General features: G+C 48.3%; 2 protein-coding genes across 3 annotated transcripts; both read right to left on the bottom strand.

Annotated features, from left to right (window-relative positions):
- Positions 1 to 46,085: 46,085 nt before the first annotated feature.
- On the bottom strand, positions 46,086 to 111,597 carry LOC142256283 (uncharacterized). Of its 2 annotated transcripts, XM_075327893.1 has the most exons (7): positions 111,468 to 111,596; positions 94,290 to 94,410; positions 93,951 to 94,048; positions 93,794 to 93,872; positions 92,287 to 92,384; positions 79,681 to 79,795; positions 46,086 to 51,643 (listed from the first exon to the last, which is right to left on the bottom strand). In XM_075327893.1, the coding sequence occupies exons 2-7, from the start codon at positions 94,369 to 94,371 to the stop codon at positions 49,014 to 49,016; spliced, it is 3,102 nt and encodes a 1,033-aa protein (XP_075184008.1). In that variant the 5' UTR covers positions 94,372 to 94,410; positions 111,468 to 111,596; the 3' UTR covers positions 46,086 to 49,013. The 2 variants fall into 2 exon arrangements, with proteins under 2 accessions (XP_075184008.1, XP_075184018.1); XM_075327903.1 differs by lacking the exons at positions 92,287 to 92,384; positions 93,794 to 93,872 and having other exon boundaries at positions 111,468 to 111,597.
- Positions 111,598 to 122,974: 11,377 nt separating this feature from the next.
- Positions 122,975 to 133,774, bottom strand: LOC142302198 (microtubule-associated serine/threonine-protein kinase 4-like). Its single transcript, XM_075343292.1, has 16 exons — positions 133,486 to 133,774; positions 131,934 to 132,203; positions 131,407 to 131,500; positions 131,083 to 131,153; positions 129,937 to 130,022; positions 129,407 to 129,615; positions 129,103 to 129,241; positions 128,870 to 129,002; positions 128,569 to 128,734; positions 128,337 to 128,438; positions 127,311 to 127,433; positions 125,643 to 125,764; positions 125,450 to 125,541; positions 125,109 to 125,197; positions 123,769 to 123,858; positions 122,975 to 123,578 (listed from the first exon to the last, which is right to left on the bottom strand). The coding sequence occupies exons 1-16, from the start codon at positions 133,711 to 133,713 to the stop codon at positions 123,439 to 123,441; spliced, it is 2,154 nt and encodes a 717-aa protein (XP_075199407.1). The 5' UTR covers positions 133,714 to 133,774; the 3' UTR covers positions 122,975 to 123,438.
- Between the last annotated feature and the right edge of the window lie 10,405 nt (positions 133,775 to 144,179).

Raw genomic sequence — 144,179 nt, 5'->3', positions numbered from 1 at the left:
TGAGATTTATTGTACTGACAGAAAATGTCCAATCCGCATTTAAACAAAATTTGACCGGTGAAGAAAGATTTAGCAAGAGACAAATTAAAGGACATTGAAGTGGCTGCACTTTTGGAGGAGGCTAATATTTTTTTTTTCCCTGCAACAAGGCACGCACTCTTCATTTTAACCGCTTTCCCGTCCACCACAGCTACTGTTGAACGATCTTTTAGTACCCTTTGAAGGGTAAAGACCTGGCTCAGAAGTACAATGGGAGAGGACAGACTGACTGGGTTGTGCTTGATGAGCGTCCATCGGAAATAGTAACGGTATTATATACGTGGATATTTTTCTGCCCATTATTTGACTGGGTCAGTGCTTGCTCTACCGTCCCGTGTCCCCTCCCATTCCTGGGCTTTTTATTCGTGTCCACACTTCTTGCCCTGTTTTCTCTTTTGGATTTATACACTAATATGTCTTGCTGAATTTTTGTTCAGGATTAAAGCTATGTGCACACGTTGCGTTTTTTTCAGCGCGGAAAAAAACGCACCCTCTGGCAGAGGGGAGAATTGTAAACAATGCGTTTTGGGGAAAAACGCATCAAAAACGCATGCGTTTTTCGTGCGTTTTTCATGCGTTTTTCATGCGTTTTCTTCAGGTGCGTTTTTGACCACATGATCCAGTGACAGTGCCACAGTACATCCAGTACACAGTGCCAGCCTTCCTGCAGAGATGTGAGTGTTGTCCACGGGAGAACGCAGCTGCCCATGCCCAGGATTTGGGTTCAGGCTGCTGTGGAGCTCTATGCTACCTGCAGAGAACACTCTTGTCTCCGCAGCATAAATTGACATGCTGAGGCTCGGGAAGCTGCACCACAGGTCAGTTTATGCTGCGGAGAAGAGAAGCACAGTGGGCACGGGATTTCTAAAAATCCTTCCACTGTGCTTCTACTGTACAACGCAGCGTTATGGACGCAGGGAAAACACTCTGCGCCCATAACGCTGCAAACCCTGATTGTGGGCACACAGCCTAAAATGTGTCAATGGATGTCAAACATATATATACCGTCCCACCCCCCCTGCATATTCTAAGCTGGCGCCCTTTAGTGCCTTTCATGTGGCACTAAAGGGTGCCTAGCCTTGTATTTAGCCCAAAAAAAAAAATAATTAAAATAAATGACGTGGGGTCCCCCCTATTTTTGATAGCCAGTCAGGGTAAAGCAGACAGCTGTAGCCTGCAAACCACAGCTGACAGCTTCATCTTGTCTGGTGATCAATTTGGAGGGCTCCCCAAGCTGTTTTTTTTTTTTTTTTATTTATAAATAATTAAAAAAAAAAAAAAAAAAACGTGGGGTCCCCCCACAAATTAGATCACCAGCTAAGGTGAAGCTGACAGCTGGGGTCTGGTATTCTCAGGATGGGAAGAGCCATGGTTATTGGACTCTTCCCAGCCTAAAAATAGCAGGCCACAGCAGCCCCAGAAGTGGCGCATCCATTAGATGCGCCAATCCTGGTGCTTCGCCCCAACTCATCCCGCGCCCTGGTGCGGTGGCAAACGGGGTAATATATGGGGTTGATACCAGATGTGTAATGTCACCTGGCATCAAGCCCAGCAATTAGTGATGTCACGGCGTCTATTTGATACCAGACATAACTAATTGACAGTAATAGCAAAAAAAATTGACAACCAAACAAAAATTTTTTTGAAAAAACACTCCCCAAAAACATATCCTCTTTCACCAATTTATTGAAAAGAAAAAAAAATTGGGTCCGCAGTATGCATTTTTGACGTCCCACGTCGCCTCTGGACCTTCTAGAATATGGGGGGCACGCTCAGGGAACGTGTCCCCCATTTTCTAGTAGTGCAGACCCTCCATTTGAGGAGAGTGGGTGCAAAGAATCTGCACCCACTCTCCCTGGGTCACAGCTGCACAGTGGCAAGCAGCAGCCAGCGCAGCTCACACTGAACACAGGAAGCCGTCAGCTGCTCGGCACATGTGACCGGCGCGCACTGTGAAGGAGGGGGCCACAGGGGATCAGCGCTGTGACAGGTACGGGGGTACCGGGGGACACCGGAGGACACCAGGGGGAATGGGGGGTGACCTGGCAGGGCCTGGGGAGCAGTTTTCTGTCGCATGTGTTATTGCACATGCGACAGAAACAGAAGAGTAGGGCGGCCGGTGCGCTGCTGTGCGCGCGGCCATGTTGGATTTTCGGGAGGGGGGTCGGGGGTCGGGGCGGGCACTTTGGTGACTCCGGGGGCTTTCCTCAACTTTGCCAGGAAGTGAGGTCAACAGGAAACCTCTTGACCTCACTTCCAGGTAAATGTCTGCGTTCTTTGTCTCATGGCCAGTGTGAACATGGTCTCACAAGTTCCATGTATACCATCTCATACTCCGGCTCACTTTTTTGTTTTTATGTAGTTTTTTTGTATTCAGTACAAACAGGGAGTGGCCCCCTTCTCAGCGAGCTGGACATTTCATTTTGTGAATCCCCCGACTGTGTGTGTCCTGTTGGGACCCGGTCGCTCTCAGCCCTTAGCCACATTGAGGCCTATTTTAGACCCATGGTAAGGTTTTAATATTAGAGAGTGTAGGTACTATCCCAACTGGGTACACCTTGGCGTTGGTGGGATAGCTTTATGCTTTTTTTGATCAAAAACAGTGTTTACTAAGTACCCTATGTTTATATGCACTATGCTTTTATTTAGTTACAGCAGGGTATGTTTTCACAATTTTTTCCTTGGTTTCTCAAATGTCTGCGTTCTGTATGCCGACAAAGCCCGCGGACCGCAACAAAAATGCAGCGAACTGCGGTGTAGCTGCGTTCTGACCCGCATCATTGATTTCAATGGGGGGAGAACGCAGCCACAACGCACAAAAGAAGTGACATGCTGCTTTTCTTTACGCACCGATTTTTGGCATCCAAAACGCTGCGTTTAGAAACGCAGCGTGTGCACTGATTTTTCGGCTTTCTCATACACTTTGCTGGGAAAGCTGAACGCATGCAATTTGCCACCGAAACGCTGCGGTTCTAAATGCAGCGTTTCCGCGGTAAAAAACGCAACGTATGCACACAGCCTAATTGTAATGTTATAAACCGTTTTTTGTACTATTGTGATAATAAAATAAATTTATTTATAAAACGGTTTGAGCACTTTTGATAATTTTTCTATGTATATGTATGGGTCAGAATAGGGAGCAGTATTATAGTAGTTATATTCTTGTGCATAGGGGCAGTATTATAGTAGTTATATTCTTGTACATAGGGGCAGTATTATAGTAGTTATATTCTTGTACATAGGGGCAGTATTATAGTAGTTATATTCTTGTGCATAGGGGCAGTATTATAGTAGTTATATTCTTGTACATAGGGGCAGTATTATAGTAGTTATATTCTTGTACATAGGGCAGTATTATAGTAGTTATATTCTTGTACATAGGAGCAGTATTATAGCAGTTATATTCTTGTACATAGGGAGGAGTATAGTAGTTATATTCTTGTACATAGGGGGCAGTATTTTAGTAGTTATATTCTTGCACATAGGAGCAGTATTATCTATATGTATAATTGCCTTATTCTGTCTGTCTGTCTGTCATGCTCCAAAATTGTGTCCTTACGGTGACACAAAGCTGATTGGCCGCTGGGCTCGCCATGGCCCCGCCCCCCCACACGGATTGGCCGCTCGCCCAGGCTGCGCCCCCACACGGATTGGCCAGCCGCTCGCCCAGGCTCCGCCCCCCCCACAGATTGGCCTCTCGCCCCGGCACCCTGCAGGCATTGGCAATTCGGCCACGCCACGCCCCGCCCCCCTCACGCAATGCACGCTAGCTCTGTCCCCCCCCCTCCCCCCCCGCGCATTCCCCGAACTGACACGGCTGTCACGGAGCCACGACTCCCAGGTGAGTACTGTACTCCCCCCCCCCCCCCCCCGGGAGCCCACATCAGCATACGCCGCCAACCCAGCCGACACTTACCCTCGCATTGCTGGCTTTGCCGTCGTATGCTGGTGTGGGCTCCCGTGCGAGCGGGGGACGGGATACGTTGGTAACCATGCTAGCATGGTTACAAGCGCATCAAGGTCCTGCAGCGGCGGAAGATCCACACGCACACACATAACAGCACACACACACACATACACACACATCAGATCACACTCACTCTCACACATACCTCACACACACATTACATCGCATCCACACACTCACAGCATCCGGCGATATCGCTTGCTTCTCGGCCTCGATACTGTGCTGTTGTGACCTTCCAGGACCTGACGGAGGATCACATGGCCAGAAGCATGTGGTATCTCCGGATGTTGTGAGTGTGAGCGCGTATGTGCGATTTCGGCAGTGTCTGTGTGTGTGAGTGTATGCGATCGGGTGTGTGTGAGTGTATGCGATCGGGTGTGTGTGAGTGTCGGGATCGGGTGTGTGTGAGTGTATGCGATCGGGTGTTTGAGTGTCGGCAGAGGAGCACGGCGTGCTGGAGGAGGCTGGGAGCAGAGAGGCTGATCTTGGGGAAGGCTGGGAGGGGGAGGCTGATGCTGGGGGAGACTGGGAGGGGAAGGCTGATGCTGAAGGAGGCTGGGAGGAGAGAGGCTGATCCTGGGGAAGGCTAGGAAGGGGAGGCTGATGCTGAGGGAGGCTGGAAGGAGAGAGGCTGATGCTGAGGGAGGCTGGAAGGAGAGAGGCTGAGGCTGGAAGGAGAGAGGCTGATGCTGGGGAAGGCTGATGCTGAGGGAGGCTGGGAGGGGAAAGCTGATGCTGGGGAAGGCTGGGAGGACGGAGGCTGGGAGGAGAGAGGCTGATCCTGGGGAAGGCTGGGAGAGGGAGGCTGATGCTGGGGGAGGCTGGAAGGAGAGAGGCTGATGCTGGGGGAGGCTGGAAGTAGAGAGGTTGATGCTGGGGGAGGCTGATGCTGGGGGAGGCTGGGAGGACGGAGGCTGGGAGGAGAGAGGCTGATCCTGGGGAAGGCTGGGAGAGGGAGGCTGATGCTGGGGGAGGCTGGAAGGAAAGAGGCTGATGCTGGGGGAGGCTGGAAGGAGAGAGGCTGATGCTGGGGGAGGCTGGGAAGAGAGAGAGGCTGGGAGGAGAGAGGCTGATGCTGGGGAAGGCTGGGAGGAGAGAGGCTGATGCTGGGGACAGAGAGGAGAGGCTGATGCTCAGAGGAGAGAGGCTGATGCTGGGATGAGAGAGGCTGATCCTGGGGAAGGCTGGGAGGGGGAGGCTGAGAGAAGAGAGGCTGATGCTGAGGGAAGCTGAGGCTGGGGTAGGCTGGGAGGAGAGAGGCTGATGCTAGGGACAGAAAAGGCTGATGCTGGGAGGAGAGAGGCTGATGCTGTGAGGAGAGAGGCTGATGCTGGGAGGAGAGAGGCTGATGCTGTGTGCAGAGAGGCTGATGCTGTGTGCAGAGAGGCTGATGCTGTGTGCAGAGAGGCTGATGCTGCGGGCAGAGAGGCTGATGCTGCGGGCAGAGAGGCTGATGCTGGTGCAGCATGGGGGATGGAGCACGATGGGGGGTGCGCAGCATGGGGGATGGAGCACGATGGGGAGTGCGCAGCATGGAGGATGGAGCACGTTTGGGAGTGCGCAGCATGGCGGATGAAGCACGTTTGGGAGTGAGCAGCATGGCGGATGGAGCACGTTTGGGAGTGCGCAGCATGGAGGATGGAGCACGTTTGGGAGTGCGCAGCATGGCGGATGGACCACGTTTGGGAGTGCGCAGCATGGAGGATGGAGCACGTTTGGGAGTGCGCAGCATGGCGGATGGAGCACGTTTGGGAGTGAGCAGCATGGCGGATGGAGCACGTTTGGGAGTGCGCAGCATGGCGGATGGAGCACGTTTGGGAGTGCGCAGCATGGCGGATGGAACACGTTTGGGAGTGCGCAGCATGGCGGATGGACCACGTTTGGGAGTGCGCAGCATAGCGGATGGACCACGTTTGGGAGTGCGCAGCATGGCAGATGGAGCACGTTTGGGAGTGCGCAGCATGGCGGATGGAGCACGTTTGGGAGTGCGCAGCATGGCGGATGGACCACGTTTGGGAGTGCGCAGCATGGCGGATGGAGCACGTTTGGGAGTGCGCAGCATGGCGGATGGAGCACGTTTGGGAGTGCGCAGCATGGCGGATGGACCACGTTTGGGAGTGCGCAGCATGGCGGATGGACCACGTTTGGGAGTGCGCAGCATGGCGGATGGACCACGTTTGGGAGTGCGCAGCATGGCGGATGGAGCACGTTTGGGAGTGCGCAGCATGACGGATGGAGCACGTTTGGGAGTGCGCAGCATGCCGGATGGTGCACGATGGGGAGTGCGCAGTATGGCGGATGGAGCACGTTTGGGAGTGCGCAGTATGGCGGATGGAGCACGTTGGGGAGTGCGCAGCATGGCGGATGGAACAACATCTATATATATATATATATATATATATATATATATATATATATATATATAACAAAAATCATACATGAACTACACTATACGTAAATTCTAGAATACCCGATGCGTAGAATCGGGCCACCTTCTAGTAGTAGATATATTCTTGTACATAGGAACAGTATTATAATAATTATACTCTTGTACATAGGAGGCAGTATTATAGTAGTTATATTCTTGTACATAGGGAGCAGTATTATAGTAGTTATATTCTTGTACATAGGGGGCAGTATTATAGTAATTATATTCTTGTACATAGGAGGCAGTATTATAGTAGTTATTTTCTTGAACATAGGGGCAGTATTATAGTAGTTAAATTCTTGTACATAGGAAGCAGTATTATAGTAGTTATATTCTTGTATATAGGAGCAGTATTATAGTAGTTATATTCTTGTACATAGGGGCAGTATTATAGTAGTTATATTCTTGTACATAAGGGCAGTATTATAGTAGTTATATTCTTGTACATAGGAGCAGTGTTGTGAATACATTTGAATTAGATTCCAGTTTGGCGCTCCCTCTTGTGATCAGTGCTGGTAGTGCAGTTGACCTGCTAAATGGGAACCAAACAGCTGAGGAGGATTAGCAATCAAGCCATTTGGATTGAGCCTATATAACTGAGTAGTTTCCTTCTGTTCCTTGCCGGTGCTCAATGTATCTCCTGTGTGCTAAGGACATTCTGAAACCAGCGCTTTTCACTGTGTCTACCAGAACTCCTCTCAGATAAGTTGGTCTTTGAACCTCTGCTTATGGTTTCCACTTTCTTGTTATTTTGCCTGTGTGGAGTTCTTGGTGGAGTTGGATTATTCACTGCTGTGAGTATCTGTGTACCTTGCTCCATGTTCTGCTATGTATTATGTTTTGTCATGCTTGGTACAAAATTCAGTCCCTCCTCTATATCAGTGTTTTTCTTGGATCCCAGTAACACCAGAGTACTGATATAGCAGGGGAGAGTCTGTGTAGGCTCAGTATTTTTCCATTTCAGGCGTGCTGGTATTTATTAGAGTTTTTACGGCTGCAGTCAGAGCTCGTTCCTATGCTTTCCTATGTAGAATGTAGCTGGGCCCACCATACTCCCGGAATGCAAAAGATAAGAGTCCCGACCAGCGACATAGCCTGACGTAAGGACATGCGTGGGTGTCTCCTTACTGAAGACAGCAAGGACAAGATCCTGATCTTGTCCTAGGGCAGGTGGCACAACTGCCTGGTGGAGTCCAAGATGAGACCTAGGAAGACTTGACACTGAAGAGGCTGGAGTCTGGACTTCTTCCGATTCACCACCCAACCCAGGCCTTCCAGAATGGTGATGGCTCTGGACACGTGAACTGCACATTGAGCTTCTGACTGACCCACTATTGGGAAGTCGTCCAGATATGGAATGATTAAAACGTCCTGTTCCCTGACATGTGCCATGACCTCCGCGATGACCTTGGTGAAGATTCTTTGGGCCATAGAAAGCCCGAACGGCAGCGCTGTGAACTGGAAGTGCCTCAGACTCCCGGAGATGTGCAGTGCAAACCTGAGAAACTGTCGGTGAGTCGGAAAAATAGGGATGTGATAATAGGCATCCTTTAGGTTGAGAACCGCCATAAAACACTCTGGATACAACAGCCGGACAGTTGACTTCATGGTCTCCATTTTGAAGGCTCGCTGCACCACATGCAAATTCCAGTTCCTCAGGTTTATGATGGTACGGAAGGTAGAGTCCGGCTTCTGAACCAGAAACAAAGTGGAGTAAAAGCCGGCCCCCTCCTCGAGAGGCCTGCTGCCTCACTGGGGACCGCAAGGATGTTATAATTAGAGACCCCCGAGGGGGTGAACTGAACTCCAATTTCAACCCTTCCGCCACTATCTGAAGGAGCCATTTGTTGGAGGACATCGTCTTCCAGGCCTGGAGGAAGAGGGACAGCCTGCCCCACACCTGATGTCTGGTGTCATTGGGTTGGTTTGTTCTTATTGTCGGAGTGTTTGCCAAAGAGAAAGCCTGAGGCATTTTTCCTACGGTCCTTCCACTGATCCTGTGGTCGTTGGGACTTTTTAGTGAAAAACTGACGTCTCCGAAAGGGACGGCTGCGAGAGGACGTCACCGGGAAAACTGGAAAACCCTTTTTCTTATCGGATGCCTTAGTGAGGAGGTCATCCAAGCCCGAGCCAAAGAGATATGCACCTTCACAAGGCATGCCACACAGCCGTCCATTGGATTGGACATCACCTTTCCAATTTTTCAGCCAGAGGGCCCTCCTTGAGGAATTGGAAAGTGCTGCTGATCTGGCGAAAAGTCTTAAGGAATCAACCGGAGCATCTGCCATAATGGCTGCAGCATCCTGTATTAAAGGTATGGACGAGATATCTTTCCTTGGAGTGTTATTTTTCAACTGGTCCTCTAATTGCTGAAGCCACACCATCAATGACCGGGCAACGCAGACGCTTGACACCGCAGGGTGTAAGTCACCCACTGTGGATTCCCAAGTCCCCCTCAGAAACCCATCAGCCTTTCTATCTAGCTGATCCTTAAGGGACCCCATGTCCTCAAATGGTAAGGTAGTGGAGCGTGAAGCTTTGGCAATGGCGACATCAATCTTCGGTGTTCTATCCCAGGAGGTAGACGCCTCCCCATCCACCGGGTACTTCCTTTTAAGGGAAGAGGAAAGATTCATCCTTCAGTCCACTTTTCTCCACTGATCATCTATGAGACCTTGAACCTTCTGGGGAATAGGAAAACCCTTACGTTTTTTGGAATCCAAGCCCCCAAACATGACATCCTGGGTTAATTCGGGTCCCCTGGGGTCCACCATTCCCATGGTTAATCGTACCGCCTTCACTAAGGAGCCCACATCCGCAGTAGGGTGTGAGGTAAATCCGGAGATATGACGATAAATCATGATATTCAAGTTATGTCAGGAAGCCCTCTCCTGGTGTCACCCCCCCTTTCCTTCACACAACTTGTTTAGCAACCCATCCCATGGCCATCTCCTGTGATATGGAAATTAGGTGATGTGGGAACAAAGGACACAGGATGACTCCCTGCCGTCACCCTGTAACAAGAGTTGTATCTCATTATAAGGCTCTGGAACTAGCCAGACAGAACGACTCCAGTAAAAAATGGTTCATATCTCGCAAGCCATATTTCCGATAAATACGGCAACCATAAAAATGGTGTTTTCGCATGCGGACGATGCTGGCACACCTTTTTTATGGGAGCGGGAGCTTGGGAAATACCCCAGGCGTGATATCAGCCAATGTGGAACTAGTAGACAAGTCATGAAACCTCTCATTCTGTAGCTAAATTCATAACTGTCACAATGAGAGCATTGGCGTCCGCCTACGACGCTCCCAGGCCAAGTTATGGCCATATTCCATGTTGTGGATTGTCCATAACTCCAGCCAGGGGTGGAGCAGTGCTCCCTCTGAGGTCACTAAGGTAGGAGGGGACCTGGATTTGCCCAGGTTGATAACCCTACTTCGGCCATTTTCCAGTGTTCTTTCGCTGGGGGTCACGTGTAGGAAACATCTGTGGGAGTTCCTAGAAACCTGGTCTACAGCGCCCCCCTGTGGCCAGACGCACAAGGTAACTGATTGAATTGCATACCTGTTTGTAAACCATGCTTTATCTGTAACTGTACTCTGACATAACTGTATATTCTGTAGATTCCCTATTGTATATATTGTAGTTTCTAGTGTGCTTTAGGCTGATTAAATTATATAATTAATCTTGGGCTGTTCTGTTATCTCGATCTTGAATCCCACGTCTGTGTGTTCGGCTAATAGTTACCGTGAAGCGGTTGGTGGCAGCGAGTTTGTGCCAAGGATTATTGTGGGGAGGCCAGTGAGATTCGGGGAGATTTTATATATTCCGCCCGCGGAGGTCGGGGGAATATATACCCTACTCTCACCGGGGACCCTTCAATAATCGGCATAAGTAGTATAGCGGCCTCCTTGCTTATTGTCGGGCAATTCCATAATTGGCCTGACTATAAGAGGGGCGCTAGAGAGCGCGTCACGTGCTCTGTCTGTCGGTCGGGAGGTATAAAGGAGGGGTGACCCCCACTTGTTACCCCCCGATTGTGACGTACTGGTAGCCAGCGCGGGGGATTTCTGAGTGACCCCCCCGGTGGTTTGTGACATATTGGTGGCAAGCGGTGGGATCGAGATAATAGTGTGTGTGAGTGTGAGACCCATACTCCCAGACACTAAAGACTGCCTGCAGCAGCTGTGGCTGCTGGGGTCTTCAGACTAGCTCAACACTAGAGTGTCAGAGTGCAGATACTGTAAGGTGTGTGGAGGCATCAGGTGTCAGTTCTGTGTCAGTGACCAAAGTCTGCAACAATGGCTGAGAGCACCAGGAGCAAAGCCAAAGGAATGGCCGATGCTCAGGCCAGAGACGATGAGGAGGTTGTCCACGAGCCCTCCAAGAGCCCGACGCCAGAGAACAGCTCTGCAGAGGACATCGCACAACCTGGCACTGCTGGACAAAATGAGGAGGAGCTCGCCCAAGGGTCCTCAACGAGCCAGATGCCAGCCCTCCGCTCTGAAATGGACAGTGAATCACCAGGCTCCGCAGCGGGCCGCAGATCACCACGTGCCATTCCACCGAGCCTGGGAGGCTCGGATAGCCTTCTTCAAATGGCTATGGCCCTTCTCCAGGCTGGAGACCAGGAGGGCTACAAGGGACTCCTGGCAGAGCGCAGGGCAGAGCGGCAGGCAGCGCGTGACGCTGAGGCTGCGGAGCGGCAAGCAGTGCGTGAGGCTGCGGAGCGGCAGGCAGCACGTGAAGAGCGACAGCAACAGGCCGAGCGTGACTACCAGCTGCAGCTAGCTCAGCTCCGGCCCTCATCAGCCACACGTGACCTTCAAGACACCAAACTTCCAAAGGTCCGTGTTGAGGACTTTCCCGTGCTGGAGAAGGATGGAGACTTGGACTCTTTCTTGACTGCTTTTGAACGGACTTGCCTGCAGCACCATCTGGACAAGGACCAGTGGGCCAAATACCTGACCCCCCGTTTAAGGGGTAAGGCCCTGGATATCCTTGGGGACTTGCCTGCTGAGGCAGATCAGGGCTACGACACCATCAAGCGGGCCCTGATCCAACAGTACAACCTCACTCCAGAGTCCTACCGCAAGAAGTTCCGGAGCCTACAGAAGGGACCAAAGGACTCCTGGGCTGACCACCGGCGGGCACTTGCCCGAGCTGCCGACCACTGGACCCAAGGCCTGCAGCTTTCCACCGGACCGGAGATCCTGGACTTGTTCATCACGGAGCAACTCTTGTGGAACTGCCCTGAGGATCTCCGCCAGTTCATCCGAGACCAGAAGCCAAAGGGGTCCACGGCTACAGCTGCCCTGGCCGATGACTACACCAACAATCGGGCTCCTGAAGCCAGGAGAGCAGCCACCAGCAGCACCTGGAGAGGGGGTAAGATGAATTCTGCGACTGCCCCACCTGCCCCTAGACTGCAGGGGGTGTCCCCCTCAACTCCCCTCTCCAGGCCCGTGGCAGAACCAAGACGGTGCCACCAGTGCAACCTACCTGGACACTTCAAGGCCATGTGCCCTCAGCGTCCCAAGGCCCCGGCTCCGTCCCCGTCCCAAGGGCCGCCCAAGGTGTATTGTGTGGGTGGGGGTGGTGGTAGGTCCCTGGACAGCTTCCAACCTGTCACCGTCGGCCGGTCTGTGACCATAGGACTGCGAGACAGCGCCTCGGAGGTGACTCTGGTGCGGCCTGAGATGGTGTCCCCCCAAGACTTGATCCCTGGAAAAACCCTCGCTGTCTCCGGGATTGGAGGCATTGACCCGGCGCTGCCTGTTGCTGACATTTATGTGGACTGGGGCGCAGGGCGAGGGGTGAGGGAGGTGGGGGTAACTGATCGGATCCCCGCAAACGTGCTACTTGGGACAGATTTGGGGCAGATAACCTCCCAGTTTGGGCCCCCACCAAGGGCTGAACCTTCAGCCAGTACGGACATGACTCCTGACAATGTTAATGTGTTATCTATGAATGATGTGAGAGAGGGGGGAGTGAACTCTGATATTTCTGCTTGCACAGACACCATAGACACACACACAGCTGCAGCTGTGACAGGGGAGGGGGTCAGAGAAAGGTGTGACAATGCCTCTACAAGTAATCAGCCTGTGAGCTGGGATCTGTTGCCCTCTGCAGGGATAAGCAGAGAGCAGGGTGCTGCAGGGGGAGGACCAGTGTGTGGGGTGGGGGCTACCACAGCAAATGTGGGGTCCCCAGAGATTTCACAGCGGGGTTCTGTTGCTGCAGGAGGGGAACAGGCAGGTGAGATTGGGGCCGGTCCAGGAGCGGAAGTGCTCCCAGGTAAGATCTCGGTGCATGGTTCCCCCACAACCGGGGTGTCAGGAAGCCAGGTAGGTCTGCCTGAACCGGCGACTTGGTCAGGAACGGAGGAGGAGCAGGCACGACCCACGGTCGCAGCGGCTGTGGCCGCTGTCACCCGCAGTGGGAGTGCTGGAAGCCAAGGGGCCTCCCGGAGGTCCGATAGCTCTTCCCCTTCTGACCAAGTGGCAGCCGAGTCAGGTGGAGGCCAGGACACAGGTCCCGGGGTACTGACCGAAGATGTGACAGTCTCGTCGATTCTGGCCACATCTAGTCAGGGGTTTCAGGCAGCGTTAGAAGCTGACGACAGCCTGAAAGCTCTTAAGGAGCAGGCGGCCCAGCCTCCCTCGGACTCGGACCCGGAGCGAGTGGTCTGGGACCAAGGACGGCTGTACCGGGCCACGGTCCAGCAGGGTTCACCGGAGGCGTGGCCCAGGGACCGACAGTTGGTGGTACCCTATCCGTTCCGGACGGAGTTGTTGCGGATCGCACATGAGATTCCGATGGCCGGACACCTAGGGATCGCTAAGACCAAGGCCAGGTTAAACCAGCATTTCTACTGGCCAAAAATGGGGGCCGATGTGGCTGCCTACTGCCGTTCGTGTGAAACCTGTCAGAGAGTGGGGAAGGCGGGGCCACACCCCAAAGCCCCACTAGTATCTCTGCCAATCATCGATGAGCCTTTCAGGAGGGTGGCTGTGGATCTGGTCGGCCCGCTGGCCATCCCCAGCAGCTCCGGGAAACGCTTCATACTGACGGTAGTGGACTATGCCACCCGGTACCCAGAAGCAGTGGCCTTGTCGTCCATTCGGGCTGACAAGGTGGCCACCGCATTGCTGGAGATTTTCTCCCGAGTGGGTTTTCCCCAGGAAATGCTCACTGACCGGGGGACCCAATTCATGTCCCAGCTGATGGAGGCCCTCTGTAAGCAGGTCCAGGTGCGACATCTGGTGGCCAGCCCGTACCATCCACAGACTAATGGCCTGTGCGAGCGGTTCAATGGCACCTTAAAGCAGATGCTTAAGATGTTGGTCGACTCCCATGGGCGTGACTGGGAGCGGTATCTCCCACACCTGTTATTTGCTTACCGGGAGGTTCCACAGGCCTCAACAGGATTCTCACCGTTTGAGCTCCTGTACGGGCGACGTGTGCGGGGCCCCCTGGCTCTGGTGAAAGAGGCTTGGGAAGGGGATTTGGCCACCCCTGGAGTGTCGGTTATCGAGTATGTCATGCGCTTCCGGGACAAAATGCAGGCCTTGACGCAACTGGTACACGACAATATGGCTCAAGCCCAGGCCGATCAGAAGCGTTGGTACGACCAGAACGCTTGTGAGAGGACCTACCAAGTGGGTCAAAAGGTGTGGGTACTGGTCCCCGTACCACAGGACAAGCTTCAGGCAGCCTGGGAAGGCCCATACCTCGTGTACCAGCAGCTCAACCCTGTGACGTACCTGGTCACCCTGGACCCTGCCCGTGGAAGGCGGAAGCCCTTCCATGTGAACATGATGAAGGCACATCATGAGCGGGAGGCATGTGCGCTCCCCGTGTGCAACCTGCCCGAGGAGGGAGAAGCGGAAACCCTCTTGGATATGCTAGCCCAGGTTAGGGCAGGCGGATCCATTGAGGATGTGGAGGTTGGCCACCAGCTCTTGGAGGACCAACGGTCCCAGCTGTGGGCCACCCTACACCCCTTCCGGGGGTTGTTTACCAACCAGCCCGGAAGGACTGACTTGGCTGTCCATCACGTGGACACTGGGGATCATCCCCCGATCCGGCGTTCAGCATATCGGGTCTCCCTGGAGGTGCAGCAACACATGCGCCAGGAGATTGACGAGATGCTGAAGCTGGGGGTGATCCAGGCATCCAACAGCGCTTGGGCCTCGCCTGTAGTCCTCGTCCCTAAGAAGGACCGAACCACTCGGTTCTGCGTGGACTACAGGGGGCTCAATGCTGTCACGGTCGCCGATGCGTACCCAATGCCACGCATCGATGACCTGCTCGATCAGTTGGCCGGGGCTCAGTACCTGACCATCATGGACCTGAGCCGGGGATATTGGCAGATCCCCCTGACTCGCAAGGCCAGGGAACGCTCTGCCTTTATTACCCCATTTGGACTGTACGAGTCCACGGTGATGCCATTCGGGATGAGGAATGCCCCTGCCACTTTCCAGCGGATGGTCAACACCCTGCTCAAGGGACTTGAAGGGTACGCGGCCGCGTACCTGGATGACATTGCCGTCTTCAGTCCCACCTGGGAAGATCACCTAGAGCATCTAGCACAGGTGCTCAGGCGGGTCCACCGGGCAGGTTTGACCATCAAGCCGGGCAAGTGTCAGCTGGCCATGAGCGAGGTCCAGTACCTCGGTCACCGGGTAGGCGGGGGAACACTGAAGCCCGAGCCTGAGAAAGTGGAGGCCATCGCATCCTGGCCCACCCCCAGGACCAAGAAGCAGGTGATGTCCTTCTTGGGGACCGCTGGGTACTATAGGAGGTTTGTTCCATGCTATAGTAGCCTGGCAAAGCCCCTGACGGACCTCACCAAGAAGAAGCTGCCCTCTGCAGTCGATTGGACAATGGACTGCGAGACAGCCTTCCGGGCCCTAAAGGACGCCCTGTCCAGCCCGCCCGTGCTACAGGCAGCCGACTTCACGCGGCCGTTTGTAGTACAGACCGACGCCAGTGACTTCGGCCTCGGTGCGGTGCTCAGCCAGGTGGACTCTGCGAGCCAAGAGCACCCAGTCTTGTACCTGAGCAGGAAGCTGTTACCGAGGGAAGTGGCCTATTCCACAATGGAGAAGGAGTGCCTGGCCATAGTGTGGGCCCTGCAGCGTCTGCAACCCTATCTATACGGGCGCCACTTCATCGTGGAGACGGACCACAACCCCCTCAGCTGGTTGCACACCGTCTCTGGGACGAATGGGCGACTGTTGCGATGGAGCCTTGCGCTCCAGCAATACAACTTCACCATTCGCCACAAAAGGGGCCGTGACCACGGTAACGCAGACGGGCTGTCCCGACAAGGAGAGGTCGCGGACGGGCGCACGGGGGAACACCGGAGTGTGCTGTCCCCTAGCGCCCTCAAAAGGGGGGAGGTGTGAGGTAAATCCGGAGATATGACGATAAATCATGATATTCAAGTTATGTCAGGAAGCCCTCTCCTGGTGTCACCCCCCCTTTCCTTCACACAACTTGTTTAGCAACCCATCCCATGGCCATCTCCTGTGATATGGAAATTAGGTGATGTGGGAACAAAGGACACAGGATGACTCCCTGCCGTCACCCTGTAACAAGAGTTGTATCTCGTTATAAGGCTCTGGAACTAGCCAGACAGAACGACTCCAGTAAAAAATGGTTCATATCTCGCAAGCCATATTTCCGATAAATACGGCAACCATAAAAATGGTGTTTTCGCATGCGGACGATGCTGGCACACCTTTTTTATGGGAGCGGGAGCTTGGGAAATACCCCAGGCGTGATATCAGCCAATGTGGAACTAGTAGACAAGTCATGAAACCTCTCATTCTGTAGCTAAATTCATAACTGTCACAATGAGAGCATTGGCGTCCGCCTACGACGCTCCCAGGCCAAGTTATGGCCATATTCCATGTTGTGGATTGTCCATAACTCCAGCCAGGGGTGGAGCAGTGCTCCCTCTGAGGTCACTAAGGTAGGAGGGGACCTGGATTTGCCCAGGTTGATAACCCTACTTCAGCCATTTTCCAGTGTTCTTTCGCTGGGGGTCACGTGTAGGAAACATCTGTGGGAGTTCCTAGAAACCTGGTCTACAGCGCCCCCCTGTGGCCAGACGCACAAGGTAACTGATTGAATTGCATACCTGTTTGTAAACCATGCTTTATCTGTAACTGTACTCTGACATAACTGTATATTCTGTAGATTCCCTATTGTATATATTGTAGTTTCTAGTGTGCTTTAGGCTGATTAAATTATATAATTAATCTTGGGCTGTTCTGTTATCTCGATCTTGAATCCCACGTCTGTGTGTTCGGCTAATAGTTACCGTGAAGCGGTTGGTGGCAGCGAGTTTGTGCCAAGGATTATTGTGGGGAGGCCAGTGAGATTCGGGGAGATTTTATATATTCCGCCCGCGGAGGTCGGGGGAATATATACCCTACTCTCACCGGGGACCCTTCAATAATCGGCATAAGTAGTATAGCGGCCTCCTTGCTTATTGTCGGGCAATTCCATAATTGGCCTGACTATAAGAGGGGCGCTAGAGAGCGCGTCACGTGCTCTGTCTGTCGGTCGGGAGGTATAAAGGAGGGGTGACCCCCACTTGTTACCCCCCGATTGTGACGTACTGGTAGCCAGCGCGGGGGATTTCTGAGTGACCCCCCCGGTGGTTTGTGACATAGGGAAACAAGGTCTACCAGCTTCGTCGGAGGAGGAGTCAGAATCGGATGAGGAGGATCCCGATGAGTCCGACAACTGAGAATCATGAGCCAAACCTGCTGAAGTATCAGGAGTAGATAGCTTAAGATGATGAGACTGCTTGCGTCTCTTGCCCCCCTTGAGGGATTTCAGGGAATCCTGTACTTCTGCCCTGATAATGGTACGCAATTCTGCGGAGAACCCTGGTCCTACTTTGATGAGGGTCTGCTGGATACAGCCCGCACAGAGGACCTTGTTGTAGTCAGGTGACAGGGAGGATTGGCATATTGCACATTCCTTGTGACGCTGCTTGGAGGTACACTTTTTCTGTACCTAACAAGAGAGGGGACATGGAAACGGGGCCTTAGTAAACACAGCTGACCACGAGGTTCACTCACCCCCCTTTACTCCTGGCAATACCGGATCTGGAGGCGGATTCTTTACTCCCTTGTTCCTCTTGGAACCCACCGACCGAACGCTGCCTGGACTGGAAACAGCAATCCTGGAACGATCAGCTGAGCCGTGCCACACTGCGGTGACTCCTGGCGCTGCTCCTTGCTGCGGGGTGAATCTCCTGCCATAATGAGAAAATGGAGGAGAAAAACTCACCCGTCCCATACGCCGGCCACATTTTTAAAGGGAGATCTCCGTTACATGGGCGCCGCCATCTTGGATCCCAGTGCGCATGCGTATACCAGTCACCTCCTGGTCGCACTGCGCACGTCACCAGGGTCCACGTGTCACTTCCAGTTGGCGCTTCCTGCTTCACTCTAGCGTGCTGTACAGCAGGGACAAGCCTTCCAGCGGCCACCGTGAGTGCACACTTCTCTGGAGCGACGCTGGGTCGAGCTCCCACTCCAGGCCCACGCCACACTGCCACAGAGGCCTGAGACCGAGGGGGGGTGCATCCAGGCCCGAGCACCGGCTTCTGGTAAGTACCAGGCTTCCACACCGGGTCGAACCTGGGAGAATCCGTGGGTTGTCCATACCAGGACAGGAAACCCAACTGATGTGGAGGAGAGGTACCGCCTTTTTATCAGTGGGTTTCCTGTCCTGATGTGGGCGGAACCTATCTCTCAGGTGGTGCTGTCATGGGCGGCAGGGAAAAATTCTTTTTTCTAAAAAAAGTTTTTGTGTAAAAGCGGCGAGACATAAAAAAAATGATGTATTTGTGGTATTGCTGTAATCATATGGACCCGAAGAATAAACCTGTGTTGTTACCAAATCGTGAACAGCGTAAATATAATCCCAAAAAACAATTCCCAAATTGACGTTTCATGTTCATTCTACCTCCCAAAAATAGGAATAAAAAATATTACAAAAATGTTGTGCCCAAAAATGCACCAATAGAAATGTTACCTCGTCCCGCAAAAAAACAAGACCTCACATGACTGTCAGAAGATATCTTGAAAATGTATAGCTCAATAAATGTTGATGCAAAAAAAATAAGCATTTTTAGTGTGTGACAGCAGCTAAATATTAAAAACTATGAAAATCTGATCAAGCCGACGTGAAGAATTAATCTAATTACTTATAGTGCACAGAAACAGCGTAAAAAATAGATAAAAGCGATTCTTGACCTGCTGTTGATTTGTTTATTCTGCCTCCCAAAGATCGCAGTATGGTGCGGCTCACATTTATCCTGCGCTTTAGGCCCGTTTCACACGTCAGTGAAAAACACTGACGTTTTTCACTGGCGTGTAAAACACCCACATGTCCCTCCGTGTGCTGTGAATTACGGCACACGTGGGTTGTCTAAGTGCAATCCGGGCTTCGTTCTCCGTGGCCCGTGATTGCACTTAGAGATTAACTCACCTGTGCGCGCTCCCGCTCTCCATGGTGCTGATCGCTCCCGCGGTGCAGCATCCAGCCGGCGCTGACCCCCGCAGCAGCTGCTTCCGGGTCGGCTGTGTCGTGCATCATTAATATGCGTGACAGTAATGAGCCGGCTTAGAAGCAGCAGGCTGCACGGGCTGCAGAGGACATCGCTGGAGCCGGGTGAGTTAAAATGATTTTTATTTTAAAAGCACGTTTTTTTCTGGCACATGTTTCACGGACCACACCACTGCATGGTCCATGGGACATCAGTGATGCCAGAAAAAAATGGACATGTCTCCGTGCGGCAATCACGCACACGCGGGTACGCCGCACGGAGACACGTGCAGTGAAAAATCACTGACGTGTGAGCAGACCCATTCATTATAATGGGTCTGCGTATGTCAGTGATTCTGGTACGTTTAAAAAAAAGCACAAACGTACCAGAATCACTGACGTGTGAAAGGGGCCTTACACTGAGTGATTACATCGGGGATTATGTGTAAATCTCTGAAAAACCTGATTCAGATGAAACTCTGGACTAAACATTTCCTATAATGAGGTAGAAAGAGTCTTTTCGGACTGTGTCTGCCTATGATCCGGCCGTGTCCGTCTCAGTGGTGCATAAAAGTGCAGTCAACCAATTTTGTGCTCTTCTGAAAAGGACAACACTGAACAGAGGCCAGACAGAGTATCGAATGTGATTGATTGTGTGGACAGGGGTCTTTTATACAGGTAATGAGATCAAACAGGTGCAATTAATCCAGGTAATGAGTGCAGAGTAGGAGCTTCTTACAGAAAAAATAACAGGTCTGTGAGAGCAGAATTCTTGCTGGTTGGTCGGTGATCAAATACTTATTTCATGCAATAAAATGCAAATTAATTATTTAAAAATCATACAATGGGATTTTCTGGATTTTTTATTCTGTCGCAGGTGAAGTTACCTACGATAAAAAATGACAGATCTCTCCATTCTTTGTAGGTGGGAAAATGTGCAAAATCGGCAGAGGATCAAATACTTATTTTCCCCACTGTAGATACTACTATCGCAATTGACTAGGGGTTAATATGCCTTGATCGACTCCAAAACCAGTTGGAGCTAATGCACGCAGGTTTCGTCTGTCATGTACATGGTCACCCATGGGAAATTCATCTATTCACTTATTCCTCAACTCTATTAAAAAGCAAGGAGGAACAACCGTCATTAATAGGTGTATCGGCGGCCGTTAAGGGGTTAAAGGAGTTTGTTCCTTGAATATTATTTTCTTCACCCCCGCCTCCCCTCCGGTGTCGTTCAATGGAGGTTTGGAGAACATTCAGTGTCTAAAGACCCGACTAAAACACTAAATACGAAGTATAATGAGACACCGATTACTCACCGAAAACAATTTAACAACAAAAATTACAATACAAATATCACAAAGAACAAACCAAAACAGAAACAAAATCCCTTAATCCGGGGGGCGTGGCTTGCTGATGGCCCAGTGAGTTGCACTTGCTGGGAGCTCTGTCCTGAACTTCCCCCCCTTAGCCTCTATTAGAGCACATTAAGGGTGCCTTCACACTTTAGCGATGCAGCAGCGATCCGACCAGCGATCTGACCTGGTCAGGATCGCTGCTGCATCGCTACATGGTCGCTGGTGAGCTGTCAAACAGGCAGATCTCACCAGCGACCAGTGACCAGCCCCCAGCCAGCAGCGACGTGCAAGCGACGCTGCGCTTGCACGGAGCCGGCGTCTGGAAGCTGCGGACACTGGTAACTAAGGTAAACATCGGGTATGGTTACCCGATGTTTACATTAGTTACCAGCGCACACCGCTTAGCTTTGCTCTCCTAGCTACAGTACACATCGGGTTAATTAACCCGATGTGTAATGCAGCTACATGTGCAGAGAGCAGGGAGCCGCGCACACTGTTTAGCGCTGGCTCCTTGCTCTCCTAGCTACAGTACACATCGGGTTAATTAACCTGATGTGTAATGCAGCTACATGTGCAGCACAGGCAGCGTGAGAGCTGCGGAGCCTGGTAACTAAGGTAAATATCGGGTAACCACCTTGGTTACCTGATGTTTATCTTGGATACAGCTTACTGGCAGCTGCCAGACGCCGGCTCCTGCTCCCCTGCTCGCTTCATTCGTCGCTCTCTCGCTGTCACACACAGCGATCTGTGTGTCACAGTGGGAGAGCGCCTTTGAAGAAAACGAACCAGGGCTGTGTGTAACGATCAGCGATCTCGCAGCAGGGGCCAGATCGCTGCTCAGTGTCACACACAGCGAGATCGCTAATGAGGTCACTGCTGCGTCACAAAAAGCGTGACTCAGCAGCGATCTCGGCAGCGAGGTCGCTGTGTGTGAAGCACCCCTAACATCTCCCTGCTTATGGGCAGATCCAGGAAAGTCACCCGACACTGAGGTGAGATAAAGGAGACAGTGAGCAGCATGCATTGTTTCCTCAGCCAGAGTACCTCAGCAGCCATCAGGAACACTAGATCAATTATGGAGTCGGCCTACCTCATGGAAAACTCACATCCCCGGGAAACTCAAACACAGACACAGCAGGACCCGGGGAAATCTCAGCAGGACTTCTCCAGCGAGGAGGACAATGAGGGAGATCTGCCTAATCTACATGAGATAAGTAAATCTATCAAGGCTTTGCCTACAAAAAAAGATTTGGACAGATTTGCTAGCAGGCTTGAGAATACTTATAAAGCTGGGTTTACACACTGAGACTTTCTAGCGATCCAACCTGCGATCTCAACCTAGCCGGGATCGCTACAAAGTCTCTGGTGAGCTGTCAAACAGGCAGACCTGGCCAACGACCTAACAGCGATCCGGACCTGCAGAGCGACTAGCTGGTCGTTGGGGACGTGTCAGAAAAGCAGGTGAACTTCACCCGACTTCATTTAATGCCGCGCGGCTCTGTCTGTGTGCCGTGTAAATAAATAAATAATTAAAAAATCCGGCGTGCGGTCCCCCCCTATTTTAATACCAGCCAGATAAAGCCATACGGCTGCAGGCTGGTATTCTCAGGATGGGGAGCCCCACGTTATGGGGAGCCCCCCAGCCTAACAATATCAGCCAGCAGACGCCCAGAATTGCCGCATACATTAGATGCGACAGATCTGGGACTGTACCCGGCTCTTCCCGATTTGCCCTGGTGCGTTGGCAAATCGGGGTAATAAGGAGTTATTGGCAGCCCATAGCTGCCAATAAGTCCTAGATTAATCATGTCAGGCGTCTCCCCGAGACACCCTCCATGATTAATTTGTAAATTACAGTTAAAAAACACACACCCGAAAAATCCTTTATTAGAAATAAAAAACACAAACACATTCCCTCATTACCAATTTATTACCCACAACAAAGCCCTCCATGTCCGGCGTAATCCACGGTCCTCCAGCGTCGCATCCAGCACTGCTGCATGCAGGTGACAGGAGCAGCAGAAGACACAGCCGCTCCTGTCACCTCCACGCAGCTAATGAAGACAGCCGTGTGATCGGCTGAGATGTCACTGAGGTTACCTGGATCCAGCGGTGGATCCAGCGGTGGCCGTGGGTAACCTCAGTGACAGCTCAGCTGATCGCGCTACTCACCGCCGCTCCGGTCAGCTCCACAATGAGGTGAGTAGCGCGATCAGCTGAGCTGTCACTGAGGTTAATCGCGGCCACCGCTGCATCCACCGCTGGATCCAGTGGCGGCCACCGGGTAACCTCAGAGACAGCTCAGCTGATCGCGTTACTCACCTCATTTGCTGGTGATTTCCCCCCCTCTCTCATACTCACCGATCCCCGATCACCGGCGCTGCACGGCGTTCACACTGCTCCGGTGGCTTTTCCTTTTTTGAAAAAGCCGGCCGCTCATTAAACAATCTCGTATTCCCTGCTTTCCCCGCCCACCGGCAAATGTGATTGGTTGCAGTGAGACATGCCCACACGCTGAGTGACAGCTGTGTCACTGCACCCAATCACAGCAGCCGGTGGGCGTGTCTATACTGTGCAGTAAAATAAATAAATAAATAATTAAAAAATCCGGCGTGCGGTCCCCCCTATTTTAATACCAGCCAGATAAAGCTGTGAAGCCCCACAGGTGTTGTGTCGGTGCATTACCTTCAGGGACTCCACGTAGCTGGATCTGGTCACAGGTAGGAGATCTTCTTCTTGTCGTGACGCCACTCTCAGTATTGCGGTCAGTGAGGACCGCCACTGCAGGTTGAGGGACGCCTGGGGCTGATGGTATGTGCAGTTAGTTGGAATAGCCTCCTGAGAGTGAGGCAAGCCCCAGGGCCCGATGTAGGTGCGTAGTACCACAAGGCGCAGAATAACTCCACACAGGCAGAATGTCTTTCAGGGTTTTTACTCACTTCAGGTGGCAGGGTGAGTAACCCGGGCGTAGCTGGGATGAACCAGGCGGGAACCAGGTGTCCTTCAGGCTGACTTGTGAGGGTGACTACTAACTCGCCTTCCTTAGCCCTTTTTGGTTTGGGGTGACCCCGACTTTGAGTCCCTATGGGGGTCACCCAGGGAAGTTGCTGAAGCCTCACTCCCCTTCGTTTGCCGTGTGCTTGTTGCCTGGGCCAGATCACTCCAGCTTCTTGCCTCCTGTGAGCTATGGGCCCTAACTGTGGCTACGTGGCTGCGGCTTTTGTGGTGTTGTGGCGTGGGCTTTGAGAGCCCCACACCGGCAGGTTTAGCAAAAGAAAGCTGGATCTATCTCCGCTTCGGGATCTGCCGCCCGTTTGGGCCTGGTACTCTCTAGCAGTCTCCTTACTTCCCACTCCGTGCCCTTTCTTTAGCTGAAGATGGATTTCGGGTAGCACTCCTAGTTGACCGTTCTCCCCCGTCAGAAGCCACTGCGCGGGCGCTGTTAGACAGCAACAGCCCCACAGGTCTGCTCCTCACTGAGCCCTATGGAGTTCTGCTCTAACTGACTCACTGCCCCTCCTCTCCTGTTCTTGCCTACGCCACCTAGCAACCAGACTCTCTTACCACACCCCTTGAGAGGAGATGGAGGCTTTTGGCCCCCTCCACTATTCCAGTGAAGGTCAAGGCTTTTCCCCCTCCTGGGATCCCCAGGGGTCCTCTCATGGGTACATGTGTGAGAGCTGATTACTATGCGCCTGTGTACCACACCCCGGTCAGCCTTCTGGATTACCTGTATTGTACTGTCCCCAGCATGGGTGCAGTACTCAGTGGTGCCTGACCAGGTCAGGGGCGCCACATTCCCCCTTAGTTATCACCAGCACGTCCTCGGGCTGCAAGACAACATTTTAAAAATGCATAAAAACATTAAAACATGTAAAACATTTAAAAGCACCAGGTACCATACATCACCACCCTCCACCCACAAGTCCGTTAACCCACCCAAAACCCTTTCACGTTGGCCGCGCCTTCAGCCACTTCTGGCAGGATGTAGAGGCGGCTTACATGGGCTGGTGGTTTCAGGGTATACCTGGCCTGGTGGAACCGCGCCTTCAGCCTCTTCTGGCAGGATGTAGAGGCGGCCTCCACAGTTGGTGCTGACCAGGTACCCTCTTTGTGGTGGAGAGCCAGGCCCCATAAACAGGCATGCTCTCTGGTCGCAGGTGAGCCAAGGCCCTATATACGGACGGGCTCCTCCTGGTTGCAGACGAGCCAAGCCCCTAAACAGGCTGACTCTGGTGGTGGTGGTGCCCTTTTGGTGTAACTATTTACACTGCGAGAGTTTGTGGCTATAGCCAGTTCATAGCCTTAAGGTTTATGGTTTTCTCACAATAGTTTTTGTGGGCACATGCTTAAACGTGAACGTTGCAAAACAAAACTTTTCAAAACTTCAACTGGTAACTTCTTTCTTTACTTTACTTAAACTTAGGCGGATTCCTCTTCTCCAGGGCTTGGGCCTGTAGGGCTGCGGCACCTGTTGGTTTCTTGACCTTTTTCTTCATCTGTAGTTGTCTCTTCATTAGGTCTTTGGTCTTTTCTTTCTTTATGGCTGTCTTTCCTTTCTTCTTTGGGACATGGCACTACATCTAGGGCATACCAGCCTCTTTCGCCTTGATGCATAGTAAACTGTACGGAGTCTCCTGTACGCAGGTTCCTTCCAGGATGTCCTCTGGGCAGATTAGCTCTGACGTCTCTCCTATTGACAAAAATGCCTTCTTTGATACCAGGTGCAACGATGAACCCGTATCCTGACTTCAGGCTAAAGTCTTCCACAATTCTTCTACAAAGGGGTCCTCTGACCTGTGCTTTGGCTCTTCTCAGGAACCGTTTTTCTTCTAGGTCTCTGGCCGTTATGTCATCTCTTTGCTCTGGGGATGGCGGTGCAGGGAAGGACTGGGTTCTGCTACGGCGCCGTGTCTTGCGGGCTTGATTCTGCTGGGTGGCTGCTTCACTGCTGGCAGGCTCCCAGGTGAGGTTGCTGGATAAATCTTCCTCTTCATCCCAGCGAGAATATGGCAACATCTCTGGCTCTGGGCATGGATCCACTGCTGGTGGCTCCTGAGTCAGCTCCTCAGCTTCCTGGCCTCCCCTCCCCCTTAGTTCTTCTGAGCACTCCTTTGGTGGCAGTGCTGGGGATGGACTTTCTTCAGCAGGCCCAGGCAGGGATCTTTTTGGCATGATTGCTGCAGGAGTCGTCTTGGGGGTATGCGGAGGGAGTATGTACTGGTCCACCAACCATTGTGGAAACTTGGCCTCCATGTCAGCCTTCAGCTGCCAGTATGCGGAGTCTTCACCTATCAGGGATTTCCTAGTAGGGACTTCCTTAGGCTGGGGAGCGGTGTCTGCTCTGGCCTTGCAGGCCGGGGTAAATGGTGATGCAATCTCTTGGCGGGCCGCGCCCTGTATGGCGGCGGCCTGGTCTTGGCGGGCCGCACCTGGCATGGCGGCGGCCTGGTCTGTGCGGGCCGAGCCTGGCGTGGCGGCGGCCTGGATCTGCGTCGCTGTTGCGGCCAGTTCTTGGCGGGCCGGACTGGGCGTTGCTGCAGGGACCGGGTCTTGGTGGGCCGAGCAGGGCATCGCTGCGGCGGCCGGGGCTTGGCGGGCCGAGCAGGGCATCGCTGCGGCGGCCGGGGCTTGGCGGGCCGAGCAGGGCATCGCTGCGGCGGCCGGGGCTTGGCGGGCCGAGCAGGGCATCGCTGCGGCGGCCTGGGCTTGGCGGGCCGCACCTGGCATGGCTGCGGCCTGGCTCAGCGTCGCCGCGCCGGGCGCCTCTTCTGGGACCGCGGTCGTAGCAGCAGGGGTCGGAGCACTTGCGCTGGCCGGGGCAACTCTGGACTCACCCATCGGTGGCACCATCGGGATCTGAGTCGTCGCCGCTCGATCTGGCAGGCGTCGCGCGGCTCCCTCCTCGTAGGTCCGAACCGCCGCAGCCATCTCCAGAAGCTCCGTGCGTCCCTCACTGAGCTGTCGCATAATCCTGGCCTCCAGCTGATCGCAGAAGATAGCAAGCTCCCGGCACCACCAGGCAGCAGAGCCTGGTTCTGGGTATCCACGTCCGGACTCCATCTCTTCTCTCTGCAGCAGCAGGCTTGTGGCTCTCTTTCCTTCCCGCCGTCTCTGGACGCTTCCGCTCTCTTCACAAGCGAGGTCAGAACTCTGCAGGGGATCTCTGGGTAGCCACACCTCTTCGTGGGCGGTAACTTCTTCCAGCGCGGGCTGCTGTTGTTTTTCAGCGCGCTTTTCATGGTGGCAATATGGCGGCGCTTCCAATTTTTCAAGCGGACCGCCCAGGCACATGGTCACCTGTCTGAACAGGTCTAGTCCTTATCCTGTTCGTGACGCCAGATGTGAAGCCCCACAGGTGTTGTGTCGGTGCATTACCTTCAGGGACTCCACGTAGCTGGATCTGGTCACAGGTAGGAGATCTTCTTCTTGTCGTGACGCCACTCTCAGTATTGCGGTCAGTGAGGACCGCCACTGCAGGTTGAGGGACGCCTGGGGCTGATGGTATGTGCAGTTAGTTGGAATAGCCTCCTGAGAGTGAGGCAAGCCCCAGGGCCCGATGTAGGTGCGTAGTACCACAAGGCGCAGAATAACTCCACACAGGCAGAATGTCTTTCAGGGTTTTTACTCACTTTAGGTGGCAGGGTGAGTAACCCGGGCGTAGCTGGGATGAACCAGGCGGGAACCAGGTGTCCTTCAGGCTGACTTGTGAGGGTGACTACTAACTCGCCTTCCTTAGCCCTTTTTGGTTTGGGGTGACCCCGACTTTGAGTCCCTATGGGGGTCGCCCAGGGAAGTTGCTGAAGCCTCACTCCCCTTCGTTTGCCGTGTGCTTGTTGCCTGGGCCAGATCACTCCAGCTTCTTGCCTCCTGTGAGCTATGGGCCCTAACTGTGGCTACGTGGCTGCGGCTTTTGTGGTGTTGTGGCGTGGGCTTTGAGAGCCCCACACCGGCAGGTTTAGCAAAAGAAAGCTGGATCTATCTCCGCTTCGGGATCTGCCGCCCGTTTGGGCCTGGTACTCTCTAGCAGTCTCCTTACTTCCCACTCCGTGCCCTTTCTTTAGCTGAAGATGGATTTCGGGTAGCACTCCTAGTTGACCGTTCTCCCCCGTCAGAAGCCACTGCGCGGGCGCTGTTAGACAGCAACAGCCCCACAGGTCTGCTCCTCACTGAGCCCTATGGAGTTCTGCTCTAACTGACTCACTGCCCCTCCTCTCCTGTTCTTGCCTACGCCACCTAGCAACCAGACTCTCTTACCACACCCCTTGAGAGGAGATGGAGGCTTTTGGCCCCCTCCACTATTCCAGTGAAGGTCAAGGCTTTTCCCCCTCCTGGGATCCCCAGGGGTCCTCTCATGGGTACATGTGTGAGAGCTGATTACTATGCGCCTGTGTACCACACCCCGGTCAGCCTTCTGGATTACCTGTATTGTACTGTCCCCAGCATGGGTGCAGTACTCAGTGGTGCCTGACCAGGTCAGGGGCGCCACAAAGCCATACGGCTGCAGGCTAGTATTCTCAGGATGGGGAGCCCCACGTTATGGGGAGCCCCCCAGCCTAACAATATCAGTCAGCAGCCGCCCAGAATTGCCGCATACATTAGATGCGACAGTTCTGGGACTGTACCCGGCTCTTCCCGATTTGCCCTGGTGCGTTGGCAAATCGGGGTAATAAGGAGTTATTGGCAGCCCATAGCTGCCAATAAATCCTAGATTAATCATGTCAGGCGTCTATGAGACACCCTCCATGATTAATCTGTAAATTACAGTAAAGAAACACACACCCGAAAAATCCTTTATTAGAAATAAAAAACACAAACACATTCCCTCATTACCAATTTATTACCCACAACAAAGCCCTCCATGTCCGGCGTAATCCACGGTCCTTCAGCGTCGCGTCCAGCTCTGCTGCATGCAGGTGACAGGAGCAGCAGAAGACACAGCCGCTCTGGTCACCTCCACGCAGCTAATGAAGGCAATAGCGCGATCAGCTGAGCTGTCACTGAGGTTACCTGGATCCAACGGTGGATGCAGCGGTGGCCGCGGGTAACCTCAGTGACAGCTCAGCTGATCGCGCTACTCACCTCATTGTGGAGCTGACCGGAGCGGCGGTGAGTAGCGCGATCAGCTGAGCTGTCACTGAGGTTACCCGCGGCCACCGCTGCATCCACCGCTGGATCCAGGTAACCTCAGTGACAGCTCAGCTGATCGCGCTATTGCCTTCATTAGCTGCGTGGAGGTGACAAGAGCGGCTGTGTATTCTGCTGCTCCTGTCACTTGCATGCAGCAGAGCTGGACGCGACGCTGGAGGACTGTGGAGTACGCCGGACATGGAGGGCTTTGTTGTGGGTAATAAATTGGTAATGAGGGAATGTGTTTGTGTTTTTTATTTCTAATAAAGGATTTTTCGGGCGTGTGTGTGTTTATTTACTGTAATTTACAGATTAATCATGGAGGGTGTCTCATAGACGCCTGACATGATTAATCTAGGACTTATTGGCAGCTATGGGCTGCCAATAACTCCTTATTACCCCAATTTGCCAACGCACCAGGGCAAATCGGGAAGAGCCGGGTACAGTCCCAGAACTGTCGCATCTAATGTATGCGGCAATTCTGGGCGGCTGCTGACTGATATTGTTAGGCTGGGGGGCTCCCCATAACGTGGGGCTCCCCATCCTGAGAATACCAGCCTGCAGCCGTATGGCTTTATCTGGCTGGTTTTAAAATTGGGGGGGACCGCACGCAGTTTTTTTTAATTATTTAATTATTTATTTCAATGCACAGTATAGACACGCCCACCGGCTGCTGTGATTGGGTGCAGTGTGACACCTGTCACTCAGCGTGGGGGCGTGTCTCACTGTAACCAATCATAGGCGCCGGTGGGCGGGGAAAGCAGGGAATACGAGATTGTTTAATGGGCGGCCGGCTTTTTCAAAAAAGGAAAAGCCGCTGGAGCAGTGTGAATGCCGTGCAGCGCCGGTGATCGGGGATCGGTGAGTATGAGAGAGGGGGGGACACTTCAGTCACTCGGGGGATTAGCGTTCACCAGTGAATCCTTCACAGGTGACCGCTAATCAGGACGCTACACAGACAGAGCCACGGAGTCGCTGTAAAGTCCCCTTTACACACTGAAACTTTCTAGCGATGCATGCTGCACAGCGGGAAACAAAGGACCTAGGAATGGTCCTGAACGATTTGTAGCGATTACAACTTCACAGCAGGGGCCAGGTCGCTGATAGGTTTCACACACTGCAATGTCGCTGGGGAGGTCGCTGTAACGTCACAAAACTGGTGACGTTACAGCGATGTCGTTTGCGATGTTGCAGTGTGTAAACCCAGCTTAAGAAAGAGCTGCAGGCACTGAAATCTAAATTCACATACAGGGTAGAGGAGGTGGAGAAGTCCCAGGAAGCCATCACTGCTGAGTTGTCCCTACAAAGGAAAATATTACTTAGCCACTCAGCAAAGATTGATGAGCTCACTTCAGGGCAAGAGGACTTAGAGAACCGCAATCGGCGAAATAATGTCCGTATCCGTGACATCCCTGAAAGTATTGGCACGCCTGAACTGGAGGCCATGGCACAGAAGCTCTTTGCTCAAATTCTGGGAGAACAAAGCTCTGGGCCGATTGAGTTAGACCGCATACATAGGGCCCTGGGTCCCAAATCCCCTCCAGATTCACGTCCAAGGGACATAATATGTAGTGTCCATTTTTATAAGGTGAAGGACTCCATCATGTCCGCGGTGCGGCAGGCAGGATCCATCAACTTCAAGGGGTCCCAGGTCCAGATATTACCGGATCTGGTTAGACGCACTCTGCAGCTGCGAAGAGCATTAAAACCCCTGCTCCAACACCTCCAGGACAGAAACATTCAATATAGATGGGGTTTCCCCTTCCAGCTGACAGCGCATAAGGATGGGAAATCAGCAATCTTCCGCAAACTCGGAGATCTGGCTAAGTTCTTGGGGGCTTTCGAGCTTCCTATGGTGGCACTGCCGGATTTGCCCTCAGACCCCCAACTCCCTGTGGAACCCCCAGTATGGCAGCCAGTCCATCGCCATGGGAGACAAAGGTCCTGACAAGAACAATCCGGCAGGGTAGCGGTCCTGTGTAGCACCCCTGTTTCCTACTGGAGATAACCTTCATGGGCCCTTCCGGCATGATAGCCAATTATCCCTGGAGCCACAGGGGAGGGCCTTTCCATGAAACTGCACCAAAGGCATCGTTGCAAGTTACTGTGATTTGTTGAAAGTCTTTCTCCTGTCACCTAATATTGCTTCTTTCCAGACTAGCATTGTTATTTCACAGGTGTTATCAGAGGTTCTGACATTGGGTCAAGTACTACTTAAACCTCATAGGAGGAAGCAGTAAACTGTTTGTGTTATAGATCCACTTGGACCCTCCACCTGGTGGACCTGGTTGGGAGTGTCTTCCCCTAGCCTTTACTGACCGGACCCTGTGGGGCTGGACCGTCTAGAGGCGAAGATCTGGGCCTTTTGAGAAATAAGCCCGGGAGACCCATGTGATTTTCTTGTTTTTTACAATTACTAGAATCTTGTCCCTGATCTGAACACTTTGCTTACCTACCGGGAATGCTGATTGGGGTCAATGCCTAGAGTAATAGCCTGTTATGATGTTTACTTTTCTTTAGATGATAAAGTTTTAGCGGGAGCATATAGTTAGAGCGCTTTATAATGATATATCATATTGTATTAGAGGCGGGGGGTAAGAGACGGACTCGCTGCCGTTCTTGGCTTCCTCTAACCCCCCTTAGTGCAAATGGCAATCCATTGTCATGGAAATTTTGCACCACTTAATACTAGGGTTCCTTACCCACCTTTTAGGTCCCTTGACCTAAACCTTGCTCTTTCTTTTCTCTGTCTTTCTTTCTTCTCTATCCTTCCCTCTCACCTGACTGGACCAGCCCCCAGATACCACATCATGCTTCCAGCTGACCTGCATTATGGATAGTGTCAAGTTTTGCTCCTTCAACGTTAAAGGTTTGAATGTCCCTGAAAAAAGAAAACAGATAACATATTCCTGTCATAAGCAACGGGTGGCCATCTTGATGCTTCAGGAAACTCACTTTAGGTCAGATGCAATTCCTAAGTGTGTCTCGGCTTACTACCCGATTTGGCACCATAGCTCGAATCCTGATGCGAAGTCTAAGGGGGTTTCCGTGGCGTTTCATACCTTCCGTGCAAGAAACCTAATTCCAAGATATTGGAAGCAAACTAGAATCCCATCACGGGATGAATTCATAGCAGAGTGCAACGAGATCCTCAGGATGGAGACCTTGATAGGTCAGACACTCGGCAACAAGGACAAAGTTGATGCTACGTGGGCCCCGTGGATCATGTTCAGGGACTCACCGGATATGGGTCTATGGATTCACGGGGGGGCAGGTATGTAGGTAATTTTCCATTCTCTTATTTCTGTACCTAGAAGGTTAGCCTTGAAAATGTGTTTTTGATGTAGGGGAGCGCGTCCATTCGGGTGGGAACCCTTTGTACCCTTCCCCTTTCATCTTACTTTCCCACGTTTCTGTTGTCTTTACTGTCTCTAAATTCCTCTTCCACCTCCTCTTCTTTATCTCTTTATTTTTCAACTTGTTCTTCCTATTTCACACACACACACATATGAATTGTACTTGTTATTTTTGGTCGCCAGTGGCGCAGGTGTAGTCAAAGAACTGTTATGTTTTTAGCAGCTAGCTTGGGATATATACCCTCAGCCTGTGCGCTGTGCAATTGTTTGATTATCTTCTTCTATTCTAATAAACTTTGATTTGAACAAAATCCCTAAATCCTCTCATATTTCTCTCTCGTTAGTTATTCCTGTCATCTTCTCACGCTGATTATGGACTGAGCCTAAGTCCTAGAACTAGCTTTTATTCCCTCCTCAGTACTGAGCATGCCCAGAAAGTTGTTCCTCCTGTGTTTTCTACTGAAGCTGCATTAGTTGAAGACAGAAGACCAGTAGGCTCCCCTGTTCTCAGTACTGAGCATGCCCAGAAAGTAGTTCCTCCTGTGTTTTCTAGTGCAGTTGCATCAGTTGAAGAAAGAAGACAGAAGACCAGGATCGTGGTGGGGTGAGGGAGTAATAAAGATGGAGTCCCTAATGTATCTGTATTTATTTCTAATAAAGTATTTTTCTCTGTGATGTCTTTTTTTAACCCTTTATTGGAAATTCTTAATGGCTGGGTCAAACTTGGCCTGACATTAAGAATCTCGAGCTTTAGATCAGCTGGTAAAACAAAGCTGGTATTAATCCCTTATTCTCCAGCGTGCTACCCGGCACCAGGGCCGCTGGAAAAGTTGGATATAGCGCCAGAAGATGACACTTCTATGAAAGCGTCATTTTCTGGGGTGGCTGCGGAATGCAATTCGCCATAGCCAGCAGAACAAGTAATCAGATCAGCTGACTCCAGTGTCGGACGATTACTTGTTCTGTGTCCCTGTCTTGCTAATGTGAGGTAGCGTCGTCGGCTGCGCTGCAGAAGACACGGGATCCAGGCACCAAGGTTCACAGCACACGGTTTATTCCAAAGAAAAAGTCCATAATAGTACATATGTGCCTTTCCGGCAGAGAACTCAGGGAGATGTGATCACTCCCTCACACCCGGCACACCTGCCCTTGTTCCTGAATCTATTTATCCCTCCCTTCAGCCTGTAGGGAAAACAGCATTAACCCTATAGTGGATTATCATGGAGTGAGCACAACCGGGGCGAGACATACCGGCCGTCATAGATAACCCCGGTCACAGTCTCACACTAAATTCTCCTAAAAAGGGGCTGAAAGCCCGTACTTAAAAAGCGCTCACTGATATCCTAATCAGGCACGAATACGAAGATTCTTTATAGCAAGATATTTATTTTATAGCACATAAATAATCAATGGTATATAGGCATTAGCACTACTTTATAGTCATAGAATCTTATACCATATCAGAAATATGCATCAACATTACCGTATGTTGTAGCATTCCTTTCTCATTGGAGGGACTCGATTAGTGAGAAGGAAAAAAACCCGGCCTCTGCATCACAGGCACAGTGCGTCCACTTTGAGCGTCCTGGAAACGTCCCTAATCTCACTGAGCGGGCCCTGTATTTTTATACCAAACTTTGTACGTCGTGTACACTGAGTATTGCAATTGGTGACCAGCATGTGATTGCTGGGTCATGGTCAAATAACCTGACCACACGCTGCTGTGGGCACCAGTTGCTTCCTGCACATGTTGCTGGTTAACTACTGATTTCCTGCATATGTTGCAATGAGCTGGGAATTTTACATTGCTAGTTTCCTACACATGTTGCTAATTAACCACTGGTTTCCTGCATATGCTGAACTGTAAGCGTTCCTTCCTCATAATAGTGGTTTGTTCAAGACCTACTTAACACGTACTCTTTATCATGGTGAAATTGGGTCAACCAGAGGACACCTCCCTGATACTGAGTTTGGATGGATCAAATAAGACCTGTGATCACTATCTTTTGATTAGGATTGCTATCTAATCACACTCATTCTTCAGTCATATCACATTGGTATCACAGTCCCCCTGTATCAATTGCAGCATGTGCGGGCTGTGGAATTCAGCTGAGTTTGGCCAGCATTGAAGTCGGCTGATATGAACTCAGCTGACCTCACAGTCCACACATGCTGCAATGGATGCAAGGGACACAGAACAAGTAGTCGGATGATCTGAACTCAGCTGAACTCCAAACCGCACGCGGTCACAGGTGATCGGCAGCAGGCAGTGACTGCTGTTAACCTGTATCTATCGCAGGGTGTGCGGGCTGTGAGATCAGAAGTCAGCTGATTCCCGATCAGCTGACTCCAGTGCCAGACAATAAGGAGGATCTGGTAAAATTACAATTGCGGTTGCATGCGTTGCACATGCAATCGACAGTATCCGGTCATATGCGTTTGTGTTTTTTTGGCGACCGGCAAAAAAACGCTGATGTGAAACCAGCCTAAGATGTTTCATTATCTCCATTTCTCTCCAGATTTCTAAGCTGCTCGTATTTGCAATTTTTAAGAAAACAAATATCTCATGGTCTTAACTTGCTTGCGATGAAACCGTCTTTTCTTCTAGAACCCGTCACCTTTCCTTCCATCCAGTGAGGCCAGCCTCTTTCTACAGCAATCCAGCTGGAGGACTTTCTTTTCAGAAGCCCCGTGCACTGTTTCAGCTTTGATCCGGGGAGGTGAAGGACTGTTGGGTTTTGGTTCGAAGGACCAAGTCGTCAGAGAAATTATTTCTTGAAGCACAAATTTTACTCAAAATGCAATAACAGGCGATCAAAACTTAGCATCTGCGCAAAAATGGTACCATTAAAAAGTCAGCTCGAGACGCAAAAAATAAGCTGTGAGTGAGCCAAAGATCCCAATAAATGAGAACGCTGCGGGTTTCAGAAAATGGCGCAAAACGTACGCCCCTTTTATTGGACAAGCATGCAAATTTTTTTTAACCCCTTAGATACAAGGTAACCTATACATGTTTGGTGTCTACAAACTCGCACCGACCTCAGGCAACACAATAACACATCAGTTTTACCATATAGTGAACATGGTGAACAAAATATCCCAAAGACTATTGTGCGATCACACTTTTTTTGACGTTTTTCCACACTTGGAATTTTTTTGCTGTTTCCCAGTACACTATATGGTAAAACTTATGGTTTCATTTAAAAGTACAACTCGTCCCGCAAAAAACAAGCCCTCATATGGCAAGATTGACGGAAAAATAAAAACGTTACGGCTCTCGGAAGAAGGGGAGCAAAAAAACCCCAGAAAAGCGGAAAGCGCCCGGGGGCTTAAAGGATTAAGCACTATAGATTGTTGCTTCATTTATCCCAGAAAATTGGCAGCATTTATTATCCTTGTTCCTTTGTGCAATAGTATAGGGTCTGTGCAATATATTTATCATTATTATTATTTATTATAGCACCGTTTATTCCATGGCGCTTTACAAGTGAAAGAGGATATACGTACAACACTCATTAACAATACAAAACAGACTGGTATAGGAGGAGAGAGGACCCTGCCCGCGAGGGCTCACAGTCTACAGGGAATGGGTGATGGTACAATAGGTGAGGACAGAGCTGTTTGCGCAGTGCTGTACTGGACTGAGGGTTATTGTAGATTGTAGGCTTGTCAGAAGAGGTGGGTCTTCAGGTTCCTCTTGAAGCTTTCCATGGTAGGAGTCTGATATGCTGAGGTAGAGCGTTCCAGAATATGGGGGATGCATAGGAGAAATCTTGTATGCGATTGTGGGAAGAGGAGATAAGAGAGGAGTATAGAAGGTTCAAGTTTGATGGAAAGGCTTGTTGGGGGAGTTGAATGAGGAGGAAAGACAATGAATTTTGTTTTGTCCATGTTAAACTTTAGGAATCGCGCAGAGAAGGATGAAATAGCAGACAGACATTATTTGGCTTTCTATAGCATATTTTTTCCATGTCGGGTTGGGGCAATAAATATTAGGGGTTTCCTATTTATTAGGATACATTTGCACTAGTTCAGACCCCTTTTTTCCTTCTTTTTCACAACAGTGACCTCTAGTGGTTACACCTGAGAATTGTATCTCTTTAGGTAGATAACACTGGGGAACAATTTGAAAAAAAAAATTCTGTTGAGTTAGGTTTTTGAGCTGATTTATACTAAAATTGGCATGCTGATTCCAAAAATGTAGTCAGTTTTTTTCTATCACGTCAAGTTTCTCCTCCTCAACTTACCTGCCATAGAAGCATAATTGCACTGATTTCTGTAATAAGACTTGTTATCTGAGTACAATTCGACTCATATAGAGCTACGTGACAACTTGTAAGAGTAGTCACAACTGAGACAGTGTGGTGAGAGGTGTGTGCAGCTCCCAATACGTCATACTTATCAATATCTTTACACAAAAAATGTATCATAGTAGGAATAAATAGGATTTGTGATAGCTTTTCTCTTTACATTGGGCGCTTAGTTGTGATTTATATATCTTTTATGATTTTTTTCTTTGTTAGTTTTCAAAGCTTGTAACTTTCCATCTCAGTGTTTTATTTACTTATGTACATATTTCCTTTGTTTCAGATCATGTCTGCTCCTTCTTCCTCTCGTCGTAAATGCCTAAACAACCCTGACTCCTTCTGCTATATTTGTGGTGTTTTCACCATTCCAGTTCAAAGGGCAAACATCAGTGCATTTGTCAAACAAGCATATTTTGCATATTTTAAAGTAAAACTCGGTGATCAAGATAAGCCATGGGCCCCTCACATAGTGTGCAAGCAGTGTCGAGAGATTACGGATGTGGACCAAAGGAACACGTGAAAAGTTGGCATTTGGTATTCCCATGGTGTGGAGAGAGCAAAAAAGTCATTCCACAGACTGTTACTTCTGTTTAGTGAAAACATCAGCATTTAACAGGAAAAATAAAAGTAAAATAGAATATCCAAATCTACCGTCAGCAATCAGACCAATGCCTCATTCAGCTGAAATTCCAGTGCCAGTTTTCGAACAGCTACCATCTCTAGAAGTTCTGAGTGATGTTGACGAACACAGTGACAGCAATGATGCAGAATTTGAAATTCACAAGGATTCAGTTCGTAAGGGATTTGATCAGCACGAGTTAAATGATTTAGCACGTGAATTGGGCTTATCAAAAAAAGCTTCAGAATTACTAGCCTCAAGGCTGAATGAGAAACAGTTACTTGAACAAGGAGCGAAGGTATAATACTTTGGTACTAGAGAAAGTGCATTTTTGCAGTACTTTCGGTGTGACAGCGGTTTTGTGTTTTGCCATAATATTCCTGGTTTACTACAAGAATTAGGGCTTTCAATGTACAATCCAAATGAATGGCGACTGTTTATTGATAGCTCAAAGCAGAGTCTTAAGTGTGTCCTTCTACACAATGGCAATTTATTTGGTGCAGTCCCTATTGGGCATTCTGTCTCTCTTCGTGAAGAACATGGAGATGTAAAGAGAGTTATTGAGTTATTGAAATATGACACACACAATTGGATCATCTGTGTTGACCTTAAAATGGTTTGCTTCCTTCTTGGTCAGTAACGTGGGTACACAAAGTATCCCTGTTTTCTCTGTATGTGGGATAGCAGAGCTCGAGAAAAGCATTGGGTTGAGTCGAATTGGCCTCCAAGATCTGGTCTTAAACCTGGAGATCCTAACATTCTACATGAGCCACTTGTTGACAGGAAGAATATATTATTCCCACCTCTGCACATCAAACTAGGTCTCATGAAGCAATTTGTAAAAGCATTGCCAACTGACGGCGACTGTTTTAAGTACATCATGTTGGCACTTCCTGGACTGTCCATTGAAAAAATCAAGGCTGGTGTGTTTGATGGTCAACAAATTCGACAGCTCATCAAAGATGAACATTTCACCAGGACTATGTCAGATCTTGAGAAGAATGCTTGGTTATCATTCAAAGACGTCGTCAAGAACTTTCTTGGAAATACACGTGCAAGTAATTACAAATAAATTGTTCAGAAACTAATGGAGAGCTACAAAGCGCTTGGTTGCAACATGAGTATTAAACTACATTTTCTGCATTGCCATCTTGCCAACTTTCCGGAAAATCTTGGTGCTGTTAGCGATGAGCAAGGTGAACGATTTCACCAAGATTTGAAGGTTATGGAAGACCGTTACCAGGGTAGATGGGATGTACATATGATGGCTGACTATTGCTGGAGCATCAAACGTGATTGTCCTCAAGTTAAACACTCCAGAAAAAGCTATAAATGTACATTTTTACCTTAAATACTTGCATTTATATATATATATATATATATATATATATATATATATCCTTTGTAAAAAACATGATAGTGTTAAAAAACATATTTGTCATGCCTATTTCTTATATATTTCATTTTTTTGTTCATATTTGTACTATTTAAAAAGAAAAAAACACTTATTAGGTACAGTAGTTTACATATTTTTGAGAAGACAAAAATCCTATAGTTCAAAAACTTGACGTGAGAGAAAAACTGAGATCATTTCTGGATTCAGCATCCAAAAATTAATTAAGAACAGTGTCTGACCTAACTCCTAAAAAATTGCGTTCCCCAGTGTAATCTTTTGTCAGCATTTTGTGGGCATTTGTTTCTAACGCATTTGCACATGTGGATAGGTGCAATGTATCACTGTTGTGATATTTTTCACCCCCAACCTGTATACAGGAATATTTGGATCAACCGTCTGTATTTATGTTCTCATAAAAAATGTTTTGGTTTTTTTTTGCACAAATTGTGACTTCTATTGACCTGTGTATGCACTTTATATTATGAAAAAAACAATTTTTTTTTCTAACATCTTTTGATATTTGTATTGTTATGGTTAATATTTTATATTAAGTTTTGATTATCATTTAAGCAATTTATATATCTATATATCTTTGATAATTTTGTACTTTTATATTAGCTTTATAAGTGTTATTCATAAAAGCAATAACACAGGGTGTACTCTTTGTTATAAGGATGCTTTTGTCTAAAATGTCTTTGTTAATGAAGGTCCAGAAAACTGGACAGAACTAGATTTTTAGGAATGCAGCCGATCCATGATTTACGATTTTGTTATTCTCAACTTTCATTCCATTTTTGGTCATGTACTAAGCCGTCCCCTTTTCTTTTGTGGTTGTAATAAACTACTGTCTGGGCATCTGAGATTCAGACAAAGCCTGGTACACGGACATTAACTGTGTGTTCGTGTGTTTGTCTCCGATGCATCGCTATTAATTGGACCAACACTGGCAGATCTGGAGATCACTTTGTATCTCACCCTAAATTAGCTCTCCCGAGAACAGTGGTTTCCACGACAGAACATGGTGCAGAAACCTGGGATGGTTAACTGGACCTCTCTGTGACCCGACTACAAAGACCTTCCCAGGAACCACTGAACAAAATCCGCGGTGAGTAACCCATTGTGTTACAAATGTTTCAGTGCTTTCTGGAGGTCCGAGACGGGTACGTAGTGGTCCAACAAGACCATTCTTATCAAACCTCTGCCAGTGTTTGGATTTTGTGTGTATGATTGAAATAATAGAGATATGCCATCTGTGATCTGTTATATGTATCAATGTGTTTTTAAATGTGCGAATGATTGTTGAAGGAAATTGAATGAAGAGTATATCATCTCAGCAGTTGAAAGATTATATGTTGTCCTGTGTTTTCTATATGACTGTTATGTCTGGAATTATATTTTAAGCTATGAGGATCCTTTAATGTGGGACTGGTTGATGTTTGAGTGACGGATGTATTGTAAAAATCTGACAAACCATTGTGCTGGTGTTTATGTTCTCTTCAATTTGCATTTAAGATGGGAATTGGCTTAATAGGAGGTGTAGTTTGTAATCATCCAGTTTATCCAGACAAAGAAACATATAGCCATTAGCCAGAGAGGGAAAACTTATTGAAGATTTTATTTTTGGAGCTGCGCCCTCTACAGGACAAGAAAGGGAACTTGTTTGAGTAGTTGAAATCTGATATGCTCTGGTCTGGATACACTGTCTCTTTTGTGTTTGATGTAATCTGTTTGAGTTAGAGGTAGATGGAGATTTTGTAGGAAATTAGCTTAGTCTCCCATGATATATTATATTGAGAAGTAGAAGTAATCCCAATAACTGTTGGTAGTAGAGTTTATGAATTGTTATTTGTTTGGTTCTGTATCAAAATTGTACGGGTACAGAGGGCTGGTAACCTGATGCTTCCTAGAAATTCTCTTGCGAGAACAGTGGTTCTGGGAGTAGAAATCCTTCTCTTGCGAGCAAATTGGTGCTGGGAGAAGAGTAGAGTCTTCTGCGGTTAAGACTCTATGGCCCATTTCAGTTCTACGGTTAACTGCGGGCATTGAAGTTGCAGTCATAGGACTGGCAGCTATAGGATGTAATCAGCCTCAGAGGTACCACCCATGTCCCTACAAAGGATATAGAAGAAAGACGAAAAGGGAATGAAGCAGTGGATTGATGCAAAATGTTATTGGAATTTTTTTTGTTTTGGGAGATGTTTTTTTTTTCTTCTGCAAATGTGAAGACTGTTTGAAAGATAAAAACAAACAGGTTAGAATGTGGTAAAGTATCCAAGCGTCTCTCACTGAGTGACCATAAATCAGATTAAACCATTCATGGTGGTGTATATGTAATCTGTGATAGTATAAAGGCCCAGGGAACGCTGCAGTCTCTATAACTGATGTAAAACCTGCGATGCCTCCCCCCTTCAGCACCCCTGCCATATGCAGGATCATTGGGATAGACCTGCATACACTGTGGCCAACACAGTCCCTCTGGAGCTAATATTGCGTGTCCTGTGTTTCCCTATGCCCAGGCATATTGTCCTTGCTACCTAGATCCTGAATCTCCTGTAAAATTACCCTTACATTTAGAACATATCTCCAGGGTATTCAGGAGGTATATCTGGCCACATAGGAAAACCTAATCTTGGTAACTTTCCAGAGAATGGAGTTTAACAGAGGATTAGACACTGGTTTTAGGCAGAATAAGCGACAAGATCTGTTGCAGATTGTAGCATAGGACCATACTCAGTTTTGGGTATGAACATAATGATAAGATTCATGGACTATTGCTGCGGTGTGTTATAAATGCCCATAGACCTGCAGTCCAGGGCACTGTACCAGTCTCCCAAAGTGGAGCAATATTAAATGGATGTATTTGAGGGAAATATCCCCTGGGTAGCTGAACTAGAAAGGAAAGCGTTAATTTGGCCCCCCTGCAGCCAAGTAGAAGAAAAGGGAGGGGTAGAGGGGGAATCCACCACAAGAAGGAGATAAGAGACTAAACTACAGGAATGCACAAAAGAGTGAGGAAAAAAAAAAAAAAAAAATAGCCTATATGTAACCATTATAGAGGAGAAATAACACAATAATGTTTATTGATAACAAGTAAAATGGTGCAGTGGGTACAACCGAGAAAGGGCAACATCACAACAATCAAAATATGTAAAAGGAATATTTATAATGTTGTATTATAAAGGAATGTTTATAATGATGGTGAAGTATATTACAATAGCAATGGTAAATGTGTCAGCTAAAAAGACTGAAGGTATGTCAGCCATGCTGCATAGGAAGATAACACAATGTGTGAGAGGATGGTACTTCGCTACGGACATCTTGTTGGTGTGTGATGTCCAGAACCAATGTGTGGTTTTGTGATTAGTGTCACCTTCATCAGGGTGTGGGGTTGTCACAGCCGTAGAGGCTTTAAAGGCTTAGACTACAGCAATGTAAAAGGTTGGGCTTGTGGACAAAAAAGGTTTTTTTTTTGTTTTGAGGGGACAAATGTCCCAAAAAGGCAACAACTACTATCGTGACCCCCACCACCATAGGAAACTGACAATTCAGACGTCTCCCACAACCCCATTGTCATCCCCCGGGGACTATATTCATTGTTCCTATTTTGTGACCCAGGTTTTAAGTTTTCTCATATTCACTTATTAATTTAAGGACAGACATGTTGCAGAAAATTGGGACCTGCATATAATTTACCCTAATTGGGCCCAAGGTGACCACCCCCCCCCCTTAAAAGAAGGCGCCCTGTGTAGTCTCCGAATCCTGACTGACAATTCCCAAAGCTAGTTGTTTGACTTGAGAATAAATCCAGACAGTTGTGTTCACATAAGCAAAATAGACGTGGGAAAAACCTTTAACCCTTTACCGCCACAAGCAGGTTGGACATATAGCCAGCGTCCTCACCCAAGAACCCGGTGGCAGACAGCACCCTCCAGAGTATTACTCTGGGATACTACATTCAGTTATTACAGTGACCCCTACTTGTGTAAGAGCTGGGCAGCTGTTTCAGGACTCTAGAAAGACAGAGGACATAGTGTTAAGCTGCCCCCTCACTCCAAGCTCCTCATGCTGTATCTGAAAGACTCCAACAGGCTCAGACCCACCATCCTTCAGTATAAAGGCCGGACAAATATTAAGCTTTTCCCTCTTTACATTCCCCCATAATGCTCTCAAACTGTAATGGTCTAAATCCAGCTGCATGATTAACAGTGGATTGTAGAAAAGGGAGGAGAATATTTGTATGGGGAAGTGGGAGGGACCATGAGACAAGACCTGTCCCTGTGGGAGAGACCGTGAGACAAGACCTGCCCCTGAGGGAGGGACCATGAGACAAGACATGTCCCTGTGGGAGAGACCGTGAGACAAGACTTGCCCCTGTTTTTCAAACTAGCAGATGAAGAAGTTCAGTTTGATATGACACGTGACTGTCAGGCATTGGTGGAGGCAGAAACAGAGGACTTGACAAATATCACTGATGTACCACTCACTAACCCCTCTGCTGAGTATTTTATAGATGGTTCCAGAGCTTTGGACAATGATCAAGGACTGTTCATCACCGGGTATGCAGTAGTCCACAATGGTAAGGCAGTAAGAACCATTCCCTTCGAGCTACTCTGCGCAAGAGGTTTGAGTTGAAGGCATTCGCTGTAATGTGCAGTCTGGGAAAAGGTAAGAAGAGCAATGTATTTTCTGACTCACAATATGCTTTTGGGGTAGCACACGACTTTGGCGCCATTTGGCGAAGCCGTAATTTCCTGACCTCTGCTGGCAAACCCATAAAGACAGGCGGTAGAGCAGCTACTGACAGCACTCACCCTTCCCCGAAGGGCAGCCATAGTCAAAGTATCGGCACACACACGGGAACAAACTCCCCTTGCAGTAGGGAATGCACTGGCCGACAAGGCGGCTAAAGAAGCAGCAAGACTACCTCTGACAGACATACTGGCCATAACAGACATAGCCCGCTCAGGGAGCTTAGTGACCGATAGTGCGGGGTGCCCCCTTACAGCAAAGGAGGCTGGCACCGTACCGGCCCCAGTGGCTGTTGATCGTGAACTATTGCAGGTCTTCCAGACCCAGGCCCCCTCAAACGAACAGAATGCGTGGGTCAAAGTGGGCGCTGTACGGTCAGAGTCAGGGGTATGGCAGGTAAACACCCGGATTTGCCTCCCACGCTGCCTGTTCCCCATGATGGCTGCCCTGGCACATTCTCCGGTGCAAAGGTGTGACGTGTGCGGTAGTGCTGCAAAACTGATGTGCCCCAGGGTTCCCGAATATGGCTGCAAAGTATGTCTTGTTTGTGCAAAACACAGCCCCGGTAGGCCTATTTGAGTTCCGCAGAAATTCAGCACCAAAACCAGATTACTCATTTCAGAGACTGCAGGTGGACTACATACTGCTGCCTAAGGTGGGTACTTATGAATATGTCCTGGTATGTCTGAAGCTTAGACCGTGATGAAAGATAATACAAAGACCACAATTACCATCAAGAAAGTAATAAGTAAGGTGGTTTGCAGATATGGGTTTCCCAAAACTATAGAAAGTAACAGAGGTGCTTACTTCAATGGAGAATTAAATGAAACAGATCATGGCTGCTTTGGGATTAGAACATGCTTTCCACGTTCCCTATGACCCACAAAGTAGTGGGAAGGTGGAACGCTTTAACGGTACTCTTAAATTAAAGTGCATGGAGGAAACACACTTGTCCTGGGTAGATTGCTTGCCCACCACATTGCTTTCAGTGAGAACTGCCCGAAGAGGTATAAAGAAGCTGTCCCCGTATGAATTAATGTTTGGTAGTGTTCCTGAGACAGAATTATATTTCCCACAGCAATTGCAGGCCTCGTATGCTTTTCTCACTGAATATGCGTATGCTTTTCTCACTGAATATGTCGCTGAGTTGCACAAACATCTGACTGTTACTCATAACTGTGTTCTTTCCTCCATCCCAGACCCCAAGTTTATAAGCGGCACACACACACCGGCACCAGGTGACTGGGTCGTGGTCAAGAGACACATAAAGAGACCATTGGAGCCTAGATCCAGGGAGCCATTCTAAGTGATGCTAACCACTGCCACTTCTGTCAAGATCCAAGGCAAAGATACAAAGATAACCACTCTGCCTGTTGGATTATGCTGATGGCAACTGTACCTCTTGTCCTATCAATGAGGCACTAAAAGAGGACTGTGATAACAAACTGGTAAAGCATCACCAAGTTCTGTTCCAAGATATGGACTCTAAAGCACTAAGAACTGTTGGATATGCACTCCGAGCCCAATATCTTCTAATTCTACGCCATATCTTGCAGATCCCCTGATCCTATATGAGGACTATAAGTTACGCCTGTGATGCTCACACTCTTAGGACTGGAAAAACTGTGAGAGTACTTCAATTACTCGTGATTATTTGTAATGATAGTTGTTTCCAGAAAAGTGACCATGGATGTTTGGAGCAATAGTGAACTGTGGTTTACACATTCTGTGTAGACTTGTGAACAACTTTACCAATTTAACTAACATTTTGAGTCTAAGACATCCTGAAGGAATGAGGTCTGTCTCAAGAACTGCTGACATTTGTGTACCAAACCTTCGAAGCAAAGGACGTTTGACTGATATGTGTTGTGTTGGGAGAACCACTGACATAATACACTGCACAATTCCTAAGGATTTATATCTAGTATGTGGTCACCAGGCCTATAAATGACTTTCCCGGAGGCGCAGAGGGGATCGACACCTCTGCACGCCTTATGCCGCTACCTTTATATTTCCTCATGGTGTTCTAGATATAAGTGCTTTACCCAAACATTCCCTATATAACCGAGCTGCAGACAAATGTCTCCGACAATTTGGTTCTCAGGTATCACTGGGTGGCTGATGGGCATTCTACAGATGGGAATGTTGATACTACTAGTGTATGTAGCTGCAAGAATTGGTATATTTGTTGTGACAACATTATGTAAAGAGACTCGTAAGATCAAACATCACAGGCCGTCAGTTAACACATCTGCAAAACATCTCAGTGCTCCCTTAGTAAACATATATGATGAAGTTTACAAACAAGATATCTATCAGTGAACGGGTTTGGCCCCTTCATGCTGTCTCAGCATGGGGATATAGCTGGTGGATAAATTGTCTGTAAATAATAAAAAGGGAGGAATTGTTATGGTTAATATTTTATATTAAGTTTTGATTATCATTTAAGCAATTTATATATCTATATATCTTTGATAATTTTGTACTTTTATATTAGCTTTATAAGTGTTATTCATAAAAGCAATAACACAGGGTGTACTCTTTGTTATAAGGATGCTTTTGTCTAAAATGTCTTTGTTAATGAAGGTCCAGAAAACTGGACAGAACTAGATTTTTAGGAATGCAGCCGATCCATGATTTACGATTTTGTTATTCTCAACTTTCATTCCATTTTTGGTCATGTACTAAGCCGTCCCCTTTTCTTTTGTGGTTGTAATAAACTACTGTCTGGGCATCTGAGATTCAGACAAAGCCTGGTACACGGACATTAACTGTGTGTTCGTGTGTTTGTCTCCGATGCATCGCTATTAATTGGACCAACACTGGCAGATCTGGAGATCACTTTGTATCTCACCCTAAATTAGCTCTCCCGAGAACAGTGGTTTCCACGACAGTATGTTGCACATTGAAATGTTTTTCCTGGTGTAAAAACGTGCTTATATGGATGATATAATGAGGAGGAATGTTCTACGCATATCCCCGTTCTTTTTTGTAAATGATTTGACTTATTTTTAAAACTTTTCAATAAAGAAATTTTTTAATTTTTATTTTTTTTTTAAATCAAATAATTTTTATTAACCTTTTAATTTGATATAACAAATAAATTCCAAATACACGCAGGTATGCAAAACAATCCCCACCCACCCAAACCCAATCCTCTATTCTTTCAACAATCAGAATATTCTTTTGTATGTTTCACAATCAAAGACAATTACAAAAAATACAGTTAGGCTCGACCGGTAATCCGCCAACAGCAAACATATAACTGACTAGAGCGCCTACACTCCGACCCGACGTTTTGAACCACTCAAAATTATTTAGAATTATTTTAAAGAAAAAGTATTTATTTTGGCTTTAAACCCAGTTTTGTGTATAGGCTGATGAAGGGCTAGTCATTGCTAATTTGATCTGGACAATTTTCTTGGTTTATCTAAGGCACAGGTGTGCAGATATTATACATTCTACAAATTCAAGGACGTAATTTACATTCTTCCTCATCTCTATCCTAAGTTTTAAGCATAAACATTCAAAATACATTTTGTTACAACTTTTAACTCTTGATATTCCTAACAGTCTCTTAATCTGATCCCAAACACCTATGGGGAATTGTGAAAAGACAAGTTGCGCTTCACTCTCCATCCGGCATCCAGGCTCTAAAAGAGCTCGTTCTTGAAGGGAAAAAGATGGACGTTGTAATGTTGCCAACTCGTTCATTCCAGGTCTAGAAGACTTAGTGCTGTCCTTAAAAATCGTGGAGGCCATCCAAAATAGTGCATGTAGTAGTTCTGATGTGGGATGTACTTTTTTTTGCATTAATTAATTTAAGCAAAAGTGAAGATTCTGTAATTAGTTATATTATTAACATTATTTTCAAGTTATTAGTGAAAAAATGTTTTGTGTTGTAAACATTGTTGAAATTGTGTTAAGCGAGATATTTATTAAAATCTTACCTCTCAAAAGGGAGTGTACTCATTTAAGCTTAGCACTGTTTATTACAATCTACAAAACATAATTACCGTATTTTTCGCTTTATAAGACGCACTTTTGTTCCCCCAAATTTTGGGGGACAGTAGGGGGTGCGTCTTATAAGCCGAATATACGGGGGGGGGGGTATATATATGTACACTGCAGGGTACAGGGGAGGTGGGGGCAGCAGCTCTTGAGTGCAGGGGAACGCTGCGGGCTGCAGCCTTTGATCTCCTGCTCCCGCTCATATAATATGCACAGTCGCTGTCCATCTCCAATGGTGCTGAAATCGCACGCAGTGATGGGCTGGGGGAGCGGTGCATATTATATGAGCCTGCGCCCCCCTGTGATCGCACATGCACCCCCCTGTGTTAGATTTGGCCCCCGTGCTGCTACTCATTCTATAATAAAAAATCTTTACTTACCCCTGCAGCGTTTCTCCCTGTGTCCCTGCTTCCACTGTGATCAGGCAGGCAGAGATCTCAGTCTGCTGTGCCGATCACATGACTGGCCGAGAACCAGTAAGTAAGGAAGAGAAGCACGGAGGGACACAGGAGGGAGCTCAGCGCTGGAGGAGGTAAGGAAAGAGGGTTTTATTTTACTATGGGCAGCAGCCTGGGGGCGATATCTATCACAGGGGGACTTATGCGATCTATAGGGGCCATGGGCAGCACTATGGGGGCGATATCTAACACAGGGAGACTTGTGCAATCTATATAGGGGTCATGGGCAGCACTATGGGGGCGATATCTAACACAGGGGGACTTGTGCGATCTATAGGGGCCATGGGCAGCACTATGGGGGCGATATCTAACACAGGGGGACTTGTGCGATCTATATAGGGGCCATGGGCAGCACTATGGGGGCGATATCTAACAGGGGGACTTGTGCGATCTATATAGGGGCCATGGGCAGCACTATGGGGGCGATATCTAACAGGGGGACTTGTGCGATCTATATAGGGGCCATGGGTAGCACTATGGGGGCGATATCTAACAGGGGGACTTGTGCGATCTATATAGGGGCCATGGGTAGCACTATGGGAGCGATATCTAACACAGGGGGACTTGTGCGATCTATATAGGGGCCATGGGCAGCACTATGGGAGCGATATCTAACACAGGGGGACTTGTGCGATCTATATAGGAGCCATGGGCAGCACTATGGGGGCGATATCTAACACAGGGGGACTTGTGCGATCTATATAGGGGCCATGGGCAGCACTATGGGGGCGATATCTAACACAGGGGGACTTGTGCGATCTATATAGGGGCCATGGGCAGCACTATGGGGGCGATATCTAACAGGGGGACTTGTGCGATCTATATAGGGGCCATGAGCAGCACTATGGGGGCGATATCTAACAGGGGGACTTGTGCGATCTATATAGGGGCCATGGGTAGCACTATGGGGGCGATATCTAACACAGGGGAACGTGTGCAATCCATAGGGGACCATAGGCAGCACAGGGGAATGTATGCAATCCATAGGGGGCCATATGCAGCACAGGGGAACGTGTGCAATCCATAGGGGACCATAGGCAGCACAGGAGAATGTATGCAATCCATAGGGGGCCATAGGCAGCACAGGGGAACGTGTGCAATCCATAGGGGACCATAGGCAGCACAGGGGAATGTATGCAATCCATAGGGGGCCATAGGCAGCACAGGGGAACGTGTGCAATCCATAGGGGACCATAGGCAGCACAGGAGAATGTATGCAATCCATAGGGGGCCATAGGCAGCACAGGGGAATGTATGCAATCCATAGGAGGCCATAGGCAGCACAGGGGAACGTGTGCCATCATAAGGGGGCTATATTCAATATAAGGGGGCCATATCCAGATTAAGGGGGCTAATTTTAGGATGGGGGGCTATGAGGGACATATATCCTATATGATTTGTTGAGGGACACTGGCATTATAAGATGGACCCCATTTAATATTAAAAAAAAATAATTCTCTTTTCCTTCACCAAATTTGGGGGTGCGTCTTATAATCAGGTGCGTCTTATAAAGCGAAAAATACAGTACATTTTTTTTTTTTACTGTATGTCTTTTCTCATGTCTAACAAGACGGGATTCATGTATAAAAGATTTTCCCCATTGTAAATATGACTATGGCTTCTCTCTTTTGTGACTTTTCATATGTCTCACAAAATTTGATTTATTTGTAAAGCCTTTTTCACATTCTGAACATGAATATGGCCTCTCTCCTGTGTGAATTCGCTTGTGTATCTCAAGACCTGATTTACTTGCAAAAGATTTCCTACATTCTGAACATGAATATGGCTTCTCTTCAATGTGACTTCGCTCGTGTGTCACAAGACTTGATTTATGTATAAAAGATTTCCCACATTCTGAACATGAATATGGCCTCTCTCCTGTGTGATTTCGCTCGTGTATCTCAAGACCTGATTTACTTGTAAAAGATTTTCCACATTCTGAACATGAATACAGCCTCTCTCCTGTGTGAATTTGCTCATGTTTCACAAGACTTGATTTCTGTATAAAAGATTTCCCACATTCTGAACATGAATATGGCTTCTCTCCTGTGTGAATTCGCTTGTGTATCTTAAGACCTGACTTACTTGTAAAACATTTTCCACATTCTGAACATGAATACGGCCTCTCTCCTGTGTGACTTCGCTTGTGTATCTTAAGACCTGACTTACTTCTAAAATATTTCCCACATTCTGAACATGAATACGGCCTCTCTCCTGTGTGACTTCGCTCATGTATCTCAAGACCTGATTTACTTGCAAAAGATTTCCTACATTCTGAACATGAATATGGCTTCTCTTCAATGTGACTTCGCTCGTGTGTCACAAGACTTGATTTATGTATAAAAGATTTCCCACATTCTGAACATGAATATGGCCTCTCTCCTGTGTGATTTCGCTCGTGTATCTCAAGGCCTGATTTACTTGTAAAAGATTTTCCACATTCTGAACATGAATACAGCCTCTCTCCTGTGTGAATTCGCTCATGGTTCACAAGACTTGATTTCTGTATAAAAGATTTCCCACATTCTGAACATGAATATGGCTTCTCTTCAATGTGACTTCGCTCGTGTGTCACAAGACTTGATTTATGTATAAAAGATTTCCCACATTCTGAACATGAATATGGCCTCTCTCCTGTGTGATTTCGCTCGTGTATCTCAAGACCTGATTTACTTGTAAAAGATTTTCCACATTCTGAACATGAATACAGCCTCTCTCCTGTGTGAATTCGCTCATGTTTCACAAGACTTGATTTCTGTATAAAAGATTTCCCACATTCTGAACATGAATATGGCTTCTCTTCAATGTGACTTCGCTCGTGTGTCACAAGACTTGATTTATGTATAAAAGATTTCCCACATTCTGAACATGAATATGGCTTCTCTCCTGTGTGAATTCGCTTGTGTATCTTAAGACCTGACTTACGTGTAAAACATTTCCCACATTCTGAACATGAATACGGCCTCTCTCCTGTGTGACTTCGCTTGTGTATCTTAAGACCTGACTTACTTCTAAAATATTTCCCACATTCTGAACATGAATACGGCCTCTCTCCTGTGTGACTTCGCTCATGTATCTCAAGACCTAATTTACTTGTAAAAGATTTCCCACATTCTGAACATGAATATGACTTCTCTTCAATGTGACTTCGCTCGTGTGTCACAAGACTTGATTTATGTATAAAAGATTTCCCACATTCTGAACATGAATACGGCCTCTCTCCTGTGTGACTTCGCTCGTGTGACACAAGACCCGATTTATCTGTAAAGCATTTCTCACAGTGTGAACATGAATATGGCCTCTCTCCTGTGTGACGTCGCTCGTGTATCTCAAGACCTAATTTACCTGTAAAAGATTTCCCACATTCTGAACATGAATATGGCTTCTCTTCAATGTGACTTCGCTCGTGTGTCACAAGACTTGTTTTATGTATAAAAGATTTCCCACATTCTGAACATGAATACGGCTTCTCTCCTGTGTGAATTCTCTCATGTGTCACAAGACTTGTTTTATGTGTAAAAGATTTCCCACATTCTGAACATGAATACGGCCTCTGTCCAGTGTGACTTCGCTCGTGTACCACAAGAATTGATTTTCTTGCAAAGCATTTCTCACATTCTGAACATGAATACGGCTTCTTGCCTGTGTGAATTCTCTGATGTGTAAGAAGAGAATATTTATTTCGAAAGCCCTTTCCACATTGCAAACATGAAAATAATTTCTCTCCTGTGTGAATTCTCTGATGTTTATTAAGACGTGATTTCTTTTTAAAATATTTCCCACATTCTGAACATGAATATGGCTTCAATCCTGTATGAATTCTCTGATGTCTTGTAAGAGTCCCTTTATCTGTGAAGGATTTCCCACATGGTGAACACAAAAAAGGCTTTTGTCCTGTGTGAATTCTCTCATGTCTAGCAATTTCTGAATTATTTATAAAGCATTTTCCCCATTCTGAACAGGAGTATGGCTTCTCTATGTGCTTTGTTTGTGTTACAAAATTTGAGCTTTTAGTAAGTTGCTTGTCACACTGAAATCTTGTCTTCTCTTTGTCACCTGGAATTGTGGTATCAATCTGAGATTGTTCAGCAGAGGGTTCCTCATGAGTAGGGGGATTATATGATAGTGAAGTATGTAGGCCAGGATGTAAATGAAGGGTAATTAGGTTTACTTCATTAGAGGGATTCCCGGTATCTTCTTTCTTACAATTTAGTGATAAACTGTTATTCTCACAAGGATTTCCTATAAGGATGAAATACAGACTGAATGTGATTTTTTTTTCTACAACACAAAAAAGCAATTTCCACATTTAGATAGAATAGACAAAGAAAATGGTCTACCGCGGTCTAACAAACCAAATGTTGCCAAAGAAAATAAAGTTCATTTTCGCCCAGGTGCGTTTTTGCAGACATTGGGCAGGTAATAAATGCAGATTAACCACATCTATGCAAGTTAATAGCATTATCTCTGAGGACAGGTTCCCTTTATCCTTATTGAATTGGTCGTTATGAATAGGGGTTGACCTGTTCCAGGTTTATCATGGACCAGCACGGACACACAAGTCTCTCGGACACACAAGTCTCTCACGTTCCTTCCTTCCTCTGTTCTCTCCCTCACCCATGACTTTCAAATTAGGTTTCACAGTTATTTCTTTGGCAGGTAATGAGGCCAGCTTCCAGAAGTACAACCAGACATGAGCAAAGCTCTAATAGAAGCTACCCGTGCCTGTTCCTACAGGATCAGAGCCTCAGTTATTGCAAATGAGAAATATATAAATGCCAATACGCTCAATTAGAGCTCTATAAAGAAAGGTCATTTGCTAAAGGTAGCTTTAGGCCTCTTTTACACGTCCGTGAAAATCACACACGTGTTTCACGGATGTGTCAAAGGTGCGTATTGCCCTCGGTGTGCTGTGTGCATAGCCTACGTGTGTTCTCCGTGTGTTATCCGTGATAACACACGGAGAACGGGAACTTTCTACTCACCTGTTCCTGGTGTCGCTGTCCGTGGTGCTGATCTTCGGTCTCCGGTGCTGCCGACTCCCCACTGCTGCTGCTCCCGGTCGCAGTGAAGTGAATATTGAATGAGCGGCGGTCAACAGCACATGACAGCAGCGGCAGAGACAGGAGGGCAGGAGAAGGTGAGTAATGTTTTTTTTTTTTTTCTCGCAGACACGTCTTTTCTCCTGTGGGTGTCACACAGAACACATCCGTGTGGTCCGTGTGTGTTCCGTGTGACCCGACTGCGTTCCGTGTGACACCCGTGATACCGGAAATAAAACGGACATGTCGGCATGAGAAATAAATGGACACACGTATGTACGGAACGGACACACGTTCCGTGCAAAAATACATACGTGTGTCTGACACCATAGGAAGACATAGGTCTACGTGTGTGTACGTGTCTCCGGTACGTGAGGAAACGGACCATACATGTACTGGAGGCACGTACGTGTGAAAGAGGCCTTAGAGAAAGCAGTGAAGGAAAAAAACTATCCTCCAGATGAAGGGGAGCAGAGCTATTCAAACTTAAGCCATTTTTTTCTAAAAACGGTACAAAACAGTATTGCCTCCTCCACCATAATGATCGCCTCACCCCACCATCATCTCCGCTTTGTCCACCACCATCAATTTCTTCTGCCCCTGGCAGTGAAAACAATTGTTTTGACAGCCCCTTGAGGCAGAGGCTTCAGCTTTTTTCCTCACGATTTGCTCTTGTGCAAAATGTATCCAACTATAACTTGAGTGAAAAAATGTACCTCATTGCTTCCCCCCCAAAAATCCAGCCAGGCTAATTGCATTAAGGACAAAGTATCACCTCCCTGCAAGAGGAGGAAAAACCTGGTCCCTTTTGCAATTAGCTATGCTGGATTTTTTAGGGACATGGTGTGTAGGATCAGATTTGTTTTCCTCCTCTTGGAGGGAAGTGATACTTTACCCAGCTGGATTTTTTTTGGGTGATGCAAACCCAGAAACCTCAGAGCCTCAGTTATTGCAATTAAGAAATATATGAATGCCAAATACGCTCATCTACAGCTCTATAAATATAGGACATTTTCTTAAGGCAGCTTTAGAAAGAGCAGTGAGGAGAAAAACTATCCTCCAGATTAAGGCTATGTGTCCACGTTGCGTATTGCACTGCAGCGTAACTACCTGCGTCCTGCGTCCCCAGCACAATCTATGAAGATTGTGCATACTCCATGCGCACATTGCGTTTTAGAACGCAGCGTTTCGGCTGCTGCCAAGACGCTGCGTTCTAAAAAGCAACATGTCACTTCTTTTGTGCGTTTTGGTTGCAATGTCGGTCTCTCTCTCTGTCTGTCGGTCTATCCCTCTCCCCCCCTCTCTCATACTCACCGATCCCCGATGAGCTGCACGGCTGTCACACTCCTCCAGCGGCTTCTCCAGCTTTTAAAAATGCCGGACACTCATTATTCAATCTGCTATTCCCTGCTTTCCCCGCCCACCGGCGCCTATGATTGGTTACAGTCAGACACGCCCCCCACTGAGTGACAACTGTCTCACTGCAACCAATCATAGCCGCGGGTGGGCAGGTCTATGTAGTGCAGTAAAAAAAATAATTAAAAAAAAACAGCGTGCGGTCCCCCCAATTTTGATACCAGCCAAGATAAAGCCACATGGCTGAAGGCTGGTATTCTCAGGATGGGGAGCCACATGTTGTGGGGAGCCCCCCAGCCTAACAATATCAGCCAGCAGCCGCCCGGAATTGCCGCATCGATTAGATGCGACAGTCCCGGGACTCTACCCGGATCATCCAGAATTGCCCTGGTGCGGTGGCAATCTGGGTAATAAGGAGTAAATGGCAGCCCATAGCTGCCACTAAGTCCTACGTTAATCATTGCAGGCGTCTATGAGACATCCCCAATGATTAACCTGTAAGTGAAAGTAAACACATACACCCAAAAAAATCCTTTATTTGAAATAAGACAAAAAAACACCCTCTTTCACCACTGTATTAAAATCCCCAAACACCCCTCCAGGTCCAGCGTAATCCTCACGAGGTCCCACGACACATCCAGCTCTGCTACATGAAGCTGACAGGAGCGGCCGTAGAACACCGCCGCTCCTGTCAGCTCCACGCAGAAACTGAAGTGAGTCGCACTGTCAGCGGAGACGTCACTCAGGTTACCCGCGGCCACAGGTCTCGGGTGGAGGACTCGAGCTGCGTAACCTGAGTGATGGTACCGGTGATCGCGCGGCTCACTTCAGTCACTCAGGAGATTTGCGGTCTCCAGTGAGTCCTTCACCTGTGATCGCAAATCAAGCCGCGGCACACGCACAGAGCCGCGCGATCACAATGAAGTCGGGTGAAGTTCATCCAAGTTCATTCTGATCGCGTGGCAGTGTCTCGCAGCCAGCCATGCTCTTTTTGACAATGCGGTCCCACTCGGCAACTCTATGGGGATGCTGCAGAGCCAAGTGGGACCGCACTGACAAAAATGTCAGTTCAGCAGGAATTCTGCAGTTAACAATGCGTCTCAGAACGCAGCTTTTCGGCTGTGTTCTGAGACGCATATGCAGTGACTTACACGCTGCATAATAGAACGCAACGTGGGCACATAGCCTTAGGGGAACGGAGCTACTGGAAGTATGCTGTGCAATGAAGTTATGCTTCCACCGTCATCTCCGCCTCCATCGTCATCAAGCTTTTCTGCCCCTGGTGGTGAAAACAATTGTTTTGAGAGCCCCTTGAGGGAGAGGCCTCAGCTTCTGTCTTCACCATTTGTCCCTGTGTAAAAAATATCCAACTATAACTTGACTAAAAATAATGTACTTCATTCCCTCCCCAAAAAAAATCCACCCGGGCTAATTGCAAATAGGACCAGCTGTTTTCCTGCAGGGAGGTCGTACTTGATCCTTCACCCCTTACAAAAAAAGAAAAATCAAAGTTTATGGTCGGGTGATTTAGCAGATTTAAGGCCGGGTGTTAGGGAGGTTTCCATTCTGCTCCTGATCTTCCCAATGTTTTGAAGTTCCTGAGGGATTCAGTAGAGGCCTGAAGCTGAATACGCTGAGGGTCCATTTCTCAGCGATCAATTCTCTTTTTGAGGGGCCATTATCTGGAAGTCAGCTACTAACAAGATTTTTTAAAGCAATTAAAAACATTTGAATGTCAATAAAGAATATATTTCCTATTTGGGACCTTCCTACAGTATTGACGGCCTGGTACATCCTCCCTTTGAACCTCTAGAGTAGAGGTCTCAAACACATGGCCCCTGAGGCTGCTTCTAGTGGCCCACAGGCCCATGGACCAAGTTATGATTGCGGCTGGTGCAGGGACCCCAGCTATCAGAGCTTTATTTCAGATGATCATTTTGCCAATGCTGCAGAGTCAATCTTTCTCTGCACAATTGAATGTCTGCTGCCGCCCAAGCAAGTGACACGTATGACCTCAGCTGCTCACCTCTGATTGGCCAGATATTAAGTTGTGCAAAGAGAACTTGAATCTGCGCACTGCGCAGCACCTGCAAAGCATTCACCTGAATCTCAGATGAAGTGCCGACAGTGGCTGCGATCCTTACCGGGTCCATGTGCCTGCCGGCTGCAAGATGCAGGGAAGGAGACGCCGAGGGCATGGAGAACAGGTGAGAAGAAAGTTTTGGTGCGCGTGTGTGTGCGTCTGTGTCTGCACAGGGCAGGGCGTGTGTGTGTGTGTGTGTGGCTGCACAGGGCAGGGCGTGTGTGTGTGTGTGTGGCTGCACAGGGGCAGGGCGTGTGTGTGTGTATGGCTGCACAGGGCAGGGCGTGTGTGTGTGTGTGGCTGCACAGGGCAGGGCGTGTGTGTGTGTGTGTGTGTGTGTGTGTGTGTGTGGCTGCACAGGGCAGGGCGTGTGTGTGTGTGTGTGTGTGTGTGTGGCTGCACAGGGCAGGGCGTGTGTGTGTGTGTGTGTGGCTGCACAGGGCAGGGCGTGTGTGTGTGGCTGCACAGGGCAGGGTGTGTGTGTGTGTGTGTGTGGCTGCACAGGGCAGGGTGTGTGTGTGTGTGTGGCTGCACAGGGCAGGGTGTGTGTGTGGCTGCACATGGCAGGGCGTGTGTGTGGCTGCACATGGCAGGGCGTGTGTGTGTGTGTGTGTGTGTGTGGCTGCACAGGGCAGGGTGTGTGTGTGTGTGTGGCTGCACATGGCAGGGCGTGTGTGTGTGTCTGCACAGGGCAGGGCGTGTGTGTGTGTGTGTGTGGCTGCACAGGGCAGGGTGTGTGTGTGTGTGGCGCTGCACAGGGCAGGTGTGTGTGTGTGTGTGTGTGTGTGGCGCTGCACAGGGCAGGGTGTGTGTGTGTGTGTGTGGCTGCACAGGGCAGGGTGTGTGTGTGTGGCGCTGCACAGGGCAGGGCGTGTGTGTGTGTGTGTGTGGCTGCACAGGGCAGGGTGTGTGTGTGTGGCGCTGCACAGGGCAGGGTGTGTGTGTGTGGCTGCACATGGCAGGGCGTGTGTGTGTGTGTGGCTGCACAGGGTAGGGTGTGTGTGTGTATATTAGTGTCACAACAGGGGACCAGGATGACCAGGGGACCCCAAAAGAGGTCCAGTATAGGGGACCTTACTACAAGAGGTCCAGTAAAGAGGACATTACTACTAGAGGACCAGGATGCGCTCATTATTACTGGATGGGGACAAGGATGTGGATATTACTACAGGATGAGGACCCGAATGGGGAAATTACTACAGGATGGGGACAGGGATGGGCACATTACTACAATATGGGGACAAGTTTGGGGACATTACTACAAAAAGGGGACAATGATGGGGACATTACTAAAAGATTAAAAGATGAGGACCAGGATGGGAGACATTACTACAATATGTTGGCCAAAATTACTATATATGGTGCTAGTTGTAGAACTGTATTACTTAAAAAAGGGAATAAAATGTAAAAAAAAAAAGGGAAAAAAAAGCCATTAATCCTGGCAGAGGGGTGCATCATTCTGGGAGGACTAACGACAGAGGCCCAGAGTGACCATATTTACATATCTATGGCTATTAATATTTTTGGGCTCCATTGAAAAACACTTGGAAGCTTCCTGAGAAACGCGTCGAGGCGGCTATATTTGAAATAAGATGGTTTTTGGAAGGACAAACTACAACAAGGGATACCAGCATCTCTGATATCAATGGATGCGGTTCGTTCATTGGGGTGATATCCCCAGATGTCCTTCAGTATTTCAGTCTTTATGGAGAAATTGGTAGGCTAAGATATAGACTCATTACTGGATGGTCTTTCGGCCCTATGCTACCGGAAGATCTGAATGATGGGCCATATTCCATCCGTGTGACTGCGATTCACCTATACACTTTCTTGGAACTAAAAATGGTCTCTCTGAAAGATTTCCTGTATGTTAGTACCTTACAGCTCTCAAGGCATTGTCAAATATTTGTTTTGTCTCACTTTCTGTAAGGACGGACGATTATTACATCACCCCCCCTTTTTTACACCTATACCCCAGCTCATCTCCTTTGTTTATTCTTGATACATAGGGTCATTAAAAGGGCAAGAATAGGGCAAACCACTGCGGAGCGGGGAGACGAAAATAACACTAGGGCCGTCTCCGCTGGTAGACAGGAGAGAACAGGGAAAGAAAGATAGATGGATAACTCTTTTTGTGTCTATACATCTTTTAATATTTGTGAAAAAGATACCTTATATGAGCACCCTGGAAACTTCACTTGGGTGTGTTTGTAATTTTAATATTTATGATTAAAAGTTATTTTACATTTGGAGCAAAAAAAAAAAAAATTTAAAAATCCTCTTTTCTGAGTATGTCTGATGACTCCAAGATATTTATCATCTTGATAATGAATTTTTGCTACCAACAAAAATGGTGTAAATACAGTGTGATATATATACAGTAAAGACCGAAAGGTTTGGACACACCTTCTCATTGAAAGAGTTTTCTCTACCACTTATTAAACCTGGCAGGGCACACCTGTGAAGTGAAAACCATTTCCGGTGACTACCTCTTGAGGCTCATCAAGAGAATGCCAAGAGTGTGCAAAGCAGTAATCAAAGCAAAAGGTGGCTACTGTGAAGAACCTAGAATAGAAGACATATTTTCATGGTCAGACCATGACTAAGACAGTTTGTTGAAATGCGTCGCTCTGACCTGTGCATCTAATAATTTTATGCTGCATGTACCCCTTGGATTTTATGGAAGTTTATGAATAAAGAAGAACATATATACTTTTACTATTTCATGAGATTGCGCTGGATTTGTACTTTATATCCATCTCCTTTTGGTTAGCTGGATTTTGACAAAAAAATGGCAGAATAATGTCTTAGTTCCTATGAAAGTCTGACATCACTTTCGGGAGAAAGGAGGGATCCTGACGGAAGACGATTCGATCATCCAGAATCTTCATATAGGGCTCTCAGATGGTAAGAGCCTGGATTTCATACACTCGCCTGGCCGTAGTAATCGCAATCAAGAATGCAGTTTTCCAGGCCAGACACCTCATGATAGAGGAAGCCAGAGGTTCAAACGGAGCATGAGTCAATCCCTGAACAACCAAGTTAAGATCCGAAGGGGGAACTATTGCCAGCGGATTAGGACGGGCTCTAACCGCTGAAGAGAGGAATCGCTTCACCCAGCGATGGTTTGCCAGGTCCTGATCAAAATACGCACTTAAAGCTGATACTTGGACTTTGAGAGTGCTGGGGCTGAGACCTTTTTCAAGACCCAACTGTAAAAAGTCAAGGATGTGAGCCACATTTGAATGGAATGGGTCAGGAGTCTGAGGACTGCACCAGTTGGTAAAGGTCTTCCAGCTTTTAAAGTAGATCAGATTAGTGACAGGCTTATGGCTTTTCTGTAGCATGTCAATGACCCTCTCAGACAGACCCCCTAGCTCTCAAAATGATGGCCTCAGAAGCGACGCAGCCAGGTTCAGTCTCTCGAGGTCTGGGTGAAAGAGCGGACCTTGATGGAGAAGATCTGGGATCTGAGGCAATAGGAAGGGTCCATTCTGAGCCATGGATACTTGGGCCCCGAACCAACTGCGTCTGGGCCAGAGTGGCATGACCAGTATGGTAGGAACCCCGTCTGATCTGACTTTCTGAAGAGTCCTTGCCAGTAGCGGGATTGGTGGAAAGGAGTATGCCAGTTGAAACCTCCAAGGATGGGAGAAGGCATCCACTGCTATCGCCGAATCCCTGGGATTTAGAAAGAAAAATTGACGTACCCTTGCGTTCTGCCGAGTTGCAAAGAGATCCACCTCCGGTTGTCCCCACCTTTGTACTAAGGAATGGAACACCTCTGGTTTCAGGGACCATTCTCCAGGATGAACGAACTGCCTGCTGTGGTAATCTGCTCGAGTATTTTCGGAGCCCTTCAGCTGGACAGCTGACAGTGACAGGAGGTGTTTTTCTGCCCAAAAAAAAGATTCCTGTGGAAATCCTTTGCAAACCTCTGTGGCGCGAGCTGCCTTGATGACGTAAGTGAGCTACCGATGTCATATTGTCGGAGTACACCATGACATGTGCCCCTTGAAGCATGGATTTCACTGCCCTGAGCGCCTGAAGGACGCCTTCCAGTTCTTGATATTTCGAGGACCTGCAACTGATGTTTGCTGACCAGAGGCCTTGGAAGGGAACCTGAGAGATGATCGCCCCCCAGCCTTTCTGGCTAGCATCTGTGGTGATCATCACCAACGGCTCTCGATTCCAAAAAACTCCTTTTTGGAGATGGGCAGGGATCATTCACCATAACAAGGAGGCTTTCACCGGACCTGGCATGGATATCTTCTTGTTTAGGGAGCTCTGGGCGCCGTCCCAAGATGCCAAGATATGAGCCTGAGCCCAGAAGACCGCAGGGATGCAAGATGTCATAAATCCTAGTACTGACATTGCGAATCTCAGGGTGACAACTCATTGGCAATGCAGAAATATTTTTTTTTCCTTTATCCCCAACTGCTTGTCTCTCGAAAGGAAGGATTGTTGTTTTACAGAGTCCAACATGACTCAGAGGAAGACCTTTTTTGTGGAGGGAAGAAGGTCCGACTTCTGATGGTTCACCACCCATCCCAGGTTGTGGAAGACTGTTAAGGGTGCTTTACACGCTACAACCGATATATCGTCGGGGTCACGTCGTTAGTGACGCACATCCGGCGCCAGTAGCGACATCGCGGCGTGAGACACCAAGGATCGACGATCAAAAATCGCAAAATCATTCAAAAACGGTGATCGTTGACATGTCGCTCCTTTCCTTAATATCGTTGCTGCCACAGGTACGATGTTATTGTCGTTCCTGCGGCACCACACATCGCTATGTGTGACACCGCAGGAACAACAAACATCTCCTTACCTGCGTCCACCGGAAAAGAAAGAAGGAAGGAGGTGGGCGGGATGTTACGTCCCGCTCATCTCCGCCCCTCCGCTTCTATTGGACGGCCGCCTAGTGACGTCGCTGCGACGCCGAACGCACCTCCCCCTTGAAGGAGGGATTGTTCGGCGGTCACAGTAACATCGCTGCACAGGTATGTGCATGTGACGCTGCCGTAGCGATAATGTTTGCTACGGCAGCAATCACCAAATGTCGCACATACAACAGGGCGGGTGCTATCGCGCTCGACATCGCTAGCAATCGCTAGCGATGTCGCAGCGTGTAAAGTACCCTTTAGTGTGAGCTGCACGTGTTAAAGGAGCAATTGGGCAGAAGGGGCCATTACCAGGAAGTCTTCGAGGTAGGGGATTTTACAAATGTTTTGACCCCGCAGGAATGCTACCACCTCCCCCACTATTTTGGTGAAAACCCGAGGTGCACATGAGAGACCGAACGGTAGGGAGTTGAACTGATAATGCCGGAGACGCCCCTTGTGGAAAACTGCGAAGCGAAAAAACATTTTGTGGGCGTGAAAGAGCGGAATATGGTAGTACGCATCTTTTAGAACTATAGTGGCCATAAAAAATCCCAGACCGACAAGGGGTGTGGTGGACCTGACCGACTCCATTTTGAATCGCCGGTACATAACGTGGCGATTTAAGGGTTTGAAATTGATTATTAACCGAGGGGTGCCGTTGTTTTTTTTTATCAGGAAGAGACGGGAGCAATGGCCGAACCCCGCCTGCGACTCTGGTACTACCGATACTACCCCTATTTTTTGGAGTTTTTAATACAGCCCATGAGAGTGGGATTGAAAGATGCTCCTTCCTCTGCCCCCTTTCTGGTAACTCCAACGGCCTGTTTTACCCTTCCCTCTGTAATGGGTAGATGGATTTGGGGGGGAACGAAAATTTTTCTTATGTGGTCTGTATTCTGACAACAGTCTCCTTATCCGTAGCCAACTCCAGAATCCCTTCTAGGGCTGGACCGAAAACATGCGCGCCTCAAAACGGTCGGTAGAGAACAGAGTTTCACTTTGGAGGCCACATCACTGCTCTAAAGCTTAAGCCAGAGTGGTCTTCTCACCGCATTAGCAAAGACCCCACTTCATGCTGTTACACGGACAGACTCTGCAGAAGCATCAGCCAGAAACCCTGTTGCCTTCTGGAGGAGTGGCAGGGAAGCCAGGATATCTTCCTTGGCGGTGTCTTGGGTGAGATGTTCCTCCAGCTGTCCCAGCCATCTGAACAAGGAGCGGGCCCACACAGGTGGAGGCGACCCCTGTCTTATGAAGAACCGCGGATGCCTCCCAGGATTTTCGAAGGAGGTTGTCCAGCTTACAGCCAATGAGATCTTTGAGTTGAGACGAATCTTCAAATATGAGGGTTGTCTTCCTTGTCACTCTGGCGACCTGAATATCTACCTTAGGTATATCCCAGCAACAGGTGGAATCTTCTTCCAGCGGGAACCTATTTTCAATTCACGGGAAATGGTAAGGCATTTCTCAGGGTTTCTCCACTCCTGTAAAACCATCTCTCGGACTAATTCGTGGACTGGAAATCCCAACTTCTTACGGGTCCTAAGGCCCCTGAATATTTCATCTTGTAAATTTTTCCTCTTCTACCCCCATAGTCTCCCTTACCGCACCTAAAAGTTCATCTATATCCTCCACTAAGAAAAATATCTGGCTTCAACTTTATCCGAAGAAAAGCCATCATCGTCAAACATCTCTTCAGGGGCCGAGGAGGGCCCCTTCATGGAATCTGACTGCGAGTCCTCCACCGGGCTGATTTTTCTTATCTTAGGTGCAGAAGGCGCAGAAGATGCAGAAGGTGCAGCAGTGGGGGGTTGTGAAAGGTATGCCAGGGAGGACTGAATCTCCTGACGGACCATATTTTTAAGTTCATCCATAAGAGAGGGTTGTTTCTCTCTTACTACCTGATCGGTACCGGGCTGACATAGCTTTTTGGGATGTTCAGCAGGAAGCTTTTTATTGCATATCATGCACCTTTTGATAGATAGCTTCTCTTCTTGGGGGCAGGAGTATTGTCTCCCTAAGAGGGAAAGAAGAGGCCATAAACACAAGCACCCAGAAGTGAAGTCATATAATAGCCCACCACCCCGACCTAACCCCCTAGTCACTGGTACTCAAAGAACCGGGGGCTGAGCTGGGCTCCACAGACGCAGAGCTAGTAGAGCGATCTCCTTCTATCCTAGCCTGGAGAGTGCTCTTACCTAGGTCCGTTATGCGGTCCGGGTTATATCCAGCCATGGGTGACTCCTCCTCCTCTATTGGTTGGGGGGGGGGGCGCAGGCTTCCACCGAAGCGAGTGCCGTCATGCACAGGCAGCGACGGCGCGTGTAGTCCACAGTGGAACGCATGAACCTGGAAGTGACGTCATCACTTCCGTGCACCATCGCCACCACGTGTGGGAGAGGAGGAGAGGTGCCATGGAGCTGCCGGAGGTCAATGGAAGTCAGTCTGCCCCGCTTTACCTCGCGGAGGCGCAGAAGGGGCAGACTGGTCCCGAGTCCCAAGGAGACGGGAGCAGCGCTGGAGGAGGAAGCAACTTGGCCCCGACCTCAGCTGCCCGGTAAGTAACCTAACGCCGCGCTCTCATCACCAGCCATGAGAGCACACCAGTAACCTCTCATGTCCCATAAGGACAGAAAACAACACTGGAGATGGGAGGTGGGGAGGGGTTATTTAACCTCTTTGTGTTTCCTGTCCCTAACAGGGTGGAGAGTTAACCTCCTGTGTGCTGTCGTGGAGGGTGACTAGAGAATACGTAGGTTCTGTTCTTGTGCAAACAGACATGGGCAGCTTCTAGTAGGGCTTTACCCATGCTAAATTTAGGAGGTCTGCATAAGGTCTGGTTGTAATTCTGGAAGCTGGCCTCATTACCTGGAAAAGAAGCGACAACTGTGAAACCCAAATTGAAAGTCATCATTAGACATTAGAAGCGGGTTCAATGCCACATGGGGACATTGATGAATGGCAGCATTCCATGTCTGGGTGGGGGGGAAGGGAGGTAAAAAAAGGAGAAGGGGGGAGGGAAAAGAGGGGAGAAGGGGGAAGGGCAAGAAAAGGGAGAAGGGGAAAGGGAAACCGGGGAAAAAAATTGAGAAGGGGGAAAAAAAAATGTAGAGGGGGAAGGGAAAAGAGGAAAAAAGGAAGAAGGGGAACGGAAAAGGGTGAAAAAGGAAGAAGGGGGAAGGGAGAAAGAGGGAGAAAAAAGAGGGAGAAAAAGGAAAAAAAAAGGGAGAAAAGGAAAAAAACGGGCGGAGGAAACAGTGAATATGTATGAAGGAGATAATGAGCAGCCCTGATAGCAGAGTGGAGACTCATTAAGTATAACGTACCTTCTCCAATCACTGAATCCCTTCTACCTACATTTTTAAGCAATGGATTCTGGTCCCCATAGACTTATATGGGGACTGGCGTCCAGCCAGATATCTGGGATCAATTCCATGCCCCAACCAGGGTATTGGAATTTTTTTTGCGAGTCCGCCCATCACTAATGACATTTTTTGCTGTTTTTCTTTTTTTTGTTTGTTTGTTTTTTTCACTTACTCAGTTTCTATGGGTGAAAAAACGCTTCAAACACACAAAGTTTTCCAGTTCAGTCAGAAAAAGAAAACCGAAGTGTGTGCATGGGATTCTGAAATCTCAGAGCCTTTACTAGTACAGTACTGTAAAAAGCAACTTTTATAGGGAATCTGTCAGGTGATTTTCTAGTACAATGCTAATGGTATCCTGGTATAGGGCTTCAGCCGCACTTTCAGGATCAGTAACTATCATTGTTCTGCATTCTCCTGGTATCTTGTTGTGAGTCCAGAGAACTCAGCATGCTGTAGTTACTAGTGAAGTGTATAGAAATACAGAGTGAATATACGCTGCTCCCCGAGCCCTATGTAACTATACCATTAATATTGTACTAGAAAATCACCTGACAGATTCCCTTTAACAAAAAAAAACCACACAAAATGCAATGTATGAACAAGGCCTTGATTAGTTACAAGTGAAAAGGTTTTGGTACCGTGTTAGCCAGTTGAAACATTATTGATCAGGGATGAAGCTATATCCTATAGATGGGGTTTCCCTGTAAAGATCCTGCTTTTCCGTGCAGGAAACACCCACGTCTGCCATTCCCCACAACAGTTGGCAAAGCTCCTATCCTCATGGAACATGGCAAATCTCCCGGCCAGATCTCCAAGAGCCACAGGATCATCCCAAAGGGATAAAGTGAATGAAGATTGGTCCGTCGCGTGAGTTATGTGATATGTCTGAGTCGCGGCTGAGACTTAGTTGCTACTTTTAAGGTCCGCTGGTTCTGTTCAACCAGGACCCTGAGCCCCCATGGCGGTACATTTCCACCATACCGCAGGCCCCCTTTTTGGGCTTTTTTCTATGTGGACTGATGCTCCCTACATCAGTAATGTTAGTGATGTTAATGTTGTCAGTGTTACCTCTTTCCTGCCTAACCTTCCTTTCTCCCCCCGCAGCTCTAGGCAAGAGACTTTTTTTCATGTACAATGGTATTGAACTGTATGTCTATAAATGTTAGGGGCCTGAACTAGCCGGCCAAGAGATCCATGTTTTGGCGGGAAGTGGTTAAATCCAAATGTGACGTGATTTGTGGTCAAGAGTCTCATCTCCTCCAGGGGGACTCGCACAGGTTAAATAATGCTAAATTTCCTTTCATACTGCTGGCTTGTGGGAAAAAAAAAAAAGGCTGGAGTATTCATTTGTGTAAAAAATACTGTTGCGTTCACACTACATTCCCAACATTTAGACCCTGAAGGTAGATACGCCATTATTAATTGCTCCATAAATGGCTCTAAGTATACTATTGCAACCCTTTACGCCCCCAACTCTGGTCAGATCAGCTTTCTGCGGAGGTTTCTTTCCAGTTACAGAGGGTAAGCAAATAATCTGCGGGGATTTTAACATGTTAATGTCCAGCACTCTGGACTGCTCCAATACTGCTGTAAAGAGGAAGGAAATGAGCACAATAATTTCAGAAAGGCATCTCCATGATATATGGAGATACCAACATGCAAATGAGAGGGACTACACATTCTTCTCACCTCGGTTCACCTCATACAGCAGATTGGACTACTTTCTGGTTGAAAGCTCACTTATTTTGGATTGCTCAGATTCAAAAATTGGACTTATAGCTTGGTCGGACCATGCCCCCATATACCTGACAGTCCAGGAGCAAAGCCGCACGCCCGTTTTTACCCGGTGGCGCATGAATGACTCCCTCCTGGCCTGTAGACAAATCTCTGAGGAGTTGCAGGCCGACCTCGCAGAGTTTTTTAAATTTAATGACAACAAGGAGGTGACAGAGGAAACGCTATGGTCTGCACACAAGGCCTTTATTAGGGGGTCATTCATCAAAATTGCCACTAGGGAGAAAAGGAGGCGTCAGGCAACTTCCAAAGCTCTACTGTCCCACATAGCGCTTTTAGAAGCCCACAATAAATCTGCCCCAAACATGTCAACATCTGACGAACTCAGGAAACTAAGAACACAGCTCCGCCAATTGCTGATGGTAGACTATGAGAAAAATTTAAGATCCCTCAAACAGCGGTACTATATGATGGGTGACAGGGCGGGTGCCTTACTAGCCAGGAGGGTTAAAAAACGAGAAATGCAAAATAAAATTGAATACCTCGTGACGGGTTCTAACGCCACAATACGCAACCCAACGGAAATAGCCAATGCATTCGCTGATTTTTATCAGTCTCTCTACAACCTTAAAAATGACCCCACTGCCCCAAAGCCTACCCAATCGGCAATTAATTCCTTCTTAAACAATATTAATCTTCCTCGGTTATCTACAGTACATCTAGAGCAACTAAATTCCCCTTTCTCCCTGGAAGAGGTTCGCCAGGCGGTGATCACAGCCAAAAGAAACTCAGCTCCAGGCCCAGACGGCCTCACTAACTCCTATTATAGGCAATTCACTGAAACCCTGTCTCCTTTCCTCCTGAGACTTTTCTCCTCTTGGCGAACCACAGCAGATATTTCACCAAATAATCTAGAGGCCATTATAACTACCCTGCCAAAGCCAGGAAAACCCCCTACATCACCAGGAAACTTCAGGCCAATATCCCTCCTAAACTGCGACTTAAAATTGTACGCCAAAATAATCTCAGCTAGAATACATAAAGTCCTTCCATCACTGATTTCCCCGGATCAAGTGGGGTTTGTGGCGGGGAGGCAGGCGAAAGATGGGACGAGACGTATGCTGGACCTGATTGCGGTGGCTGAGGGGGAGGAAAATCCCCAGTGTATTCCTGTCCTTGGACGCAGAGAAGGCGTTTGACAGGGTGCACTGGGGATATCTGAAATCTGTACTGGCCAAGTTTGGATTTGAAGGCCCCATACTTACCGCCATAATGGCACTATACTCTAACCCTAACGCCAAAGTTCTGGCATCCGGATTTATATCTCGGAGTTTTGAATTATCCAATGGGACACGCCAGGGGTGTCCGCTCTCCCCTATCATCTATGCCCTTGCTATAGAGCCTCTGGCGCAGACTATCCGTGAATGCCCTCGGATCTCGGGGATTCGAGTGGGGAGTACAAACCATGTGATCAGTCTATATGCGGATGATGTGATTTTATCCTGCACTAATGTAGAGGTGTCCCTAAAACACGTAATGGAGATCCTGTCCTCCTTCGCTCAAGTCTCGTATTACAAGCTTAATATTACCAAGTCCTTAATTTTTCCGCTCTTCCTGCCCGCCTCAACTAGAGCCACTCTTTCTCATCTTTACCCTTTCAAATGGGAAGACGAGGGTATCCCCTACCTGGGTATTATACTGGCCCCGCTACACTCCGTGATCCGGAAAAATCTGCTGACCCTGCACACCTCACTGGATAGAGAACTTACTCGCCTTTCTCTTCTCCCGCTCTCTTGGGTGGCGAGAATGCAGACCTTTAAAATGATCTGCCTCCCAAAAATTATCTACTTACTTCGGTGCCTGCCCCTAACAATTCCGCAACGGTATCTCACCAAAATTCATTCGCTAATGAGTAAATTTATATGGGCTGGGAAAAAACCTAGAATAGCCCTGAGATGCATGCATGCCCCGTTAAGTGGTGGAGGAATGGGTATTCCTAATATTCTAACATACCACAGAGCCGCTATCCTGGAACCGGCTCGAGATTGGTGGAGGAATGATTCAGACTTAAGATGGTTACAGATTGAGTACACCTGGGCACAGGTCCACTCCCCTAAACAATTCATAGACTCCCTGCTCCTAACCCCTTCGCCCCCCGGCGATCTTCTACCCACCACAGCAGCTCTAAAGAAAGCTTGGTCCTTGTGGAGCAAGCCAGTGTCACATGCTTTAGGTCCCAGCATTCCCCTTAGATCGCTAGAAGCCTTCATTCCGAACTTGAATCTTGCCGCCTGGACACGTGGAGGTCCAATCACCCTAGCAGATCTCTATAGAGAAGGCGTCCTACTCCCGTACTCAGAAATGTGTGATAAATTTAACCTTCCCCGACACAGTCTATTCCAGTTTTTTCAAATACGTCACTTTCTTCAGTCCGCTCCTCATCTCCCAGCTCCCACGACAGCTGACCACGCCTCAATTAAAAAATTCTTTCAAAATAGCAAAATCAAAGGCCTTTCATATATCCATAATATGCTAAACTCCCCACAACCGGACAAACAATTGCCGTATATGCTCAAATGGGAAAAAGATCTAGCTTCTCCGCTTCCGCCGCAAGAATGGTTCGCGGCCTCAAAATGGATCCACAAGTTCTCTTCTTGTCTCAATCATATAGAGCAATTAAAAAAGGTTCATCTGAGGTGGTACAACTCCCCTACTAAACTGGCTTCTTTTTCCCCACATGTGTCACCACTGTGCTGGAGGGGCTGCAACCACAGGGGCACCTTATGTCATATGTGGTGGTTTTGCCCTAAGTTATCTAACTTCTGGCAGGAGGTGTTCAATCTAATCCATGAGGTTACTAGTCTCCGCCTTTCTCCAAACCCAACCTTAGCGGTGCTACACATTGGCTTAGATGGGATCCCGGATCTTTTAAAAAACATCATTTCTCACATTCTCATAGCTGGCAGGTACTGTGTGGCATACAAGTGGAGGTCGGTGAGCCCCCCTACAAAAAGAGATCTAATTGAGAGGATCAACCTACACTGGCTATACGAAACCAACTTGGCCCCCAACCTAGAGAAGAGAACGGCGAGACTTAAACAATGGCACCCGTGGGCCACTTCCCTTTATGCAACGGCCCTCCCCCAGATACCGACACCTACACCATAAATAAATTGATTATGCCTAAGAATGTCTTGTAGAGCTGCTTCCCCCACCCCCTCTCTGCTCCTATGTTCAGGTTGTTGTTGTAAGGGGTATTTAATGTCCCAGATTGATATTCTGATAATGGCTCGAGGCTATTCCACCTCTTGCTACTCAATGCTCCTCTTCTTGATGTTGTTGTATGAGAAGTTTGTATTTTTCTGAAAACTCAATAAAAACCTTTATGATAAAAAAAAAAAAAACATTATTGAATGTTCTCAGTGAGAGAAGCAAAATTATAATCTTTTGATACGTTGTAATGGCTAACTAAAATAAAATAAAGTGATGTTACAAAGCAAGCTTTTGAGACATCTCAGGTCCCTTCATCAGGCATGGTATGACAAAATATCTGAAGAAACACAAATATATGCACAAACAGAGCAGAGGGATGGCATAATAAAAGACATTTAAATAAACAAACACTGAGCTTAGAAAGTGAATCCTTAATTAGCTTTGATTAGTGGTGTGAGAGCTTTATTGTGCCAATATCCATGTAGGATTAGAGGCATGGTGAGTCTCTGGAATAGACTCCTCAGATTTTGAAATGGGTCATAAATCCTCCTGACAGGATAAGTCCTGTATCCACAGAGTTAAACATAAATCACCAGCCAAGTTCCTCCTAAACACAGCAGCATGGAGCAAAACTGCCAGAGGGACACAGGTACAGTCAGCTGTGTTATTAATTTGTCATCCCACAAAACCCACTAATCTAGAACTACGTGTGCTTTCCAGAGGTCTCACATTTTGTCCTAGAAAACCTCTAGACAAAACAGAGCTTTGTAGTGACATGGAACAATACTTTAGGAGACTGAGACTGAAGGAATTCTTTGATACTAAAGAAAACTTGAAGCTTTTAAACAGCCAAACACAAATCAAAACAGAGAACAAGAAAACATCTGACTGGACACCTCCTCCTGGCTGCAACACCATTTTGGACCAGTATACTGACTCATTTAGATATTCGGTACAGTCAACAATATTGGACAAAAAGCAGAAGAAACATCTAATATCAGTGGGCAGGAGAGAAGGGCAATTCACAGGCTGAAGAAAAACAAGGAGATCACTATTAAGCCAGCAGATAAAGGGGGCGCCATAGTTCTCCTGAATACAACGGACTACATTAAAGAAGCAAACAAACAACTGATGGATATACAGTACTACACCAGACTGGATGATGACCCAACCCCAAAATATATGAGGGAGTTGAAAAAAGTCATCAGATGTCTGGGTTCAGACTTCACAAACCTTCTGGACCTAATACCTGAGAATCCAAGGTTGGGAGTTTTCTATATGCTACCCAAGATTCATAAATCCGGTAAACCAGGGAGGCCGATCATCTCAGGGGTGGGAACGCTCACTGGAAAACTCTCTGGGTGGGTAGAAAATGTCCTTAAGCCACTGGTGAGAAACACAGCCAGCTATATACAGGACACCACTGACCTTTTGAAAAAGCTATCTACTATAGGTCCCCTACCCGAGAGTACCATCTTAAAGCCCCGTCACACTAAGCAACATCGCTAGCAACATCGCTGCTAACGAACAACTTTTGTGACGTTGCTAGCGATGTTGCTGTGTGTGACATCCAGCAACAACCTGGCCCCTGCTGTGAGGTCGTTGGTTGTTGCTGAATGTCCTGGGCCATTTTTTAGTTGTTGCTGTCCCGCTGTGAAGCACAGATCGCTGTGTGTGACAGCGAGACAGCAACAACTAAATGTGCAGGCAGCAGGAGCCGGCTTCTGCGGAGGCTGGTAACCAATGTAAACATCGGGTAACCAAGAAGCCCTGTCCTTGGTTACCCGATATTTACCTTTGTTACCAGCCTCAGCCGCTCTCACTGCCAGTGCCGGCTCCTGCTCTGTGCACATGTAGCTGCAGGACACATCGGGTTAATTAACCCGATGTGTGCTGTAGCTAGGAGAGCAGGGAGCCAGCGCTAAGCATTGTGCGCTGCTCCCTGCTCTGTGCACATTTAGCTGCAGCACACATCGGGTAATTAACCCGATGTGTGCTGTAACTAGGAGAGCAGGGAGCCAGCGCTAAGCATTGTGCGCTGCTCTCTGCTCTGTGCACATGTAGCTGCAGGACACATTGGGTTAATTAACCCGATGTGTGCTGTAACTAGGAGAGCAAGGAGCCAGCGCTAAGCATTGTGCGCTGCTCCCTGCTCTGTGCACATTTAGCTGCAGCACACATCGGGTAATTAACCCGATGTGTGCTGTAACTAGGAGAGCAGGGAGCCAGCGCTCAGTGTGCGCTGCTCCCTGCTCTCTGCACGTGTAGCTGCGTGCGCTGGTAACCAAGGTAAATATCGGGTTGGTTACCCGATATTTACCTTAGTTACCAAGCGCAGCATCTTCCATGCGGCGCTGGGGGCTGGTCACTGGTGAGCTCACCAGCAACTCGTGTAGCGACGCTCCAGCGATCCCTGCCAGGTCAGGTTGCTGGTGGGATCGCTGGAGCGTCGCTAGTGTGACATCTCACCAGCAACCTCCTAGCAACTTACCAGCGATCCCTATCGTTGTTGGGATCGCTGGTAAGTTGCTTAGTGTGACTGGACCTTTAGCTACCATAGATGTGGAATCCTTATACTCTAACATCCCACATGAAGATGGAGTAACTGAATGCCAAATGTTTCTTGTAACTAATGGGATCCCTCCTGAGTCTGTATTAAGACTCACCAAATTCATCCTCACACACAACTTTTTCTCTTTTGGCGAGGAGCTATACTTACAACGCACAGGAACTGCTATGGGAAGCAAAATGGCACCACAGTATGCCAACCTTTTCATGGCTAAACTGGGAAATTACTTTTTAGCATCCTGCAACCTCAAACCATTGGCTTATTTCCGTTTCATCGATGACATCTTAATAATCTGGACCGAATCTGAACAAGAGCTTCTAAAATGTCATAAAAAATTCAATACATTTCATCCTACCATAAACTTGACATTGGAACACTCAAAAACAGAAATCAATGTTAATCCCGAACATACAGGAGGAGGACTGGGAGGAGATTCTTGAATCCCCAACTAAGGTATCACCCTCTGTTAACAACAGAGTGACCCAATTATACATCGTACATCAAGCGTATTTAACTCCTTTAAGGTTGTTCAGAATGCGACACCGGGCGACTCCTGACTGCCCGCGGTGCTATGGAGGAGATGCTGACTTCTTTCACATGGTGTGGGGCTGTCCGGTGATTGCCGCCTTTTGGAATGGGGTTGTCTCAGTCTAGTCTTCCCTGGCTCTTTGTCCCATAGCCCTTGAACCACTTCTTTGCCTGTTAGGGGTTATGGACGAAGGGACATGGACGCACTATCATAAAATATTTCTACGAGAATCTCTTTTTATGACCCGGAAACTCATAGCCATGCGGTGGATGGGCGGTTCTCCTCCTACGGTGCGAGCGTGGATAGAACTGGTGAACAAAATGCTCCCGTATGAGCGGACGGTATACCAGAACAGAGGGTGTCCAGAGAAATTCAATAGGATATGGGAAATGAGGAACTCTTCCCCTCTGACTTTGACTGATTAAGTATAATATCCCTTTATGTCTCTACCAGCACTGAATACAATGTTGACTGTGGAGAGGTAAAGATCCAGAAAGTTTGGGATGGCGGTATCGGCACAGCTAGTTAATAGTTGTTTGCCGGTTTTTGTTTGTTTGTAAAATTCCATAAGTACTCAAATGCAATGTAATCAGCTGCTTCTTTGACCGTAAGGGTATGTGCGCACGTTGCGTACTAGCCCAGCACCGTAAAAGGTGCGCTTCAGAGCGCAGCTGAAAAGCTCCGTTCTGAGGCGCATGGTGCCGGCGAGAACGTGCGCTCTGCCTGCAGCTCCTGCCATAGACAGAGCAGGAGCTGCCGGCAAAGCGCACGGAAGAAGTGACATGTAGCCGAAGCGCTGCGTTGTAATATGCCACGTGCGCACGGCCCCTGCACAATCTCCATAGATTGTGCAGGGGACGCAGGACGCATGCAGTTACGCTGCGCTACAAAGCGCAGCGTAACTGCATGAATTTACGCAACGTGCGCACATAGCCTAAGACACTGTAGCAACCCTGAAATGAACATTCATTTAATATGGTACTATGTTTACTCAATAAGCCTACTTGAGCGTCTCACAGCAAATTTATATATGTATATTTTATGTGTCTTTTGCTTTGTATTTGAGAAATGTTTTTTTTTTTACTGTTTAATCCCTTAACGACCGCGGGCAGTAAAATTACGTCCTAGCGGTCATAACGTCACTGCCCGCGGTCTGCCAGCAGCAGCATGCCGCGATCGGCGCACATCTCAGCTGATTTTCACAGCTGAGATGTGAGCCTGCTAGGCACGAGCAGAATAGTTATCTGCTCGTGCCGTTTAACCCCTTAAATGGCGCTGTCAATATGTGACAGCGCCATTATAAGTGCGATCGCGGTAAGCTTTTACTTACCGCCAGATACCGGAAGTCACGTGACGCGATCACGTGACTTCCGGTAGTTGTCATAGTAGCACAGGGTCATGTGATGACTCCTGTACTACACATGAATTGCTTTCACTTTCGCTGTGCCCGCGGCACAGTGAAAAAAAAAAGTGAGCATATCTGCTGTTTACAGCTATGTAGCTGTGATCAGCAGATAGTGCAGAGCGATCGGACTGCTGATCGCAATAGCCCCCTAGGTGGACTAGTAAAATAAAATAAAAAAAGTTAAAAAAAAAAAGTTTTAAAAAATTAAAAAAAAAACAAAAAAACCTAAAAAGTTCAAATCACCCCCCCTTCGCCCCATTGAAAATTAAAGGGTTAAAAAAATAAAAAATATACACACATTTGGTATCGCCGCGTTCAGAAACACCCGATCTATCAAAATATAAAATCAATTAATCCGATCAGTATACGGCGTAGCGGCAAAAAAATTCCAAACGCCAAAACGACGTTTTTTTGTCGCCACAACTTTTGCGTAAAATACAATAAGAGGCGATCAAAACGTAGTATCTGCACAACAATGGTACCGTTAAAAACGTCAGCTCAAGACGCAAAAAATAAGCCGTCACTGAGCCATAGATCCCGAAAAATGAAAACGATACGGGTCACGGAATATGGCTTAAAACGTGCGCCACTTTTTTCGGACAAACTTCCGATTTTTTTTAACCCCTTATATAAAAGTAAACCTATACATGTTTGGTGTCTACGAACTCGCACTGACCTGAGGCATCACACCCACACATTAGTTTTACCATATAGTGAACACAGGTGAATAATATATCTCAAAAACAATAGTGCTATCGCACTTTTTTGCCATTTTTCTGCATTTGGAATTTTTTTGCCGTTTTCCAGTACACTATATGGTAAAACTGATGGTTTAATTTAAAAGTACAGCTCGTTCCGCAAAAAATGAGCCCTCACATGACCATATTGACTGAAAAATAAAAAAGTTACGTCTCTCAGAAAAAGAATGGCGAAAAAAAAAAAAAAAACGGAAAGCGGAAAAAAAAAAAAATCGGCCAGTCGTGAAGGGGTTAATAAATGAATTTAAAAAAAAAACAGAAATCAACTTCCTGGATACAACCATAAAAATTCAAAATGGTTCAATCGACACATCAGTGTATCGGAAACCTATTGACCGTCACACATACCTCAGATGGGACAGCTTTCACCCCAAACACATTAAAAAGTCCATTGTCTACAGCCAGGCCCTCAGATATATTCGTATCTGTTCCAGCCCTGCAGACAGGGATGAACACTTAACAAGACATTTCTAAACCAAGGCTACCACCCCACCTCCATAGATGACCAGATCATTAGAGCAACAAGGACCCCTAGAAGTGAACTGCTTCAATACAAACAAAAAGAGGAAAATAGTCAAGTACCTCTGGTGGTGACCTACAAACCACAGCTCGAGGTACTGAGAAGACGGCCAAGAAACTTCACCACATTCTACACAAGGATGACCAGTTAAAAACAATATTCAAAGATCCTCCATTGCTGAGCTACAGGCAACCTTCTAATTTAAGGAGCATCATGAACCGAAGTTCTATGCCCTCCGACACACAAAGGGGAACTTATCCTTGAAATGTAAAGAGCTGCAAAATCTGCAATCATGTAGAGACCAAAGACCGGACACAGATCCCTAACACACAGAAGGACTATCAAATTCCTGGGACATTCACATGTTCCTCTTCCAACGTGGTGTACTTAATCCTGTGCACTATATGTCCTATTGGGGGCCTCTATGTTGGAGAAACAGGACAGAGACTGAGAGCAAAGATGAGATCTCACAGCCATACAATTACAGATAAAAAAATCCATTTACCTGTGGCCAAACATCTTTGCGCTTCAGGACACAACATAAACCATATGAAAGTTGTCATATTAAAAGGCAACTTCAGATCACAGAGCCATCGCAGGGTCTGGGAATACAAATTCATTAAAATGTTTAACTCTGTGGACACAGGACTCATCCTGTCAGGAGGATTTATGACCCATTTCAAAATCTGAGGAGTCTATTCCAGAGACTCACCATGCCTCTGATCCTACATGGATATTGGGACAATAAAACTCTCACACCACTAATCAAAGCTAATTAAGGATTCACTTTCTAAGCTCAGTGTTTGTTTATTTAAATGTATTTTATTATGCCATCCCTCTGCTCTGTTTGTGCATATATTTGTGTTTCTTCAGATATTTTGTCATACCATGCCTGATGAGGGGACCTGAGATGTCTCGAAAGCTTGCTTTGTAACATCACTTTATTTTATTTTAGTTAGCCATTAAAAGGTATCACAAGATTATAATTTTGTTCCTCTCACTGAGAACATTCAATAACAAGGCCTTGAACACACAGCAAAATTTCTACTGCATAAAAAAATCTGCAGCAGAATCCGCTGGAAAATATGGAGCATTTAGTGCGGATCTGTAGATGTCACCCTTTCAATTGGAATTTATTTGCGCCAGATCCACACCATAGGCCCTGTGCAGATGCTGCATTTTTCTCACTTTTTTGAGTGCAGATTTGTCACAAAGTCAGTGACAATCCTGACGTCTCGTGCACACGTTATGTCCTGGCAGATTTGGTGCAGAAAATAATCTGCAGCGTCAATTCTTCCTGCGTTTTTCCAGTATCTCAGCCCAGAACGCTAGAAAAGCTCAAATAAAAACACATCAGAAACGCACGTTTTGCCGCTGCAGGTTTCCTGCCAAGAGATGCAGAAATGGTGCAGAAATTTCTGCAACCAAATACTGAAGAAGGTGTGCACATGGCCGAATGCTCCACATTGTGCAGCGGCTTCTGCTGCAGAGGTTGTGGGATCAGAAGCAGCCGACCCCTGAAGATCAGTGATGCGTCACTGCAGCTGAAGAGACCAATCTCATGATAATTAGGTTTCCCCTGTGGACTCAAAATAAAAATCACACCTGCAAAGTGTTAGAAAAAAAAAAAGCCCCAACAACCATAAGAGTTTTTCTCAACTTTTTTTTTTTTTTATATACCATTTGCAGGCCTAAAATTTTGTTTTGAGGCCACAGGGGAACCTAATTATTGGGGGTGTGTTGTGAATACGTTTTCCAGTTTGGGGTTCCCTCTTGTGGTCAGTGCTTGTGGTGCAGTTGATGTGTGGAATGAAAGCCATACACCTGTAGAGAACTGGCAATCAGGGTCAGATTGGGACTATATAACTGAGTAGTTTTCTCCTGTTACTTGCCGGTGCTCAATGGTCTCCTGTGAGTTAAGGAAATTCTGTAACCAGCCCTGTTCACTACCAGAATGTCTCTCAGATAAGTGGTCTTTGTACCTCTGCTGTTTGTTTTCCACTTTCTTGTTGTTTATTTCTGCTTTGATACTAATGCTTGATTTCTAATTTGTCTGTGTGGAGTTCTTGGTGGAATAGGATCATTCCCTGCTGGGAGTGTCTGTATACTTAGCTCCATGATTCTGCAAGGTATTGGGTTTGTCATGGTTGGTATTAATTCAGTCCCTTATCTGTATTAGTGTTTTTGGATCCCAGTAACAGAGTGCTGATACAGTGGGGGAGAGGTTGTGTGACCTCAGGATTTTTCCATATCAGAAGTGCTGGTATTTATTAGGGGTTTTTTTTACGGTTGCAGACAGTTGCTCTTTCCTATCCTTTCCTATAAAGATATTTTGGGCCTCATCTTTGCTGAATCTGTCTTTTCTAGCTTTGTATTGTGTTTTTCTATATCAACGTAGCCTTTACATGTGGGGGGCTATCTATCTATCTTTGGGGACAGCTCCGAGGCAGATTAGCTTTCTTGTATCTCTATCGGTGAGAATATTTAGTTCTCCAGCTGTGTCGAGACGACTAGGTCATCGTAGGCTCGTCCCACGGCTACTTCTAATTGTGTGTCAGGATTAGGTCTGCAATCCGTTAGGGTTCCAGCCACTCTGTTACTATTTGGGATTCTGCATTTTTTAATCCTCCTCGGTCCCTGAATCATAACAGGGATGTGTGACTCTGCAGCAGCTGAAGGGACAGAAGTTTCTCACTTCATCAATAGTTGACCATCAAAGGCAGGGGCATCGCTAGAGTCAAAGGTCCAGGGCTCCAGCACCGAACTTCATGCATGGAGCCCCGGATCTCCTGCAACCACCGCATTCAACTGTGTTAGTCATGTTGCCACCGACAGAGTTCAATCCTGTGACAGAACGGAGGCAAAGCCAAGGCCTCCATCACTTCCCGTCTCCTAAACCGCACACCCGCTATAGACCTGCGACTTACAAAACGCCACTGTGACGAGGGGATGCGGAGCCGGGGATCACGATTAGGCGAGTGTAAACGTGTGTGTGTGTGTGTGTGTGAGAGAGAGTGATGTGCGGGGGCTCCTGCAGTATACAGGGGACTGTGTGCGGGAGGGTCCTGCTGTATACAGGGGACTGTGTATGGGAGGGTCCTGCTGTATACAGGGGACTGTGTGCGGGAGGGTCCTGCTGTATACAGGGGACTGTGTGTGGGAGGGTCCTGCTGTATACAGGGGACTGTGTGCGGGAGGGTCCTGCTGTATACAGGGGACTGTGTGCGGGAGGGTCCTGCTGTATACAGGGGACTGTGTGCGGGGGAGCTCCTGCTTTATACAGGGGACTCTGTGCGGGGGCTCCTGCTGTATACAGGGGACTTTGTGCGGGGGGCTCCTGCTGTACACCGGGGACTGTGTGCGGGGGGCTGCTGCTGTACACAGGGGACTGTGTTGTGCGGAGGGCTGCTGCTGTACACGGGACTGTGTGCGGGGTCTCCTGCTGTACACAGGGGACTGTGGGGGGCTCCTCCTGTATTCAGGGGACTGTGTGGAGGGGCTCCTGCTGTATACAAGAGACTGTGCGGGGTCTCCTGCTGCACACAGGGGACTGTGTGCGGGGGCTCCTGCTGTATACATTATGTATATGGTAGATATATGGTGGTATTATTGGTCTTTGTATAATGTGTGTTTTGTAGAGGTAATGGTCATGTTATAATATTATGTACAACGCAAAAAAAAGGATAAAACCCACAAATTTGCAGGGTGGGTAGAGGTCCCTTTGGGCTACAAAACGTATAGCTTAGATTTTCGATTAGACTTTCAGAACAGGTGATTTTGGTACCAGAGTTCAGGAGAGGGTGATTCTCGAGACCACCAACCAAAACATTTTTGAAACCTCTTGGAGTGTAGGCTTCAATGTCCTCTAGGAACCCTGAAAGTTTTGGGACAATCAGGAGAAACAGACATTGGAAAAGGGACCTGTTCATAGGCCATACATGGGGGTGCCCGAGCTGCCTCATTTCTCGTGGTAAAGGGGGCCACGTGTTATACACGCGAGGGGGGATACGGCGATGGATGTATCACATCTGTCTGCACATACAAGCGCTTAATCTTTTTATTGGTAAAGCCTCCCCCCACCCTGGCACAGAAAAGTGACCAATCATCTGTCATGTGCTGTCACCTTCACGGTGCCCTCCGCTGCCTCCACCTGAGACCTGTGTGCTGGTTCTTCCTACATCCCACATGTCCTCCATAGCGGCACAGGGACAGCATCCGCACGTCTGATCCAGAGCTCCATAGCTTCTGACTTACCATAGGGCTGTGGAGGCAGAAGGAGCAGAACGCCGGCCTCAGTGTGGGGGGAAACAGAGAGGACAGGTAGGACGACTCTACATCTGACAGGTCAGTGCCGGGGCAGAGAGCGGTTACATCACTAAGGTCCACAGGACGGGGAGGGTCACAGCCGGCAACACCAGCTCAGACATTTATATGTACGAGGGTAAGGAAAAGATGGAAGTAACGTATGGAAGCGATAATAAAAGAGGATAATCAGGAAAATTACACATCTGCTTCCTAAATCATTAAGCAGAGGTGCGGAGGCCGCGATATTCCCCGGTGCTCAGCCGGACTCTGTACAGGAGCAGCTGCGCCATCACCGGACGCTTCTGCTGTGATATGGACGGCGGATAAAGCTTTACTGCGAGCACCGGAGACTCACACACAATATCAACCGCCCGTCCTTACCCCATGGCTGGCCATCTTCACCCCCTGCCCGGCTATCGTCACCTGCCCATCATCACCCCCGCCCGGCCATCGTCACCCCTGCCCGGCCATCGTCACCTACCCATCATCATCCCCGCCCATCATCATTACAAACCTGTGTAAACCTCTCCTGGATTCTCCTCCTTCCAGTCAATCACACTTGGCTGATCCCCCCTCGTCATCGCTTCTTCTTCTTCATCCTCCACTTTAATATTAGTCGGATCTTCCCCCTGATATATCAGATGTAAGAATCAGCACAAAACAAGAGACCTTCAACATCTATGACATCTACGACTGCAGGAGAAAAAATGTCCCCCATATACAGTTGTGCTCAAAAGTTTACATACCCCGGCAGATTTTTTGCTTTCTTGGCCTTTTTTTTCCGGAGAATATGAATGATAACACATTTTTTTTTTCCACTCATGGTTAGTGGTCGGGTGAAGCCATTTATTGTCATGTACTGTGTTTTCTCTTTGTAAAATTTGTAAATCATAATGATAACCATAACATCCAAATGTCCATGATGAAAAGTTCACACACTCTGGTGATTTTGGCTGCTAACATGCACGGAAGGTGACACAAATGGGTGTGAATGGCTAATAAAGATAACAGCCTCATCTGTGACCTGTTTGCTTGTAATCAGTGTGTGTGCATAAAAGCTGAGTCAGTTTCTGGGATCCAGATAGACATCTTTCCTCCAGCCACTGACGTTTCTGGATTGTGAGTCATGGGGAAAGCAAAAGAATTGTCAATGGATCTATGGGAAAAGATAGTTGTACTGTATAAAACAGGAAAGGGATACAAAAAGATATCCAAGGAATTGATATTGCCGGTCAGCAGTGTTCAAACTGTGATTAACAAATGGAAAATCAGGGGCTCTGTAAAAACCAAACCACGATCAGGTAGACCAAAAAAAATATCAGCCACAACTGCCAGGAAAATTGTTCAGGATGCAAAGAAAACCCCAGAAATAACAGCTGAAATATAGGACTCACTGAAAACTAGCGGTGCGGCTGCTTCAAGATGCACAATAAGGAGGCACTTGAAGAAAGATGATAATTGCTTACTGGTAATTGGATTTTCCAGAGCCACGATAGCACCATACGTGAGCAAGTGTATCCGCCCCCAGGCACAGAAAACCTTTGTGAAAAATAAAAGGGGCGGCACCTCTCCAAAACCCCAGTGTGTTTATAGAACTGTAGAGGTAACCGCCTTATTAATAGACATATCCATCACCAAACGGGAGAAGCCCCCTTGTGCTGTACATAGCTCATACACCATGAGGTCTATAATAGAAATAGGTGTGTTTATTTTTTTGGTTCATTTTTTGTTTGTTAATAACATATTTATGAAAGCGGGGAGGGAACTAGCATGGTGCGGTCATGGCTCTGGAAAATCCAATTACTGGTAAGTAATTATCTTTTCCTATCCCATGACGGCACCGTACGTGAGAGAATAAAATAGAAGCATGCTAGGGTGGGACCACCGCCGATAGCACCTATCTCCCAAAAGGACAGATCCGAAAGCCCCAAATCCAAACGGTAGTGCTTGAAAAACGTGGAGGGTGATGACTACACTGCAGCCTTACAGATCTGCTCCACTGAGGCATTTGCCCTTTCTGCCCAGGAGGTAGATATAGCCTCTAGTAGAATGGACCCTAATCACCTGAGGAGGGGGCTGTCCTGACTGAGTATGCCAAACTAATGGCCTCCCATACCCATCTAGCAATAGTGGACCTGGTGGCCGCTCTCCCTTTATTCGGACCGCCAAAGAAAATAAACATGGTGGAAGATTTCCAAATACCTGAGGACGCTTCTCCTGACGTCTAATAAATGGAAGACCTGCTCCCCCTGTGAGCTAGGATTTTCACAGAAGGAATGCAAAATAATCTCCTGTCCCCTATGAAATTTGGAATTGAAGGCTGGGTCTGGCTTAAATACTATCCTGTCATCCAGAATAGTGGTAAATGGAGGGGTAATGGAAATGGATTGCAATTTACAAATATGCCTGGCTGAGGTTAATGCTATTAATAAAGCTACCTTAAGGGTGAGGGATTTGATGGAGGCCGAAGTGATGGGTTCAAATGAGGGTCTTGTGAGGGTATTCAGTACCAAATAAAGATCCCAGGGGGCTATCTTAGGACCCCCCAGTGGTCTAGATGTAAATGAGGCCCTGATGAACCTGCGCAACCAAGGATGGTCAGCAATTTTCCTGTCAAAGAGTGCGCATAAAGCTGATACTTGTACTTTTAGTGTACTGGTAGACAGACCCCTTTCAAGGCCTTTTTGCAGAAACTCCAACACTTCTGACAGAGGGACCTTGCGGCTGCCCCAATAGTCTACGTCCCGAGAATTCAAGGAATTTCTCCCACACTGCAGCATATTTGGTAGAGGTTACTTATTTCCTGCTACTGAGAAGCGTGGACACTAAAGATTGGTGAAAACCCTCTGGCCGTCAGAAGGCCCCTTTCAAGTTCCAGGCTGTTAGGTGTAACCTTTCCACTTGAGGATAAAAGGTCGGCCCCTGAGAGAGAAGATCGTGTGTCTCTGGCAGAATCCAGGGTCTGATACAGACATTATTCTCAGCCATGTAAACCAGGCCCATCTGGGCCAGAAGGAGGCAATCATGATGACTCTAGCCTTCTCCCTCTGAATTTTCCTTGACACTAGTGGAAAGGATGGAAAGGCGTATGCCAAGTGGAAGTCCCATGTCTGCAGAAGTGAGTCTATTCCATCCGGTCCTCCCCTCGGACGTAGGGAAAAGTATCTGTCTATCGGTTCCCTTGATTTGCAAACAAATCTATTTCTGGTTTTCCCAAGAGTAGGCAGATCTGATGAAAACGTCCTGGTTCAAACTCCATTCTGTTTGGCTTAATCTGTGACGGCTCAGGTAGTTGGGTACGATTTTGTCTGAACCCTTGAGATGACGTGCCTTGAGTAGTCGCAGGTTCTCCTCTGCTCTCCTGAAAATCTTCTGTCTCCATCATCAGAGATCTCGACTTGCTGCCGCTCTGATGATTCAGGTGGGCCACGACCGTGCTGTTGTCTGACAAGATAAGTACATTTTCTCCTGAAATGTCTTCCAGAACTACTTGTATCACTTTCTTCACTGCTGTCAGCTCCTTCAAGTCCGAGGAGCCGTCCCTGAAGGCTAGGTCCCACTCCCCCTGTAGGTATTGATCTTTCAGATAGGCTCCCCAACCCATTGGGCTTGCATCCATGGTGATAACTACCAGATGTTCATCGTTCCAGGGAACTCCGTTCCTCAGGTTCCGCTCGTCCCGCCACAAATTCAGTGATATGAGGACCTGGTCTGAAAGAAGGAACTTGTGTTCCAGGTCCAGTCCCATTGCATGAACAGCCAAGATCTGCCCCTGAAGGCTTCTGGTGTGGAACTGAGCCAATTGGACTGCAGGAATCGTGGATGTTAGGGAACCTAACAAAGACATTGCTAGCCTCAGTGACCTGTTCGGTCGTTCCTGTGCTGATAGGACCTTTTGTTTTAGTTTTATTATTCTTTGCATCGGGAGGAAACAATACTGACGCACAGAGTCCAGAGTGATGCCCAAAAATATGTGAACTTAGGCAGGGTGCCATTTTGATTTTGCTTTGTTTATTAGCCATCAGAGATCGGATAGGACTGAGGAGACTTGGTTGACGGCCACCAAACAATCCCTTTCTGACTTTCCCACGATTAAAAAGTCGTCTATGTAAGGGACTATTAGAATATCCATTTTCCTCAAACAGAATGCTACATCCGCCACAATCTTGGTGAAAACCCTCGGGGCTGCTGAAATGCCGAACGCGAGGCACTGGTACTGCAGGTGAGCCATTTCCCCTTTTATGTTTACTGCCAGCCTTAGATATTTTTAGTGTTCTTTGTGGATCAGGATGTGGTAGTACGCATCTGTCAGGCCCATCACCGCCATGTAGCAGAGGGGGAATAGTAGTCCCGCTGCTGACTTCAGGGTCTCTGAACCTCTCCACTACCAAATAGTGGTTCAGAGATCTTAAATTGAATCTTGAAATCTTGAAAAAGATGATCCGAAAGGACCCATCAGGGTTTTGGTTTTGTTTTATCAGGAATAGGTTGCTGTAATACCTCGCACCCCAATCTGACTCTGGCACACTGATTAAAACCTATTTTTCCAATAAGGAGAGGACTTCCCGTTCTAGTGCCCCCTGGTTTTTTGGGGCTATCTGGGAACTTATTACCCGTTGTAGAGGGAGGGAAGAAAAGGTCAGACTGACACACAGGGAGACAGTATGTAGAACCCACTGCAAATATTTCAAAAGACTGACCCGCACATCCTACAAGTGTGTATAGGTGCCAGCTGAAAAAAAACTAGCAAATACAAAATGGATACAGCCGCACACTAAATGCCATCAATGTATAAGTGAACTCTGGTACTGCATTACTGCTATATGAAAAAATGAGATTTTTAGTTTATGAATTGGCCAATGCATGTAAGCCCGAAACCAAACGGCAAGGTAAATCTCAATATTCCGGGTCCCTAACTAAGTTAGTTAGGGACCCGGAATATTGAGATTTACCTTGCAGTTTGGTTTCGGGCTTACATGCATTGGCCAATTCATAAACTAAAAATCTCATTTTTTCATATAGCAGTAATGCAGTACCAGAGTTCACTTATACATTGATGGCATTTAGTGTGTGGCTGTATCCATTTAGTATTGTGACGACCTGGGCCCTGAACGTCTTGGGGCACACGTCTGGCAGCGGGATCAAGACACACACAAGCACTTTGTCACTTAAAGAATCTCGGTGATTTATTCACATCCTCATAAACCACGCAGTGTAATGGGCCACAGCCACTTTCCCGCAGGACAATGTCTCACTGTCTGTTTAAACTGCTGATTGTTCATACAGTTCATTCTCTGGCATCAGCCAGTATAGTCCCCTTTCTGGGGTGTTACCTGCCAGTAGGTTTGCAGGCTGTCAGTCTGCCTCCATCCAGTCCAGGGAGACTCTCACACTGGGCTCAACATCCCGGCCCATGGACACGTTCCAATTCCTCACAGCCTCAGTGGATTCTGCAGCTCCCTGACATTTCAGAGCCCTCACTAGCTCTGTATGCACAGGATCTCCTGCACATGTGCTCCAACCAAGATGGCTCCCACCAGCACACAGAGATCATGTGACAAACGACAGCTCCATTAAATCCCATGAGACACACCTACGTATGGGAGGTATGTGGATGGTCAGTCCCGCCCATCACTTCTGACCATCCCATGAACCCAGCCCTGAATGTGTACAACAATCCTCATGGAACTACAAGTCCCAGAGAAACATTCCAGGTTCAGATCACAGAGGATTTCCCCCTCTGTGACACATACCGGCCATCTACCACATTGCATCCTTACATATCCCCCCCCTCTGTTCCAACTTGTAGGGTGGAACACTCGACAACCTACAGTGACCCTGAGACAGGGCATTAGGGAAACCATACCCTACCAGTCGAATGGGCCCTCTACGAAAACTTGGAGTTTCTGCTCCTGACCGACCATCCGCCACTGTCACCAAACCCTCCTCAGTGAACCCTCTTCTCAGACACGTCCGCCGGTCCGACATATCGTTCCATAACTGTCTCCAACGGTCAGTGTGGTAGTGAGACACCCCATCAGTCAAAACTACCGTGCGGCCTGACTCTGTGCTAACCAGTCCACTAGAGGGGCTCTTGTCCAGGTACCTCACAACCGAGCCGACAGGAGATCTCCCACAACTAGACCCTGCACACTCTCTGTTTGCCAATCTACTATGGCCTCTTCTCTTATGACGTCTTAGGTCACCTTTCCATCTCCGCCTTTTCCCACCACCACTTTTGGCTATGGACCAGTCACTCCCTCCATCTTTTCTTTCAGATTTTGTCTTAGAGGGCTTGGACCCTTCAGAGTCTGTGCCATAGCCTGATTTATAGGTAGGTCTTCTATGACCTTGGCTCCTTTCCCTACAGGACCTACTTTCCTTGCCAGTGAAGGCAACACGTTCATCAGGTGGACCACACTTCTTCTCTGGGCCCTGGCCCGAAAGCGGTCGTGACCTCAAACTCACTTGACAAAGTGTCTCTGCAATCTTCTGTCTTTCAAGATCCATTTGCTTTAGTTCTTCCAGGTATCCCAGGCGGTATTCTAGGAGAACTCGTACGTTTTCAACACACTCCTTTGTTCCCGCCATGACACATGGAACCATACCAACTTCACAGGGTAACCTGGCTTTATGATAAACCTTAAGTCTTACTCTCGTCACACCGGATGTATCAACCATCTCCTGCATGACTCTTCCATTTCTGCCAATCAGTTTCTTGACAAGTTCTCTGGGCACTTGTGTGACCTCTTCCACAAAGTCCAACAGCCTTCGAGCTGTTTTCACTGCTTCTTCAGTTTTCCCATAGATTTGGAATGTTCCACTGTGCTCTTCTAATTCAATCGCTGTAATACCTGGAACCTTCCTGGCTTGCTGAATGTTACTTTTCAGCGCTCTTAATGCGAGCCCAATTAATGATTTCTTCACCACCACAACTTCCTGAAATTCTGCAGTGAGCTGCTTCATACACTCCAAGCGTCTGGTGTCTTCTTCCATCTGTGCCGAGATGAGCCATTTCGTGCGAAGACACTGCAGGTGCATGTCACTCAGGATAGCCACCCGCTTCTTTGTGACATTACTGGCAGAGCACACCACCAACTGATTAGTCTCTGCGGCAAAGTACACTTTACAGGCCCCTACTGCCTTCTGGAATCTCTCATGCACCTTCTCACTGGCACAGGCTTCTCTTAAGTCTTCCGGCACGTCTATCCGGTACTTGAAGACTGGTCTGCTTCCTTCAGTGTCAAGGACACTAGACTGTTTCTCAGGTCTCTTGCCTTCCTCCATATTCTCCGCCAAAGGCTTCACCTGTTGAGTTACACACGCCTCATGTTCCGTCCCGGCCTCAGAGCCTTCGGGTTTCAGGCTCTTAGCTGAGCCAATCTTCTTGTCTGCGATCTTGGTCTTACCCACTGAGTCAGTCAGGCTCTCAGCTTCTGATGAGACCTCACGTCCAGACTTCACCTCTTCCTCAGAGGCTCTTTCCGCTTTTACAGCACCTGCTGTGTCTTGGGACTTCACTGCATTCCCTCCACCTTCCCCTTGGGTCTCTGCAGTGTCACCCTCTGCCTTCTCTTGGGAGTTTACAGCATCGCCTTCTACCAGGGTGTTACGCCCTTCAGCACTGCACTCTGTTCTTCTTAGAACCTTGGCCCCATTTTCAACATTCATCACTTCACCACTGGGTAGCTTACCGGTCTGCTCACCATGACCTTTGGGGATTTGTACTCCACCAACACTGCCCTGGATTCCTTCTCCTATATTATTCTGTAGGATGTCATCTCGTACAGCGCTATCATCCAACAGACCTCCAGCTTTATGCATGGAAATTATAGGAGACACCGCCATTACTTCTTTGGTCGGTTCCTTCCCTGCAATTTCACCCTGCTGATTTTTGTCGTGACAATGTGTCAGTTCAGTCTTTGATTCCTCTTTCTTTTGTAGGATATCACTGTCAGACTCTACCGTAGCAGTTGCTACTGGCAACGTGTTTTCATTACCCAGGTATTTCACTTTCTCTGCACCCTCAGGCGACATACACTGTGCCACCTCTCGGCGCTTATTACGTCTTCGGCGTCGGGAGGAAGTTTTCCCCTTCTCACACTTCTGTACCTCACTGTACTTGCTTGTCACCTTTCTGGAGTCAGTGTCTTTACTGGAGTCATTGTCACTCCCCCTGGTGTCCTGGACTAACACGTCCCCACTTAACCAGATATCTGCCTCCCTTTCTGGAGCTACCCCGTTTTTAACGGTCACACTATTGGTTATTCCCTTAGTCCCTATGTCACCAAGTTGGGTCCGTCCATTTTCTTTGGTCACCCCTAACTTAGGACAGTCAATTTTAGAAGGTACTATCTCCTCCTTACCACACATAACTCCACAACAAGGACCCCTTTTCACCTCCCAATGTGGTAGGGTTTCCTTTGGGCTGTTCTGGCTCTTACACAAGCAACCGTATACGTCCCCCTGCTTCCACAAGTGCACAAACAATTTAGAGTCCCAACCTATAATAATTGGGTGCAGTAAATCTGAGACTACACCAACATCATGAGAACCACTGTCCCTGGCTGTCTTTATGACCACGCTGGATACTGGGTATTCTGTCTCATTATTGTGGGTGCAGCTGACGTGGATCTTCCTTCCAGGAATCAAGTTGACATCAGAAGTGGCCCTCACCAGGGTCACCAAGCTCCTTGAGTCTACGACCCCTGTTACAGATTCCCCATCCACTTCCACGGAACACAGACGTGGCTTCTCGTCGGATGGGTGGTCTATACCGCAAACCGGGCACTTGTGGCATGAACACTGTTGTCCCTGGCTACAGTCCATCTGCGCCACTTCACCCTTGGATTTGGGATGCTCTGCACCATTTTGGGGGACCACCGCTTTCTGGGACTCCTCCCCCTTTTGGGCATCCACCCCTTTATGGGACTCCATCCCCTTATGGGCAACCACCCCTTTATGGGACTCCACCCCCTTATGGGACTCCACCCCCTTATGGGCAACCACCCCTTTATGGGCAACCACCCCTTTATGGGCAACCACCCCTTTATGGGCAACCACCCCTTTATGGGCTTTCTGTGGCTTCCTTGCAGTGTCCTTAGATCCCAGTTCACACCGTTCCCCTTTATCTCCCTGGGTACCCTGTGCCCGTACTGGCCCCAGAAGGGAATTCACAAACTGGTCCACTGCTGCCACATCTCTGCGCACTGACAGCTCCTGCTGTCCACACACAAGGAACTGGTACAGCTCCTCCATAACGTCCAGGCTTGCGGCTCCACTCATGGTCGCTCAGCTTTCCCGGAACTTCGTGGACCCGCCGATCCACCGCAAGCTGCTTGAGTGCGCCGTCAATTTTCGTGGACCCGCCGATCCACCGCAAACCGCTTCAAAAAATTTTTTCGTGGACCCGCCGATCCACAGCAAGCAGTCCGTATCCACAAGAATATGTCCTAGGCCGTTGCCCTTAGCAACCAGGCTGTGTTGCCCCTAGCAACCAGGCTGCGTTGCCCCTAGCAACCAGGCCATATGCCCGCGTTCTCCACCATAATGTGACGACCTGGGCCCTGAACGTCTTGGGGCACACGTCTGGCAGCGGGATCAAGACACACACAAGCACTTTGTCACTTAAAGAATCTCGGTGATTTATTCACATCCTCATAAACCACGCAGTGTAATGGGCCACAGCCACTTTCCCGCAGGACAATGTCTCACTGTCTGTTTAAACTGCTGATTGTTCATACAGTTCATTCTCTGGCATCAGCCAGTATAGTCCCCTTTCTGGGGTGTTACCTGCCAGTAGGTTTGCAGGCTGTCAGTCTGCCTCCATCCAGTCCAGGGAGACTCTCACACTGGGCTCAACATCCCGGCCCATGGACACGTTCCAATTCCTCACAGCCTCAGTGGATTCTGCAGCTCCCTGACATTTTAGAGCCCTCACTAGCTCTGTATGCACAGGATCTCCTGCACATGTGCTCCAACCAAGATGGCTCCCACCAGCACACAGAGATCATGTGACAAACGACAGCTCCATTAAATCCCATGAGACACACCTACGTATGGGAGGTATGTGGATGGTCAGTCCCGCCCATCACTTCTGACCATCCCATGAACCCAGCCCTGAATGTGTACAACAATCCTCATGGAACTACAAGTCCCAGAGAAACATTCCAGGTTCAGATCACAGAGGATTTCCCCCTCTGTGACACATACCGGCCATCTACCACATTGCATCCTTACAGTATGTAGAACCCAGGCCGAGGCCAAAAGAGCCTTCCACGGGGGAAAAAGTGACTTAACCTTCCTCCCACCTGGGACTTGGCGTCATTGCCTCTTATAGGTTCCTTTATGGGAGGGTTTGTTGAATAGAAAATCTTTTGTCTGGGCCTTATCTTGTGCCCAAGGGCACCCCCTGTTATCCTTTTGGGTCTCTCTACCCTCTCTCCCTCCTGAACTCCAAAATGAACCTCTGACCCTGGACCAAGAGAGGGCGGGGAATGTTTGCTTTTTGTCCGCTGCCTTTTCCAGGATCTAATCTAAGGCCACTCCAAATATATACTCTCCTTGGTACAGCATAATTTCATTTTTGATTGGAAGTCTGCGTTCCAAGTTTAAGCCATAACGCCCACCTGCTGGAATTAGAAAAAGCACAGGCGCAGACAGATAATCTGACCCCATCCACCGAAGCATCGGCAAGGAAATTTGCTGCCTTCTAAATAATGGGCAGGGCCTCTAATAATCATCCCCTAGCATCTGTCCCTAATCTGGACCTCCAACTCCTGGAGCCATTTGACGAGGGACCTTGCAGTACAGGTGGCAGTGATGTTAGGTTTGAACGATCCTGCTGCCGCTTCCCAGGTTCCTTTAAGGAAAGCATCTACTGTCTTGTCCAGGGGATCTTTAAGGGAACCTAAATCTTCGAATGGCAGAGCTATAGTTTGAGATCTTGGCATTCGCACCGTCTATTTTTGGTGCTTTCTCTCAAGACTGGCATAACTCCTCAAGGAAGGGGTAAGTCCTTTTAAGGATTTGGGGGACAGATACCTTCCTGATCGTTTTTTTCCATTCCTTGTTAAGCTGAGTAGATTATGGACTGGGAAGACTCCATGATTACGCTCCTCTAGATTGCTAAACATGCAGTCCTGGACTGATCGCTGCTTTTTCGGGGATTCCACCCCTATAGTAGCTCTTATGATTTTTAGGCGTTCGCCCGTGTCCTCTGCCCGAAAGCATGGTTGATCATACTCCTCATCAGATGATGATGACTCAGATGTGGACACCATTTCTCCTGACTCCTCCCTGTCTTCCTGAGAGCTATCTTCAGATGGAGACTGAGCTTTACTGGTGGATGCGGCGGGGGCTCCAACAAGACTCATCTCCCTCTTCATTGTATTTTTAACCTTGTCCTTGATTAAGGACCTAATTTCCTGCAACATGCCCGGAGATTCCTCCGCTACTGTCTTTTCAATACATGGTTGGCAGAGCTTCTTTTTGTAGGATCGTGGTCGGGACTTCTTGTACAAACACACGTTTGGTCTTTGCTACCGCTTTCTTGACCTGAATTTATTAGGGACAAAAAGAAAGAGGGGGAGGGCAGGGTCAGTACATGTCGTGGGAGATCACACTTACCCGTCCTGAGCCCAGACAGCTACTGCGGTAGGAGCAAGTTTGGGGTCTTCTGCAGCAACGCTGGGCGATGAGTGAGGTTCCATCTTGGAGGCCACTTCCCCAATATTGCCACAGGAATACGAGGATCTTTGATTCCCTCCTGTTTTGAATCTGACAGGCTCCGCGCCTCTGATCTAGAAGATGGCCTGTGACGCCATCCCTGGTGTACACCGTCACATCCGCTCCCATGAGCCCTCACCTCACTGAAAGTGGTAGCTGGGTCCGCGCCTGCACACACGGCCGAGTGCTTCCCCCGGCGCATGACTGTGCCTGCGGCTCTGCCCTCCTGATCTCCGGAAGCGGCCACGGTGTCAGTGCTCCAGCCGCCCACATGGAGGAACAAGCCCCGACCGGTACTCCCGCCCCGCAGGCAACCCGTGGCTCCACTGCCCAATGGTTGCCTAGGGAACCCCTGGTTCGTGAAATGCTGGGCATGAGGAAGAGCCGTGCATGCGACCAGCGCGGGTCGTGATACCAGGATCCTAGAGACCTACTGACCCCCGAGACCCCATCATCTGGAGAAGTCCAAGTAACAGGCATCCTCCTTCAGGAACAGGAAACCACACTGGGGTTTTGGAGAGGTGCCGCCCCTTTTATTTTTCACAAAGGTTTCCTATTCCTGGGGCGGATACACTCTCTCACGTACGGTGCGGTCATGGGATAAGGAAAAATGGGCTGCATGGTCGAGTTGCCAGAAGAAAGCCATTACTGCCCAAATGTCACAAAGTATCTCGCTTACAATACGCCAAACAGCACAAAGACAAGCCTACAAACTTTTGGAACAAGGTAAATTGGAAAGATGAGACCAAAATTGAAATTTTTGGCTACAACCATAAACGTTACATTTGGAGAGGTATCAACAAGGCCTATGATGAAAGGAACACCATTCCTACTAAAAAGCACGAAAGTGGATCGCTGATGATGTGGCGATGTGTGAGCTACAAAGGCACAGGAAACTTGGTCAAAGTTGAAGGAAAGATGAATGCAGCACGTTATCAGTAAATATTGGAGGCAAATTTGCACTCATTAGCCCGGAAGCTGCGCATGGGACGTACTTGGACATTCCAACATGACAACGAACCAAAGCATAAGGCCAAGTCGACATCTCATTGGCTACAGCAGATCAAAGTGAAGGTTCTGGAGTGGCCACCTCAGTCTCATGATCTTAATATCATTCACTCTGGAGGAACTCAAGCAAAGCGTAGTTCATGCAAGAAAGCCCATGAACTTACAAGAAATAGAGGGGCAAGAAGAATGGGCAGCTTCACAATCTGACCAAGAAGAATGGGCGGCTTTACCATCTGAGAAAATAAAGAGCCTCATCCACAACTACCACAAAAGATTTCAAGCTGTCATTGATGTTAGAGAGAGCAATACATGGTAGTAAGAAATGGGGGATGGGAACTTTTGAGCACAACTGTACAGATCTGGTCCAGGGCTCAGCGCCATCTACCTGATGAGTCTCTGGGACATTATGCTTCTCCTCTAGACAGTCCTGGGGATACAGAGGACGGGGACATCTCTCTGGGGGATTTGTTTCCATGAGTCCATCTGTAGGAAAAACACAGTGATGGAATAGATAGATGATGGGGTACTACCGTGTTTTCCCCAAAGATAAGACCTACCCCAAAAATAAGCCCTAATTGCGGGTCATCATACTAATAGTATCCTGTATAGGCCTTGGACGGCCATTTCAGGAGATGTAACCTTAAAGGCCACTTTACACACAATGATATCGCTAGCGATCTCATTAGTGATGTGACACGTCCAAATCGTTGCTACGATTTGCCGCGATCGTCACAGGTCGTTTTGTAGCGGTCACACGTACACATCTCACAAACAACAATACATCGTTCAGCGATATATTGTTTGACCAAGGCGGTCGTGTGGACACCGTCACACAGCATTCCTCCCAACGATTCCGGCAACTACAAAGGCGTATAACTGTCCATAGCATACACCCTAGCATGTTATTGCCTCGTCCTCTCCACACTCCAACTTCCATACTGTCAGAATCTCCTCCAGTCTTCTAATGAAAACGCACACAGGACCGCGGGCAGCCACAAAGGACGTCAATGAAACTTTGTGTCCGCTTTATCAACCATTGTTGCCAAATCAGAATGCAATCGGGACCACCAATCAGAGAGGAGGAGGCGTGGAGCATCGCTCATAACGACACACCTGCGTCGCTGATAACGGACGAACTAACGATGTTGTTTGTCGTTGGCAGGGTGTTAAAGGTAGCAATATGTCTGCTGCATTAGAAACGACGAACCATATTTTGAAACTGAACGACGTGTCAACGATTTTCACTATTTTTAAGATCGCTCTGAGTCGCTCGTAGATGTCACACGCAATGACATCGCTAACGACGACGGAAGTGTGTCACGAAAACTGTGACCCCGACGACATATGGTCAGATAAATCGTAGCGTGTAACGGGGCCTTAACTGCTGTACGTTGCCCCATTGTGTTTGTGTAAGCCCCGGACATTTATAATCATATGCCGGCTAGTGAATGCAATGAATTTTTCCCCATTCCCCCTCTGCGCTGCGTCAGTGATTCAGCCATGCTGCAATATTACTGCCCGAGGATGGCAGCGCTATGCTCACACTAGCCAGGGGCTCTTCTCCCCCCAAGAGCGTCAATGTGTATTTCTATGCAGAGGACTCGCTCAGGTGAGGAACCACCGGCCGCTCCGAGGATCGCGATACCATCCTTGTTAGGAACACAATCGACTGAGTGAATCACAGACAGGAATGCGGAAGAAGGGGGTGAACATTCATTTTACATTAAAAGGCGACCCAAACACTGAGACAGATACAAAATATAGAAAATCCCCAGAAAATAAGGCATAGAGCAACTTTTAGAGCCAAAAGTAATACAAGCCCTTGTCTCATTGTCAGAGGAAACACGGTAGTAGGTGACCACACAACAGACAGGACCGTCTCCCCTCCTCACCCTGCGGATCGGCCCATATAGCGAGCGCCTCCTGTGCTCCATGTATAACGGCAACCTGAATATTCATCAGATCTTCACCCTGAAGAGAAAAATGTAAATCGAGCTCCGGTCCAAACACTTTATGGTCAGATGTTGTGGAGACGTCAGCGCCATCTACCTGATGAGTCTCTGGGACATTGTGCTTCTCCTCTGGACAGTCCTGGGGACACAGAGGACGGGGACATCTCTCTGGGGGATTTCTCCTCCTGGGTCCATCTGTGGAGACAAAAGGAGACGGAAAAGACAGTGTCACGTGATGAGGAGATGGTGGGAGTAGTAGCTAGAGAAAAACTGCGACGGTGGAGAATATTATATATTTCTTTATTCTGTAAGTTGCTTCAAAAAAATTCTACAAAGAGAAAGCGGAAAATTCTTGTATCTAATGATCGTATAATAGAACGAAGCGTCAGAGATGTCATCACATCAACCGGAGGCAACAAGAAGCCGCGCGCCTCACCTGATGTCACCGACCGCTGCTCCTCCATCATCACCTCCTCGTACCGCTCCTTGTGTCCTTCCAGATACTCCCACTCCTCCATGGAGAGAAAGACAGCGACGTCCTGACACCTTATAGGAACCTGACAACAATGACACCGACATCACCCAGAATCCTCCAGTGCTTCCTGTATAATATCCCAGCAGTCACCTCTACCCTCATTACCCAGAATCCTCCAGTGCCTCCTGTATAATGTCCCAGCAGGGTGGGGGAGCTGTATACCCCTGGAGGGGAAGAGGGAGCTGTATACCCTTGGGGGGGGGGGGGAGCTGTATACCCTTGGAGGGGGGAGGAAGCTGTATACCCTTGGAGGGGGGGGGAGGGAGCTGTATACCCTTGGAGGGGGGGGAGGGAGCTGTATACCCTTGGAGGGGGGGGAGGGAGCTGTATACCCTTGGAGGGGGGGAGCTGTATACTCTTGGAGGGGATGATGGAGGGAGCTGTATATGCTTGGAGGTGGGGAGGGAGCGAGCTGTATACGCTTGGAGGGGGGAGGAGCTGTGGATATCAGGGAGGAGAGCACAGCTCCTCCTGATGCTCATGGGAACTTACTGTTGCCGAGCAGGGCATGCGCGACTTTAGCCAATCAGCACGCTCATGGCACCGGATGTTGACGTGGAGCGCACTGATCAGATAGAGGCACGCAGGCCCCGCCCGGAAGTTCCCATGAGCGCTTCTAGCCATTCAGCGCGTCGACTGGTGACATGGCGTGTGCCGATTGGCTACAAATGAATGAATGGCTGTCTAGCCTAGCGGTGGTTGTCGGCGAGATTTAAATGAAAAAAAAAAGAAAGGGTTTGCGGCTGATGTGAAGTAGCGCATGGGTCGGCATGCAGCCTGCGTGTTTGAGAGCCCCGCCCTATCCACTTCCCGCGTACACGATGTATCGCCTCATATAGCATATTCAACACATTTCCCTCGTCATCCCCAATCCTAGTTTAATGTATATATATTCCCCAAGAACACAGTTCCCCGCATCCTCTGCTGAGTGTATATACCCCAGTATTTCTATATAACCCACCCCAGTTTCTCTCTATACATTAGTGAGGTATTCATGGACTTAACATTCTAGCATGTTACCTCATCCATCCACTCACTGGCTTCAGTGGCGGATGGCATGTGACGCTCCATCTGCTGCAGAAGCCCGTGAGTGGATGGAGAAGGTCACACGATCGATGACACGACCGCCACCGCTGAGTTTGGAGCGCGGCTGACCGGAACTGCAGCACAGGACGGGAATTCACCTGTGAAGGAGAGTATCGCATCGGTTGGGGGAGTTCTAGTCCTGTAAATAAACTTTAAATTGTGTCCTGCTAAAAAGAAATTACGGTATGCAATTATTAACATTCGCTCGTTCACACCAGCTCTTCTGTAAGCTCTAATTGCTGCGATTTTGCGAGCAGAGATTGGCTCTCGCAGAAACGCTCAGTGAATGGGCTTTTTTTTTTTAATATTGCTTCCTATGGACTTTTAAGTTCTAGCACTTAAACATCTGTAGGGCATGAGCTGAGCGCTGTAAAATAGCTCATTTATTGCTATGGCGCTCTGTTCAATAGCGCACTTTCTCGGGTGCTTTTTCACACACTTTCATGGTTTTTCAGAGATCTTATGACCCTTAACAAAGGATAATGAGAGATGTTTAAAATGCACAATTTTGGCACCTTTAAAGCGCAAAAATGAAAGCATATTGTCACGCTCCCCAGGTCCTGGCACCACCTGTTACTCACCGCTCCGGTAGTCCTGCCCACGGCGGTCCCTCTCACTCCCCCTCCTGTGCGTCCTCCGTGCCTTCCGTCCGCCGGTCCCGGCGTCTCCCTGCGACCCAGGACTCTCTGCCTGGCTCCCCTGCATCTCCTTCAGCTTCCTCCTTGCTTCCTACACTGGTCTCTGGCACTCGGGCCTCGCGCATGCGCCTTAGGGCGCGGGCGCGCTCACTCACCTCTTCTTAAAGGCCCAGTGTCCTGGGAACAGGAAATGGCTGATACAGGTACAGGGTATATAAGACTTCCCTTTCCAGGTGGGTGGTGCCTGTTCAACGTGTTTCCATAGCTAGGTGTTCAGGTCCCTCTGTGCCTTGTCTCCAGAATAACACTGTCTCTTCCGCAGAGCCCGTCTGCCGTCCTGACCTTGTCCAGATTGCTGATTCCCCAGGAAGTGTCCCGGTGACTGTCTGCTGTGGATCCCGCCATCATCTGTCAGCCTGATCCAGTCACCGGTCCCCGGTTCCACCTGATAACTTCAGCCTGCACATCTCGCTGGATCCGGATCCCGTCTGCTGTTCCTCCTCGGCACCTGAACCAGGTTCCAGTCATCTGTCCTGCCTACGGTTCTCTTTGGACTATAGACATCTCCTGTGCAGACTTCTGAAGGACTCATACTCCATACCTCCAGTGTTCTGGCTACCGTGCATCTAGGCCCTCTGGTGGGGTGATTGGACAGTCCCTGTATAGGGGTTAGCTCCGGGTTGCCTCTCTGGAGGAGTCCGGTGCACGGTCCCGTGAATCCACCTCCAGGACGTAACACATTGAACAGGCCATGGATTCCGCGGAGCACAAGCGTCCCAGCTGGCCGGATTACAACAAGAGCTGGTACGACAATGCGAGACCCAATCTCGCATGCTGGCCTTTATGTCATCAGTGGACACCCGTCTGAACAATCTTCAAGCAACAGCCACGTCCCTGTCGGATCAGAACAGGGCAGCGGCTTCCGTAGTGGCTTCCTCTTCAACCTCGAGACTTCGCCTAGCTTCTCCGCCCCGGTACGCCGGGGACCCCAAGACCTGTAGAGGTTTTTCTAAATCAATGCTCACTGCATTTCAAGTTGCTTCCATACCTCTTTGCCTCTGATCAAGCTTAGGTGGCCTTTCTGGTTGGGTGAAGCTTTGGCCTGGATAAATCCCTTGTGGGTGAAGGAAGATCCGGTGACTACTGACATCCGGGGATTCCTTGAGGCCTTCCGTAACACCTTTGATGAACCAGGACACACCTCCACGGCCGCCTCTTCGCTCCTTCGGCTACGCCAAGGAACCCTACGCCATCCGGTTCCGCACGCATGCCTCTGAGTTAGGATGGAACAACGAGGCATTGACAGCAGCCTTCTGGGAGGGCCTCTCCGGCCGCATCAAGGATGAATTGGCCGGTCGTGATGTTCCTCCTACCTTGGATGGTCTGGTCTCTCTAGCAACCCGGATTGATCTCCTGTCACGTCCCCATCGGAGTCCGCTCCTGCGACTTCTGCTCCGATCGCCAGACGACGCCATGTTCCCACCATGGATAGTGGTGGTGATGGGAGAGGAGTCGGTGCCCGTGGCTCTGCGGAGCACAGGCTCCGCTCATCCACTAGGCTGGGTTTCCCTGGAACCTGCAGTACCACTGGCTGACTGTAGGTGGCGTGTGTCTCCCGGCTGAAGTGGCCAACATTCACCTGCAGCCTATGGAAGACACCACACCCTTATTATTCCCTCTCCTGTCACATGATCACTGCCAGTGATAGTTCTGTTCTCCTGGCTCATGTGCTGTTTGTATTGTGATTCCTGTGCGCTGACCTTGCTTGTGTTTGACTACCCTTCTGCCTGTCGTTTTTGTACCTTGCTGCCAGTTCCGGATTTGACCCCTGCTTTGTCTCCTTACTACGCCCTTGCCTGCCGATTCTGTTCCTGTTTTGCATCTCCTGGATTTTGACCCTGCCTGACGACCACGGACTACAGTCTACCACAGGTAGCGATCTTTGAGGCTCTGTGTAATTCCAAATCCCTGTACAGGGGTTAAAGGGTTGCAGAGTTCTTGGGGTCCTGCTTTGTGAGCGGCTTTTCACTAGATTCCCCTTACAGCCAGTCTGAGTCTATAGCTCCTATCAGGCATTACATCTCCGTTTCCAGGAACGGTCCAAGGAAGCATCCCGGGAGAGGCGACAGACCCGTCACACCTCCACTCCGCAGAGGTCCACCATCCCTCAGTCAGTGCCATCCGGCAACTCTACTCCCGAACCTATGCAAATAGATCGTCTGGGACAAGCCGAGCAACACCGAGCAGAGCGGCTCGCCAAGGGTCTGTGTTTCTACTGTGGAAGTGGTACACACCTGCTTCATTCCTGTCCCGAGAAGCCGGGAAACTCCAAAGCCTAGGGTTGGTAGGAGAGGCCACCCTAGGTACCGGAACCCTCTCAGACCCGGTTAGGCTAACCGTCCAAGTGACGACGGAGGAGAACCGGTTCACGGCAGAGGCATACCTTGATTCGGGGGCAGCGGGCAATTTCATCCAACAGGCTACGGTGGACAAATACCGGGTACCTGTCATCCCCCTTTCAAAACCCCTTGTGATCGCCTCCGTGGATGGGAAACCCCTATCCGAACCCGTGTGGTTTATTACCAAACCCGTGGAACTCCATATTGGCACTCTGCATACCGAAAAGATTGCTCTATAGGTCCTCCCAAAACTGGCTCACTCACTCCTGCTGGGCCTACCCTGGTTACGAGTACATAAACCTGTCGTCAGGTTGCGCTCTGGAGAGATTGCTTGATGGGTCCCGTCTTGCCACGAGAACGGTCTACAGTCTGTACGGCCTGTCCATCAGTCACCGGCACCGGAGTCCCTACCGCATATTGGTCTTTTGTGGACGTTTTCGATAAGAAGGAGGCAGAGGTATTACCGCCACATCGACCCTACGACTGTGCCATCGACTTGCTGCCGGGCACTACTCCTCCCCGTGGACGGATCTATCCCTTGTCCCCTGCCGAGACCCAGGCCATGTCAGACTACATTGCAGATAACCTGGCAAGGGGGTTCATCAGTAGATCCTCGTCTCCTGCAGGAGCAGGGTTTTTCTTCGTCAAGAAGAAAGAAGGTGACTTACGCCCTTGCATCGACTACCGGGGCTTGAACCAGATCACAGTAAAAAAATAAATATCCTTTACCTCTGATCCCGGAGCTATTCGATCGGCTTAGGGAGGCCCATATCTTCACCAAGCTAGACCTTCGCGGAGCTTACAACCTGGTCCGTATTCGCCCGGGAGACGAATGGAAGACGGCATTCAACACCCGTGAAGGGCACTACGAATACTGTGTGATGCCCTTTGGTCTCTGTAACGCCCCGGCTGCCTTCCAGGAACTGGTGAACGACGTCTTCAGGGATCTTCTCTACGTCTGTGTGGTCGTATATCTGGACGATATCCTGGTCTATTCCCCGGACTTACCAACCCACAGAAAAAAGTACGACTCGTTCTGCAAAGGCTTAGGGAGAACAGTCTGTACGCAAAGTACGAAAAATGTGTGTTTGAATGGACGTCCCTTCCCGTTCTGGGCTATATGATTTCCGACACAGGCCTACAGATGGATCCCGAGAAGGTGTCTTATATCCTCAAGTGGCTTCCTCCCTCCGGACTAAAAGCCATCCAACGCTTCCTAGGCTTCGCCAATTATTATCGCCAGTTTATCCCTCATTTCTCTGCTCTGACGGCGCCTCTCTCCGCCTTGACCAAGAAGGGGGCCAACCCGAAAGACTGGTCACCTGAGGCCGTCGCCGCTTTCTGTTCCCTGAAACGGGCGTTTGCCTCCTCTCCCGTTCTCCACAGACCTGAGTTGAACCGACAATCACCTTGGAGGTGGATGCCTCCTTCTCAGGAGCCGGGGCCGTACTCATGCAGAAGTCGTCCACCGGAAAGTTGGTTACCTGCGGCTTCTTCTCCAAAATCTTCTCTGCACCCGAACACAACTATACCATTGGCGATCGAGAGCTGCTGGCAGTCAAGCTGCCTTTGGAGGAATGGCGTTACCTGTTGGAGGGTGCGGTATACCCAGTTATCATTTACACCGACCATAAAAACCTTGAGTATCTGTGATCCACTCGAAGGCTGAACCCGCGACAAGCCCGTTGGTCCCTGTTCTTTGCCCGGTTTGACTTCCAACTACATTTCCGGCCCGCGGACAAGAACGTGCGGGTTGATGCCTTGTCCCGGTCCTTCGTTCTGGTGGAGCAAGAGGAAGAGACGAACCAGTCCATCATCTGTCCTAGTAAGGTTATCCCGGTGGCTCCCATCACCCTGGTCCATCCTGTGCCCAGAACAAGACGCCCAAACACCTGCTCTATGGCCGTCTCCTGCCTCTACCGATTCCCTCCGTTCCATGGTAACACATTACCATGGAATTTATCACGGACTTGCCGTTATCTTCTGGATATATGGTCATTTGGGTCATGGTGGACCGATTCTCCAAGAAGGCTCACTTTGTCCCCATGGTCGGCCTACCCTCTGCCCCGGAACTCGCCCATGCCTTCATTCATCATATCTTCTGGCTGCACGGCTTTCCTTTGCATATAGTGTCCGACAGGGGAACTCGCTTCTGGAGGGCGCTCTGTAAACATCTGGGAGTGTCTCTGGACTTTTCCTCGGCCTACCATCCCCAGTCTAATGGCCAAGTCGAACGTGTCAACCAGGTCCTGACTTCCTTCCTTCGACACTACGTCAACATCCATCATGACGACAGGTCCAGGCTACTCCCTTGGGCTGAGTTCTCCCATCATCACGTCAGTGAATCCTCCTCCAGCTCTCCCTTCTATGTTGTCTACGGCCTTCAGCCTTCCGTCCCATTACCAGTATCCTCCACTTCTGATGTTCCCGCTGCAGATGCCCTGTTCAGGGACTTCTCTAATATATGGAGTTCTGTCAAAACCTCCCTTGAACGGGCTTCCGCCCAGATGAAGAAACATGCAGACAAGAGACGCCTTGACTCTCCTCGCTTCAGTCCTGGGGATTTGGTGTGGCTTGCCTCCAAATACGTCCGGTTGAAGATTCCATCTTACAAGTTGGGTCTGCGGTACATCGGTCCTTTTAAGGTCGTCAAAAGGATCAACGAGGTCTCATACAAACTGCAGCTACCAGCCACGATGCGGATCCCGAACTCCTTCCACGTATCCTTGCTAAAGCCAGTCATCCTTGGTCCCTTCTCCTCTGATGCCGGTACTCCTCCTCCTCCTATTGCGGACGACGATTTGTATGCGGTAAGAGACATAGTGGCCATGAAGAGAGTGCGGGATAAGCAGTTCTTCCTTGTTGATTGGGAGGGCTACGGTCCCGAAGACCGGTCCTGGGAACCCCGGGAGAACATTGCTGCTCCTCTGCTACGCGACTTCTTGTCCCGGTTGCGGGGAGGGGGGCGTGAGGGAGGGGGTAATGTCACGCTCCCCGGGGTCCCGGCTCCGCCTGTCACTCACCGCTCCGGTCTCCAGTCCTCCTGCCTGCGGCGGTCCCTCTCACTCCCCTTCCTGTGCGTCCTCCGTGCCTTCTGTCCGCCAGTCCTGGCGTCTCCCTGCGACCCAGGACTCTCTGCCTGGCTCCCCTGCATCTCCTTCAGCTTCCTCCTTGCTTCCTACACTGGTCTCCGGCACTCGGGTCTCACTCACCTCTTCTTAAAGGGCCAGCGTCCCGGGAACAGGAAATCGTTGATACAGGTACAGGGTATATAAGGCTTCCCTTTCCAGGTGGGCGGTGCCTGTTCAGCGTGTTTCCATAGCTAGGTTTTCAGGTTCCTCTGTCCCTTGTGTCCAAAATAACACTGTCTCTTCCGCAGAACCCGTCTACCGTCCTGACCTTGTCCAGATTGCTGATTCCCCAGGAAGTGTCCCGGTGACTGTCTGCTGTGGATCCCGCCATCATCTGTCAGCCTGATCCCGTCACCGGTCCCCGGTTCCACCTGGTAACTTCAGCCTGCACATCTCGCTGGATCCGGATCCCGTCTGCTGTTCCTACTTGGCTCCTGAACCAGGTTCCAGTTATCCGTCCTGCCTACGGTTCCCTTTGGACTATAGACATCTCCTGTGCAGACTTCTGAAGGACTCATACTCCGTACCTCCAGTTTTCCGGCTACCGTGCATCTAGGCCCTCTAGTGGGGTGATCGGACAGTCCCTGTATAGAGGTTAGCTCCGGGTTGCCTCTCTGGGGGAGTCCAGTGCACGGTCCCGTGAATCCACCTCCAGGACGTAACACATATTATATACTAGAAGGTGGCCCGATTCTACGCATCGGGTATTCTAGAATTTACGTATTGTGTAGTTTATGTATGATTTTTGTTATATATATATAGATGTTGTTTTGTGTAGTTACCAAGTGTTTGTGTAGGGCGCTGTACATGTTCTGGGTGTTGTCTGGGTGTGGCGGGGGGTGAGAGCGGTGTTGTATGTGTGTTGCGTGTGTTGCGTTGTTTGTGGAGCGCTGTGTGTCTGTAGCGTTGTGTGTGTGTGTGTGTGTTGCGCGGTTTGTGTGGTGTGTTTTGGGGGGAGGTATGTTTTGTGCAATGTGTGTGTTGTGCGGCATGTGCGTATATTTATGTATGCCGCGGTGTTTGTGTGTTGGGTGTTGTGTGTGTGCAGCGTTGTCTGTGTGTGTGGGTGTCTGTGTAGGGTGGTGTTTGTGGTTCCCAGTTTGTGTGTGTGTATATATATATATATATATATATATATATATATATATATATGTGTGTGTGTGTGTGTGTGTGTGTGTGTGTGTGTGTGTGTGTGTGTGTGTGTGTGTGTGTGTGTGTGTGTGTGTGTGTGTGTGTGTGTGTGTGTGTGTGTGTGTGTGTGTGTGTGTTGGGGGGAGGTGTGCACCTCCCATCGTGCTCCATCCCCCATGCTGCACACCCCCATCGTGCTCCATCCCCCATGCTGCGCACTCCCCATCGTGCTCCATCCCCTATGCTGCGCATTCCCCATCGTGCTCCATCCCCTATGCTGCGCATTCCCCATCGTGCTCCATCTCCCATGCTGCGCACTCCCAAACGTGCTCCATCCGCCATGCTGCGCACTCCCAAACGTGCTCCATCCGCCATGCTGCGCACTCCCAAACGTGCTCCATCCGCCATGCTGCGCACTCCCAAACGTGCTCCATCCGCCATGCTGCGCACTCCCAAACGTGCTCCATCCGCCATGCTGCGCACTCCCAAACGTGCTCCATCCGCCATGCTGCGCACTCCCAAACGTGCTCCATCCGCCATGCTGCGCACTCCCAAACGTGCTCCATCCGCCATGCTGCGCACTCCCAAACGTGCTCCATCCAACATGCTGCGCACTTCCAAACGTGCTCCATCCGCCATGCTGCGTACTCCCAAACGTGCTCCATCCGCCATGCTGCGCACTCCTAAACGTGGTCCATCCGCCATGCTGCGCACTCCCAAACGTGGTCCATCCGCCATGCTGCGTACTCCCAAACGTGCTCCATCCGCCATGCTGCGCACTCCCAAACGTGCTCCATCCCCCATGCTGCGCACTCCCAAACGTGCTCCATCCCCCATGCTGCGCACCCCCCATCGTGCTCCATCCCCCATGCTGCACCAGCATCAGCCTCTCTGCCCCCAGCATCAGCCTCTCTGCCCCCAGCATCAGCCTCTCTCCTCCCAGCATCAGCCTCTCTCCTCCCAGCATCAGCCTCTCTCCTCCCAGCATCAGCCTCTCTCCTCCCAGCATCAGCCTCTCTCCTCCCAGCATCAGCCTCTCTCCTCCCAGCATCAGCCTCTCTGTCCCCAGCATCAGCCTCTTTCCTCCCAGCCTCAGCCTCTCTTCTCTCAGCCTCCCCCCTCCAAGCCTCCCTCCTCCCAGCCTCCCCCAGCATCAGCCTCCCCCTCCCAGCCTCCCCCAGCATCAGCCTCTCGCCTCCCAGCGTCCCCCAGCATCAGCCTCTCTCCTCCCAGCCTCCCCCAGCATCAGCCTCTCTCCTCCCAGCCTCCCCCAGCATCAGCCTCTTTCCTCCCAGCCTCCCCCAGCATCAGCCTCTTTCCTCCCAGCCTCCTCCAGCATCAGCCTCTCTCCTCCCAGCCTCCCCCAGCATCAGCCTCCCCCTCCCAGCCTCCCCCAGCATCAGCCTCTCTACTCCCAGCCTCCCTCTTCCCAGCCTCCCCCAGCATCAGCCTCCCCCAGCATCAGCCTCTCTTCTCCCAGCCTCCCCAGCATCAGCCTCTCTCCTCTCAGCCTCCCCCAGCATCAGCCTACCCCTCCCAGCCTCCCCCAGCATCAGCATACCCCAGCATCAGCCTACCCCAGCATCAGCCTCTCTCCTCCCAGCCTCCCCCAGCATCAGCCTCCCCCTCCCAGCCTTCCCCAGGATCAGCCTCTCTCCTCCCAGCCTCCCCCAGCACGCCGTGCTCCTCTGCCGACACTCACAGATCCGATCGCATACACTCACACACACTCACACATCAGAACACACTCACACACATCCGATCGCATACACTCACACACACACTGACGATATCGCACATACGCGCTCACACTCACAACATCCGGAGATACAACATGCTTCTGGCCATGTGATCCTCCGGCAGGTCCTGGAAGGTCACTGCACAGTATCGCCGCCGAGAAGCAAGCGATATCACGGGATGTTGTGAGTGTGTGGATGAGATGTGATGTGTGAGTGAGGTGTGTGAGAGCGAGTGTGATCTGATGTGTGTGTGTGTGTTGTTATGTGTGTGCGTGTGTGTATGTTCCGCCGCTGCAGGACCTTGATGCGCTGGTAACTATCCTACCATGGTTACCAGTGTATCCCGTCCCCCGCTCGCACGGGAGCCCACACCAGCATATGGTGGCAACCCCAGCAATGCGAGGGTATGTGTCGGCTGGGTTGGCGGCGTACGCTGATGTGGGCTCCCGGGGGTACAGTACTCACCTGGGAGTCGTGGCTCCGTGTCGGTTCGGGAAATGCGTGCGGAGGGCGGGGCCAGAGCGAGCGTGCATTGCGGGAGGGGGGCGGGGCGTGGCCAAGTTGCCAATACGTGCAGGGTGTCGGGGCGAGAGGCCAATCCGTGTGGGGAGCGGAGCCTGGGCGAGCGGCCGGCCAATCCGAGTGGGGGCGGAGCCTGGGCGAGCGGCCAATCCGTGCGGGGCCATGGTGAGCCCAGCGGCCAATCAGCTTTGTGTCACCGTAAGGACACAATTTTGGAGCAAGACAGACAGACAGACAGAATAAGGCAATTATATATATAGATATATCTAATATATAAAGCTGAGTGTGTGTGTGTGTGTGTGTGTGTGTGTGTGTGTGTGTGTGTGTGTGTGTGTGTGTGTGTGTGTGTGTGTGTGTGTGTGTCCACTAAAGGAATCCGCACCGTCGCATTTACAATTACGAAATTTTGCACAGATGCCTTATATGACCCAGGGAGCGTCGCAGACTATGCTTTGACGGGAAAATTTAACCCCGCGCTTTAGTTACTCTCCAAAAAACCTGCCTCCATTAAAGTCAATGGAGCTGCGAGCTATAGGTTAGTAATAGCAGCTGTGATTGGTTGCTATAGGCACAAAAGATATTGTTAGTATAAGAAGCTTAAAGGAGTTGTCCGACATTAGCTTAACAAAAATTTTTGAGTTTATCTGTGCTGTATTGTCATATAAATCACACCTACATTGTTATTTTTTGTTTTCTAACTTTTGTTCCTCTTGAATTATCCCTTTATTCTCTGCAGCTTCTTGTTTACATTCAGTTCCAGCAAACATGACCACTTCCTGTGCTGAACCTCAGTCAGAGCTGTCACCACCCACCCCAGTGTCCAGCCCCACCCCAGTGTCCAGCCTCGCCCCCTGCCAGCCCCCTGCACACACATTCCCTGTCAGTATTCTTCCCCAGCACCTGACCTGGTATCACTACAGCATTGCAAATAACAGCCCCACATCGGGCTCTGCACCGCACACATATGGCTCTGCACCGCACACATATGGCTCTGCACCGCACACATATGGCTCTGCACCGCACACGCATGGCTCTGCACCGCACACGCATGGCTCTGCACCGCACACGCACACATATGGCTCTGCACCGCACACGCACACATATGGCTCTGCACTGCACACATATGGCTCTGCACCGCACACGCATGGCTCTGCACCGAACACGCACACATATGGCTCTGTACCGCACACATATGGCTCTGCACACGCACACATATGGCTCTGCACACGCACACATATGGCTCTGCACACGCACACATATGGCTCTGCACACGCACACATATGGCTCTGCACACGCACACATATGGCTCTGCACACGCACACATATGGCTCTGCACACGCACACATATGGCTCTGCACACGCACACATATGGCTCTGCACACATATGGCTCTGCACCGCACACGCACACATATGGCTCTGCACACGCACACATATGGCTCTGCACACGCACACATATGGCTCTGCACACGCACACATATGGCTCTGCACACGCACACATAGGGAACACATGTAGGGAGTACATACTCACCCGTCCTCGGTTCCCGCCGCTCCTGCACGTTCGCCAGCTGTCTGTGCTCTGGACATATCAGCACAGTAGTGACGTCACCGCTGTGCTGAAGAGAGCACAGAAAGCGGGCAGTGATGAGAAGCAGCGCTCCTTCTCATTAGCACTTTCAAATGTACCGGCATCTGTGATCTGTGATGCCTGTACATTTGAATGTGTGATCCTGAGCAGGGGGCCCGATGCTGGCGCTGACACCACGGCAGCCGCCAGGCCCCTCCCCCAGGTCACGGACCCCACAGCAGTGCAGGGGGAGGTTACTGGAGAGTAAAAGAGGTGCGGGGGAATGTGTGGGAGGGTGCAGGGAAGGGGGCGGGGACTCCTCGCACTGTACCCGCCCAGCAGGGAGGCGACATGCTGTTCCACATTTGCATGTCAACATGGCCCTGCCCATGTTGACATGAAATGACCGGAGGAAGCAAAATCGCGGCAGGAGCGGTCACATGACCACTCTGAGCCGGGTGAGAGGGGCTGACAGCAGGGCGGGTAAGTGGTCTCTATCTACTTACCTGCCCCAATGTAGCCCAATAGGGAAATAAAAAAAAAAATCAAAGAAGCCGGATAACCCCTTTAAGTGTGAGGTAATATGATGTCGGTGGGGAGACAGACAGGGAAAGAGACAGACAGGGAAAGAGACAGACAGGGAAAGAGACAGGCAGACAGGGAAAGAGACAGGCAGACAGGGAAAGAGACAGGCAGACAGGGAAAGAGACGGAGGGGGAAAAAGAGACAGACAGGGAAAGAGACAGAGACAAGTAAAGAGACGGAAAGATACAAAGACAGATGGGGAAAGAGACAGACCTGAAACAAGACAGACAGATACAGAGAGAGACTCATACAGACAGACAGAGGCTGGGAGAGAGACAGTCAATATCCAGGGCAACGCCCGGTTACTACAGCTAGTATGAGATATATATATATATATATTAGACACGCACACACACACACACACACAGTGCCTTGCAAAAGTATTCGGCCCCCTTGGATTTTTCAACCTTTTCCCACATTTCAGGCTTAATGTTAATTTTCTGGTGAAGAATCAACAACAAGTGGACACAATTGTGAAGGTGAACAAAATTTATTGCTTATTTTAAACTTTTGTAAAAAATAATAAACTGAAAATTGGGGCCTGCAATATTATTCATCCCCTTTACTTTCAGTGCAGCAAACTCACTCCAGAAGTTTATTGAGGATCTCTGAATGATCCAATGTTATCCTAAATGACTGATGATAAATATAATCCCCTGTGTGTAATCAAGTCTCCGTATAAATGCCCCTGCTCTGTGATAGACTCAGTGTTCTGTGTAAAGCACAGAGAGTATCATGAAGACCAAGGAACACAACAGGCAGGTCCGTGATACTGTTGTGGAGAAGTTTAAAGCCGGATTTGGTTACAAAAAGATTTCCACAACTTTAACCATCCCAAGAAGCACTGTGCAAGCGATCATATTGAAATGGAAGGAGAATCTTACCACTGCAAATCTACCAAGACCCGGCCGTCTTTCCAAACTTTCATCTCAAACAAGGAGAAGACTGATCAGAGATGCAGCCAAGAGGCCCATGATCACTCTGGATGAACTGCAGAGATCTTCAGCTGAGGTGGAGAGTCTGTCCATAGGACAACAATCAGTCGTAGGCTATGTGCACACGCTGCGTTTTTTTGACGCTGCGTTTTTGTGCGTTTTTGGCCGCTAAAAACGCACAAAAACGCACCTGCGTCGAAAAAACGCGGCAAAAAACGCACGCGTTTTGCCGCGATTTGGTGCGTTTTTTTGCTGCGTTTTGCTGCGTTTTTGCTCACTGCGTTTTTTATCAGTGAACAAAAAAAAAAAAGGTCTGATGTCATTTCCTTCTTCAATGTGTTCTTCATTCTCCACTAGTGTATGCAGAAGAGCAGACAGCTGCAGAACTACAAGGCTCAGCATCCTCGATCCAATAGTGTATGCAGGACAGCAGACAGCAGCTGTCGAACTACAAGGCTCAGCATCCTCCATCCAATAGTGTATGCAGGAGAGCAGACAGCAGCTGTCGAACTACAAGGCTCAGCATCCTCCTTCCAGGACTGTATGCAGGATTTCTTTGCCCCCCCAAAAAAAAAAATGACGTGGGCTTCGCCATATTTTTGTATGCTAGCCGGGTACAGCAGGCAGGTACGGGCTGCCCCCAACCCCCAGCTGCCTATTTGTACCCGGCTGGGAACCAAAAATGTAGGGAAGCCCTTTTTTTTTAAATTATTTCATGAATTTCATGAAATAATTTTAAAAAAAAAATGACGTGAGCTTCGCCCCATTTTTGAGTCCAGCCGGGTACAACTAGGCAGCTGGGGATTGGAATCCACAGTGCAGGGTGCCCATGCTTTCTGGGCACCCCCGCTGTGAATTGCAGTCCCGCAGCCACCCCAGAAAATGGCGCTTTCATAGAAGCGCCATCTTCTGGCGCTGTATCCAACTCTTCCGGCTGCCCTGATGCCGGGTGGCTAGCCAGGTAATAATGGAGTTAGGGCTAGCTGTATATTATCAGCTAGTCCTAAGCCCGAAATTCATGGTGTCACGCCAATATTAGACATGGCCACCATGAATTTCTAGTAAAGATAAAAAAAAAACACAACACAGAAAAATATTTTTATTAGAAATAAAACACAACACAATTAGTGACTCCATCTTTATTGAAATAAACCCCCCTCCGCAGTAATCCTGGGTCAGGGTCCCGCGCCGTCCAATCAGGATCCAATGTCATCTGATCGGTTTGCTGGAAGGCAAAGTGATCAGATGATGTGTCAGGATCAAGTGCCTGAATCACATCACACATCAGCTGATTGTATAAAAGCCGATTATACGATCAGCTGATGCATCAGTAGAAAAAAAAAAAAAATAATACTCACTTATGTGCTGAATTACCGGCAGCTCCCGGAGCGATGGGGCGGGAGTCTGATCCTGTCCGATCGCTGCAGCAGCTGCCGGTAATCAGGGATGAAGTCTCCTGACGCATCCGCTGATACCGGCCGGGCGCCCGCGTCAGCCCGAGACTCGATCAGCTGATGCGTCAGGTGACTGCATCAGGTGATCCATAGCCAGGTCCTGCAAGCAAGGTCCTGCCCCGGGGAGACTGCACACAGCCGGAGCGGGAGCGGCGATACCGTGACAGGAGCTGGGAGCGGGCATGGCACCGCGAGGCTGCAGACAGGTGAGTATAACTTTTTTTTTTTTATTCTACTGTTAACTTTTGTTTTCGCAGCCGCTTCCACCTCCTGCCTGTACATGGCGCCGCACGGCAGCATACATGCACAGGACGGGAGATGGACGCGGCGGTGACGGTACCGGGAGGATTCATGCTTCTGTCTATACTGACAGAAGGAATCCTCTTCCTGTACACGTCACTTTACTACCCACCTCCTGCGCTTATAGCTGCGTTTTTGGTCTTAGAAACGCACCAAAACGCAGCTATTTGCGTTTCTCATTGCGTCTTTCAACATCCCATTGAACTCAATGGATGAAAAGCGCAGTGAAAAACGCGGGAATAATTGACATGCTGCGTTTTTGTGGTCACCACAAAAACGCAGCTGAAAAAAAACGCTGTGTGGGGACAGCAAAAATGAAAACTCATAGACTTTGCTGGGGAAGCAAAAAACACCAAAAACTGAGCTGTGACAAATGTTCAATAAACATGCAACATTACAAGCATGTGAATTGCAGCCTCAAGACTAGAAAAAAACCAAGGAGAAAATTGTAGAAAAAATACCCTGACTATAAATAAATAAATTGCAAGTGCTTAATAAACAGGGTACTTAGTATATACATTTTTGCAAAAAGGTAAGAAGCTGTCTCACCTCGTCACGGTGTACCCATCTGAGACAGTCCCTAACCTACTAAAGTTAAAAACATATTCTGTACCTGACTTGTGTCATGTTAAAACTTCAATATGAATGGTAAAGTGGTTAGCTGGGTCCCAGATTAAATACACAGCAAAAAGTGAGAAGCTGGTAATTGTTCAGCCTCAGTATCAGGAGGGCTGCACCCCCAACTTGCATTAAAGCAAGATAACAGACAAAAAACACAAAAAACTGAGCTGTGACAAATGTTCAATAAACATGCAACATTAGAAGCATGTGAATTGCAGCCTCAAGACTAGAAAAAAACCAAGGAGAAAATTGTTGATGCAATCACAGCGCCGCCCATAACCTCGTGCCTGCGACACACGTCACCAGTGGTCACTGTGCACACTCGCACTGCGCATGCGCGGGACCTAGGGTGCAGTGGCGTTCTGATGTATGAAATGGAGCGTTGGGGGACGGCGTAAATCGTCAGGAGGGACAGTAACGGACACCAGACAGCCCGCCCCCATGGAGAATTTATAAGATTTGCATACCAAAAGGTACAACTTTATAAAGTATTTAATTCGGTCTAAAAGGGGGCACAAAAACTATAGAAACCTGCTAGAATGCAGCCCAGGAGCTACAGAGGGGGAACTTTTAGGTTTAAAGCTACATTTCTGCCGACAGGTTCCCTTTAACATTTTATGTTTATGTTTGAAGCCTGAAATGTGGGAAAAGGTTGAAAAATTCAAGGGGGGGCGAATACTTTTGCAAGGCGCTGTGTGTATGTATATGTGTGTGTGTATGTGTGTGTACACACATACTGAATATATGCAGCCACCCCTTTTATACAGCCATATATATATATATATATATATATTAGTGCCCTTATGTGTCAGTATATAGTTCCTCCCATTTCTCCGTAAGATGCTCCCCCAATGTCGCCCCCCCAGGGTATACAGCTTTCCATCCCCCGGTACACGGCTCTTTTTCCTCCTCCCGAGGGTATACAGCTCCTCCCCCCGATCTGTATACGGCTGGGGGTGTAATGGTTAATTACCTTGGAACCACAGTGCAGCGTTGGACATTGGCGGGTGCACGACGGGCTCCTTCCCGGAATAACGTAATTTCTGTCACGTGTTAGGGGTGTGGTCTGATTAGCCGTTGCTTCCTGCAATTCGCCATTTGAGGAAGGTTGTGGCTAAATCCCAGTGGGCAGAATGACCTGTGGGCGTGGCGGCATGTTTGGTGGGCGTGGCGGCATGTTTGGTGGGCGTGGCGGCATGTTTGGTGGGCGTGGCGGCATGTTTGGTGGGCGTGGCGGCATGTTTGGTGGGTGTGATGACGTGTCCTCCCGTCCACCATATACTGGTCCGGGGCGGCTTCTGTACTCTCCTTTTTCTCATTTCCCAGGAAAGCGCCGAGTGACGTCGTCTCGTGCCCACAGCGCGGTTACTGCGCTCAGTGCGGAAATCCGGAGTGCTTTATCTGTGGATAAGGAGGCTTTATGCTGTTTGTGGGAGGGGTCAGTGCTGGGTGCCCGCTGTGGTGGGCTGGGTGGTAATGATGCTGGGGACCCTCTGTGTGGTGGGGGCTGCTGGGGGATAAGGGGCTCTCTGTGTGGGGGGGGCTGCTGGGGGATAAGGGGCTGTGTGGTGGGGGCTGTTGGGGGATAAGGGGCTCTCTGCGGGGTGGGGGCTGTTGGGGGATAAGGGGCTCTCTGTGTGGGGGGCGCTGCTGGGGGATAAGGGGCTCTCTGTGTGTGGGGGGCTGCTGGGGGATAAGGGGCTCTCTTGCGGGGTGGGGGCTGCTGGGGGACAAGGGGCTCTCTGTGTGGGGGGCGCTGCTGGGGGATAAGGGGCTGTGTAGTGGGGGCTGCTGGGGGACAAGGGGCTCTCTGTGTGTGGGGGGCTGCTGGGGGATAAGGGCCTCTCTGTGTGGGGGGCGCTGCTGGGGGATAAGGGGCTCTCTGTGTGGTGGGGGCTGCTGGGGGATAAGGGGCTCTCTGCGGGGTGGGGGCTGTTGGGGGATAAGGGGCTCTCTGTGTGGGGGGCGCTGCTGGGGGATAAGGGGCTCTCTGTGTGGTGGGGGCTGCTGGGGGATAAGGGGCTGTGTGGTGGGGGCTGCTGGGGGATAAGGGGCTCTCTGTGTGGGGGGCGCTGCTGGGGGATAAGGGGCTCTCTGTGTGGTGGGGGCTGCTGGGGGATAAGGGGCTCTCTGTGTGGGGGGGGCTGCTGGGGGATAAGGGGCTCTCTGTGTGGGGGGGGCAGCTGGGGGATAAGGGGCTGTGTGGTGGGGGCTGCTGGGGGATAAGGGGCTGTGTGTTGGGGGCTGCTGGGGGATAAGGGGCTGCTGGGGATAAGGGGCTCTCTGTGTTGGGGGCGGCTGGGGGATAAGGGGCTTTCTGTGTGGTGGGGGCGGCTGGGGGATAAGGGGCTTTCTGTGTGGTGGGGGGTAAGGGGCTCTCTGCGTGGTGAGTTCGGGGGGTACGATGCTGGGGCAATGACTGCTGGTGGGTTTTTAGTCATACGAGGCTGGAGGTTACCATGTGGCGGGATTTGTGGGGTGTATGATGCTGGGGATGCTTTCAATGTAAGACCCCTGACCCTTGTATTACCCTCACATTCAGGAGACCACCAACGCTGCACATGACCCGCTCCAGCGGTGCTAATGATAAATGCTCAACATTACATGAGAAAACAACTTTTTTTCCCCCCAATTACAATGAATTGATAGCTCAGTTCAGATGATTTGGAGAATTGTTCATGTTTTTGGAAGCAAATCACTTTCTAATAGCGAGGTTGGTGTATGTGTGGTGAGATGTGTGCTGAGGGTGGTGTATGTGTGGTGTATGTGTGGTGAGATGTGTGCTGAGGTTGGTGTATGTGTGGTGTATGTGTGGTGAGATGTGTGCTGAGGTTGGTGTATGTGTGGTGTATGTGTGGTGAGATGTGTGCTGAGGTTGGTGTATGTGTGGTGTATGTGTGGTGAGATGTGTGCTGAGGGTGGTGTATGTGTGGTGAGATGTGTGCTGAGGGTGGTGTATGTGTTCAAGTACGTGGTAGTGTGTGGCACATTTTGTGTGTGTATTCATATTCCCGAGTGTGGTGAGTATCCCATGTCGGGGCCCCACCTTAGACTCTGTACGGTATATACTCTTTGGCGCCATCGCTCTCATTCTTTTTAAGTCCCCCTTGTTCACATCTGGCAGCTGTCAATTTGCCCCCAACACTTTTCGTTTCACTTTTCCCCCATTATGTAGATAGGGGCAAAATTGATTGGTAAATTGGAATGCGCGGGGTTAAAATTTTGCCTCACAACATAGCACCCGGCGCTACCCGGGATAGTAACTGTCTCTCTGTTTCTCTCCCATTCTCTGTCTCCCCCTCTGTATATATCTTTGTCTGTCTATCTATCTTTTTTCCTGTCTGTCTATCTCTGTCACTTTCCCTCTCTATCCCTGTCTGTCTCTATCCCTGTCTGTCTCTATCCCTGTCTGTCTCTATCCCTGTCTGTCTCTATCCCTGTCTGTCTCTATCCCTGTCTGTCTCTATCCCTGTCTGTCTCTATCCCTGTCTGTCTCTATCCCTGTCTGTCTCTATCCCTGTCTGTCTCTATCCCTGTCTGTCTCTATCCCTGTCTGTCTCTATCCCTGTCTGTCTCTATCCCTGTCTGTCTCTATCCCTGTCTGTCTCTATCCCTGTCTGTCTCTGCCTCTTTGTGCCTGTCTCTTACCCTGTATATGGCTATGTGCGCACGTTGCGTACAAGCCCTGCAGAAATTTCTGCAGCGATCTAAAGAGCACACGAGCTCTTCAAATCGCTGCAGAAAATGTCCGTAGAGAAAAAAAAAAAGCCGATTCCATGCGCTCTGCCTGCAGGTCCTGCCATAGACAGAGCAGGAGCTGCCGGCAAAGCGCACGGAAGAAGTGACATGTCACTTCTTAGAACGCAGTGCTTCGGGCAGCAGCCGAAGCGCTGCGCTGTAAGACGCCACGTGCGCACGGCCCCTGCACAATCTCCATAGATTATGCAGGGGATGCAGGACGCATGCAGTTACGCTGCGCTACAAAGCGTAGCGTAACTGCATGAATTACGCACACGTGCGCACATAGCCTTAAGGGTCTGTGTCTGTCTCTTTCCCTGGCTGCATTGTGACACGCCAACATTCCATATAAGGGCGTGGCTGCGCATTCTTCTGAAGTTCTGGCTGAACTGTGGCTCCCAGCTCCATTCGCTTTAATGGAGGCAGGTTTTTTGGTGAATAACTGTAAAGCGCGGGGTTAAAATTTCCCCTCAAAACATAGCCTATGACGCGCTCGGGGTCCAGAAATGTAAGTGTGCAAAATTTTGTGGCTGTAGCTGCGACGGGGCAGATGCCAATTCCGGACATACGTACACACACACATACACACATTCAGCTTTATATATTAGATATGTGTGCCTGTGTGTGTGTGTATATGTGTGTGTGTATATGTGTGTGTGTGTGTGTATATATATATATATATATATATATGTGTAAAATATAGGGGTTTTTATCTTTTTAATTTTTCACTTAAGGGTGCTTTACACGCTGTGACATTGCTAGCGATGTCGTGCGTGATAACACCCGCCCCCGTCGCTCGTGCAACATTTGGTGATCGCTGCCGTAGTGAACATTATCGCTACGGCAGCGTCGCACGCACATACCTGGTCAGCGACGTCGCTGTGACCACCGAACAATCCCTCCCTCAAGGGGGAGGTGCGTTTGGCGTCATAGCGACGTCACTGCAGTGTCACTAAGCATCCGTCTAATAGAAGCGGAGGGGCGGAGATGAGCGGGACGTAACATGCCGCCCACCTCCTTCCTTCCGCATTGCCGGTGGACGCAGGTAAGGAGATGTTCGTTGCTCCCGCGGTGTCACACGTAGCGATGTGTGGTGCCGCAGGAACGACGAACAACATCATACCGGTGGCAGTAGCGATATTAAGGAAATGAACGTCAACGCTCACCGTTTTGGAACGATTTTGCGATCGTTGATCGTCGCTCATTAGTGTTACACGCTGTGATGTCGCTACCGGCGCCGGATGTGCGTCACTAACGACGTGACTTTGACGATATATCGGTAGCGATGTCACAGTGTGTGAAGCACCCTTTAGTCTCTATGGGACTTTAACTTTTATTACTCTGATCACTTGTGTAATGCTGTAATGTATTACAATACACATGCACTGCAATGCATTAGACCTGTCAGTGTGACAGTGACTGAATGCCTTTTAGATCATGCTCCTGGCAGGGTCTAACAGGCCACCATAGCTGACAAACCAAAAGGTCATTATTACCCCTCTTCCTGTCATGATAACCATCAGCAGTCCACTATCTTTTTGTGTGGGTGCCGATATGGTGGGAAAAGGAGCCCCCTCCGTCTCTTAACCTTCTACATTCTGAAATCGCTGGTGATTGCAACACTAAGGCTATGTGCGCACACTGCGTCTTTTTGACGCTGCGTTTTTGTGCGTTTTTGTCCGCTAAAAACGCACCTGTGTCGAAATAACGCGGCAAAAAACGCACGCGTTTTGCCGCGATTTGGTGCGGTTTTTTGCTGCGTTTTGCTGCGTTTTTGCTCACTGTGTCTTTATGCGTTTTTTATCAGTGAACAAAAAAAAAAGGTCTGATGTCATTTCCTTCTTCAATGTGTTCTTCATTCTCCGCTAGTGTATGCAGAAGAGCAGACAGCTGCAGAACTACAAGGCTCAGCATACTCCATCCAATAGTGTATGCAGGAGAGCAGACAGCAGCTGCAGAACTACAAGGCTCAGCATGCTCCATCCAGGACTATATGCTTGAGGGAGAGTCAGGGGGAGCAGACCTACAAGGCTCAGCATCCTCCTTCCAGGACTGTATGCAGGATTTCTTTGCCCCCCCCCCCCCCCAAACAAAAAAAATGACGTGGGCTTCGCCATATTTTTTCTTTCGTCACGACAGCACCCACGAGAGAGGGATCCGCCCCCTTCAGGACAGGAAACCTACAGATAAAAAGGGGCGGTCCCCCTCCCTCATCAGTTGGTTTCCTGTCCTGCTGGGATCGGAACCTACAGTACCTGGGTCCTGTTGAGTCCGTTCGGTCTCCAAGGGAACGGCGGAGCTCTGGATCCGGAAGCACGGTCGGTGGAGCTCCCCTCGTGGACTCCGTCCTCCGGTGCACCTCGTCCTCTTTCTCCTGGTCCGGCTTTGCCTCCAGGGATATGACGCCTGCAGCAGGGGGTGCTTCTACCGGAACGTGTGCGCTGCGGGGGGGCCCTGCCGCGTCTGTGCACGCTTCCCTGCTGCAGTGACCCGGAAGTATACAGGAGCACTTCTGGGGGAGCGGCCGGGAAGGTTCCTAGTGAAGCCCGTGGTCCCCTCCATCCTGGCCGGACGCTGCGGTGCTGGTGAGTCTATGGCGGTCGGGCCGGAGCCTCTCCCTGACGCGTGCCTGCGTCTTCACCGCTGCACGGCGTGTGCACGTGGGAAGGGGTGTCCTGGACCTGCCGCGTCCGCGTTCTGTCTCTCCGTCGGCGGCCCGGCTGTGCTCCTGCTTCTGCGGATCAGGGGGGGCTCGGCTGTGGATCTCTGCCAGCCCTTCCCCCTGCCCTTCTGTCCGGGGTTGCTCCCCTTCTAGGTCAGTCCCTCTGCCGTCGGCGTCCCTCCTGCTGTGCTGAGGCCGGCGTCCTGGTGGTGTATGCACTGGGGTGTGAGCTGGGGTGCCCTCTTGGTCTGTGCTCGGTGGCCTCTGTGCCTCCTGCCTCTGAGCTCCTGGCCCCTGTGGCCTCCTGGCCTAGGTGGAACCTGGCCCCTGTGGCCTCCTGGCCTCGGTGGAACATGGCCCCTGTGACCTCCTGGCCTTTTTGGACTTTTGGCCTTTGTGGCCTCTTGACCTCTGTGGCCTCCTGTGGTCTTCTGTGTCCTCCTGGCCTCTGTGTCCTCCTGGCCTCTGTGTCCTCCTGGCCTCTGTGTCCTCCTGGCCTCTGTGTCCTCCTGGCCTCCGTGTCCTCCTGGCCTCCGTGTCCTCCTGGCCTCCGTGTCCTCCTGGCCTCCGTGGCAGCTGGGCCGCTTGCTTTCTGTGGCCTCCGGGCCTCTTGGCTTCTGTGGCCTTCGGGCCTCTTGGTTTCTGTGGCCTCCGGACCCCCTGGTTCGGTGGTCTCCTGGCTTCTGTGGCCTCGGTGCTTCTGTGGCTTCTGGGCCTCGGTGCTTCTGTGGCTTCTGGGCCTCCTGGCTTCTGTGCCCTCTGGGCCTCTTGGCTTCTGTGCCCTCTGGGCCTCCTGGCTTCTGTGCCCTCTGGGTCTCCTGGCTTCTGTGCCCTCTGGGTCTCCTGGCTTCTGTGCCCTCTGGGCCTCCTGGCTTCTGTGGCCTCCTGGGCCTCCTGGCTTCTGTGCCCTCTGGGTCTCCTGGCTTCTGTGGCCTCCGGGGCCTCTTGGTTTCTGTGGCCTCCTGGGCCTCCTGACTTCTGTGACCTGGGGGCCTCCGGGCTTCTGTGGCCTCTGTGCCTGTTGGCCGCTGTGCCGGTTGGCCTCTGTCCCTGTTGGCCGCTGTGCCTGTTGGCCGCTGTGCCTGTTGGCTTCTGTGCCTGTTGGCTTCTGTGCCTGTTGGCTTCTGTGCCTGTTGGCCGCTGTGCCGCTTGGCCGCTGTGCCGCTTGGCCTCGGTACCTCCGGGCTTCTGTGCTTCGAGGCCTCGGTCCTCTGTGCCTCCTGGCCTCGTGCTTCTTGGCCTCGTGCTTCTTGGCCTCGTGCTTCCTGGCCTCGTGCTTCCTGGCCTCGTGCTTCCTGGCCTCATGCCTCTGTCGGTCTGTCCCTCCGGGCCTGGGGCCTCTGTGCCTCCTGGCCTTGGGCCTCTGTGCCTCCTGGCCTTGGGCCTCTGTGCCTCCTGGCCTTGGGCCTCTGTGCCTCCTGGCCTTGGGCCTCTGTGCCTCCTGGCCTTTGGGCCTCTGTGCCTCCTGGCCTTTGGGCCTCTGTGCCTCCTGGCCTTTGGGCCTCTTTGCCTCCGGGCCTCGGGCCTCTGTGCCTTCTGGGCTGGGGCCTCTGTGTCTCCTGGCCTCGGGCCTCTGTGCCTCTTGGCCTTCGGGCCTCTGTGCCTCTTGGCCTTCGGGCCTATGTGCCTTCTGGCGTCGGGCCTCTGTGCCTTCTGGCGTCGGGCCTCTGTGCCTTCTGGCGTCGGGCCTCTGTGTCTCCTGGCCTCGGGCCTCTGTGCCTCCTGGCCTCGGGCCACTCTGCCTCCTGGCCTCGGGCCTCTCTGCCTCCTGGCCTCGGGTTTCTCTCCCTCCTGGCCTCGGTGCCTCCTGGCCTCGGTGCCTCGGTGCCTCCTGGCCTCGGGCCTCTGTGCCTTGTGCTTCCTGGCCGCGTACCTCTGTTGCCTCCTGGTCTCGTGTCTCCGGCCTCTGGGCTTCCGGGTCTTGTGCTTCCTGCCCTCTGTGCTTCCGGGCCTCCTGGCCTCTGTGCTTCCTTACTTCCTGGCCTCCGGTCTTCCTGGTCTCTGGACCTCCTGGCCCTTGTGGCCTCTGTGGCTTCTTGCCCTCTGTGGCTTCCTGGCCTCTGGACCTCCCGGCCTTGGGCCTCCGGGCCCTGTGCTTCTGTGCCTCCTGGCCTCGGGCCTCTGGGTCTCCTGCCCTCTGTGTTTCCTGGCCTCCTGCCCTCTGGGTTTCCTGGCCTCCTGCCCCCTTGGCCTCTGTGCCTCTTGGCCTCTGTGCCTCTTGGCCTCTGTGCCTCTTGGCCTCTGTGCCTCTTGGCCTCTGTGTCTCTTGGCCTCTGTGTCTCTTGGCCTCTGGGCCTCTGCGTCTCCTGCAGCTGGGCCTCTGGGCCTCTTTGTGTCTGGCCGTCTGGGCCTCTGGGCTTCTGTGCCTCTGGGCTTCTGTGTCTCTGGGCTTCTGTGTCTCTGGGCTTCTGTGCCTCTGGGTTTTTGTGCCTCTGGGGGCTTCTGTGCCTCTGGGGGCTTCTGTGCCTCTGGGGGCTTCTGTGCCTCTGGGGGCTTGTGTGCCTCTGGGCTTGTGTGCCTCTGGGCTTGTGTGCCTCTGGCCCTCTGTGCGTTTGGCCCTCTGTGTGTCTGTGCCTCTTGGCCTCTGAGCCTCTTGGCCTTTGGACCGCGGGGGCCTGTGTTCTGGTCTTCCGCCTCTGCCGCCTTGCGCCTCCCTGGCCTGGCGGGGGGGGGGCCTGGCGCCTTGGGCTTCTTGCTTCGCTTCTGGGTTCCTTGCTGCTCCCTTCTGGCCCTGCCGTCCCTGGTTCTCTCTCCTGGGGGCCGTGCTTGTTCGGGCGCCCCTAGGTTTTTTCCGTCCCGGCCTGCCCTTCTGTTCCGGAGTCCCTTCCTTCCCCCCGCGTCTCTGGACTCCCCTTGCCGGTGTGTTTTTTGTCGGGGCATTGCTGCCTTCCCGTCCTTCCTGTGCTGTGGCCGCCAGTTCGCACCCGGCCTTGTGGTCGGCTGTCGGTGCTCTTCCTGCCCTCCCTTCCTCCCTCCTCATCTGCTGTCTTCCGTTGTCCTCTGTTCTGCCGTTCTCCTGTCAGGATGGGTTATGGGTCTCTCGGTCGGTCCCCTCCGGGTGACGGTTTCTGCCCTGGGCGCCCTGTTTACATCCCGTCTTGCGGGTTCTGTGGGGTTATGCGCTTCCTTCCGGCTGGGGGCCGCTGCCAGCCGGTCCGTCTACCGGCTCTCCTCCCTGGGGTCTTGATCTGGGGTTGGGCGCCCTCCCCTTTGCGCCCTTCTTGCCCCTCTCTGTCATGTGCTCTTTCTCCCTTCCTTCCTTTCGTGTCCTTGCTTGGGGGGGGGCGCTGTTCCCCCCCCCGGGTCGCTCGGCGGCCCCTTGGCGGCTGGATGGGTCTTTTGTTTTTTTGTCTTTCAGGGTTCCGGCTGTGCTCCTCTGGTGTCGTGCCGTCCCTTTCCCCGATGGCTGTGGGCTTCGGTTTCCCTCGCGTCGGTGGTGCAGCCTGTTCTCCTGTCCTCCCCGGTGACGGATCGTTCTCCTGCAAGGTGGCCTCCTACTTGGTGGCTGTGGCGGATGTCTCCTCAACGGTTTTGTAAGACTGTGACCTGGTCTTCTCCTTCCACTTTTCCGGGCTCTGCCGGCTGGCCTTTGGTTCTTCCACTGACCTTCCATTTGGCAGCTTGGTTCTTCCCGTGGTTTTCCCGCCCTCAGTGTGTCTTCTGTCTAAGTCTCTCGTGGGTGCTGTCGTGACGAAAGGAAAAGGCTATATTACGTACCGGTAATGGGATTTTCCTGAGTCCACGACAGCACCCTTTACACCCCTGCCCTTTCTTTGTTTGTTTTTTCTCACGCTTCGGTGTCCTGGGATTGATCTGTGTTATTTACTAATTCTTTGGCGGTTCCTCTCCCGGTCTCTGCAACCAACTGATGAGGGAGGGGGACCGCCCCTTTTTATCTGTAGGTTTCCTGTCCTGAAGGGGGCGGATCCCCCTCTCTCGTGGGTGCTGTCGTGGACTCAGGAAAATCCCATTACCGGTACGTAATATAGCCTTTTGTATGCTAGCCGGGTACAGCAGGCAGGTACGGGCTGCCCCCAACCCCCAGCTGCCTATTTATACCCGGCTGGGAACCAAAAATATAGGGAAGCCCTTTTTTTTTTTAAATTATTTCATGAATTTCATGAAATAATTTAAAAAAAAAATGACGAGCTTCGCCCAATTTTTGAGTCCAGCCGGGTACAACTAGGCAGCTGGGGATTGGAATCCACAGTGCAGGGTGCCCATGCTTTCTGGGCACCCCCGCTGTGAATTGCAGTCCCGCAGCCACCCCAGAAAATGGCGCTTTCATAGAAGCGCCATCTTCTGGCGCTGTATCCAACTCTTCCAGCTGCCCTGATGCCGGGTGGCCCGCTGGGTAATAATGGGGTTAGGGCTAGCTGTATAGCTGGCCCTAAGACTGAAATTCATGGTGTCACGCCAATATTAGACATGGCCACCATGAATTTCTAGTAAAGATAAAAAAAAAACACAACACACAGAAAAATATTTTTATTAGAAATAAAACACAACACAATTAGTGACTCCATCTTTATTGAAATAAAGAACCCCCCCTCCGCAGTAATCCTGGGTCAGGGTCCCGCGCCGTCCAATCCGGATCCAATATCATCTGATCGGTTTGCTGGAAGGCAAAGCGATCAGATGATGTGTCAGGTTCTAGGGGCTGAAGCACATGACACATCAGCTGATTGTATAAAAGCCGATTATACAATCAGCTGATGCATCAGTAGAAAAAAAAAAAAATACTTATGTGCTGATTACCGGCAGCTCCTGCAGCGATGGGGCGGGAGTCTGATCCTGTCCGATCACTGCAGCAGCTGCCGGTAATCAGGGATGAAGTCTCCTGACGCATCCGCTGATACCGGCCGGCCGCTGGCGTCAGCCCGAGACTTACGATCAGCTGATGCGTCAGGTGACTGCATCAGGTGATCCATCGCCAGGTCCTGCATCCATCGGAGGTTTCCTGGCCGTCTGCACACAGCCGGAGCGGGGGTGGCGATACCGTGAGAGGAGATGGGAGCGGGCATGGCACCGGGAGTCTGCAGACAGGTGAGTATAACTTTTTTTTTTTTTCTACTGTTAACTTTTGTTTTCGCAGCCGCTTCCACCTCCTGCCTGTACATGGCGCCGCACGGCAGCATACATGCCCAGGACGGGAGGTGGAAGCAGCGGTGACGGTACTGGGAGGATTCACGCTTCTGTATATACTGACAGAAGGAATCCTCTTCCTGTACACGTCACTTTACTACCCACCTCCTGCGTTTATAGCTGCGTTTTTGGTCTTAGAAACGCAGCAAAACGCAGCTATTTGCGTTTCTCATTGCGTCTTTCAACATCCCATTGAACTCAATGGATGAAAAGCGCAGTGAAAAACGCGGGAATAATTGACATGCTGCGTTTTTGTGGCACCACAAAAACGCAGCTGAAAAAAAACAGATGTGTGCGGACAGCAAAAATTAAAACTCATAGACTTTGCTGGGGAAGCAAAGTCCTGCAGTTTTGAGGCCAAAAACGCACCCGAAAAACGCACAAAAACGCCGCGAAAAACGCACTGTGCGCACATAGTCTAAATGGGTTTAACAGCCAGCACCGTGCGTGCAGCAGCCCCGGCTGTTACAGCAGGAGATCAGCTTATACTTATGCTCAGCTCCCAATGGTGATAGTGCGCGCACCACTCCTGCACCCGCATACCAGTGAAATAAACCAGTACGTCACATGTTGGGAAGTGGATAAAGAGAGTGATCTGTTCATTCTGCTGGTGGCTTCAGTGTGGAAGCCGATCATTACTTTATATACAGTGACCAAGAAAAGAAGATGCCACCTGCAAAAATGACTCTTCACCTGGCCCCTGAGAGGTCTCCCTATAGAGTAAATCAGCAGGTATGCAGGCGTGTAAAAGGCGCTGTGTGCACGGACCCTTAGGAATAACAATCTCTGCTCCTCTCCTCCACTATTGGCCGAGGTTTAGAGGATTAATGGGAGACATAGACCCAATCTTCTCATGTTTGGTGTCCAACCCATCAGACATTTATGACATGTACAGAATTCATATGCCATTAATGGCAATAATATTCAAAAGGAAATCAATTATATATTTTTATTTTTTCAATTAAGAACTGCATGGAAGGACGATTAGATGTTCTTGGAGGAGTCTTCGGTCTTTGCAGATGTTGCTTGCTGGTCAGATGTCCACAGGTGGATGGTACAAGTCCTTCCATACAGGCAGCATTGATGTTGGCCGCAGGTTCTTTTGAGCACTGGCCACAGGTGGATGGTACAAGTCCTTCCATACAGGCAGCATTGATGGTGGCCGCAGGTTCTTCAGGACGCTGTCCACAGCGCGATGGTACAAGTCCTTCCATACAGGCAGCATTGATGTTTGGCCGCAGGTTCTTCAGGACGCTGTCCACAGCGCGATGGTACAAGTCCTTCCATACAGGCAGCATTGATGGTGGCCGCAGGTTCTTCAGGACGCTGTCCACAGCACGATGGTACAAGTCCTTCCATACAGGCAGCATTGATGTTTGGCCGCAGGTTCTTCAGGGCGCTAGATGCGGAGCTTTTCTGCTCTCGCGATGTCTATGGAGCCCCGCTGAGAGAGAGTAAAAATTAAGCTCTCTCTGATGGAGCGCGCAGCCCTGGATAGTTCATGCCGGCAAGATGATACCATCCGGCGGAAGATAGAACCTGTGAGAAGAGACAGAAAACTAATGTAATGGGTTCCATATGAGGACACTGCTATGGGGTAACTGAGCGGATAGGGGAGAGATATGCTCCATACACCGGTGCGGATCATTGTCAGTGACAGATCACATCTGCTCCACAGGATTCTCCTCACCGACCTCACACACCCTGGAGATTATTATTCCACACTCACCTCGCCTACGTTCCTCCTCTTCTCCGTTCTCTGGTTTCTGTTGTTTTCTCAGTTTTTGAGCAGATTTTCTTCCCTTCTGAGCTGGAGATTCTAATCAAAAAGGCAGAAAATAATGGTGATTATAAAATCCTAAGAGTCATATGAACTATAGCTTTTCTACCACCGTGTGGTGTCCCCCGAGGATCTATGTCCCCTTATTAATATGACGTCACTACAGCAAAGTGTTATTATATCATCACTCAGAGAAAATGTCAGGGTAACTGTGAAGACGACCGGTCACCAGGTCAAACGTGTCCAGGATTTTATTCCCGCTGCTCCCCTGACCCTGAGTGAGCTGTTTTTTGTTTTGTTAAAATCCCCCTAGATATGGGCTGATATTATTTTCTGCTAATTTTATGATCTCTACATGTGGGTGTGGCTCACAGTTTAATATGCTGGTGAAGCCTGAAGACACGCCCCTGAGCATCTGTGAGCCCCGCCCTCGAGCAACTGTGAATCATGCCCTGAACATATGTGAACCACACCCCCAACCATCTATAAACCATGCCCCCAACCATCTGTGAACCCTGCTTCTGAGCATCTGTGAACCCCGCCCCCGAGCATCTGTGACCCATGCCCCCAAGCATATGTGAACCATGCTCCCAAGCATCTGTATGCCACCCCCAAACCATCTGTGAACCCGTCCCTGAGAATATGTGAACCATGCCCCGAGCTTCTGTGACTCACGCCCCAAGCATGTAAACCATACCCATGAGCATCTGTGAGCCACACCCCCAAGCATATGTGAGCCACACCCCCAAGCATATGTGAGCCACACCCCCAAGCATATGTGAGCCACACCCCTGAGAATATGTGAACCACACCCCTGAGAATATGTGAACCACACCCCTGAGCATATGTGAGCCACACCACCAAGTATCTGTGAACCCGCCCCTGAGCATATGTGAACCACACCCCTGAGCATATGTGAACCAGGCCCGCAAGCATCTGTGAGCCACACTACCAAACATCTGTGGACCACGCCCCCAAGCATCTGTAAGCCACACCCCCAACCATCTGTGAACCCCGCCCATGAGCATCTGTGACCTATGCCCCCAAGCATATGTGAACCAGGCCCCCAAGCATCTGTGAGCCAAACCACCAAGCATCTGTGACTCACGCCCCTGAGAATCTGTGAGCCAGGCCCCCAAGCATCTGTGAGCCAAACCACCAAGCATCTGTGACTCACGCCCCTGAGAATCTGAGCCACACCCCTGAGCATATGTGAACCAGACCCCCAAGCATCTGTGGACCACACCCCCGAGCATCTGTAATAGGATGGCCTATAGTTCTGTACATACCTGAGAATGAGGGGGAGGGTGCCGCACTGTTTTTAGCAATGAAATGCAGTTTGTCACCCTCTGGTTTGGAAATGGGAGATTCTTTCTGCCTGTTGAGTAAAAGAAAGTAAAGTAAACAGAAAATAAAAACAATAGAAAAGGTGAAGAATGTCCGTCTGCAAGGCCAATTAGGACAATACGGAGGGGACACCTCACTCAGAACCCCATTCTACCAGCAACTGGCAATACTGGCCTGTAATGAGCGGTTAATGAATGGCTGGTGGCAATGATCAGCTGTAATGGCCGATGTTACCACAAGCCAGAACTTAATCTTATAATAATATAATCAATAATCTACTCACATTTCTGAGTGAGTTTCTCTGTTCTTTGGGGAACACCGTGGAGGTGACATCGGCTCTTCATTGCTCATCATCTCAGTATTGATGGCACAAAGCTAAAAAAAATAAATAATTATATATAGAAATAGTAAATAGATTTATTTTAAAACCTTTCTGTACTTCTAGGTTTTATCCATTTTATTGGCCACATACTTACTTTAGAAAGCCTATGAGACGATGATACAAAATGTTGGACTTCCGGCCACTCATGGTCTTCACTGGTGTCCTCCTCATCTGAATCCATATGGATGTTTTCTATAAATCCAGCTGAAAATCCAGCTGCAAAGTACAAGTCATATCAGAGATTATTAGTATAAAACCGGTCACAGCGTCACCATGTTATCACTGGTAATGATCGGAACTGATTGTCACTAGTGATGGGCGAAAAGTAACTATTCATGTTCGGATAATGCTTACCAAGTACCGAGAACTATTCCAGTATTCAACATGGCAAGTAAAATACCGTATTTTTCGTTTTATAAGACGCACTGGATTATAAGATGCACCCCAAATTTAGAGATGATATAGGGTAAAAAAAAAGAAAAAATGGGGTCGTCTTATACTCTGGCGGTGTCTTACCGGAGATGGGGGGCGGCAGCGGTGGTGGAGCGGGGTCACAGGAGGCAGGGGCAGTGCTGGAGTCGGGTGATGCTGCTGGCGCTGCATTGGGGTCTGTGATTGCAGCGGTCGGGGCTGTGCTTGCGTGGAGCAGAGTGGTGCGGAAAGTGTCCCAGATGCTCTGTTGGCAGTGCGGGGTTCAAAGAAATGGCGCCCAGAGGTGGCGCTTGTGCAGATGAGATCTTGAACTAAGAGCTCCATTTGCACACACGCCGACTTTGGGCGCCATTATTTGAAGCCAGAGCATCTGGGATACCCGCTGCACCATCCTGCTCCACACAGCCGCCTGCACAGCCAGCCAACCAGCTAGCCAGCCGCCCGCACAGCAAGCCAGCCGCCCGCACAGCAAGCCAGCCGCCCGCACAGCAAGCCAGCCGCCCGCACAGACAGCCAGCCGCCCGCACAGACAGCCAGCCGCCCGCACAGACAGCCAGCCGCCCGCACAGACAGCCAGCCGCCCGCACAGACAGCCAGCCGCCCGCACAGACAGCCAGCCGCCCGCACAGACAGCCAGCAGTCCGCACAGACAGCCAGCCGCCTGCACAGACAGCCAGCCGCCTGCACAGACAGCCAGCAGTCTGCACAGACAGCCAACCAGCTAGCCAGCCGCCCGCACAGCAAGCCAGCCGCCCGCACAGCAAGCCAGCCGCCCGCACAGACAGCCAGCCGCCCGCACAGACAGACAGCCGCCCGCACAGACAGCCAGCCGCCCGCACAGACAGCCAGCCGCCCGCACAGACAGCCAGCCGCCCGCACAGACAGCCAGCAGTCCGCACAGACAGCCAGCTGACCACACAGACAGACAGCCCTTTGAACAGTCCGTGAGCCACCGGCACAGAAGATCACCCCCTCCACAGCCAGCCACCTGCACAGACAGCCCTCTGAACAGTCAGTCAGCTGCCGGCACAGACAGTCCCCCACACAGACAGCCCCCACCGCAGCCAGTACAGCTCCCATTTTCCACCTCCCGGTAAGCTACATTCAGATTTTAAGATGCACCCCTCAGGAAAAGTGCATCTTATAACCTGAAAAATACGGTACTTAGGTTCCCCATTGACTTACTTTAGATTTGTTATTCGTAATGAATACCGGAATAATACTTTGGGAATAATCTGAACTGTTACTATTCGCCCATCACTAATTTTCACATAAAAAGGAAGACACGACACACAGCAGTTTTCTGCTGCTGACGTCTCACATTACTTACTGTTAAAGTAGCGGGTGTCCTCCTCTGACTTTAGATCAGGAATGAACAGGGGCTTCTGACTTAGAAGATTATCAAAGTCTAAGTCACTAAGAAAGGGATGCATTTTGATCTCATTAGCTCCTCCTGGAAAAGAAAAACAAGAAAGAAAGTGATGGTCGTTGTCAGAGAGATGTCTCCATATCTGTACCCTTTATGTTATTCTGAACTGAAAGTCACAGCATGGAGCATGGGGAATGGACGAGTAGGTGGAGTATTCATCGCGGATACGGAGGAGGTCATCACCGGTAACGACCACAATCACACTCAACCAACACATAACATGGGGGTTCTGGCACTGGGACTGGGCTAGGGTAGGTGCTGGGGTGGCCATCACAAGGTATGGGACCTCATGCCCACTAGTTCAGGGACCCTGGAGGCGGGGCAATTACAGAGGAAGTCAGGAGCCATCTGACACAATAGGCAGTCAGCACAGGACAGTGTCCGCGTGAGGTCGCACTAAGGAGGAGAGGAGCAGGCAGAGAAATGAACAGATCGGGGCCCGTGGTCTGGAGCTTGGAGGCTCGACTCGGGTTCTTAGGAATGAAGTGGGATCCCAGGGTTCGCGGGGAGTGCAGAAGGCACACGTGGCCCGGTACTCCAAAGGCAGTGTGCTTCCCATGAGTAAAGAACTTGAACTGCACCATCTATGTCGTTCTGTTACTGCCAGCGCCCTCACCATCGTGCCCCAGGTGACTACGATCACCATAATTCTCCCTGGGGCATAGCTCTGCCTGTGGCGAGGTAAACCATCGGAGCTGCATTGTGATCCACCCCAGCAGAGAAGTCCCACAGCGGTGGTTAATATTGGCCGCACACCACAGGTGGCGTCACGAACAACAACCCCCATCATCCCCATCCCAAAGCCTTTTATTGACACATGGGGTCAAGGAACCGGGCAAGGCCACTGCGGCATCCCAGGAGAAGCACCGCGGTCCGGTGACGAGTAACCCACGACCCCGTGGCGCGTCAGAATCATTCTATTATTACCTGTCCCAAGTCTTTGTGCGGGATCTTTTCTGAGCAGCTCAGTGATGAATCCACGAGCTTTCTGTGGAGGACGGTAATTATGAGCTGTCCAAGGTATGTCATCTGTTATAGGAAACAAATAAAAAAGAGAATTAAAATATATATATTTTTCTTAAGAAAACTGGAAACTAAAGCCAAAAACCAATCACCCCAAATAACAGACATCACAGAGCAGTCGTATGACTTTACTCACCATTGAGGACACTGCGAAAAATCCTCCTGTCAGAAGACCCAGTAAATGGTTCAACTCCAAACAGGAATTTAAATAGGATGATCCCTACCGACCACCAGTCCACAGGCCGCCCATATCCTTTCATTAACATGATTTCTGGGGCCATGTAACAGCTGGTGCCAGCTCCCTGGAAACAGAAGAACGAGAGGACGATCAATAAGAGGAAGAAGAACATCAATGGGAACGTTTTCTAGGTGAGAAATGATCAGAGAAGGAGAGAGATGAGATTTGTAGAGTACGCAATCCGGTCAGTAAAACCAACCTCAGTATCCCGGAACTCTCTGATGAGGTCCTTCGTTCGGGCCTTGTAGGCGTCGGATGTTGGTCTCATGAGGCCGACTTTTGAAATCCCAAAATCAGTGACTTTTATATGTCCGGTTGATGTTATCAGGAGGCTGTGAATGAAAAGATGGTGTCAGTCCCCGGTAATGACCCATAGACAATCTAATAAGCTGTAACGTTCTTCTCCTTCATTATACTACGGGGGGCACTTACTTCTCTGGCTTCAGGTCTCGGTGCACCACACCATAGCTGTGCAGGTATTCCACCGCAACAACCGTTTCTGCTATGTACAATCGGGCCAGGGGGACAGGTAAAGGACCTCGGGTGCATAGAAGAGTCCCACAGTCTCCACCTATAGAAGAAAGCAAATGACAGCTGAGGGTTTGTCACAATGTAAATTACACATGATGAGGGAAAATGACAAATAATTGGAGATATTGGGACTGTCATCTATATATATATATATATATATATATATATATATATACTGTATAATGTAGGCATATAGATATCCTACCTGGTGCGTACTCCATGACCATACAGAGATGACGGTTAGTAGCAAAGGAGCAGAACATGGAGGCCACAAAGGGACAATCAGCGAATGTGGCGATGTCCCTCTCCATGAAGGCCTGTTCAAGGCTCTTTGGCGTTCTCAGGTTCTGTTTGTCCATCTTCTTCATGGCGCATATCTGGTTTGTGTCCTTATGGCGCACTAAGTGGACGGCTCTGCAGAGGAGGAAAATACATGACCAATTATGACTTCTTACTAACAATCTGTCTATAGACCTCATCCAGTGATCTCCTGTACGAAGGGTTAATAATAGATGTGCGGCCGTCACTGGAAATCCATAAAATAACGCTCCATAGATGATCACCTACGGGGTCCTCATCCACGTCATATCCCAACTCTCCCGAATAGTGACAGGTGTGGACAGTGATGTGGACTCGGACCATTCCTCTATGGGGACAGTGGACGGGCCGTACACAGACACAGGAATCGTCATAAGGAGCCCTGGGAAATAAATATTATACCACAGTCACACTCACCCAAAACCTCCAGAGCTGATCAGTTTAATCGCTTTATAATCGCTCTTACAAGGGTTTTTCCTTGTGTTTAATGATCCGATCAAGGCCTAAAAAAGAACAAGAAATCACATTAAGACATAGAAACTGCAGGAAGATAAAAGCTCCAGATTCAGGAGCAGTGACCTTCTGTATTATGTCCCCGCTGATGACACTGCAGCAGATATAGAGAAGGTGATACAATCCGGACCCTCCACAGACTCCATTATATTATAGGGAGACATGCTCCATACATGGATCATTGTGCTTCAGGGGATGATAAGGGCCATCACACACAGAAGCAGGAATAATAATGCCGCCATCATACAGAGGAGCAGGAATAATAATGCCGCCATCACACAGAGGAGCAGGAATAATAATGCCGCCATCACACAGAGGAGCAGGAATAATAATGCCGCCATCACACAGAGGAGCAGGAATAATAATGCCGCCATCACACAGAGGAGCAGGAATAATAATGCCGCCATCATACAGTGGAGCAGGAATAATAATGCCGCCATCACACAGAGGAACAGGGATAATGCCGCCATCACACAGAGGAGCAGGAATAATAATGCCGCCATCACACAGAGGAGCAGGAATAATAATGCCGCCATCACACAGAGGAACAGGGATAATGCCGCCATCACACAGAGGAGCAGGAATAATAATGCCGCCATCACACAGAGGAGCAGGAATAATAATGCCGCCATCACACAGAGGAGCAGGGATAATAATGCCGCCATCACACAGAGGAGCAGGGATAATAATGCCGCCATCACACAGAGGAGCAGGAATAATAATGCCGCCATCATACAGAAGAGCAGGAATAATAATGCCGTTATCACACAGAGGAAACAGGAATAATAATGCCGTCATCACACAGAGGAGCAGGAATAATAATGCCGCCATCATACAGAGGAGCAGGAATAATAATGCCGCCATCACACAGAGGAGCAGGGATAATAATGCCGCCATCACACAGAAGAGCAGGAATAATAATGCCGCCATCAGACATAATACAGTTGATTTACATTATGCACAGACATCCCATAGTTATCTGGGGTATATTATGAGATATGTAATCCATACCCCGTTATCTGGTGATCTACAGACGCCGCTGATACTTACACTGGCAGATTCGTGGACGATCTCTCGGGTCTCACGTGTTCCTCTATCAGGATTTGCCGGCACAGTGTTTCCTATAATGATGATAAATGAGAAGAGACGCGGTATTATTCTATATCAGCCGTTATTATATAACACATCCGTATAAAGAGGAGACGACGAGTCCCCGGCACATGGAATAAGACCCGGTATGCGGACATTCTGCACACACTCTATATACTGTATATACTGTATATATGGCAGATGTACATATATACTGTACAATATTCCCGCCCGTTCTCTACAGCGTCGTGGTGTCTGAATGTAAAATGTCAGGTGATGGGTTACCTTCTATCGGATCCGTCTTCAGCCCCCGCTGATGGCTATAGGGGGCCGGGATATTTAGGCTTCGCGCCTCTGCGGAGTCTCTTTCTGGTATTTCCTAATGGATGTAATACATACAATTAATATTACACTTCACAAACACTAAATTCCAGTGATATCAGGCAGGAAGGCCGAAGCCTGGATTTCCTGGATAATATCAGCATTGGACTGTACTCGGCCGCTCCCTCCCGTAAATCCACCCTGATATATATAAGGGTCTTGTATCTACAACTCTTCTCTAATAACTTCAGATCTGCAGCATTTATAAGAAAGAAGATTGTGGTGATCGGGCGAGACAGCGGGGGAAATACGAGCCCCGCACGGCGGAGTACAGAGCGGCATCACACACCAGCAGCCATAACTTCTCCTGTGTCTGCCGGGAGGGACAGGGAGGCCTCGACCACCATTAATCTGACCTTCTGCTTTATGACCGGTGGTCTGGAGAAGATGAGACACCAGGACATGAGATGGAGAAGATGACGGATCCTTACCAGATGCTCCAGGGCGCGGGCCGGAAGTTCCACGGCGCGGGCTGGATGTTCCACGGCACAGGCCGGATGTTCCACGGCGCGGGCCGGATGCTCCAGGGCGCGGGCCGGATGCTCCAGGGCGCGGGCCGGAAGTTCCACGGCGCGGGCCGGAAGTTCCACGGCATAGGCCGGATGTTCCATGGCACGGGCCGGATGCTCCAGGACGTACAGGACATTTTGGGCCAGTTGTTTAATAAAGGCCAATTCTCCACTTTGGGATTTTTCTTCAGCCTACAGAGATGAAAACAAAGACAAAAGGTAAATCATGAGAGGAAGTGCAGAATGGAGGCGGCCATTTATGTCACCACGTTACTCCTGTGTCTGCAGTACAGTGACTACATGGCTGGTGAGGAGGAGTCCGGTCACTTGTAAACCTTTATATCTCCCCGTCCTCCCTCCATATCCAGTATACAGAACCTTTATATCTCCCCGTCCTCCCTCCATATCCAGTGTACAGAACCTTTATATCTCCCCGTCCACCCCCATATCCAGTGTACAGAACCTTTATATCTCCCCATCCTCCCTCCATATCCAGTATACAGAACCTTTATATCTCCCCGTCCTCCCTCCATATCCAGTATACAGAACCTTTATATCTCCCCGTCCTCCCTCCATATCCAGTATACAGAACCTTTATATCTCCCCGTCCTCCCTCCATATCCAGTGTACAGAACCTTTATATCTCCCCGTCCTCCCTCCATATCCAGTGTATGGAACCTTTATATCTCCCCATCCTCCCTCCATATCCAGTGTACAGAACCTTTATATCTCCCCGTCCTCCCCCCATATCCAGTGTACAGAACCTTTATATCTCCCCGTCCTCCCCCCATATCCAGTGTACGGAACCTTTATATCTCCCCGTCCTCCCCCCATATCCAGTGTATGGAACCTTTATATCTCCCCGTCCTTCCCCCATATCCAGTGTACGGAACCTTTATATCTCCCCGTCCTCCCCCCATATCCAGTGTACGGAACCTTTATATCTCCCCGTCCTTCCCCCATATCCAGTGTACGGAACCTTTATATCTCCCCGTCCTCCCCCCATATCCAGTGTACGGAACCTTTATATCTCCCCGTCCTCCCCCCATATCCAGTGTACGGAACCTTTATATCTCCCTGTCCACCCTCTATACCCAGTATACAGAAATAAGACATGAACACTTGTGACCTGTGGAAAATGGCCACAGCAGCCATTATTAATTTTACAACTGAAAAGATGGGGTGACTGCAATAGTGGCGACCCCACAATTATATATATCCAATGGGGTTAAACCAGAAGAAAACCAACAACTAATGAAGATTTACACCCTACAAGTTATGGCTCATGAAAGAAAGTGGTGAAAATATGAAAGGGGAAGAGCAAAAAATTCTCTAGTTCTTAAAAGGTTAAACAATGCCATTCCCCCACAATTGGAACCATCCCCTAATTCACTTAACCCTTTAGATCCCATCCTCTCCCTTGTCATTACATTCTTATTTTCTATCTTATTTGTGCAGATTGTTTGCTACTTACCTGTAGTACTAGGGTCCTGATGTTTTGTTGTAAATGCTCAAGATATTCTGAGCTGATATGACCATGTTTGTATTTGGTCAGGCAGTCTCTCACTAACTTCATAACCAGCCGGTAAGTGAAGCTGAGGACGCCACAGGGTAGTGGTAGCACAATGCTAAGGGCATAGGTAGTAAGAATGCCCTGAAGTAGTGCTAACACCTGAAGTTTATCTGCAGGAATGGCAGACATTGTAAATGAATCCAAGCGCGATCTGTAAATGACTAGCTATATAGCGTATCACCAACAGCAATGACACCAAGGTATCAAAGTGAGAATGAGAGTGTAAACCCTAGAATAAGTAGAGATGGGTCATTGTGATATCATAAGGTAATGGAACCTTGAGGGGGCATCTTACCTTATAAGGAAGTTGCCTAGCAACCCTCAACAAAGTAACTATATAGCTGATCATTAGTACCAGATACAGGCAATGAGGGAGGAACTATGGGGGCTTTAATATGCTGATTATTTAGGGCATTTGTATGTTGTCAGATAAATAATTCATCTGTTATATACAATAACAGTTATTTTGTATTACTAAGAAGCTCGTTACTGTAGGATAAGCCATTATCATGTGGTGCTTCATCTTTTATATGTTTCTACATTTGAACATATATTTTACTGTTGTTTTTAAGAATAGTAAATTTTAACTCATCAATAAATAATTGGAATAATTAATAAAGCACAGCTATAATTACATTTAATTCTCTTAAAATTTTCATTTCATTCACCTTTTCTGTTCTAATATTTTACAACCTGAATGACCATGGCTTGCCCCCCCTAGTTTTGATCCTGGGTACGCCCATGAGGGTGTTGCTGTCATTACACCACACTCCTCATTACAGAGACGCACCTCACCTGATTTACATAATTGGTAGTTGGCTCTGAAGCCTATACAGCTTGGAGTAGGACAACATGTATAGCAAGTATCATGTGATCAAAATACTCATTTGCCTAATAATTCTGCACACAGTGTACTAGCAGTGTTATAGTAGTTATATTCTTGTACATAGGGGCAGTATTATAGTAGTTAAATTCTTGTACATAGGGACAGTATTATAGTAGTTATATTCTTGTACATAGGGGCAGTATTATAGTAGTTATATTCTTGTATATAGGGACAGTATTATAGTAGTTATATTCTTGTACATAGGGGCAGTATTATAGTAGTTATATTCTTGTACATAGGGGCAGTATTATAGTAGTTATATTCTTGTACATAGGGACAGTATTATAGTAGTTATATTCTTGTACATAGGGGCAGTATTATAGTAGTTGTATTCTTGTATATAGGGGGCAGTATTATAGTAGTTATATTCTTGTACATAAGGACAGTATTATAGTAGTTATATTCTTGTACATAGGGGCAGTATTATAGTAGTTATATTCTTGTACATAGGGACAGTATTATAGTAGTTATATTCTTGTACATAGGGGAAGTATTATAGTAGTTATATTCTTGTACATAAGGACAGTATTATAGTAGTTATATTCTTGTACATAGGGACAGTATTATAGTAGTTATATTCTTGTACATAGGGGAAGTATTATAGTAGTTATATTCTTGTACATAGGGACAGTATTATAGTAGTTATATTTTTGTACATAGGGGCAGTATTATAGTAGTTATATTCTTGTACATAGGAGGCAATATTATAGTAATTATATTCTTGTACATAGGGACAGTATTATAGTAGTTATATTTTTGTACATAGGGGCAGTATTATAGTAGTTAAATTCTTGTACATAGGGACAGTATTATAGTAGTTATATTCTTGTACATAGGGGCAGTATTATAGTAGTTATATTCTTGTATATAGGGACAGTATTATAGTAGTTATATTCTTGTACATAGGGGCAGTATTATAGTAGTTATATTCTTGTACATAGGGACAGTATTATAGTAGTTATATTCTTGTACATAGGGGCAGTATTATAGTAGTTATATTCTTGTACATAAGGACAGTATTATAGTAGTTATATTCTTGTACATAGGGGCAGTATTATAGTAGTTATATTCTTGTACATAGGGACAGTATTATAGTAGTTATATTCTTGTACATAGGGGCAGTATTATAGTAGTTATATTCTTGTACATAAGGACAGTATTATAGTAGTTAAATTCCTATACATAGTGGCAATATTATAGTAGTTATATTTTTGTACATAGGAGGCAGTATTATAGTAGTTATATTCTTGTACATAGGGACAGTATTATAGTAGTTATATTCTTGTACATAGGGGCAGTATTATAGTAGTTATATTCTTGTATATAGGGGGCAGTATTATAGTAGTTATATTCTTGTACATAAGGACAGTATTATAGTAGTTATATTCTTGTACATAGGGGCAGTATTATAGTAGTTATATTCTTGTACATAGGGACAGTATTATAGTAGTTATATTCTTGTACATAGGGGCAGTATTATAGTAGTTATATTCTTGTACATAAGGACAGTATTATAGTAGTTATATTTTTGTACATAGGAGGCAGTATTATAGTAGATATATTCTTGTACATAGGGGCAGTATTATAGTAGTTATATTCTTGTACATAGGGACAGTATTATAGTAGTTATATTTTTGTACATAGGGGCAGTATTATAGTAGTTATATTCTTGTACATAGGAGGCAATATTATAGTAATTATATTCTTGTACATAAGGACAGTATTATAGTAGTTATATTCTTGTACATAGGGACAGTATTATAGTAGTTATATTCTTGTACATAGGGGCAGTATTATAGTAGTTATATTCTTGTACATAAGGACAGTATTATAGTAGTTATATTCTTGTACATAGGGACAGTATTATAGTAGTTATATTCTTGTACATAGGGGCAGTATTATAGTAGTTATATTCTTGTACATAAGGACAGTATTATAGTAGTTAAATTCCTATACATAGTGGCAATATTATAGTAGTTATATTTTTGTACATAGAAAGCAGTATTATAGTAGATATATTCTTGTACGTAGGGGCAGTATTATAGTAGTTATATTCTTGTACATAGGGGCAGTATTATAGTAGTTATATTCTTGTATATAGGGGGCAGTATTATAGTAGTTATATTCTTGTACATAGGGGCAGTATTATAGTAGTTATATTCTTGTACATAAGGACAGTATTATAGTAGTTATATTCTTGTACATAGGGGCAGTATTATAGTAGTTATATTCTTGTACATAGGGACAGTATTATAGTAGTTATATTCTTGTACATAAGGACAGTATTATAGTAGTTAAATTCCTATACATAGTGGCAATATTATAGTAGTTATATTTTTGTACATAGGAGGCAGTATTATAGTAGTTATATTCTTGTACATAGGGACAGTATTATAGTAGTTATATTCTTGTACATAGGGGCAGTATTATAGTAGTTATATTCTTGTATATAGGGGGCAGTATTATAGTAGTTATATTCTTGTACATAAGGACAGTATTATAGTAGTTATATTCTTGTACATAGGGGCAGTATTATAGTAGTTATATTCTTGTACATAGGGACAGTATTATAGTAGTTATATTCTTGTACATAGGGGCAGTATTATAGTAGTTATATTCTTGTACATAAGGACAGTATTATAGTAGTTATATTCTTGTACATAGGGACAGTATTATAGTAGTTATATTCTTGTACATAGGGGCAGTATTATAGTAGTTAAATTCCTATACATAGTGGCAATATTATAGTAGTTATATTTTTGTACATAGGAGGCAGTATTATAGTAGATATATTCTTGTACATAGGGGCAGTATTATAGTAGTTATATTCTTGTACATAGGGACAGTATTATAGTAGTTATATTTTGTACATAGGGGCAGTATTATAGTAGTTATATTCTTGTACATAGGGACAGTATTATAGTAGTTATATTCTTGTACATAGGGGCAGTATTATAGTAGTTATATTCTTGTACATAGGGACAGTATTATAGTAGTTATATTCTTGTACATAGGGGCAGTATTATAGTAGTTATATTCTTGTATATAGGGGGCAGTATTATAGTAGTTATATTCTTGTACATAAGGACAGTATTATAGTAGTTATATTCTTGTACATAGGGACAGTATTATAGTAGTTATATTCTTGTACATAGGGGCAGTATTATAGTAGTTATATTCTTGTACATAAGGACAGTATTATAGTAGTTAAATTCCTATACATAGTGGCAATATTATAGTAGTTATATTTTTGTACAAAGAAAGCAGTATTATAGTAGATATATTCTTGTACGTAGGGGCAGTATTATAGTAGTTATATTCTTGTACATAGGGGCAGTATTATAGTAGTTATATTCTTGTATATAGGGGGCAGTATTATAGTAGTTATATTCTTGTACATAGGGGCAGTATTATAGTAGTTATATTCTTGTACATAAGGACAGTATTATAGTAGTTATATTCTTGTACATAGGGGCAGTATTATAGTAGTTATATTCTTGTACATAGGGACAGTATTATAGTAGTTATATTCTTGTACATAGGGGCAGTATTATAGTAGTTATATTCTTGTACATAAGGACAGTATTATAGTAGTTAAATTCCTATACATAGTGGCAATATTATAGTAGTTATATTTTTGTACATAGGAGGCAGTATTATAGTAGTTATATTCTTGTACATAGGGACAGTATTATAGTAGTTATATTCTTGTACATAGGGGCAGTATTATAGTAGTTATATTCTTGTATATAGGGGGCAGTATTATAGTAGTTATATTCTTGTACATAAGGACAGTATTATAGTAGTTATATTCTTGTACATAGGGGCAGTATTATAGTAGTTATATTCTTGTACATAGGGACAGTATTATAGTAGTTATATTCTTGTACATAGGGGCAGTATTATAGTAGTTATATTCTTGTACATAAGGACAGTATTATAGTAGTTATATTTTTGTACATAGGAGGCAGTATTATAGTAGATATATTCTTGTACATAGGGGCAGTATTATAGTAGTTATATTCTTGTACATAGGGACAGTATTATAGTAGTTATATTTTTGTACATAGGGGCAGTATTATAGTAGTTATATTCTTGTACATAGGAGGCAATATTATAGTAATTATATTCTTGTACATAGGGACAGTATTATAGTAGTTATATTTTTGTACATAGGGGCAGTATTATAGTAGTTAAATTCTTGTACATAGGGACAGTATTATAGTAGTTATATTCTTGTACATAGGGGCAGTATTATAGTAGTTATATTCTTGTATATAGGGACAGTATTATAGTAGTTATATTCTTGTACATAGGGGCAGTATTATAGTAGTTATATTCTTGTACATAGGGACAGTATTATAGTAGTTATATTCTTGTACATAGGGGCAGTATTATAGTAGTTATATTCTTGTACATAAGGACAGTATTATAGTAGTTATATTCTTGTACATAGGGGCAGTATTATAGTAGTTATATTCTTGTACATAGGGACAGTATTATAGTAGTTATATTCTTGTACATAGGGGCAGTATTATAGTAGTTATATTCTTGTACATAAGGACAGTATTATAGTAGTTAAATTCCTATACATAGTGGCAATATTATAGTAGTTATATTTTTGTACATAGGAGGCAGTATTATAGTAGTTATATTCTTGTACATAGGGACAGTATTATAGTAGTTATATTCTTGTACATAGGGGCAGTATTATAGTAGTTATATTCTTGTATATAGGGGGCAGTATTATAGTAGTTATATTCTTGTACATAAGGACAGTATTATAGTAGTTATATTCTTGTACATAGGGGCAGTATTATAGTAGTTATATTCTTGTACATAGGGACAGTATTATAGTAGTTATATTCTTGTACATAGGGGCAGTATTATAGTAGTTATATTCTTGTACATAAGGACAGTATTATAGTAGTTATATTTTTGTACATAGGAGGCAGTATTATAGTAGATATATTCTTGTACATAGGGGCAGTATTATAGTAGTTATATTCTTGTACATAGGGACAGTATTATAGTAGTTATATTTTTGTACATAGGGGCAGTATTATAGTAGTTATATTCTTGTACATAGGAGGCAATATTATAGTAATTATATTCTTGTACATAGGGACAGTATTATAGTAGTTATATTTTTGTACATAGGGGCAGTATTATAGTAGTTAAATTCTTGTACATAGGGACAGTATTATAGTAGTTATATTCTTGTACATAGGGGCAGTATTATAGTAGTTATATTCTTGTATATAGGGACAGTATTATAGTAGTTATATTCTTGTACATAGGGGCAGTATTATAGTAGTTATATTCTTGTACATAGGGGCAGTATTATAGTAGTTATATTCTTGTACATAGGGACAGTATTATAGTAGTTATATTCTTGTACATAGGGGCAGTATTATAGTAGTTATATTCTTGTACATAGGGACAGTATTATAGTAGTTATATTCTTGTACATAGGGGCAGTATTATAGTAGTTATATTCTTGTATATAGGGGGCAGTATTATAGTAGTTATATTCTTGTACATAAGGACAGTATTATAGTAGTTATATTCTTGTACATAGGGACAGTATTATAGTAGTTATATTCTTGTACATAGGGGCAGTATTATAGTAGTTATATTCTTGTACATAAGGACAGTATTATAGTAGTTAAATTCCTATACATAGTGGCAATATTATAGTAGTTATATTTTTGTACACAGGAAGCAGTATTATAGTAGATATATTCTTGTACGTAGGGGCAGTATTATAGTAGTTATATTCTTGTACATAGGGGGCGTATTATAGTAGTTATATTCTTATACAGAGGGGGCAGTATTATAGTAGTTAAATTCTTGTACATAGGGACAGTATTATAGTAGTTATATTCTTGTACATAGGGGCAGTATTATAGTAGTTATATTCTTGTATATAGGGGGCAGTATTATAGTAGTTATATTCTTGTACATAAGGACAGTATTATAGTAGTTATATTCTTGTACATAGGGACAGTATTATAGTAGTTATATTCTTGTACATAGGGGCAGTATTATAGTAGTTATATTCTTGTACATAAGGACAGTATTATAGTAGTTAAATTCCTATACATAGTGGCAATATTATAGTAGTTATATTTTTGTACACAGGAAGCAGTATTATAGTAGATATATTCTTGTACGTAGGGGCAGTATTATAGTAGTTATATTCTTGTACATAGGGGGCGTATTATAGTAGTTATATTCTTATACAGAGGGGGCAGTATTATAGTAGTTAAATTCTTGTACATAGGGGCAGTATTATAGTAGTTATATTCTTGTACATAGGGACAGTATTATAGTAGTTATATTCTTGTACATAGGAGGCAGTATTATAGTAGTTATATTCTTGTACATAGGGGCAGTATTATAGTAGTTATATTCTTGTACATAGGAGGCAGTATTTTAGTAGTTATATTCTTGTACATAGGGGGCAGTATTATAGTAGTTATATTCTTGTACATTGGAGGCAGTATTATAGTAGTTATATTCTTGTACATAGGGAGCAGTATTATAGTAGTTATATTCTTGTACATAGGAGCAGTATTATAGTGGTTATATTCTCATACATAGGGGCAGTATTATAGTAGTTATATTCTTGTACATAGGAGGCAGTATTATAGTAGTTATATTCTTGTACATAGGAGGCAGTATTATAGTAGTTATATTCTTGTACATAGGGAGCAGTATTATAGTAGTTATATTCTTGTACATAGGGGGCAGTATTATAGTAGTTATATTCTTGTACATAGGGGCAGTATTATAGTAGTTATATTCTTGTACATAGGGGGCAGTATTATAGTAGTTATATTCTTGTACATAGGGGGCAGTATTATAGTAGTTATATTCTTGTACATAGGGGACAGTATTATAGTAGTTATATTCTTGTATATAGGGGGCAGTATTATAGTAGTTATATTCTTGTACATAGGGGACAGTATTATAGTAGTTATATTCTTGTACATAGGAGGCAGTATTATAGTAGTTATATTCTTGGACATAGGGAGCAGTATTATAGTAGTTATATTCTTGTACATAGGGGACAGTGTTATAGTAGTTATATTCTTGTACATAGGGGCAGTATTATAGTAGTTATATTCTTGTACATAGGGGCCAGTATTATAGTAGTTATATTCTTGTACATAGGGGGCAGTATTATAGTAGTTATATTCTTGTATATAGGAGCAGTATTATAGTAGTTATATTCTTGTATATAGGGGGCAGTATTATAGTAGTTATATTCTTATACATAGGGAGTAGTATTATAGTAGTTATATTCTTGTACATAGGAGGCAGTATTATAGTAGTTATATTCTTGTACATAGGGGCAATATTATAGTAGTTATATTCTTGTACATAGGGGGCAGTATTATAGTAGTTATATTCTTGTACATAGGGGACAGTATTATAGTAGTTATATTCTTGTATATAGGGGGCAGTATTATGGCTGGCTTCTGAGGTCTGCGCCCTTTAGTGATCCAGCCACGGGCCCATCTCTCTGGTCCGTCCACAGCCGCTCTCATCTCATCAGCCAATAACACCTTTGCAAAACCTGTCTTCAGATATTTCTTGGCCCAGTCATCACGTTTCGCTTCTCAGTGTTGGTGGGGTTTGCAGTGATAGAACAGATATATTCTTGAAAATTGGGGGTCTTCATTATTCCTATGTGAGCAGTTTTCTATGCATTACCTTCTCCATAGAAATAATTATTTTAGCAATGAAGTAAATAATTCTACAATTAGGCAGCTTCTTCTCTCTTCTTATCTTCTGGTCATCGTTATCTTAATATATATGAAAACAAATATTTTCTTGGGATGTTGGGCAACATGAAATCATGGTTTCCAGTGTACAGGAGGAGTGTGAGGAGCGAAGCTGTGAAGCACAAATCTTTTCCATGTGAGGAATTTTCCACATTTTAATGGGGATGGCAGATGACAGATTAATTGGGTGGATGACTTAGAGAAACTAGTCACTTAAACGTTTCCAGCCTGGCGATGACAAAGGATCAAGTCTCAGATACAACGCGAGGTTAAACTGTTCCTTCCTTTGATCTGAAGTTGATTGATGCATCTGCCATGACTTTTCAGCGTTATTACATTGCGGATGGGGTTTATCAGTTGACGTTCTATAGAGCAGCGTAGCACAATTGTATTTCTTCTCGAGACGAGCAAATCTTTCCAAATTCCCATTTTTCATTCACTTTGCAAGTCGTGCAACTGCCCTGAAAATACGCATGTAACACTCTGAGGTATACTAGGACTGTATCCGACCCCTTTTGAACGCTTTAAGGCAAACACAACCTTCTTAATGTCCAAGTGGCGTCATTAAATGGTTAATAGCTCTTGTTCACGGCTCTGCTTTCACACATACACACTATCTATAAAGTTTATTCAGTGTTTTATGACTTTTTTTTTTCTTAAAGGCAAAAATTAAAACTGGAGTTCAAAAGGCTACCATATTGTACCATCACATATATTTTGGTTGCATTTATACAAGATGATTTGAGCTCCAATCGACAGTGTTTAAGTCATTTGGCGCTTGTTTAACAGTCTCATTACTTGAAGAATGATGGGGGTAGAATATTCTCTAATTGATTCCTCTGTCCCCATACATATCATGTTATTAGCAGCACATCAGCTGCGTACACCGGGAATTCTAGTGCAGAGAATAAGGATTTCTTCATCTGCCATAAAAATCCTGTAGCGCTGGCGTCCTTGCACCCCTTGCTTCCTTCTGCGCAGGGACACGCACTTACCGACAGCCGTGGTCAGCTCTTACCGAGCTATCCAGTGTCCCCACGCTCCTCAACGTGAGTTCCCCCTGCTTCTCCCTCCCAGGGCCTATGCTTGCGGCACAGGACCTCTGGGAGTGCTCCAGGGGTGTGCGCGTGCACTGCTGCCCTTCTTTTAAAGGGTCAGCGCACCATTTCCTGGAAGTGCCTCTCAACCTATCATTGAGAGGCAGTGGGTACTTAAGGCACTCTCCCACTAGGGAAGGTGCCTGATTAACCTGTTCAGTTAGTTAGTGATTCTGTGCCCTAGAAACCTAGTTTTCAGATCCCCTTGTCCACTGTGCTTCTGTTTCAGTGTACCGTGCCCTTGCCTTTCTCTCGATCCAGTCGGTACCCTGTGTCTGTCCTCCCCGGCCGTACTACCAGCCTCAGTAACCCCGGAGACCTTGCTATACCAGAAACTGTGCCTGTCCACCCTGGCCGGGCCATCTGCTTCTGCCACTTTGGTGGTCCCAGCCTTGCTAGTGACTCTGCCTGTCCGTCCTGGCGGTGCTGTCTGCTTCAGCTATCTTGGTGGTCCCTGTCTACACTAGAGACTCAGCCTGTCTGCACCCGTGTCCGCCTCTGTCCTGGGGTCAGCTGCTACAGTCCCAGTCACCACCCTGGGAGTAGCACCTGACATCTGCCTCGCAGTGGGTGCTTAGTCAAGCCCTTCCCACAGAGGGGTAAGCCCTGGGTCCCACTGTGGTCCAGTGGGTCCACTTCAGCTCGCCACTTTACCATCTCCGGCAGCGAGTGTTACAAATACAATATCCCGATGAATGAGCATCATTTTGGTAGATTTTTTTGTTAATTGCCAACAAACTCTTGTGTCATTGTCAGTCAGTAACAGTGGGAGATACCAGTCTTGCCGAATATTTAAGAGATTACGTTATAGGTATAGAT

Source organism: Anomaloglossus baeobatrachus, chromosome 1, assembly GCF_048569485.1.
Source record: "Anomaloglossus baeobatrachus isolate aAnoBae1 chromosome 1, aAnoBae1.hap1, whole genome shotgun sequence".
Lineage (NCBI taxonomy): Eukaryota > Metazoa > Chordata > Amphibia > Anura > Aromobatidae > Anomaloglossus > Anomaloglossus baeobatrachus.
The sequence above is the reverse complement of the archived record's forward strand: the minus strand, read 5'-3'. Positions and strand labels throughout refer to the sequence as shown.

Coding starts and splice junctions, on each gene's coding strand:
- LOC142256283 (XM_075327893.1), bottom strand. CDS start 94,371: ATGGAGGAGTGGGAGTATCTGGAAGGACACAAGGAGCGGTACGAGGAG. Junction 93,873..93,950: donor ATGTCCCAGAGACTCATCAG/GTAGATGGCGCT, acceptor TTTTCTCTTCAG/GGTGAAGATCTGATGAATAT. Junction 92,385..93,793: donor TATATGGGCCGATCCGCAGG/GTGAGGAGGGGA, acceptor TTTTTCCTACAG/ATGGACTCATGGAAACAAAT.
- LOC142302198 (XM_075343292.1), bottom strand. CDS start 133,713: ATGTCTGCCATTCCTGCAGATAAACTTCAGGTGTTAGCACTACTTCAG. Junction 125,198..125,449: donor AGAGAAACTCACTCAGAAAT/GTGAGTAGATTA, acceptor TTTACTCAACAG/GCAGAAAGAATCTCCCATTT. Junction 123,859..125,108: donor ACCCTCCCCCTCATTCTCAG/GTATGTACAGAA, acceptor CTTTTTGATTAG/AATCTCCAGCTCAGAAGGGA.